At 30.8% G+C, this 144,179-nt stretch overlaps 1 protein-coding gene and 1 long non-coding RNA gene across 3 annotated transcripts; both read right to left on the reverse strand.

Annotated features, from left to right (window-relative positions):
* Positions 1–3,629: 3,629 nt before the first annotated feature.
* On the reverse strand, positions 3,630–117,608 carry LOC113398670 (T-lymphocyte activation antigen CD86-like). 2 transcript variants are annotated; one of them, XM_026637530.2, is made up of 7 exons: positions 117,428–117,608; positions 14,339–14,487; positions 11,322–11,532; positions 7,606–7,650; positions 6,861–6,978; positions 5,434–5,621; positions 3,630–4,210 (listed from the first exon to the last, which is right to left on the reverse strand). In XM_026637530.2, the coding sequence occupies exons 1-7, from the start codon at positions 117,495–117,497 to the stop codon at positions 4,101–4,103; spliced, it is 891 nt and encodes a 296-aa protein (XP_026493315.1). In that variant the 5' UTR covers positions 117,498–117,608; the 3' UTR covers positions 3,630–4,100. The 2 variants fall into 2 exon arrangements, with proteins under 2 accessions (XP_026493315.1, XP_064072947.1); XM_064216877.1 differs by lacking the exon at positions 7,606–7,650.
* Positions 79,232–80,373, reverse strand: LOC113398671 (uncharacterized). The gene is made up of 2 exons (XR_003368922.2): positions 80,221–80,373; positions 79,232–79,406 (listed from the first exon to the last, which is right to left on the reverse strand). It is a non-coding gene; the product is annotated as an uncharacterized LOC113398671 (long non-coding RNA).
* Positions 117,609–144,179: the final 26,571 nt, after the last annotated feature.

Raw genomic sequence — 144,179 nt, forward strand, 5'->3', positions numbered from 1 at the left:
GTAAGTAGGTTTTATACTTACCTCAATACACCGTAATTGATATATATATATATACTTATGTATATACATTTATGTAGGTTTTAGGATATTAATATATGTATATATAAATGAAATGTCTTGATATTATTAACAGTCGGAAAAATTGCGACTAATTCCAAGTTGGTTGTTGGTTAAGTAAAATTATAGGTAAGTTTAACCAATAACCAACCAATGTATGTCTAAGTACTATATTTTCAAAGGAGGTCTTAATCGCATCTTGCATTAAATAATAATGAAACAATAAAACAATTTTCAATGTTTATTTCTTAATATCCCACTTCGTTCATTACAATATTTACAAAATACAAAAAAAAAAAAAAACAAAACCACCATGCGGGGACATTTACAATTGCTTTGATTAAAAAAAACTTGTACGGTTGTACAAATTATTTTGAATTACATTTAAATATAACATCCTACGCGTATTATAAGGAACATATCTAGTTATAATTTTCTACCGTGCTATAATATTTCATATTAGCCTACTTTACAAGAAGGGGAATAGAAATTTTAACAGTTTCAGGCGACATCTTATTAATACAATTTACACCGCACAAATTATAAATGTATTAATATCACATTTATCTTACCTTTGCTTTACCTACGAATTCATTCGCAAGCATGTTTCCTTATTTCACTTTGAAAGGGATTGATCTTTTTGTAATATTGTAACGAATAGAATGAATTACGCAGATTGTAAAGTGTAGAAAGATGCTTAATATTTTTATATAATTTATTTGAAGAGGCTTATTTTTTTGAGAAGGAAACTAAGAAAGAATTTATTTTGACTATTCATCTAAGTATTAATACTTAAACATTGAACATGGTCTATCACTTGTATTTATTTTTATTTTGAACAATATTATAAAACACATTTGGACATCTAATTATAAGTTATTACGACTTAATAAAAATACTTTTATGCGGTGACTAGACGAATTTCAATTTATTCAGAAATACATTATACGCGTAAAGATGAAAAATATATTTAATATTAAATTAAACAATAAATATTTAGAAAGTTAATTTGTATACTAAATAATATTAAACGTCAACACTTAAATTGTGACAGATGTCTAAATCCTTGATTTTCATTGACAACTCATTGCGGGTTCGTATTCATTCGTTTAATGGCGTATCGTATTCCTAAGTTCGTTCTGTGTTTTTCTTATTACATATATGTTACAGGGATCTTTTAGTGTTCTGTAAATAATATGGACCATAGATTTCAAATTATTTATAATACTTTTACATAAAAACATTCTCTAACTGCAAAACCATTAATAAATACGTAATAAAGTATTTATTATTTAAATAAAATTATTGTGCGGTACAAATTTAATTAATACGAGCTTAATAACAGAAGAGATTAAGATTTTTATTTATGTTTTAATAGAAAACAGTCAATAGATTTTTAATAATATCATTTTATTTGTCTTTATTACCTAAAAAGTACATGTATACGTGTTTAGACCCCTTTTCAATTAAAATGAAACTTATTTAATTTAAGTAATTTTACTTTGAATAATATTTTAATTTCCTAAAACAATTAACTACTATGATCTTTGCTGGTTCTTCTCTGTATTGTTGGCGGTAAGCTTACATTGGTTTCTGTGCAAATGAATAATCAAAAGTGTTTTATGCATAACTTATGAAATACGTAATATCATATAAAAAATTGCTAGAAATACATTTTATTTTTATAAATTAAAAACGTAATAAAATAAACGTTTTGTTTATGGAAACAAAATCTTATTTCGGATATAAATTGTAATTTCCGCAATTCAAAATCGGCCTAATCAAATGTCCTAATGGTGGTGTGGTAACGCCTATTGTAAAATAATAACACTTTTATGTTTGTAACGTATTTTTAAAACAAAAAAAAGGACCAAAACACGAGAGACTGAGCCTTTAAAAATACATCTTCTTGGTCATTAAATCGGTTCGATGCTATCATCGGACCGGCAAATCGGCCACCTGATGTTAAGTGGTCACCACCGCCCATAGACGATTGCGCTGTCAGAAATGTTAACTATTCCTTACATCGCCAATGCGCGACTACTATTGGGAACTAAGGTGTTATGACCCTCGTGCCTGTAGCTGCAATAGCTTACTCACCCTTAAAATCGGAACACAACGATACTAAGTACTGCTGCTTAGCGGTAGAATATCTGATGAGTGGATGGTACCTACCCAGATGGGCTTGCGTAAAGCCCTACCGAGTTACCTAATATATACAAGTGAAACAAATTTAAAGCGTGTGAAGTTGTTATTTGTACTCGTACGTGAGATACATACAGTTATTTTATCAAAACTGTTGTTTTTAGCTCTTAATGCACTAAGGAATCCGTGTACATTTCGCGCTCGTTTTTTTTTAATTTTTTTTCATTTAACTTCGTTTTTCAAATAAAATAAATTTTCGTGACGGCTATTTTATTGTTTTCTAGATATTATCGCTTAGAATGTTTGTAGTAAAAAAAAGGTTTTTTATTTTATTAGAACACATTGAGGCACATCTCACATCATTACAATAATAATAACGTGTTATTGTTATATCTTTCCGTTACATTTTTTCCGTTTATTTGTTACAAATGTACGGTGTTAGAAAAAAGAAGGAATCCAAAAAAGGGCGGAGCTTAACATCGTGCGTTCTGGTGACGTCGGCGTTAGGATTGGAAGTGGAGTTGTGGCTGCGTGTCATGTAAGCAAGCGCGTCGGTCAAGTCACATTCTCGAGGTCAACATTAGCGTTAGGGGTGCCGTGTTCAAATGACTTTTATATTTTGTATCATTATGCCAAACTATCGTTAGGCTCATAAGATATTAGTTACGATGTCTTATTTTAAATTAGTTTTTTTTAAAAGTCAGTATTATAATTAATCGATCAGTAAAAATACTGCACAATTAATTGCATATTTATTGCATTATATTGTGATGTCAATGTAGATTTATAGTCGTTGCAATTTTAGTCACAAGAGACTGATATCGGGTTGCATGGTCCAACGACCAATGGTAAATTTGAGACTCGAATACAGAATAATACAACATATACAAATAAAAATGAAATTTCAAAGTAAAAAACTTAAAAAAACTATATTTGAAAAGAGGTCTATCTTATTGACTAATATTCGTTCTAGGAACAAAACAATCCGTTTACCACCATTCATACGATGGAACTTCTACAAAATTAATAAATTTATTATCATAGTTATTTACAACAATTCAAAGTATGTACAATGCCGTGATATAAACTTTATACTACGTTACGTATCGTCTTAATTGGCTTATTTACAAAACGGACAATTTACATTAAATTATACAATATAAAACTTATTTATATAATAAAATAAAATACGTTGCGACATTTCATAATGTATAACAATTAAATTGTGCACCCAATTGAAATTTTAGCAAACAATAAATTTCCATATTAACAGATTCGTGTGTTTTCTGTTCTATGTAAAAAAAAAAAAAATTAATTGAATCAAAAACGTGACTATTCTGTAAAATAACGTACATAATATTTTCATATTACAATGTGACGTAAGAATAAAATAAATCTAACATAAAAAAAAAGATCTTAATATTTTTTTTACGATGCGAAATTCGATTACAATAATCACTTCATCGCATATTTATAATAATATAAATAAAATACTCCCTTGTCCATGTATCGCAATTCATTAAGAACTATACCAACGGTATTTGATCGTTAACTCTATACTTAACTCTAAACAATTACTTTCATTCATCTAAAGACTGGAGCTTTTGTTTTGCTTGTGTAAAGAAGCATTTATTTAATATTTAATTTAGTTTAAAGATGAAACATTTTTAATTACGTCGGAAATATTGTTATTCTCTTAACTATAAATTTATATGTTTTAACGTTGCAACAATAATGACCCCTAAATCCACCAAATTACTCAACACTAATCACAAAATATTACAAAAATTTCAACGAAATGATTATTACAAAATGACTTATATTTAATTTATTAATGTAACATTCGACGAGTTGGTAGCTTAACAAAAGTCCCAGCCGTTCACAACATCTTAAGGTGATCATCTGCAGGCCATAGATGAGAGGAGGTATGTAAAAGCCGCGCAGCTCAACTGAGAAGTGAGATACGATGACGCGCGATTACTTGTTTGCATGGCGGCCGGATGTTCCCCTGAAAAAAAGTTTGCTGTAAGTTCGCGCTGAGGTTTTCTTGTTGCTTTTGTTTTCGATAATAATTTACCAAAATTATTATCTAAAAATTATTAAGTTTTTATAATTAATTATTTGTCTTACTAGACATTCTGTCGTCTTTCAGTAACTAGGTTTTACCTGTTTCCACGTTACATTTGGCTATTTCATATAGTTTGCCAAATTTCTTGGCATATATGGAAGCATTTTTTCTACCTTCTTTCCTCGTTCTACATAAATGAACTTTCTAAGAAAAATCTGATTGATATTTCAAACTTGACCAATCATACAAGCTCTCTAGCTCTATACTAAATAACATAGATTATGTTATACGTAGATCTATTCACTCCCATATATTCGATCTCCATAATAAACTTAAAAGCAAAGGTAATCCAATTTGCTATATGTTTGCTGTCTTTAGTTTTTATATTAATCATCTCACGCACACTGAGACATATTATAAGTGGGAACTTTATTAAATACTAATAAACGCTAATAAATTAACGGAGGAGCGCGCCCTCGTGTGTGAATAGATCCATTCTATCGTAAAATATTAATTTGACAAAATGTTACAAAATAAAAAAAAAAATGTCCGAATATTTCTGTAAATAAAAATGTAAAATTACACAAGCTTATGTTCTGAGTTCAAGAATGTTCATAAATAAAAGAAGTAAACTCGTTTTTGGGAATACTAGAAATGCAAGATACAACGTGTCGTCTTTTTATTTGCTCGCATACAACAGACGGTGCTTTGTACGGAATATTCTGTAATAATTTTATTCCATGCATGACCCATTTCGTCCACTCTTGTGTAATTTGAGGAAAACAATTTAGGAATTCTTGCATACCGTTATTATTATATGCCAAAAACTCAACATAAAAGTTTATTTGAACAGGAATGAAATGACGGTGTCATTTTTATCTCGAAAGAAATATAATTATGGATTAGCAGTTCTTTGAAATCAACAATTTTGAGAAGTTATACTAGATATATATTTTTTGTTTCTATTAGGTAGAATGGCTATTGGGCCATCCGTTAGTAAACCGCCATCGCCCATAGATACCGGTGCTGTAGAAATATTAACCATTACTTACATCGTCAATTCGCCTTCGACATTGATAACTATGATGTTATGGCATTTGTGCCTGAAGTTATACTTTTAGTAACCAATCATAAAATAGATTAAAGATTATTATATGACATACCATTAAGTACATGAACGGAGACGGAAGCGGGATGCGCATTGTTAGGCACGCAAGTGTAATTGCCGGAATCTGTTAGAGCGGCTTTTGTGACCAGGAGTTTGCTAGTGGTACCTCCCTCCGTCTTCTCTGTTTCCAAACTGATACCACCGCGTGGAGAGTCGAAGTCAACAACTGCGTTGCCATGGTACCTAATAAAACCACTTACGCATTAAAATTATGAACAAGATACTAAGATTATTAAAGTATTATAAATTATTCATCGATTTCTTAAAAATAATCTTATTATTTAAATTCTTATACATTAATATTTGTGCAATTCTATGCGAGTATTTCATTTATGCCCTTATGTTTATATACATATGTAGGTCTCAGTCCACATAAATATGAACTGTGAAGTGGCTTACGCATGATGAGGTAAAACAGAGAAAAGCTTTGTCACTTTTGCATTTATAATATTAGTGTAGGAAAGATACCTCATATTTAAAAGAGGTGTATATAGTATGTTATGAAAAAAATAAAAAATATTGATTTAATATAAGATACGCCGGTATTAAACTAAAATAAATCCAAAACTAAACTTATATACGTATAAATAAGTTTGTATGTCTGATTATCTGTTGTTTTTTGACGATTAAACCATTGAACCTAATTTGATGAAATTTGTTATGTAGCAAGCTAGTACTCCGAGGTAAGACATAGGATCATTGTTTTCCCCTTACACCTGACGATCAATCCCTAAAATGCGAGCCAAGCTGTAAGCGACCACTGGTTTTCTATATACAAGTTTACAGGTTACAAGTTTCAATAACAACCATTACTGTCAAAATACTAGTTATGATTTATTTTGGTAAGTGCTTTTTAATGGTTTGATGTAACCTTGTCATACTCAGGCTTTAATAAAGGTTTATAAATACAAATTGGCTTCAAGTAATATATCTCGGGTCATTCCCGAGAGACCATTATGTTGTCTTGAATCTCGTCGAATTTAATCAAAAGAAAAACAGGAGAAAGCTACGGTAAACAGTAATACAATTTATAATATTTCCTTTTTAACTACAAGTTTTGAAAATGAGATACTATATTGCGAGGACCATTTCAGGTTAATTGAGAAGACGTTTAAATAAAAGATGATTTATGAAACTTTTGTTTTTATGAAACAATATTGTTTAATTTTTTATGAAGTAATATTTTTTGAATTTTAGAAAAAAATAATAATTAGGATAATCTACATACATTACATAATCTAAGTAAACGTAAAAGTAAACTTAATTACTAGAAGCTATTTAGTAGACATATAAAATAGGAAAAATCAACTCGTCTTTGCTTTTGTAATAATGGCTTAAGCAGCTAAAATATTTGAAATGAAACTGTGAATAATTGAAACGAAAATACATTAATGGAAAACAGGGCTTAAACAAGAAACTCACCATAAAACAGAAGCACTTGAGGGTGGCGACGAGTGAACATTCACTGAGCACGTCAAAGATATCGTACTACCTTTCTTCACGTACACATCCTGAGAGCCCCAGATGGTTGCTGCCGCAGCTGCAACAAACAAATATGAACCTTAATACTTGTACATTTGGAGCGAATTTTGCCAAACTATCAGCTCTGTTGAGTAGTCAACTGTGAAGTTTCTAGATTCAAATGTACTATTCTGTCCATATTTGAACTTTAAGACGTGTCTGACATCGGTAAGAAATCTCTCAATATACGAGTATAAAGTACATTAGAATATTTAACCAAGTTGAATGTATCGTCTATTTTTATAACAAACGTGTTTATATTGATTCTTAAAATAAGATATTCAAAATGCTTAAAACATGCAAATGGTGTAGTATACATACATTTATTTATAAATTTTAATGTACAAGTAACTTTTTATCTTGTTTATAATTAATTTCTCTATGCGAGTCTTAATGCTTGATAAGATCAATATTTAAGAGGCACTAAAATAAAAAACTAAAAAAACAAAATAAGCTTCACACCAATTGTCTAAATCCAAATATTAGGATGATTTAATGTTGAGAAGATTGAAAATGAAATACATCAAACATTCATATATAAACGTACTACGGGATAAAAAAGGCATAGTAGGTACTCAGGAATAAAAGCTTGAAGCTAATTGAGGGCTAATGAATAAACAAAACGTAATAGAGGAATTGAGAGTACCTGAGGATCGGACCGGTGGCTGAGGCGCGGGGGTGTAGGACTCATCTGGAATTCACAAGACAACAGCTTAGGGAGGGATGAGGAATACAAAACAGAATATGACCTTAATAGCCGAGCGAAAGGATTCGAAATTAACTTGGGATTTTAATTTCAAGCAGATTAAAAATCTATTTTTGAAAGATTTTTATAAAATATATTGATAAATTAATGATCATCAATTTAGAAAATGGGGAACGTAAAGATTAATCTTAAAAATGAAATTATATTCTATTAAGTCTATCTCACCTCGTCCACTTATGATATTTAGACGAATTATTTAATTCAAACTTTTTTTTATTCCTATTAAAATACAAATGTTTTAATGAATCTTGGTATAAGTTCAATCTTGTTTTTTATCTTGCAGTCAGGTGTCAGTTCAAATTATTTTTCTATTCCTCATTAAATAAGAGGTATTTTAAATATTAAGTCTGATTAGTTTACTTTGTTTTGGGAAAACAACTAACATCTATATATATATATAAATACATAACACACATTGAAATCTGTTGCGGTGAACAGAGTGCCAATCAGTCGTCAAAGGCAGAAAAAGAATAAGGCTTGGAGTGAATAATTGAAAACCTGTCCAAAATTCACGCGAATTTAGTCGCTGGCTCAGTTCCTCTGTGTTATATATATGAAAACATAAATAAAAATCGAATAGAAAACTTAATAAAAAAGTTTGTAATATAAGAAGCACTAATGAGAGGTCGAAATACGATAGCGGAAGGTTTATAGTTGCGTATGAAATTTATGCACATTTCGCTATCATTCGCCATTTTTCAGCATAACAAGCGCTGTAATTGGCTGGAGCAGAATTTGAGAGGCACGCTTGATATATTTCTGGTAGTGAAGCGTGTACTGATAAATGACTCTCGTATTACTACAAACGAGAAAGATAAAAAAAAAAAACAACAACTAGAGCGCTTTTCGTATGTACCAGCTACTGACCAATTAATAAAACAACCCTAAAAATTATGCGCGTATCTGTTGTGATGGCACATTGGGGTGAGAGGTCATAGCGTGCAAATTTGTGTTAAAATTTTGGGCTTATGTTTTTAGACACAAGTATAAGTACTATCGTATTAATCTTTAACAGATTTACTACCGAATTTAGTTAAATACAAATTGGGTACATTTTAAGCGAAGTAATTCTTCCTCTAACACCTCAATAACTCTTAATATTAGCTTAAAGTATTAACAAGCGATCAACGAAGCGAACACTCACCAAGAACTCTCGGTTGGTTAAAATTTGTATGCCGAGTTTCTAATTGTATAATTTACATTTTAATTCATTGAATTATCGAGCTAATTATATTATTTTCGGTACACCTTTTTTTTAAATATTGAACGGATTTATGTTTTAATAAACTTTTAAATATTTTTTCATGACTACAATAATTTAATGGCATAAGTCCAACTTAATTCTATACTAGTTTTTCTGCAATCATAATATCAAGAGATAAATAATAAAAATATAAAAGATCCCATCAAATTCATAAAGTAAGTGAGCATTTATTTGGACCAATTTTGTAAATATAAAATACAATATATAATGTCTGTAATATTTGGATCACTAAGATTGTCACCATTACGTTTAATATTAACATTCTTGACTGAACTTTAGTTAAATTTTTGAAGAGCCGCCTTTTGTTAATTAAGCTATACAATTTTAATAAAGAGGTCGTTGTTATTTAAGATAGCTATTAAGTTTTAATCTTATGTTAGAGGTTGAACGTGAATCTTAAATTCTGCTCAATATTACAGAATTGTTTAAAAGGTTGTCTTATAAAAGGCCTACTTGTGAACCAATTGTAAGTATCAATATATTGTATAAAACTTTAAAAGATTTTTATAATATATACAAGTGATTCAAAAATAAGATTTTTATGCATAATATAGAAGGGAAATACAGATAATTTTATAGGTTTCTAATGTGATGTCGTAAATAAATACTTTTTTTTTTGTATCATAATTTTTGTATATTATTTTTTATTCATTAGAAACGCTGTCTGAACCCTACGAAATAGATCAAAATAATGTACTAATAAAAGTTTTTAATATAAGAGTATTGTATTGTACACCTTAAAATTTAAACAAAAAAATACGCAATGGTATATCTGGAGTATAGAATTATGGAGTAGGATAAGAAGGCTTGGAACTTATCTCACCAAGCTGTTCCGAACTTATTGTCATTCCGAATTTGTTTACAATATCATTATTCTTCACGTAGTGTTTACTCGTCAGGGTAAGTACTACCCACTCATCATAATATATTCGACTGCCCAATAGCAATTGTTATTATTTTTATGTTCAGGTTCGAAGAGTGGATGAGCCAGTGGAACTACACATTTCTTACAGTGCCTATGTCTTTGGGTCAACTATCACATGGCTCATTTGCCAGTTTGTCTAGCTATGTATTTAAATAAAAATAAACGATCAAACATGAAATAAATTATGACCACAAGTTAAAATTAAACGTAGACTTCCTTTAGATATTACGTGTTCTATTCGATACAAAGTTAGTTGAAGGTATTAATATCAAAAACAGTATCGTTCCATCCATCTTGCATTATCAATGTCGGAAATATAAGTTATTTTTGCGTATTAACACTTTGAAGAAAATTCACATCGTTGCGTAAATAAATCCCAAACCTTATGTTACGTCTAAGTGAAAAGTATTCTTTATAAAAGTTTCCTGAATACCAGCTATGTGTTATCAAAAAATATTCGCAACACGCGCTTGGCTGGAGCCCAGCGGTGCACCGAATATAGCTAAGATAAATTGCGCCCACTTTGTAACCAGCGTTATACCCACTCCTAATATAACGAGATGAATGTGAGATTACATCGTCATATTACATAAGGGCGAAACTTTGTGAATTTGATGATATCATTAAAATGATAAACAATATTTTGTTCGTAACGCTAGGAACATGCTTAACGTACCAAGAGAAGAAATATTGAAAAGATTTTATAGCATTTGTTTCATAAACTTTAATAAGCAAGTCCTCTGTGGGGTGACGAAAAAAATCTCAAATGTAGTGCATCAAATCAAAAGACAATAATTGTCCATACCATTCGTACATTTGCCACAATGAAACAGATTAGTAGATCAGGTCTAAATTATTCTCTTTTTTTATTGTTGTTTTTAGGACGGGCAAATAGGCCTCTTGATAGTAAGTGTCACCACCGTATCTACAGATTGGCGCTGTAAAAAATAATCATTAACCATTCCTTACATCGCCAATGCGACATGAACCTTGAAGTTAAGATATTATGTCCCTTGTGTCTTTATGGTACCAGTGTATGTGGGTGAGTGAGCCAGTGTTCATTCACCCTAAAACCTGAATAAAACAATACTAAGTATCACTAGGCAGCAGAAAACCTAATGATTGGATAGTACCTACCCAGATAGACCAAGAGCTACCACAGAGTAAAAATATTTTTAAAACATAAGTATATATATATATATATGTACTTATATACTTTAGAATTTATCAAACAAAATACTTATATATATGTTATAAAATATACAACATGTGTTATGATATACAGTAAGGATTAAAATTCTATAAAAAGTTGCTTAGAATGGATAGCCTTGCAGGTGAAAAGTTAATTAAAATAAATTACACGCACATTAAGCAAATCTACACAAGTCACATTTGCATTTTAATCACCTTCAACGTTTAGGACAACTGCCATGTTGATTTTCGGTTCAGTATTGATCTGACATTCGTAAACGCCCGCATCACGTGGCTGAACGTAATCTATCTTCAAATCCCAGTCGTCTGATGGTTCGGGATGTAGCACGCTGAACCTCGCATCTCCCGTGTAGGTGAAGATGTGAGACGTCAGTATATGGAGATCTCTTTTTCTCATCCAAGATACCTAGAACAATGTATATGATTAGCACATTGAGGCAAAATAAAATACGAAAAACTTAAAAGAGATGAAAGACAGTTGTTGTTCAAATTACTATTCCTAAAGAAGGACAATACAAGAAGTATAAACCACTCCTAGCACGGCCTACGTGCCCTCAACTTTTCAATCTAAAACGTAATGTTTCTTGTGCTTTATCTAATTTGACTTCAACATATTATAGTAAGTAGGTTTCGACGTAAAAGCTGAAATCATATTTAGGTTTTTCAGAATCGTTGTAATCTTGCTTATTATATATTATTAACTATCTAGTTAATAATATATAATAAGCATTTATATCTTTTATTCGAACAATTATACTTATTACCAAGGCATTTTTTTTTAAATCACTTGATTTAATAAATACTAAAAATACACAGAAACAGGAGAGAAATTCCGCTTAATATCTTGGTATTAAAAGGAGGATCTTTGATTAATATCACACCAACAATTATATTTTTAATTCGGATGCCTTAGAGAAATTAGAAAATAAATTCGTTCCTTTGTAGGGTTTTTGTTTTTGAACGTAATTAGAGTGAGCCCGAGTGAGCCTTCGTAAGCCTACGTTGTAATTAAGCAAGATGAAGCATTCGAGCCCCCTTTACAGCCTTTAAAATAATAAAATTAAGTAAAGACTAAGAGAAATATTTTTTCCACTTTAATTCTGCATCTCGTTTGATGAATTGAATCCGGTTTATAATATATCTCACAGAAGTATCAGCGTCGCTAAGGCTTTAAGTATATTTAATTTTGTTTTCTGATGCATTTATGCTTTATTTTTATACTAAATACTTTTAACAGTCTTGTGTCATATCTTCAATACTTTTAACAGTATTGTGTTGTATCAAGGAAAATGTTATTGTTACTTTGGTTCATTAGTTCAATTTCAAATTGCGTTTTTATATGTACATCGATATTATAATTTTCTAATAAATAAATTAGTTTAGCTTTGAATAATTTGTACAATAAAAATAAATTGTTTAATATATTTAATCCAAAATCAATTATTCATATCGTTCACAGAAAACAGACTTAAGCCGATACGTTATTTTGTTGTCCATATCTCTTAAGTGTTATTAAAGTCATATAATAAGTAACAAAATTTCGTTAAGGAAAAAAAAAAATCATAAAATATTTTTATACGATTATGTCAAATATAATAAAAACTATACAAAATGATGTAAACGATTCATCTCGAACAATACATTATAATGCATCGCGGGATATGTCAGAGTTCTATTTATTTCCCGAAATGGGTCGTAGATCCCTCCACCATTAATATGACGGTCAGTGGAGCGGCTCTGAGGAGGGATATCGAGGACCCAATGAGAGCGACGTTGAAAAATGATATTTTATAGTCTGCAGGTGTCGAGATAAGTTTGGGTGAAGGGTTAATGTTATATTTATAAATTTGATTTATTTACGATTGATCTCAACCAAGTTATTAACCATTTCTCTACTGAATATATATTTTTTTACATAAATAAATCTGATTAAAAAGGATAGGATTTTGTAACTTTTAATTGAATATTAATTTATGCATTTTTATATTTAACAGATCAGGTATTTTTATTGAAGTTTTAATATCGTATACGATGTATAGCCTTCATACAATAATAATATAGCCTTCATGAAATAATACGATGAACATTAACAATAGATGATACGAGTTTGACAATAGGAGTTGATTACGAAATATAAACTATTAGATTTCGTGTAACTTTGACATTAGGCAAGAAGTAGAATTGTTTATCTCTTTTTAATCTTTGTATCTATACTATTTGCCTAAACTGTACCCAAGGATACTTTTAGTATCCTTAAATTTCTGAAACGCTGAACATAATATTCAAATTATCGAATTTGTTTCAGTCTGGATAATCTTTGGTATTGGATCAATGAGCGTTCAGGTTAAAGCCAAATTTGTTACTATTATATTAACCAACTTTTCAGAAACTATAAGAACATTTTTTTATCATTAAATAATATGCTTTATCAAAAAACGATCGTGTAACGTGTTCTTAATCAAATTATCTTGACAATGATTTTCTATTATTCTAATATATTATATTGTTTATGTATATATGTATATATCTTAATGTAAATAAGTTAATCAATTAATAAAATTAAATAATAGTTTAATTTAAAACTTAAAGTATTAATAAACATTATTAAACCAAAATTGTCGGATTAAGTTCAGTTCGAGGTCAACTTCACAAAGTTGATCGTAATTTTAATCTAAGTTGTATTCACTATCAATCAATATTAATCTAAGTATGAAGTTACTAAAGTTTTATCCCTTATAAAATTGTCAAGATGGAAAGTAAATTAAAGCTGATGTATATAAAAAAACGCCCTCCCGACTTTATTTAGACTCAAGTCATTCCCATAAGTTACTACTAAACACGTAATTGATGTTATAATGCACAAATATGTATTTTTTTAATATCATTCAAATCTAACGACAATTCGACATGTCCGAAGAGATCAGGCACTGGACAAATGAATTAACGTGATTTCCGAGGTAAGGGAATGTAACAACGCAAGTTTCTCATACCGAACTACTATCGCAGAATTTCTTACTAAAAAGATAACAGTTACTTTTCTTCGTCGTTACCAAATTCGAACCCGGAAAGTCACGATATGCACTCATATAACTTCGACTAGCGAAGTGGTTGAAAAAATAGATTAGTGCCGGCCTATCAAAGGTAGTTCAAAAAGTGTAGTTTGTTTTAAAGTATTTATTCTACCAAAAACAAAAATAACGTATAATACTTACTGTTCTATTTCCTATATGTTTTGCGCGGCATCTGAGAACAGCTGATTGACCGACGACCGTCGACACGTTACGAGGAGACACGTCGTCGAAGTACGGCCGCTCCGCCCGTGTCTCCCCTCCCCCACTTACACCTGGCAAGATGCCTAAACCTACGAACAAATACAAAATTCATTACTAAAATGTCACAAAAAGTCTAACACCTGACATTGTAAGGAAGTTTTAAGCCTTAAAACTTCTTAGATGCCTTTACCACGAATTACCAGTTAATAAATCGATAATACCTGATAATTAAACCCAGAGCTTTAGCCATGGCAAATTTTGTGTATAAATTCATAGTACAGTACAGTGTAATAGGTTTACAGAGAATCGTAAATATCAATATCATATTGAAGCTATATGATTTAATACGAAACTAATTCCGGTAACTATACCTGGAATTGTGCAATAATAGTGAACTGTCATTTTATATGAGTTGAATGTTTATTGTCAGCAATAAAATAATAATATAATAAATTTATTGAAACTATATTGCAAAATTTATGATTTTGTTTATTTTATATTTCATTTATTGAACGTTGAACCATGTAAGACGAAATCGTTGATAAGCCAATGAGTTTATTAGACATTACGTTCAGTTCTGTTCTTGTATAGCCTGTAGAAATCAAAGGCGACAGGAATAAAAAAGCAACTCAGGATTTGTACCCGAGACAGTAATATGTACCATAACAGGCTTGCCACTAACCTAACGACCTTAATATATAAGAATTAATAAAAGTGTTATTATACATCAATCTGTTTGAAGCGTTTTAGACGATGTATTAACGGAGGATTCTATTTAAAGTTTATAATGATGTCTACGAATAATTACTTTGAGCACACATGAGCTCATTAAAGAGTTTGAAAAACCCAGACATTTAGAAGTCACATTCAAAGTTTAGGTGTCAGTAAAATACAAGAGATATGTGAGTTTGCATATTAAAATTTTAAGCAACAAACTAATTCATACTTATATAGCAAATAATTACTTGTTTTACAAAACATTTAAAATGTATTTTTTTTATATCCCTGAAGACTTGACAACGTCTCGACTAGTAATTCTTGTTTTAATTTTTTTAATAAATAAATAGTATGATAAAAAAATAACATTATTAACGTACATACTAAAAAGTTACCAAATGCCAAACCTAGGTATCGAAAATCGAAAAAATAAAGAATTACCAATGACCTACTGTATATGCCTGGCATGTGTCTCAACATGGAATAAAAATCCACAAAGAAACAACAATCAAATTACAGCTGGGATATAATATTATGGTCAATATAGCCAACTCGAAATTGGTATCATACTTAGTGTAAGAATTAACTTAATAATTGGAGGTATCCTTGCCTGAAGCTAATCAAATCATCTAGGATCTAAACGAAATTTATACATTGTCTAAGCTTAATAATATGAACCTATAATTCAGCCGAGAAAGCTAGAAGCATTGTGATGGTCTCTTTATTATCCAAGCGACTGTGGTGTGTTCATAATGTTTTTAGCCTAACAAAAATGCTACTATTTCTAATTTCAGTATAGACGAACTTTCCCTGGCTGCCCTAACATTTTGCAGGATGCGTTGCGGAGGCTGAAACTGTTATATACTTTTTAACACAATTACATAATTCAGGACTAAAATACGGCACGTTAAATATTTATAGAGGAGCGCTCTTTGTTCCCTTTAATAGTTAAAGTTATTCCTTTCATTAAAAAATGAGATTTTCTTACGATATTTGCTTATTACGATTTTAATTTGATTCAATAAGAAACTTATTAACGATAATTAATTCTCGATTATCCTTTTTATTCATCAAAAATATAATATAAAATTCAATCAAGTCTGAGAACATTGAATTATTTCATCAAAACTTATTTATATTAAAAGACAAAGTATTCTGGTGAGTATTCGCAAATAAACTTTTGCTTTATTCATTATTAAATTAATGTTATCGAATAAAAAACTTGATCAAGAGAATAATTACTTGTTAATGATTAGTATTTGTATCGGCCTGATTATTTTATGGTAATTATATGAAATAGATTATGAGGGAAATGAGAAAAGATCTTCGATTCTATCTTATTAAAGTATTAGCGAGATTTATTAATAATAGCGTAATTTTAATCAGGGGAAAAACGCTTCCATTTTCAAATTACCTGTGGAAAAGCAACATTAAACTAATATATAAACATTAAAGTTAAAAACGAATGATAATGCAGAAAATGGATGTTTTCTCGAAAAACTATGAAAACCAATAAAAATAACATGTAAAAAATAATGCATGTTTTCAAAAAAACAGCTTAGTCAATCTTTTTAAAATATCCACAAGAAAATTGCTATTGATATGCAATATCAAAAATGTATATACATTTGTTCGTAATAAATTAGCAAGTGACTTTTGTTCATTTGTTTTTATCCTAAAAATGTTTCAGAATCGGTCTCAAAAATGGGTGATAAGCAAAAAGTCTCCATTACCCGAGTGTCGGAATGTGACGCGTGCGCCGAACCGGAAATAGGAACGCAATATGTACTTGCCTTTTTTGACGAAAGGCGTTTACTTGAGGTAGGGCTATTGAAGAAGCGTTTTGATGTTTTGAAATTTGAATTTCTAGGACATTTTTATAAAATTAAATAAATGGGTGACCTTTAAAATAATTTATAAGAAAAAATCAACGGCACACTTCAAATACTCAAAAGCGAAAATAAGATAAAAGTTATGTATTTTTAAAGTGAAAATACAACGACTACAAGTATGTTGTTTACAAAAAATAAAATCTATGTTTAAATACGTACATATTACGAAATTGCAGTCAATTTTGTTACAACATCAACAAAAAAATGTGAAGTGTATTCAACATAACGCATAAAACATTGACAAATTAATATTTGTGCGTAATAAGAACACATAAAAAACAACAAATAAAATAATAAAATCGCTCGTTCAAAACCCGTACATGACCACGTACTGCGGTGCAGTTGCAAAATGGAAATGACAGCGATGAAGTTCTTTGTAGCGTCGTACTTGCACTAAGGTTCTCTTTTGTTTTTCTAACACGTCTCGCGTACTGCCCCGGTCTTTCTACCGTCTCACTATGATAAAGCACCTTGCGGTTGCGATATTGCACCAAATAAATCACACACCGTGCAATCTGAGGTTCTTTTGTTGTCAGCTCCGGCTACATTGTTTTCGTTTTATTTTTGGCAAAGCAGAATGGGTTGTTTACGGTTTCTTGATATTATAATTTATAACAGTCGATGTTGCACGTCTTGTTCATTTTTGTTTTGGATTGATTTTTAATGCTATCTTGAATTTATTGACTTTGTTCGGGTAGAATTTAGATTGCGAATAGCTTTTGTGTTTTCAGCATTATATCACTTTTGTTTTTGTGAGACATATTAAATAACGTTTGCCTTTTAACTAATCCATAATAATAGATAAAAAGTTATTATGGATATAACTCAAGAGATAGAAACGTGCTGTTGTAATTTACATACAGTTTCATGTTTCTCCTAAGGCCAACGTTATTTTTGTCTGCAGGCACAAACTGTGTTTTTGATAAAACACCATCGTATCATGCCATGATCATCATCTGCCATTTTGTATAAAATATTTATAAATTATGTATACAGTTCTTACTCGTTCATCGATTTTCTATTAATATAAACAACGTATAAAAAACCGTTGAAATGCGCTTACCTACTTCTTGCTAAGAAGAAGTATGCGAAAATACAGAAACAAAGAGAAAGCGACTTCGTTTTATATTTTTTATAGCTTATATAAAAATTTAAAATATCACTACATATATACAAACAAAACAGAGATATATCACACGACACACACACGTCTGAAACGTTCGCGCTTAACGCTTGCTTCCTATATACATATATAATATATAGATAAATACATCCGTATATTTAATACATTAAATATACGGACACGATTGAATAAATCGAAAACATATGAGAATAATTAAATGTCAAGAAATAAAATAATTATTATAAATTATGCGTAAATTAAAACAATAACAAAAAATAAGTTTAAACAATGTTATAATAAACCATATTTAATAGAATGAGACAAAGAGAGAGAAGAAATTAGAGAGATAGGTCGCCAGGAGGGGGGATAACACTTTTTACTTACGTGAAGATTTCTGCCAGTACAGAGTGTACTTTTGTAATATAATATTGTAAGCGGTGTAAAAGAACTTATAGAACAATGTATCAATATAACACATATTTTTCGTCAGGTCGGCAAAAAAATAAAGAAACCAAAACTCTATTAGTAATATGAAAACAATATACACCATACGAGTAACGTATCATCTGTCATGCTTGAAATATTTAATGTATATAACATTACACACACAGACTTCCTCTAGCTGCTATATTTATAAATGACAAATGAATCACGTAGTCAACAATAGTAAATAAGAAATCCTCCAAGTAGTCATCAGTCATTGTATTCTCGTATTGAATGGCGTTCTGTATAAAAACAGAGAAGTGCATCGTATCGTTGTACTGCAGACAGCGAGTAGTTTTATTTCAGTCGGAACAAATGGCCCCAGATAGGGGCTCTATCGGAACTGGCCCAACTTATCACTCTTGTTTAATCTTTTAAGTTCCGACGATTCGAAATCTAGTTTTACACAATAAAAATCTTTCAAACGAAAGCTGTGCTTGTAAATGCACAGTGCATTTTAAAAGAGCTTAAAACGAATAAATACAATACATAAACGAATACAACTGTGTTTTTATGTTTTTCTTTCTTCTAATTGTCACTGATCATTTCTAAATTAGGCTATAAGTATGTAAATATATCATACATGTTTTAAATTGTATTATTTAAATAGACATAGACAAAATAGTTTGTATCTTCCGATTGTCATACGATTTTATTTTTTTTACTCAACAAGAGCTCTTGGCGAGCTTTAATTTTATTAATTAAAGCGAATTAAATGGAAAGCAAGAGCAAAATGTTCGTTATTTTTTTAATAATAACTACGGTCGAACCTCGACCACTAGGCGAACACAAGTATTGTTAAATGATTGTCCTAGTAGGTAAACTGGCTCAGCTTACCGTCTCGTATATTTTGAACAACATATTTTAATTTCACTTATCTTCATTAATAATTATTTTAAATAAACATTTTAATTTAAAGTATACTCAATTGTTTCAATATTGTTTAACAATTGAAATGTTACTTTAACGAAGGATAAAAAAGGGAATCGACGATTCGAAATAATTTGTACAACTTTAACTATTTGAACATATTTCGATTTGCATCGGACATTCATGCAATACAAAATCGTATAAAATATTTAGCATGTCACTATTGCAATATGTATGAGGGCAAAAACTCGAGGCGAATCGCACTGTGTCACGTGATCGGAATGTGTATATACGAATACAATGCCACTCGAATACGAATACAGTCACGGATCACTCGGATTCCGATATCTGATGTACTATAAATATTATTTCAGCTTAACTTATATTTGTCGAGTAAATATTAAATATAATATCTACGAAAATAATTTGAAATATATATATGAATTTATTTTATCCAAACCGGATATATATGTACCAGTGAAAATGATTTCGGTCCGATTTCAAAAGATGGCTTCGGCTATTATTACTTCAATTATAGATTTCTGCTTTCATTCAAATAAAAACGCTATCGAAGCATCGAATGGATAAATTTACATAAGGGAAGATCTCAGCAGAGTCACATTTACGCGCTGTTGCTTTACTCCTAGTCTCTTACAGTATGTATACAATTTAATAAAATGTAATTTATACATCTGTAGCATTATAAAATTTTATTCGCAAAGGATTTCCCAGAAACTTAAAATGAAGTGAAGCGCACAATTTTAGGTAAAACTTTCGGAGTGAACAGCGTCTTTTGCACTAAAAGCAAACGAAAAGAAATCCCAAAGACGGCTGGGATTCTTAAAAAATATTAAACTTTGAAAGCCCTCAAACAAATATGGAAGCAGAAAAATCTTGAGCACAGGGTGCATCTTTCATTTCGAGCTCGAGAACAGGCAAGGTGTCGGGCGCTTATTGCATTCATTTTGTGCTTGAATCTACTAATAAAAAAGCCAATTTTACTGGTGAATTTGACTTCGTACTATACCCAATATATACCCTATAGTTAAAAACGTTTACTCTAAAGCATTTTGATATATTCAAATAATGAATACCTGAAAGAAGTTGAATCTTTAGTAGTAAAAAATATATCACATATGTGGAATATAGAAATAAAACTACACAGAAATCAAATCTTATTACGGCAATAACATGCAAACTATCTGCGGTACAACTTAAACTAGGATTGAGCACAGACGATAGTAACTGTATCTCGTCATAAAACGACGGTAGTAACTTCTGTATTGCACGCCAACGTTGTAATTTACGGTAGTGTTTGTCCACACTTATAGCGGAGCCGTCGTGATAAAGTGTATTAATCGTTTTATTTTTATTGCGGTTTTCTTTTCTGTCTTATTATTTTACTGCTTATAGTCGATTTTTTAAAGAGGAATTCAGTGTGTTCTTTTAGGCATTATTGGGTTGAACATTTTGAAGTGAAACTTTTCTGATGCAAACAAAACAAAAAAAAAAGTACATTTTACCTTTACATGTCAAATAAGGTGTGTTAAAGAAATCTTTAATAATTTGTCTCAAATGCAAGAAGCCTTTAAAATCTTAAAATATATATTCATATATATTCTTTAATATTTATAATATCATTCAAGATTGACTAGAAGAGAGAATAGACCCTTAGCGACCTAACTATATTTTAATTCATCTTGATTTTTTTCGGCATGATACACGAGGTATTTGGTACCCCATTGGATACCACTGAATTGGTACGGAAGAATCTGTAAATGCTTATAGGCTATTCATTTTTTTCCTACTATTTTATTTACAGCAGCAGAGTGAGCGGGTTGGCGATGGTTAGTAACTAATATATTTGATTTTGTTGTTGTTCTGTCCTTAACATTATTTTAGCAAAGATTTTCTTATTATAATTTTAAGACAGTATATTACAAAATAGACTTTGATTTAATCACAATTATATAACATTTTGGCACATAAATATAATTGATCCAATGCTGGCGTATGAATTAATATACCCCATCATAATATTGTAATTAAAATGAGTGGCGCGACTGATAGCGATTAAGAGAACTTGAGTCAAAACTTGATATGATAACATTTTATACTATCACATAGATATATTGAAGTATATGTCTGCTGTGTCGTAAACTGACAGTAATAACTTCTATATTGCTCACTCATAGTTTGAGTCGTAATTTATGTTGGAAGTTAGAACTACGGTTTTACTATTAACAGAGATTTCCAACAGTCTGGCAGCCTGCCCTGGCTTTACTCAGTATCTCCAAGTATTCGATTCCACTCCTTATATTTATATATTCATATCGGCGCTTACGATTTTTACCGATGGAAAGCATCTGGGTATCACCTACTTATCAGCTATCTACCGCGGCATATTAACAATATTTTGTTAACTTTGTTTCGTTTTAATTGTCATTAAACGTTATATTTAATTTTTGGTTGCGCATGGACGATAATATATTCTGATTATAATTTTGCTACGAACAGATGTGATCACTTAGTACAACGCCGTGTACCCTCTGTCTCTGAATTTTAGCCAACATTTTTTTTAGATGAACTAATTGTTTACTGTGGTAAATTGATTGATTCTAGTTTCTGTGGTCGTGAGGTAGGACAGGTAGGTAGGTTAGCGGATGAAGATACCCGAGCGTAATGCTGATATAACGAATAAATAAAATACTAACAGTCTAAATCTAAACTACTTTTGTTTACACATCCTGCACCGTGTAGAAATCAATCCAAAATAATATTTAATATTTGGAGCAGTGACAAAATATTATATTACATAAACAGAAGTAAATATCAACTAATAACACAACGTTTCCGGCTCTGTAAAGTCAATATATCCATCACAGGACACAGTATTTGTTTCTATAACATCATATAATAAACATTTGTGCATAGAAATATTAACAGCCGAATTTATCAATAGAAAATTACACTATAAGTTAGGAAACGATGGTTTTCGTTGATTGTTCGATATGGTTCAGAGCTTAGAACTTGTACATATTATATATTTTAAACGAACATTGCAGTTTAAACCTGGGCAAGCACCGAAGTATTTTCATTTGTACCACTTAAAATTACTTCCTCACTAATATTTATTATTATTTTATTTCTATTCATTGATTTAATACAATCGTATTAAAAATTAATGTTATATTGTTATTCACGCTGACACTGCAGTCGTACTCTATCAGGTAACTGCCAAAGTTTCTATTCGAAATGAAGTTTGCATGCGTCAACCTTATCTCGTACAATCCCACTTAAATTAATTTGTATTCTAAATATTCATACATACATCTCAGGTTATATTTTGTACAGTATGCTATCCTACTTCATTAATAAAGTAGTAAATCTGGATTTATTAGACTTACTCAAGAGCAATGCAATCTCCACATGTATTTGGCAAATATATATTTTTTGTTTATCTTCAGAATTAAGATTAAATTAACTATTGTAAAATACATAAAAAAATAATCATTGTGTAATCCTATGTTGGCCTTACTATAAAATTTATTACGACATAAATTATGTAACATAAAAAGTTGTCGGTAATCAATAAAACGATAAACGTTACATGACATAACACTATTATAATATTTTATTTGGCCGTGCAGCTTCCGTTCAAGTAATCGACTGTATAGACATCTCTCAATATAAAACTTTTCAAAGGTATTACATGACCCTAAATGTGACTTAAATTACAAATTATTTCAATCAATTTAACATAAAAGAAAACTACAATTGCCCTAAGTGCCCCTTGAAAGGCAAATCCTCAGTCCACTTGGTAAGGCAGTGTTCACCTAAGATAATTTTCATCCTACATTACGCACGGAAGCGCTTACAAAAGTGTCGCAATCGGACAATGGACCGCCTCAAACTACTATAAATTCGCTATAATGGCCCCATTCGGAACCTCTATTGAAAGCTGGCCCCTGACTGATATACTATCAGTTAATCTGTTTGTTACTATCGTATGTTTATATTTATTGTTCTTGAACCTTTAAATAATTGAATTTCACAGAACGATCATGATTACATCTGTATATGTAGGTTTATGTTCACTGTGTCACAATGTGTCCAACATTTAAGGCTTAAACTAAACTTGCATAATAAATTTTCTCATAAATATTATATGAAATAGTTTTATTAAAATACTATAAATTACATTTAACCATGGAACATAATTCATATATTCCGATAATTCAGTGTGTAATATAGGTATATAATATTTGTTAATTAGACTTAAATAAATAAATAAATATAGCTTATGCCTGTTTCGAAACTATAAACTATAATAAAATTGTTATTGAGAAAGTTTTATCATTCGGTCTTTGAGTGAATACGGGTAGAACAAACGAGGAAATTTGACCTCTAGAAGTAATGGATATAAAAAAAAAACCTAACAGTGTATTCGAATATGCATTAATTTTACTTTTTAAATTCAATAAACTTTGTGTAAAGTAAATTACGTTCCGATTCAAAGTAATATGTTCATGAACTATTGTTCTTGTATTAAATAATTTAATGAAAGTTTCGTTTGAGCTGTAATAAACTTGTTAATTACATTTTGTGCTGCCGAATGTATTTTCTCTCATACCGTTATTATTATCAGAACATTAAAATAAATATTTTATAAATTAATGATCAAAATGTGACAATATAATTATGTGACGAAATGTAGGTATTTTTAAAGCCTGCAAAAATACAGAAACAACGCTACCTTGCTGTAGAAACAATAGTTAAAATACGGGCGCTCTCAATGTTCACATATTGTATTTTATTAATTTGTAATTTTAAGGCTTATTTAATATAAATGATGTTTCTTTTTTAATATACTGTTTTTATTAAAATTTAAATAACATTAATAAAATTAAATATATGTTTCATAGGAATATAGTCTGTAAAACAATTACAAAAGAACAAGTTTCGATAAAACAATTTGATAATTACGTTTTATTGACCGTTTTATGTCCAGTCCACCTCTCTGATGAAAGATTAGCCTGTGCAGGATATAGTATTGTGCACACGTGTGTGCGCAATATGTATACACACGTATACTCTCTTAATCCAATAGGAAACAAATCCGACACAACCGAAAAAAAATTAGTTAACCAACCAATGGCTTTACGAGCATTTTGAGGAATGGGAGTGTAAGTACTGTCAACTTTTTGGCTTTGGGCTGTTACTGCTGAATAACAAGGCATTTTTAAGAACTCGGAATCTGATAATGATCAACAATTATCATATCGATAAGTGAATATGATTCTCAGATCAGATATTCTACCGCCAAACAGCAATATTTAGTTTTGTTGTGTTTCGAGGTATGCCAGTGAGTCAGTGTAATTACAGGCACAAGGGACGAAATGTTAACACTTCTAAGGTTGGTGGAGCATTTGTGTGACTCATCATCACTCAATATCTTTTACAGCGCCAATGTCTATGGGCGGTGGTGATCATTTGCCATCAGATATGCCATCTGCTTGTCCACCCATTATATAAAATTGATCAACTTTGCCATTATCATATTTTTCGTCAAAGCACCTTTGAAAAAAATCATCTACCATATAATATTGACAAATCAATACTATTACGATTTACGATATTTTAAATAAAGTTTTAAAAGGAAAGAGTACCATTATTTTCGAAATAAACGAAATCTCCAACTTCACTTTTAAAATAAATATAAACATCTATCCAAAGTAAAATACCGCTCAGCTATATTTCATTCAAACTTTCCAAGCCTCGAACTACGACAAAACGTGGCAAGGAACTGCTTGCTGACTTTTAATGAAGTTGTATCGATAGAAACAGAAACTTGTATTCATATTGGTCACTACGTTTTCGAGGCAAGACAGTCTTGTGATACAACTTCATTTTGATTAAAAACATTAAACTAAGAAACTAGACACTAAATGGGTTTTGTTCGTTTTAAAACAAAAACTATTATTACTTTCAAATTACAACTGTTATACAGTTATCTATACTAATATTATAAATACGGAAATATGTCTGTATGTACGAATGCCTTTCTGTATGTTTGTATGTCTGCTGCTCTTTCAGTGCCAAACTTTTGAACTGAATTTAATGAAATTTGATATAAATGCAAGTTTGAACCCAAAGGTAGAACATAGGATAATTTATATTATTTATATTATTTATATTATTTATATTATATTTATATTTTCAGGCCTTATACCTGACTACCGAGCCCAAAATCGCGAGTAACGCCGGGGGCGAAAAATAGTATCTCATAGTTTAAAAAAACTATTAAGATTGAAATATTGGTGTTTTATCAATATACTTTATTATGTGCGCATAGTTACGATAAAAATCCTACTGACGGCTTTTCTGTCGACTCTACCAAAACAACGGGTAGCATGTTCATCAGCTACTTAAAATCTTTCTCCAATAAATTAGCAATAGCTGTTAAATTCCTTTAATAAAATTTCATGTTGCTTGACTTCACACCGATCGTGTTATAGTTTACACCCATATCACTAATCGTATAAAACATATTTTAAGCTTTAATTGCAGACGTGCGAAGTTGGGAAGGTTAATTGAAGATGTGAGACGTGCCATACAAAACAAACTGTCCATAAACTCTTCAATTTTCTAGAAAATAAAGTACATAACAATATCACTTTAAATTTACTAGTTTACAATAAATATATTAGTATATGAAGTCGTGTGGTTCCGCCAAAGTATAATACTACAGAGCCATGGGTCTCATAAGGGCCGACTTAGGGCATATTTGTAAGGCGTATCTAATCGCGCAAGTAAGCGTCTTTACCTCGCTCATGGTGAAGGGGGAAGCAAATTTAAGTAGTATCATTTCGTATTGACTAACTGCATAGCTTAGTTACGTGCTATGGCACATTATGAATTAAGTAACCCAGTTAAAATATCATTATTAAAATGACTCGATCCTTTTTCTGTTGGCTTCAGTCACAATTGCATAATGTCTGTTTCTTTTAACTTTTAAGAAAAAGATTCTAAAAATATACTAACCATTAAAAGTGGGACACAGCAATTTAAAATATTGTTGTTTGGCGGTAGTATAAGTACTGGGTGGTACTTACACAGACAGGTCTGCGCAAAGCTCTATCGCCGTTGCACTGTAATTACACTGGTTCACTCACCCTTTAAATTGAAATACAGTCTTACGAGGCATTGTTATTTTGCTGCGTCATATTTGATGACTGCTTACTATCATACGAACCTCTATAAAATTATTTTAGCAGTTGCTAGGGAAAATTTCTTTCTCGTGTAAAGGAAAAACATTTTGAGATTATTTCACGTTGCGGTCTTACGAGGGTTTGGTGTTTTGTGTACTGAGATTCATCAGATTTCACAGGCTTCAGATTTTTTCTTTGATACATCTTAGAGTTTTATAGATTGTTAATGTCGTAGCCTTTTTAGTTTGATATAAGATAATAAAATATTACAATTGATACATGATTAGATAATCACTTCGAAATTGCAAATTTAATTTTTAGTATTCTATCACCATGTCTGTCTGTCCTTTGCTTTCGTGGTCTAATTTTCACTATCTTTTCTTATTATATAATCAACCCATTTTTCTTACGGTCTACCTTTTCTCCTTTTGTTTGTTGGTAGTTGGCAAGTTACTATTTCTGTCAATTTTCCTAGACCATACCGTGCACTATGACCGCCCATTTGCTTTTTAGTATAATTTTCTATTGACTTTGTTTTAAAAAAATATCTTCAGTCATACCAATGGTAAGTATTTAATGATTAAGCCCTTCTGACAGATTCCGATCTTGAAGAATACTAAATAACGTAGGAGATATTATTGTGCTACTGAGAATTAGCCATAAGTCATAAGCCTGAACATTTTGTTATATACCTATAAGTCGCATATAGAAGGGCTTTTAAAATTCAAATTAATATAATTATATAATTTAACATAACTTTCTGTTTTTCTTTTCTAGAAATTAGCTCAATAGATTACAAGAAACACGTCACAGATAACTAATCCATAGTGCACAAGCAAATAGCACAGGTAATAGTAACTACAAGACGTGAATGTTATATTTTGATAACAGTAAAATGAAATACTTGTACTCGCGTACAGAATTATCCTTCAACTGCGTCATATTTGAGTTACGAAATATATAATGTTTAGGAGCTAAGTGGTAACGTACATGAAATACTTCGTTTTATTGCTTTTACTTCAGACAGGAAACGTGATAAACATTTTCGTGAAGAACATTAGAATTGCGATTCAAAAGAGAACTCCTGGTATTATTATTTTACTGCTCACATTATTTTAGTAGAATTTGTTTTAATACATATAAATAATCGCAGCACCTTATGGAATTATTATCGTGGCTATCCCTCCTTTTTTTACAGATCAAATCCTCGGAAGATATCCAGTTCCTGGTATAAGGTTATGTGAGTTGTTATCTCTCCAATTTGCACCCAAACCTAGTCCAAGATTTACGCTATTGAAGGGCTGTATAAAATATTAGTAATTCCTTAAAACTTTGTTCTTTTCCGTATATAAAAATATATCTATATATGTATTGTATAGTAAATAAGTTGTTATTATTAATGCAATGTTTATGATACATTAATTTCAGCGTTATATTTCCCCTCATATAACCATAAATCTGTTATTCTCGCGTATTCATTCCAAGTATATACAAAGTAAAATTTCTAACGATTAGCCGCTCCCGTACTTAGAGTTACAATTCATAACTTGGAAGCAAAAATAAAATTTAACAACATCAATACCCATTTCAAACAATACTCGAGCGCTGAAGTGTTGAACGCCTCAATTTGAGTGTAACTTAATTTCGGCGCCATTAAGACTAAATGGGCCGGCACTTATCGGTACATCAGGCGATTAGCTCATGATTTTATGCTGAAATAACTAACAAAGCGATAACAATTTCAAACAACCAATTATTATTTAAATTTATGAAGCAAAAACTTATACAAGTAATTTGTTTTATTTTAATCCTAGCGATGAAATGCATGATGTTCAAAAGGTTTTCTTTGTATTAAATCTAAGTATGCAGTAGTATGAAGCTATATGAAATTTTTGACGAACCGTAGAAGTTTTATTAACTTTTTTTGTGCACTTATACACCGAGCTAAACCACATAAGGCATAACGATAAAATATTATAATATTAAATATTGATTATTGTTTTTTATCAGTAGAACAAATTGAGAATTCGAAACGATAAATTTACAAGCTGATGACTTCTTGATAGTTCTTATTGGGCAAAATAATATCATGAATTGCAATTCATTTTATATCCATCATCTACATCCGCTCATGACGACGTTTTGATGGAAAATTTGTATTATGGTATACCGTTTTCGATGACAAGCGATGTTTTTATGTTTAAGATCATTGGAATCCGCGCAAGAATTATGCAATCCCGCACATTTAATTATCTCTCAAAGGCAGTTAATATTTTACCGTATAATCTCTCTCCTTTGCCCAAATATTTAAATAACTTTCTTCTTTTCCTAGTCGTTAGTGACGTATCCATATCTTATTCTCAATAAAAAAGGTCTTATTTTGTAAATGTATATTCACAGTTAATCAGAAACGATAAACTAATACTATAATAACACGCCATCATGGTGCATAAAAATCTTTCTACGGTTTCTACAAAAATAGAATATCAATTGTGGATATGGTAAACCTTTTTATATCGGGTAACAAAAAAATAAAATGGAACGCCGCGATTAAATAAAAGTCCGACAAAACCAATGAAAATCTGTTATTTGATATCCCGCATTGGCTTACAGGATAACACCGTTCGTACGAACAACTCATAAAATAAAAATATTTTAAGCTATTATATTATTTAGCCCCGAGTTCGCCACAAGTCTTAAAGACTTTGTAATAAAGTTTCTTCAGGGTCGTTCGAAAACATTTTATTTCGCATTCTAAATATTTCATTAAAATTCAACATGGTTTAATATTTATAGATATAAAAGAATATAATATAAGTACATCTATCTGGATAACGTTAAGAAAATATATGGTTAATAATTTAGATGAGTAAATCAGCCATAATATGTAATGAATCAACACTTACACTTGTTGAAAAAGTATAATTGCTTAAGTTTTTGTTAATTCTTCATCGTCTGTTCTATTATTATTTCACCTTGTCAAATATACATTGAAAGTGATTAAAAGAGCCTACTTAAATAAAGTAAATGTATTGATTTTAATTATATAAATGACGACTTAGCACGATAATCTCTCGTTTTGACTACTACGAAGTTTATTTAGTTAAACACGATTGAAGTACAGTGCAGTTACTAAAATCTTCCCTTATACGTTATTTCTCTTTTGATTATAGTTTAATGTATAATCGTTATAAAAATGAAGTGAAAAAAATTATGTGTATGAAGTCAGAGTAGGCCACTTGTCTTCTAAGATAACGACTAGCTCGAAGTCCAGCGAAGATCTGCTTATGTTCAGTAATAACGTCATAATGTATTAAAGTAAAACGTAAAACAAGGCACGGGCAATTGTGGCGTGGATGTTGTTGAATTAAAAAAAAAAAATGAGCAATCACTTATTAGATTTTTAGGTAGGATTAAAAAAAAGTTCTTCTCATTTATTTTTATAAGAAGATAATATGTAAAATATACATCGCGAAAGTTGAAAGCATACAATTAAAATTATGTTAAACAAAGAAAATGAGTTCTTTACAATATGAATATTATTAAACGTGTCTAGATCAAAAGCAAACTATATCAGAATAATACGGATAAAGTTGTTTTTTAGGCTTTTGTTTTTGCGCCTATAATGTTACCCGAACTTCAGCGCACAGCTAATTTTGACAAATGAGTTGGCATTAGATTTATAACAGTGTCGAGAATGTCAAAGGTAATGACGTCACTATAAATTTAAATTGCCAAATAACAGCTGCTATATGGTTTAACTTATGTATAATGTTTATTCGTTAGTGAGATAATACAATAGGTGCTTTAATATATATAATAATAATAATAATAGGCGATTGGATTTCATGTTATCTTTTGTCTGATATTGACCACGGCGTGTATGTTGAGCGAAAATTCACTAATGACACAAAATATACTATAATGACATATCATAGTATGTATTATGTTTCGTATAGTCAAAAAACATTCTTGAGGAGGATACTTGTCTATGTACTGCCTCGTTGATCTAATGACTAGGTAAAAGGCTGCAGTTTCCGTGGTCCTGGATTCAATTCGGGCTGATAAAAAGTTATTGGATTTTTCTATTAAAAAATTATCAATATCAGCCGGGCGTCAGGAAGTTCGAAATTTGTACACTCTCATGCCTCGAAAAGCACGTGAAGCTGTTGGTCCTCCGCCTAAACTCTTTGTCATATCAGATTTGCCATTGCATTAGACTATGAGAGAGAGGAAGTATATAGTGTACCTGTGTAATTACGTACATAATTGTGCATATAATATGACCTTAGTTAGCCAGTCTCCCTTAAGATTGGCCGCCATGGCTAAAATTTGTCACGACGATAACATCATCACTTTGCGAATTATTAAATTGAACACACCCATTTTTTTTAATTTCTATCTTTTTGATTTGATTTAAATTTTCAGACACTTTCCTAAATAGAAATTACAAGGAGCGATTGCCATCTTTCCTTGGTTCAACGATTACTTCCAATAATAATGTTAATAAACATAATTGGAACAATCATTAGTCAAGCGTCAAGTTCGACTTATCCTTCTCGCTTTAACGACTGCGATACTGGTTTGGTAATTAACTTTATTAACAGCTATTAGCTCTGACTTGCTTCATTTGGACGCTTATTCTAAAGTAAGATAGTAAATAGATTAAAATATACTATAACGGTCTTATTCATAATGAAACACTTATCGAAGGTATAAACCTATATTAGTTAAAACGTCATTTAAGCCTATCAAACGTTCGATAAAAATCTTTATTCATAATCGTTCGATAAACCTCCGATAACTATAATGCCGTTATTGTACATAATATTGCCATTCGGTAAAAAAATGGTAAAATGTGAATGGTAGAAAATAGTTTCAACGAGTTTTTAATCTGTGGACAGATACGAATTTAAAAAAAAATGCATCTTTTGTCAAACATTGCATCTTTCACTACGTATACGTAATATTTATAATTAAAAATGAGTAAAATTAATACCAACAAAAGACAGAGAAGTGAAAATTGGGTAGAAGAAGATAAGGTTAGTGTAACAGTTTTATTATATTTGCAAGTCTACAATTTTGCACTGTAATTTTCACGCATGCATTTGTAACATTTACTGTTTTTGCTTCTTAAGATTATTTTAAAAGATCTGGTGAAGGAGAGAGTTCGTGCTATCGAAAATAAGAACACCAACACGAACTCTAATGCACTGAAAGTGCATGTTACATCCCTCCACTTCTTCAAAATTAAATGATATGGTAAGTGTAATTCACAAATGTTTATTATGGATGTAGTAGTGGAATCAATTGATTTAGTCATATTTGTTTTAGAATGAGTTTGGAAAAGAAAACAAAACAATTTATGTTATTGTATAAGTTTAATAAAATCAAAATCAATAAAATATTTTATTCAAGTAAGCTTGTACAAGTATTTTTTAAATGTGATTTTACAAACTATATTAAGTAAAGCTACCACCGGTTCGGAATGTAGATTCAACTGAGAAGAACCGGCAAGAAACTCAGTAGTTACTCTTTTTCAACATTTTAAAATACAAAGTTATTATATATAATATATCCTCCCTGCAACCAACAAAAATCAACATCCTGCAAATCAACAAGTATTAATATACACAAATTATTATTTATTAAAACATTTACATATTTTCAGATAAGTATTAATGTAGATAATGCAGAGGCACCACTTCCGCCAATGCCTTCAAGCTCACCAGTATTGGATCCACCATCTCCAAACTCTCTGGGTTCAAAACCTTGCTTGTGAAATGGAATGCAGGAGGGAACTGCACAAAATACAAATTGAAAATGAAAAAATTAAAACAGATAATTTAAAGTTAGAGGCAGAATTATTAAAAAACAAAATAGAATATTATAAAAAAAAAATGGGCAATTAAATTTTTAAATATAAATCTTATTTTGTTTTTTTTAAGCATTTACCTGCAAGCGAGGAGAAGTTTATTCATCGAAGTGCCTTGAATATAAGCTTGCAAGATTGCAGCATTTCTACCTCGCCTATGGTTCGAGTCCATATTACTGGGCTGTATTGCCAAATTTCATTGGCATGCCATGGAGCAGGCATTGAAAGCGCTGTTTCCATACACCAAAACAACGTTCTACAACATTTCTTGTTGCAATATGTGCCTCATTATAATTTTGTTCAGCATGGTTATGTGGATTTAATATCGGAGTAAACAAATATGGCTCTAGTCTGTATCCAGAGTCACCTAGCAATCTTCCTTTAAACTCCCCTGCTTCAAAGCGTTCTCTAAGGACGGATTCGTTAAATATCCGTGCATCATGAGTGCTTCCTCGCCACCTTGCAACTATGTCTCTGGTGCGCAGACTAGCATCACAGGTCACCTACAACAATCCTGACTTTAGATTTTATAACATAAAAGAAAAACTTCCAACATTAATAACATAATAAACATGAATAATGAAAAGGATGAACATTATGTATAAGTTCGCATACCTCACGACGTCCCCAACATCTTATTGCCAATACTTGCAACTCTGGTGAGGTTCCACAACCTTTAGCGCTCAGCTTCAAGTCTTCCCGGACTAAATTTATAATAAAAGTAGCCGTTTTTTTTGAAAACCGATATCGTTTCCGGAATTCTTCATCGTCCAAAGAAAATGGATTCCCTCTTGACCGATACACTTTTCTGCGCCGATTAATGACATCATTTCCAACGACCGCAATACTTTCCAGGGCTTGTAATGCTTGCATATTTAGGAAAATACGTAAGATTTATTTTAACAAAAATTGCGATGTCAGATATGTATTAGAAATCAAATGTCATTGCAAACGTCAGCTGATCAAAGTCGGCCATGTTTCTTGCTAATATACGTTTATCGAAGGTTTATAGTAGGGTCTTAGCTTGTATAAATCAAAGACACTTTATCGGAGGTTTATCGAACGTTTTAGTGTTATCGAACGATTATGAATAACACTTTTTGACAATCTACTTTTAGCGATGTTTTAAACCTCCGATAACTTATTATGAATAAGACCGTAAGTATATAACAAAGTGACGGATATCAAAGTCACTAATCATTTCATATTGAGAAAAATGCAGTTTCGTTGATATTAAACAACTGCTGGTTAATAACTAAGGAGATTATTCTTTAAATTCTTTAAAGAATAATCTATAAAATAATAAATAATCTATAATATAATATTCTTTTCTTTTATTTTTCTTTAGATTTCATTACGTGTGTAATTAAATCGGTTTGATATTTGTTCTTAAGTCGTGCGTGGTGAAAGAAATATTATCCAAAGAAATAAAGTTACATTTACACCCAAAGCTCAGACCCTTGATTAAAAAGGGTTAATTTATTCGTATTTGATAATTGCCTTCCTCTCAAGGTTTATATGCATTTTCTACAAAAAATATTTACCAATTATTTATTAACGGCTTACACAAGTCGTAGAATGCTTAATATTTAATTTCAACTTTATCCTTAAGAATATTATTTATATTATAAAATTATACACAAATAAACATCAATTCAATAGCATATTATCTCGTGTAATCGAATATTATGATATTTTTTTGTCCAAAATACCTACAAAGGATTTCAATTCCAGTTATTCCAGTGATTTGATAGTAAAAACTAACCAAATTTAAAACAATTTTCAATGTAATTGTATTAATATACTGGTATAACCTCCTACACTTTATAGTATTTGATCACGTAGGTTGATAGAAGATCAAACTCGCACACTAAGAATACCTGACAGTTGAATATAATAAAGAATTCAAATACAAGAAAGATATTGGAAGATTTAGTAAAATGATATTACGTAATCATTTATTTTTATGTAAATATGTGATATCTATTAATTTTATACGTAAGGATCATTTTTGAGGTAAATTATACGTATTTTTAGCAGAATTACATTGTACTCAATTTGCCGATTTATTTTTAGTTTTGTAACCTAAAAAAAATATCATATATGAACTATCTTTTTAAATTATTAATATTTAACAAAAACACATAGATTTTGATTGTTGAATTTTTTTTATGAAATTAACTACTTATATATATTGTATTTCTGATTATTGTATTATTTACGTTTTCTTTTTTTTTTTAAGAATTAACCAATGAATTTTCAAATATCTGTCGAAACTATAACCACTGGTAGACCTCGACAATACAAAAGTACGTACAAAAGTCAATTTGTGTAGAATATAATGACCAATTAAGTCATGTGGATTTTAGGTTTTATATCAGATTAAAAGAAATATTAAGGTAAAAAAAAAACATTTATTAAGACTGTGAAATAAAAGCAAGTTTCATTATTTACAGAAAAAACAAACTTTTTATTACTGATATATAAATATGAGTAAGGACGCCATATTATATAACATAGTTTATGGTCAACCCACGGACGTCAATGTAATATTAGAAATACTTTTACAGCCGTTTGAGCTAACTTAATATTTTCATAAAAACTCGTAAACGTTACACTGTTAGAAGAAGTCTTCTTTGTGCGCTGCAATACGGATTGGTAAAGCAAGATGGCGAGGTCGAATTTTAGTCGATACAATATTATGCAGAATTATTGATGATATAAATTTCAGAGATAAGGCAAGTCAGGATGAAGCCGCGATGACCTCAAATCAAGTGACTTGAAACAGAAGTAATATTTTCGATAATTATCAATGTTAATTGATAAGTTTGTTTTAGGTCCAGATACTGAGTATATTCGAATAAAATCTAAGTGTCATCTGTTATTGTATAAAAATAAAACAAACGAAACCGTGTGTAGCTGCTAGTTACAAATACAATAAAGTCACTCGATTCAGAAATCAAATAAAATACTCTCACGAAATAGAGTAACAGCGACAAACGAATAAAAAGTCGACAATCAAGGATTATAATGTCACATAATTCTGCTTACTCGGGGACAACGGCTACTATTGCCCGTTGTTCTTTGACCTATTTGAGGCTTATCGCGAAACTTTCTGTATTAAGATTTTATTGTTTCGCTTTATAGACATATTTAGTAAAAATTATTGTCACATTCGTGTTGCAATGAATTCGTTATTTTCTATTTGTGTGCCATAAAATCGGAAGGATCGTTTGCGGATGACGTAGTGTCCGAACGCTTCAGGGTACTCGAAATGTTTAATCCCGTTCAATATTTACATGAGTAATCTATTCATTTAGGACATAAAATAGAATATGATTTGATATTTTAAAATTAAATGCTTACAAGTCATATAACAACGATTTTAATTTTGAAACACCGGTATACAACATTTTTCCTAATTCTACCATCATTGGAGATTATATTCGTCGCAATAATGCCAATTTTAGTTTGACAATTATTATTTCTTTGGTTCTAATTTTCAAAAATATTTTAATAACATAAAACCTAATAAAAGTTTTCTATAACAATATCTACCTACTAGAAATTTTTAGCTCGTGCAATGTTTGAACAATTCTCTTGTAAAATTTAGACGCTAAATCCTATGAAAATCGTAGTTTCATTGGCAGCAAAGAGGCAGGAATAATAGAAGAATCTCAATAAGTCTCACTTCAAATTTTCTTTCAATTTTTAGCTTTGAAACTGTTATTTAAAAAGTAAAAGATTGTCATGTTAAATAATGTTTCTACTTTCATTTACAGCGATTGAAATATTTACGACGTCATTATTTTAATTTATACAAATAACACAACTGTTTAAGAGTCGTGTCTATCCATAAAATGTATCGTAACGGTCGTGAATGCTGTTTGCGGTACAGGGGCTATGAACACAATTTAAAAAAAATATCGTCCATTCGCCCGCCTGCGACAATCTTCGTTTGAATTTTAATTGAAAGCGGATTCTGAATTAGCATAAATTATTTATATATTATAAATACAATAAAAGAGCAGATTAAAAAAAACACTTTAAAACTAAACGCGAACAATATGTAATGCCAATATTATATTTACGTCGATACAATTGTGTTTCCTAGTGAAAAAGTAATCTTCACTAATTCATGACGATTATACTTTGCTGAACAAATTGTATTAATAAAAAGTTTTAAGAGCGTTAATCTGGCGAACCTGTCAACTGTTTTAGGGATCGTGGAATTCTAGTGGCCTTTATAAATAATCTATGGGAAATGATTATTTTTCGTTTTTAATCTACTATATAACAGTTTAAACGAACCCTATGTCACACTTACTAATAATATCATGCGTAAAGCGTGTCAATACTTAGGTGTTTAACAGATAGTTTATAGAATTCCACCTCACTCATCTATATTTTTCATCCGCGCAGGTGTTTCTTTCATCGTCGAACTCGAGATAAATTAAAACCCGAATGAACTTTGTAATTTTCCAGATTTTAACCAGTAATTTTCTATTAATATCCACGTGATATCTTTACTGGACTATCTCAGTAAAGATGGGTGATATCAAAATGTAATAAACAATTCGTTGATTGATATATCAAATATGGATGGTAAGCGGAAAACCAATAACCATCGCCGTTTTTATAATAACGTCGTATGCCACATAATATCTGATTCAATACGTTGATTTATTGTATTATACGAAAATAATATTGATCGTAAAAAGCAAATTTCCATCAGTACATTTATTAAATATACTGGTCACGATTTTAATTTTTTTCATAGTCTCGGGCTATAGACTCTGTAAAAAGTGAAAATCATTTCTTAATTTTCCACCAATGCACCGCCATTATATCTCTAGTACTAGTAATACTGGCTTACTCGCCTTTCAAACCAGTAATATAAAGTATTACTACAAAATTGAAGGATTGAGCTCGTCCTTGACCTATCTTTTACATCACCAGTATGCTAGCAAGCTAAGCCAAGCAAGTTAAGCTTCAAGTTTCAAAAAAATATATATTTCATAATAAATTATTACAAAAAAACTTACTTAAATAATATTTAAATGTATTTTATAAAAAAATATCAACACAATATCACATAATATAGTGTATCACACCGCCATACTATTATCAAAAAACTCTAAAAAGTTAACGTCGGTGTATAAATCTTGTATTCGCACAGCAAACAAATCCTTAACAAACAAGATGATGAAAGAAATAAAAATTCTCTTATTTAACCTTTAGAGGTATTTTCAAGTTGGAACCCGGACTAAGTAAATCCGAAGAATAGCAGAGCTCATTTCAAATATTAAAAAGCTGAATCCGTCGTCGGGTTACTTGGAGAGAAAACAAGAAATGAAGACGCCCAACTTTCTTTCGCGACAGACTAGCTCCCTACTAGGTTTCGATATTAAAATTAAAACTTATAGTTAAGTTTTTCACTAACTGTAACTATACTTAATTCAAAAGGAAAATAACCTTATATTTAAGGCTGTTCGTACTTGCGATAAATAGGTCTACGATATGTGGAGTAATTGCTTATTCGAAAGCGTTCATTGATATATCAACTATGTAAGATTTTTTTTGTTTTTTTTTTAAATTGACATGGTTATTTTTATTACTAACAGTATTTAAAACGGGATATTTACCATGTTTTTTATTTTTATATGGTGGAGCTCGATATTTCGACATTATCTACGAATGTCTTGTTACCAAATAAAAATAAAAAACATGGTAAATATCCCGTTTTAAATACTGTTAGTAATATCAACTATGTGTTTCTGGTTTTATATAAATACATCACGATAACTTTGGAATACTCCCGAATCATTCATTTGTTAAAAACGCAGATTGGTAGCAATGAAAAAAAGAAATGCTTATCAACCTTCGACTAAATATAAAATATCTGTACTTCGAAATAAAGTTTTGTAAACGGTATTCGATACAAAATTTGAAGTGCTTCACAGTTAATTCAAAACTCAGAAGTAATCATATATACCAAATATAATTTAGGTCAGTTTTATAAAATATGAGACCGAACACAAACTCCTCTCATCTTTCAACGAACTCAAATAACTTCGCTAAAAAAATATCCAAGGCCCTATGGAAAAGTTGAATTCCTTCCCCGAAGCTAATGCCCATAATCTTGGCAACTTTTAATAGGACAGGCCAAAATTTGATGGCTATTATTCAAAAAAAATATACGTTCGGGGTTGTCCATCCATCTGGTGAATTTATTCAGATTATGTCGACAGAATTTTTTCACGAATAAAAACCGTTTGCACTTTCAAACACCTATAAAAATTAAGACACTTTTTAAAAGGTGTTTGAGTTCGATTGGGTTGGATAATAGCCGTTCGAATGTTTTAATTTAAATTAGGGAACCGGCTTAGTAGTAAGCAGTAAGGATGGAAGCTAGTTTCTAACAGATATTTGCAAAGAAATGAGGAATCATATCATAATCAAAAAGAAAATAATATTCTGCATCATTATTGTCACCGTGAAACAAAACTACTCATATTAATAAACACCAGACAGCCATTGAAGAAAGTAACAAGATTGTTAAATGCACAAGTATTATCGTGTACAGTTAGCGTAAATAAAAGGAGCTCAAGGGAAACATAATGGGATCCACAGTTGACATGTGACAGGCACAAAGACACTTGACCCCGCCGTAATAACACTTAAGGTCATAGTCCACTTGATAGAAAAAACGAGGAGCAGAATATAGCTCGACATATTTGTTTTTTATAGAAACGTAAAATACATGACACCGTGCAGTTTTTGTGAGTTTATCTATTAAGGTATCTCAAGAAGTAATACTTTTGTACATTTTAAGCTGAAATTATATTTTGTCTGATTTATTTTCTTAATTTTTTCTGTTCCTAGATGTCTTTTGCTTATACAATTTAATATTTAACTGATATAGTCTGCTACTTATCATAAACCTTCGATCGCAGATTTACTTTTTTATATATAATTATTATATATTTTGTAAATTCTACTTTACAGCTTACATATTTAGTGGTCATTCAGCATTACTCCCTCCTCCTATCCCGTTCCTCCCTTGAAACTTGATCTCGGACGCTCTCCGATAAGTAGGTGGGGAAAACACGCAATATCAGTCTATGAAATGGAATAAGGTTTTAGTTGAACAGATAGAGCGAAGTGTAATAATAGATTAGGAAAAGATCGTTCATTAACATCGTATAGATTCCAAATACATTTGTAGTATGAATAAGCATATTAAGTTCTATTTTTGAGTAAAATATACGAAATTTATTCGAATAAATTCAGTTTCGTGTGCAATTAATTTAATTTAATGGAAAGCATTGTTTGTAAATTGCTAATGCTTTTGCATTTCGTACTGAATATTTATTTATCACATTGTAATGTTATACTTTTTTCGCTATTACTAGATGAATTACTGTAATTATGTGTGGATTGTAAATATTTTTCTATTTTTATAACTCTTTGGTGTCCTGGTAAACGACACGATCAAATGACTTAAGAATTGGTATATCGACGCGCTGAGCTGATAAAATATTGAGCGAGTACTCTTAGTATTTTTGATATGTATGATAATGCTTGTGGGAGCGCTAGCCCGACTGCTGTGGAGATCCTTTGGGGATGGCCTTTGTCCAGCAGTGGATGTCTTGCAGCTGAGAGCAGATGACAATATTTTAAATGCAAGTACTGTCTATATCAAATAAAATGTTCATAATACTATCCTTTAAAATGAAAAATAAATAAATAAATATTTTTATCTTATCATTTTAATAGCAACTAAGTACGCACCACGTACATACAATGAAATATTGTTTGTGCGCCGAAGAGGGGGCATGATCGGGGATTTGTCGTCACGGTATACTTAGTCGGTCTGTATATAGGTCTGTAGTCAGTCGGTATGTTGGTGGTATCACACAGGCACGCCAATGTATTGATTTCATTTTATCGCTGATAATATTATTTACAAGACAACACTGATATACAGTGATATATACATATCATATGATTATCCAATAATAATTTTAAACACACATCACATTAAACAATGTGCTGTATCTTAAAATGCTTAAAATAGAAAAATCTATAAATTCAGAGCAAATCATTTTGAAATATTTTAACTTTTAACATAAATTTCATATTTAAAACGAAAATAATAATAAATTTATTAAATTCTCGTATTAAAAATAAAATCATTGTTGAAAGTATCTATAAAATAAAAGTTGAAAACAATTTACAATCGTTAACCGTTATTTCACAGAAGATAATAACTTTAATTTTTAATATCATAGTAAAATTTAACCGCCATTCGTATTTAATTTACTCGAGAATCTGTATTACGACGAGGGAATTTAAGGCTTACCATCTACGAAATGATATAATTAAGGTTATAAACTGTATTTAAAATGTATGTCGTGTGAATGAAAGGAATGGAAGGTGCATACCTTTGTATAGAGAGATTTTTTGAGACAGAGTGAGAAAGATAATTAAAAAGAGAGAGCAAGAATAAAAGTATGTACATACATTTTTATGATATCCGTAGGCAGACGAGCAATATGTCATATGCTGTAAGAAATATTAACCATTCCTTACATCACCAATGCGCCACCAACCTCGGGAACTAAGATGTAGTTACACTGTCTCACTCACCCTTCAAACCGGAACACAACAATACTAAGTACTGCTGTTTGGCGGTAGAATATCTGATGAGTGGGTGGTACCTACCCAGCCGGGCTTGCTCAAAGCCCTACCACCAAGTAAATCTTGTATGCATAAACAATGTTTACATTGAACTTTATTGTATTAAAGCTTGACTAGGAACTTTCTCGAACCATTGTACAAAATTAGAAAAATATTTTACAGTTAAGATTTATCGCGTTGGATAGTTGTACGATTCTAGTGCTAAGTAAACTCAATGAACTCGTAACCGACGACCAGAATGTCGCTATTCACCACTAAGCTTCTGCCGATGACGCGTGAAATTATTTTTTTCGCTGATTTATATTAAGATTAAGAAGGTCTTTATAAAGTGCGGGCTTGCACGGGCTTTAATAAAAAATGGGCGTCTTTAAGCTTTATCGCTCAGAATTTTTACTTTGCTTTAATTAGACTGTTCATTGGTAATTTAATCTTTATAATTAATTTATTTCAAATATTATTAATAATTATACGATTATCTTTTTGTTATTGTTACAATTAATTTATTTTAATCTTTACTAAATACATATTCCAGCACCTGTCTATTTTATTAGAATTTATGTGTTATTGAAGAATTACAGTACTCAATTTTAAATATTTTAAACAATAATAATCACTTAGTTATTTGTGACTTGAGAACTAAAAAAAAAATGAATGTAAAATCTATAAAATCGTTCAATTTAAAGTCTGAGTGTCAAAGGAACCTTAGGATCAATTTATGGAGCTATTTCCTGCGAATCTCATCCAGTGTCAAATTTTTCGTCATCCATCTACTCTCGACATACAGCTACGAGTGAGTTAGAATTTTTCAACACGCTTTTATTGGCTCCCGACACCCGTTGAACTGTTTCCACTTTATTTTTTTTCCCTGGCTATTGCAAAATAAGTGTTATAGGTTACGAAACTGAATAAAAAAACGTGACATTTTTATACTCCATTCATTTTGGAGGGTCGAATTTTTAGTACTTTTCACGGCACGATTTACGGAACGTATATATATTTTTCGCCTCTAAACTAAATTTTCGCCTGCGTTTTCCCTATCAACAATTGTTATCTAGTTGATACTAGGTAATCCTACCACCATTGTATCTAGGAAATTTTATGTTTTCTTTGATACAAAGTCTAGTTAGAGTTATACATTTCAAATGACAACAAATAACAATTTTAAATATCATAACATACATCAATTTACATTTCTTGCAGATCAGATAAAATACATTTCACTGTAAGATAATATGGAAGTCTGATAAACATAGAACCTTTACTTCCGTAGTCGGTTAGCCATAACCCATTAAGATAACAAGCCATGCTCATTATGAGATTAACGTTATACATTATCATATAAATGATTTCCGTTTCAGTTAAAATTGGAAATTTGTATTAAAAACATTCGGTTATCGAGCTTACTGATTAATTGGTATTAATTTCTCATTAATTGATAAAAGGTATTATGATTTAGTTTAATTAAATATATTTTATTATAATGCTAAATTCTTTATTATAGTAATCAACACAATTTTGATAATTTTTCAAATATGGACTTATACATTTAAACATACTTTGAATTATGACTAAAGTTCTAAGTAATACTGAATGTATTACTGTACGAGTAAGCTGTAGGAAATGGTTAATAAGTATCGTGACTACAAGATATTATAGTGCACTGATAAGTGCGCAAACTCATGATGATAGTCCTTTGTAACAGTAGTCTGATACAAAAGATTCAACGGACTAACGGTTAAATTTCATGTTTTGGAAAGTAAGAGGACCGTTACTCAGAACTGATACTGAGTATTTCTCATAAGAAAAACCCAATGACTTTTATTGAATGCAGAATTCTCTGAACCTTGTGATTTGTAGCCGAACATAAGCACAAGCTAGTCTCAAGCCAACGAGGTAGGTATACTAATATTATAACACGGTAATCACACAAAGGTAAAGTTAAAAGAAACTCAGATAACACAAAAACTCATAAGGTCTATTTTTCAGAAGCAAAAGGCAATAAATAAAAAGTTAGTTTATTTTTGGAGTATGGTAAGATAGACAGAGAAAATAGAGCACTCGATGGTCGCGATATCCCTTGTTCGTAGTCATTGAGATTGTAATAGGAAATAACCTTATCTAACATTGATGATGGCAACCTAAGTTTTTATATAACATTTGATGTTTTGTTACCACACTGACCGCTATGGTCTTAGAGTATCCATTTTTTTATTTATTTCAGAAAGGCAGACAAGTAAATTTCTGAGTAATGGCTTAATGTCTTGCACTGCAACAGTAAAAACTCATTACGCAGTCAATATATTGACAAAGATGGGATCTTAAATTTTACACCCCTTGAATTTGCACTCACCCTTCAAACTAGAACACAGCAATAGAGAATATTCTTGTTTCATTGTAGAATGATAGGTGAGTGGGAGACTCTATCACCAAGTGCTTCGTTAAATATTGTTACGTGTCTTGATGAGTTTTACTGGATATAGCAAGCAATAATATAATGGTAGTGTAGAGAGACATTAAAAGCAGTTGAGATATCGTCAACAAACTTTCGTATAAAAACAATTTATACAAACCTTTCACGCATTGCTACATATCAAAGTTTAACGAATTATCCCTAAACTATTTCTTATTCACTCACCCAATAAGGACTCTCGATATGCTAACAAGGTTGACAATCCCTCGCAACTATTAAATTGAATCAAGAAGATCAAACAAATCCAAATGCTAAGAATCATATAGAACCTTATTTGACAATTCAAACATACGAATAAGTCTATGTATGTATGTATGTGTAAAATGAACCAAAACCTCCTAGTAAAATGATGGATATAGGTTTTTATTTATTTGAGTAACTAGCGCTTACTACTCGTATATTATATAATGAAATTTATTAAAGTAAGTTTTAAAAAATAAATCCTTTAAATGTGTCTTAGTTAAATTGAAACGTAATGTGATTGGTCAACTTAAAACCATTTGTAGATACATCACAACCATTTAGTCTCTATTAGAATTGCTGAGGTGGACTGTCTAGGGACCAAGTATTGTCGAATAATTTATGGCTTGCAATCCTCTCGGACATATGGATTCTATATCAGATGAGATGTTTCATTGAACTTCGACAGATCAACTTTAACGATGTAACTAATGTGATTCGCATTATTTTAAAACAAAATTAGAGGAAATTTTAGTGAAAATAATTACAGTGAAAAGTTTTTCAATTACTCAGAACAATCTGTTTTGGTACCACTTCGTCTAAGCTAATGTGGTATTTAAGTCGAAAAGCTGCACTTACGACATTCCTATATCGTATAAGAACCGAATGAATGTAGCATTTATGTTCACTAACGTGTAATCGGTCCTGTTTATTGTAAACGGCATAATTTTTCATCTTCAACGGTTTAATAAATGAATCTATAGATAAAAGATCTCGCCTCCAAACTGCAGGTACACAGTGAACTAGTTAATTCAACGCGTAATCGAATTTCCTGAGCTCGCCTCGCAAATTGCATCCTCGCAGCATGAATTACGTTAAAGGTTTTTGGTTAGCCATTTCTGCGGATAAGTCGGAGCTCAAAAACCAAAAAATTTTCATGAACGCTTTGAAATTTTTAACGATCAAATTTCTACTGTTTGCTTCGAAAACTTTATAAAACTCTGCTCAAAAATGTGATCAGCAAAAATGCAATAATTGTGTACGAAATGAAACTGGGACAGTTTCTCCTTGCTTTATTAGTATATATGATACTAGTAAACCGACTCGGCTTCGCACGGATGCAATTTATTAACAAAGCAAATGAGAAGGGCGTTTAGAAAGATGGTATTTATATTTATTTTGAAACGTTCGTTTACAAATTTATTCGATAGTATAAATACATATATCATCATAAATAAGAAATATCAATACTATAACATTTTTTTTGAGTCAGTGAGTTTTTTTGAGATGATGTGTGATGTTACATCACATAACATCTCTACTACTAGTTCTACTACCAACTTTCCTCGGCTCTTGTTGGAGAATTTTAATGAAGCTATATATAAGAATACTTACTTACAAACAAATGCATTAACGCAAATTTTATCATGATGTTTGTCTTGAGTATCGTTAAAGTTTATAATTAACTCAATTCATAGCTGTTCAGTTTATTTAACCCTATCTTATCTTCAGCTGAGATCTGCATCTTCTATCCACTGAGTAATTTTCAGTACTCTTTATTTTTTTATTTCTAAATTTAATTTTAATTTAGAATATAATTAGTTTAACAAATATATCTCATGTAACCCGTACATGTCGTGTTTCGCTCCTTAAAATAATAAAATTAAAACAAAGCAACAACAATCTGTTGAACAGTTTTTTGCCAATGTTTTTTCATGCGACAAAGTTTGAGTATGTTAAATGAAAAAAACTCTTTCTGTATGTTTTATTACGAAGTTAAACGAAAAATTTTTGAGAAATAAAAATAAAAACAAATATAAACGGAAAAGACAAGTGTGCAAAAAATATCTCCGTTGAATATATTTTCGGAACATGACTGTTTCTAAGATATCCCCAAAAAAACAACAAGTTCTTTATTTAATTTGTGACTTTTATTCTAATAAGCATCACTGACAAATATTTATTTGCTAACAAATTTTTTATCTAGTTAAAATAGAAATATTTATTTGCATGTATTTAAACAATTCTTATATCCAGTGAATAACAAAAGTGAACTTTAACCGAAGGTCGCGGAGGCAAAATTGGGTAACGATTTCTAATAGAGAACATCGAGACTACTAAAATGTAACGGCCCAACCTGAAAGAAATATTCTTCTTCTTAAGAGTTTATACACAGCAACAAGACATAAACAGGCTGTTATTTTTTATCGATACATAAAAAACCATTGTCCATATGGAATTTACAGAGGGAATATAATATGATCATAGAATAAAATCGATTAAAAATCATACTGAATTCAAATAAAATGCACAAGGTTTTTATTTCAGGATATTTGAAAAATGTAATTTAATGTAAAAAACCTCACGCCTATTTTCATCGTGGTCCTGGCTTAGAGTCAGGGTAATACAAGTAAATCAACGCGCATGTAATTAAATAACATGGCTTTGCAGCTTGGGGGTTATAAATTTTTTCCTCTTACAAGCTCGGACAGCAAAAATGTTGAATTATGTCTATGGAGGAGTATAATAATGGCGAAAGTTAATCGTTAGGTCCCCGAGACCCCAGGGAGCGATACGGGTTAAGCTACACGCGAAAAGTTGACGGGTCACGGTAGTTTGTGTTTGTTTGTTGGAAAACATATTAAAATTGTGTTTGGATATATTCGAAGACAGTTCTGAGTTTATATTAGGGTCATAATACTTTTTGTCGCTAAGTCTGTATATTTTATGATTGGAACATTAAGTGTTACTGTGCTTTTTGACTATAAAGGTTCGTCAGTCAAATGACAATAATAAATAAATAAATTGCATTAATACCAATTAAATATTATAACAAAAATTTATATAAAAAATTTCGTAAAATTCTTACTGTAAGTCAAAACATTTATTTATGTCACAAGTGTAATATTATTGTTATTTTTATTATATAAATTTAAACTTTTAATAACAATTTGAACATTAGGTATAAATTTTAGATTAAAATTAAAATATCGCACATTTAAAACTAGCTTTAACTTAATTTCATTAAAGACAAAACAAAGGGAAGTTTTAAGACCCTAATGTAAGAAAATACTAAAAACAAAAACGCAGCTGAAATTTAAACGTGCTAACATCGTAAGCGCATTACTGCGCAATTGTACTCATAACCGACTAGCATGCAACCATTATCATGCTTTGCTTCTAAATTATCATGCTCAGCTCGCGAACTGAGCATATAAAGATAAAACTGAATGATTTTCGAAACCCATGTTAACACATTTATATAAGTAGCATAATGCGAGTTACTTACAACACTAGTATCATGAAGTGTTTGATTTTTTAGCTGTTCATTAATTTCCTTAAGAATGTCTAATTTAAATTATACACACATTAGCAGCCTGTAAATTTCCCACTGCTGGGCTACTAAGGCCTCTGCTCCCTGTGAGGAGAAAGTTTTGAGCCTATTCCACTGCGCTGCCCCAATGCGGGTTGGTGGAATCCACATCTGGCAGAATTTTGTTGAAATTAGACGCATGCAGGTTTCCTCACGATGTTTTCCTTCACCACCGATCACGAGATGAATTATAAACACAAGTTAAGCACATGAAAACTCAGTGATGCCTGACTGGGTTTGAACCCTAAACCATTTTCAATCGGTTAAGATGCACGCGTTCTCACCATTGGGCCATCTCGGCTCATATGTCTAATTTCATTATTATAAATCTTATACATTCAATTATTTGTAGTTTCATTAAGGAGACTTGACGTTTCTATTTTTTCATATTATATTACGAGTGTAATGTCAACGTGATCGGCGAGAAAATTGACATTCCGGACAGATTTCCAACTATAAATGTCTAAGTAATAATATTCGACGGATATTTATAAATCACCAAAATATTTAAAAATAATATACAGCGACCACGTAAATAAATGACATTAAAAGCCTTTCGGTACAATGTACTATACTGTTCTGCTTGGTATGGTACAGTTGTACCTCAGTAACAAAAAGGAACAAGATATTTGAAAAAAGCTTAAGGAGACGAATTTTATTTCGATATATCAAAATATATAGTATCTTATTCAAGAAGGCACTTTTCAATCATCAAATATAATCGTATTTTATTTTAAATAAAGGTATAAATAAAGTATAGCAGATTATCATTTGTGTATTTAAAAGAACAAATTTCAACCACAAATTAAGAACTAATTAAACCTCGCGCCTGATAGAAATAAACACAACTTAAAACAATTTCAAGTTCTTAAATTCGCAAGTAACGGAGTAAAATAACACGATGAAAATGAAACGCGAAATACACGAACACATCAAAATAAGTCTGTGTTCACGTAATAATATAATGTCCAACGTATATCGCTTCAAAAATAACGTTAGTATCACCTCGTCATGTATATCATTGTAAATGAGCAAACTTTAGTATAATCCTACATCAGAAACAACTATTATATAAGAGGGATGATCAACTAATTTAAACTTTATCTTTTCAAAGATCTCTTGTACGGAAGTTTTATGAGCTGAATGCAAGGTGTTTTAATACGCATTCCTCGCCATGTGAGTATTGGATTGCATATGTTCGTGGTTTACCATTCTATTGATACTGTTCTTTGTCCTAGATGACTAGGATGCATTTATTATTTAACTTTTTTATATTGTTTACTAGAGTAGGTTTTTTTTTGTTTTTTTGGTGACGATTACCGACAATAAAAAAGGAAGCTTCTTAGTGAAATTTTGCTCTTTCACACAAGAATATAATCATTATCAAATCATTACACATATGTAATGATTTGACTTTCATTGTTACGAAGGCTAGATTATCTGTGTGCTTAAGATCTATATTTTGGCTAAGCAGAGTGCAGGTTCATGAGTACGCGCGTTATTAGGTATATGTTATGTATTGGTTTATCCATAATATTTATTTGCACGAAGTAGCAATTGCGCTTGAGTAGTCCCGTTTCTGCTCGCTATTTATATAGCAGCTTTTCTACTTTCGGGGACAGTCTTTATAGTTCTGTACAGTCTTTCAGTTTATTTATTTTAACTAACTCTCCCGTACGAGCAATTAGCCAATAATTCAGCAACATGTCTTATTGAGCAAGCCAACGGATTTGCTAGTAATACAAATCACAGCTCTTTATCATCTCCAACTTTACCATTCAAGGAATACAACTGACACACAATATTCCGGATCCGGATTGTTGGTTAAAAGTTTTGTGTAAGTAGAATAAACAGAAAGTAAATGTATATGAAACAGAAAATAAAATTGATAATAATTATTAAAGTAAATATACCTAGAAGTAGGTATATGTATGTTTAGAATAATATATAGCATAAGAAAAAAAAACAGTCAATGTGGTGGCCCAGTTTCTTTTAGGGAGGCCAATGAGCGAAGATCTGCTGATGTTCGATAAATAAGAAAATTGTAAGCCGTCACACCTAACTAAAACTAAAAAGTGAAAAAAGTTAAGTGTAGGGATGCAGTGTAACTTAAAAGTAAATATATTCCGGCTCAATATGACCAATTTGAAGATGTCAACGTTATAATTTTAATAAAAATGGTACAGTCAACAGTCAACAATAAAGCTAAAATTTACATCGTGATGAATATAATATTGTAAAGCAATAGAAAATATACGCCAGAGAATCGGATAACTCAACTGTGAATATGTAATTAATAAAAAAAAATCACCCTTAACAGGTTTGGTTTCGTGTATAATCTGAGTCAACAGACGATCGTGCGTTCATTTCGAAATTGAGTTTGCATAATATTTGTTGCAAGTTCATTTTGTATGTATTTTAGCGTACAAAGTAATCGTCGTCGCGTTATCTCAGTGCACACGTACTGTGAAACTCCTTTAATTTTCTTGAGAATTAAAGTAAATTGACTCCATATAGTTTTCGCTAAATGCTAAATCCAAATTAAACTTTTTGTTTTGGGTTTCGATCCGAATTAAACTTTAATATAAAATATTTAAAAAAGTTAATTATATTTTGTAAGAGAAGCAAAAGCAAGTGTCGGATGTTATTTTGGCAAATTCTCCAATCTGCGGTAGATCATCGTGGAGGAACAAGCTCCAAGCCTGTTTAAAACTGAAGAGGAGCCTAGAAGTTTGCCAAACAGAAGGAAATTTAAGAGCTGTTACTGTTATATTATGTATTTACCTAATATAATAAGAACATACAATTTATGATTGAATGAAAATATATTTTCAATCAAACAAGTAACTCCACGAACGTCAAAAAAGACTAAATATAAAATCAAGGTTCAATATTTAATATGAATATGGTTTGATATTTGATTTCATCTCTTTGTTTCTTAAAAAAAAATCTCAATGTAACGTCTCAATAGATACAAGAAACATAAAACGATACAGGGTACTATCAAAAGGCATCCGATGAATATTTCAAAGGTTTCAGATTCTCAGATTTTTAGATTAAGATTCAGACATCAGAAGGCGGCTCTTGAACGTGTGCCGCCAATTTTATACTCTATATTTTCATTTTTTCTATTTCTGATGGTGTAGTTGACACAAATTGAACTTAAGGTAAAGTAAGTGCTAATAAAAGGCCCGTTAACCGTATACTTCTTAAATGTGGTTGCCTTTTATATAGTTACTCTTATCGTTATTGTTGAAACAGGTAAGAATATACATATGTAGTGAATTTCTTTTAACGTAACATAAAAAAAGTTATATCGTGAGCAAATTATTAAAATTATTATTTGATTTTTTATAGATTTTATTACATTTATGTTTTATGTTATAGCAAATATGTCATATAAATTAAATGTACCTATGCAGCTACTAATGTTTTTATTATAAATGACTAAAGCCACCTTGATAGACGAATTCTCACCCAATACAGGTATATACTACGAGCCCTAGTGGTCATATGATACGAGTAGGTTTCGTATTAGCTAAATACCGTCCTTTTAGTAAATTGTTGTATATCAATCGAATAAGACATCATTCGTAATGTAAATTAATTAATATTAAAATCATCGTCAGTTTATGAAACGTACCAAATAACAGCGTTGCAAGAAAAAATACACGAATTTTTAGTTTCGTCTGTCTGAAATTTACAACGAAAATATAAATTTACTATAAATATACAAACAAATAAACCTACTGTTCCAGTTAACACACTAGGACAGCTTAGCGAAAGCTCGCTGACGCTGTTTACTATTTACACAGCGAAGTAGACGCTTTTTACATTTTTATTCGTATTATATTTTCATTCAACATCGCTTAAATGATTTGCAAAAATTTTAATATATCACTTGTATATTATAATACATAAAATACAAAATTGGAAATTATAACATAATTAATATAATATTATATTTCTCTGATTGTGTAATTATTTTATAATTATGTAGTAATACATATACAATAATACAATAATAGTACATAGTTTTGTTTAAATTATTAAACATAACTAGAGCTCAAATATTTTCTCTTTATTATTAAATTCTTTACAAGTCATTGCATATCCGGCATATTTTATGCACATATTTTATTTATTTACTTATGATAGCATGCCATTGTATTATTTCCTTTTTAAAAATTTGCCTTTATTATAAAATGCGTGCACGTGCATATACAAAAGAGCTAAAGGATATAACAAATTTACAATACTAATGACTTATAGTTGATTCTCGAATTTGGATTGCGATTGAGATGATCGACTCCAGGATATTTCAAATAACGAAAATATATATATTTTATAATTGTATGAAAATATTATGTAAAATATGACATAAACAAATCCTGCTAAGTTTCTATCGCCGGTAACTCCTACCTCCGAGGTGTTTATTTCCGAGCCGGTGGTAGATTTTTATCAATCAATAAATTAGTGTATCTATGTACTTTGAAAATGAAGTATAATAAAGTTATCTAAAAGACTTATAAATTTTGTCAAATTCTTTTCCAAAATCTTAGGTACGTATTTTTTTGGAATTGATAATAAAGCTTAATATGAATGCCAATTTCTTTGAACTGACCATTGTATAAGTTCTACGAATTGCTTGAGTTACGGTTACAGCTACATATTGTTCACCCCAATAGATCGAATCGTTTGGGTTCTACGCGCTTATCAAATAAAGTCGTTCTGATAAAACAAGTATGGCAATTATTTTTTCTTTGCTTATTAAAAAAAAATGAAGATTAAATAAATAAATTGAATTTATTTTTAGTCGTGGTTACTACAATACAAAAAGAAAAATTTAATATTCAAAAAGAGTTTTCAGTATGAATATCCAAAAATAATTAATTTTATAATATTATAACTAAACAGATTCAAATCAATGTTGTGGTTTTGAAAATTTTGTCAATATTCCTTTGTATAATAAATATATTTATGTAAATATTGTTAATGTTATTTTGGTTTGAAAGGCTTTTGAAGACCAAACCGTTGCCAGGCAACGGTTAATCTATACGCATTGAGAGGACTAGAGATCTTCCAAGGGACCATATTAATTATGTTTTGTCCAATTTCACTTTTAACAAGACTTGTTTTTTGAACGTCTTTCGTGTCCTCTTTTCATATCTCTTCAGTTAATGAAGGTCATTATTTTGAATCGCTAAGAAGTTTAGTGGAATAATATAAAAATATTATTTAATAAATTGAACTCAAGTCCAATTTTTAAATAACATTTTCCTTTACGTAAAAATGAATTTTAATTTGATGTTAAAGTCGACAGACAAATGCACTTCAGGTCTTAATGTTTCAACGAAAGGAAGCGCTGTTCGAAAAGTAAAATGTTTAGGTTTTGTGAAAATTCTGATTCTTGTATTTTTAATGAGCATAAATAAATAACAAAGAATAATAGTTGATACATACAAATTCTGGATAATATTTGTTCTGCCAAAAGCATCGCATTATTTTGACATCCTTAGAGATAATTCATTTCCTTTTGATGCAACGTGCAATTAAATTTAATGAAAACTTAATAAGGTGTTCATTATAACGTAACGAATACGTGAATGTAAATGATGTCTAGTGTTACAAGTTTAGCTTTCCTTCTAGTGTTAAAACAATGTTTGTTTCTATAACAATAATAAAACATTACTATATTTGTAATGTAGATATACATAATATTGTTGTTAATATATTGTAAGTCTTTGTACTTTGTCAAACCTATTCGCATCATACAGAAATACAAAATTAAATTCAATCTCAAGGTCTTTAAACATACAAAATAAAATTAAAGTTGCTTAAAGCAAAGATAATTAAAATATCTACAAAATAAATATCTACAAACCGTCTTTGCTAAAGACAAAATAATATTTAAATTGAAGCAATTCGAACGGTAACAATAATTCTTCGGAACCGCATCTGCAGACCGCAGTGTATTCCAAGATTGCGAATAAATTCAACATTGTGGCGCGTTAAAAGGATAAAACTTGAGACGTATTACTTTATCTCAGCTTAACAAGAGATTGCCTGAATACCAGACTATGTTGCTCTATAATCAAACGTCAACAGGGAAGTATAATAAATAACATCGAGAATACTCGGTTCGCTTACACCAGTAAACGTATTACCAAGTCGTAGCGTGGTAGCTAGGAACGGTAAAGGTTTAATGTTAATCCTGATATGAAAAGACAACTTTCAAAAATCCTATTATTTTTATTAATGGCTTAAAATCCTTACACCTCCGAGCCAATTATTTTTTTAATAAATGATGCCTATAAAAAAGTTTTCTGGGTGAGATTTAAGAGATTAGATGAAAAACGCTAAAAAGGAATCTAAAAAAAGCTTTAAAGATAACATAATTAAAATTTCCATGGTATAGTGAATAAAAGAATAATGAAAATATAGAAAAAGAAAGTTCGTTTTGATTCCTATGAGGCGAGACCTATTGAAAGGCGTTTACTAAAATAAATCGAATTATGTTTAATTGGTAAAGTTGGTGGTTAGCGCAACTTTACCGCGAAATTAGTGAAAATTTCTCCATCGCACAATAAATTAAGGAACCTCAAACTCAAACACGACGGCGGAGTGCTTTTAAATAATAACCTGCCAAGCTATCAAACAATACCGAGATAGGCTAGTTATTTTATTATTGGCAAACAAAATTAGATAATTCGATCGAATTGTTCAATTAATAGTATTACATTTTGGAGGTACGAATAATCTGATGTGTCTTTAGGATTACTTTACGAAATACTCTTAGTAATAACAAACTAATTAGTCTATTTTCAGTAAAGAATTTCCTACACTATCAATTTATTATATGACGCCCTGAGGGACAATATTTATTTTATTGTTTGCAATTACTTTATATAACAAAAGTATATCAAGGAAACCAGATTGCAATCAACTATGCTATGACATCTAAAATAACATTAGTTTGTACCCGATATAATCATTTAAATAAATTAATTAAATTCCAAATGAACGTAGATAAGCATACGCGAAACCGCGTAGATTGGTAGCGAGTCCTTGTTAAATTACAATTCCGATTCTATAATCCTATTAACGATAAACCTAAAAGTCACCCACCTATTCCTAACGGTGAATGGTGCCCTCGAGACTAATTTTGTCCATGACGAACTCTCACAAGTTATAATATCGATGTGTGTCTTTGTGTAGGCTGCCTGGGTTAGAAACCACCTACAAATCATTAATTTGTTTGGTTTTGTTCTAGGGATATCATTCATCAGTCATTATAATGACAGGTTTAAAAAAAAAATGATTAACATTACATAATAACATAAAACATAATCAGCCTGTAAATTTCCCACTGCTGGGCTAAGGCCTCCTCACCCGTTGAGGAGAAGGTATGGAGCATATTCCACCACGCTGCTCCAATGCGGGTTGGTGGAATACACATGTGGCAGAATTTCGTTGAAATTAGACACATGTAGGTTTCCTCACGATGTTTTCTTTCACCGCCGAGCACGAGATGAATTATAAACACAAATTAAGCACATGAAAACTCAGAGGTGCCTGTCTGGGTTTGAACCCGAAATCATCGGTTAAGATGCACGCGTTCTAACCACTGGGCCACCTCGGCTCATTATTTTAGATTAACATTACCTATATTATAACAGATATTGATGCTGTTGAAATTGTAAACAATTGTATTTATCATCAATCGTAAAGATTGAAAGTTTAGTTACTTTTGAGATATCTGGTCCACTTACTCTTTAAAAACAAAACAAAGTGATATTTCGAAGTAAAATAGCTGATGCGTGATGATCACGGATCGATCACCAGTGATGGTGAATGCTTGGACAGTGATAGTCGGTCAGGAGGACTTGAAACCGATTCTGGTCACGACGGCTGTTCTTAATACAGAATAATCAATTACACAAGTGAGTGCGCAAATACAGGCGATATTACTATGACCTGGCTCTCATAATCTGATTGAACAACAATCAAATTAGACTAGAATCTTACTAGATTTGATTATATTCGTTGCTGTATATTACAATAATTAGCCAAATAATGAACACTATAACAAAACAAAGTTTGAAGGCAACCACTACGTTAAATTATTTTTTATAGTAAATGTCAATCGACAACATCGAAAAATAACACGAACGTAAAGGCGGCGGCTTAATTCTGTATACCAGACGTGCCACGTAATCCAAAACTGTATATACGATCGACTTTTAGTGTACGTTATTATTAAAAAATATTATTAGTCAATTTGCATTTGACACTTGCAAAAGCGGTGGTTTTGTCACCAACAAACATAAAATATAAATTAATTAACTGAAATTAATTAATAATTGGTCTCTGACTAGGAACACAGCTGTGCTCTGAGCACAGATGCCCGTGTGGAAAGGAGGTGGACTCTTTCGGTTTACATGGTCTCTCTTGCCTAAGGAGTTCGGGCAGGCTTTTCCGCCACGGTTCTCTTAATGATATAAAGATGAATGATAAAAAGGGCTCTTGCCAGCATCGACGTTCCTGCTCTTACAGAGCCTCGTGGAATCAGTCGTGATGATGGTAAGAGACCTGATGGATTAACATTGGTTCCCTGGGAACGAGGACGAGCCCTTGTGTGGGACGCTACATGCGTTGATACGTTGGCCCCGTCTCATGTCCGAGAAACAATGTTAAGAGCCGGTGCCGCTGCGGAAAAAGCTGAAGCAAAAAAAAGATCTAAATATTCGTGTCTTATGTCAAATTACTTTTTTATCCCATTTGCTGTCGAAACACTTGGCCCTTGGAGTAATGGTGCAAAAAGCTTCATCAAAAGTATAACACCTCGCCTTATTGCCTCCACTGGTGACAGGAGGGCTGGTTCGTTTTTAGCTCAGAGGATCGCAATTGCGATTCAACGGGGAAATGCTATTATATACTATACTGCTATACTATTTTTAATTCATATTTGTATACATATTTAAGCACTTAATGTTAGCTATTCCGGAATAAAACAAAATATATTTAAAAAAAAATAACTCAAATTAAGCATATATAAATTTAGTGCTTGCTTGGCTTGCCGTGACTCTGATTTAATTTTATTAAATGCCAATATATTCACAAATTGCACCTGAGTCCCACTATATAATTATTAATCTATTCATATTCTGAACTGAAATTAACAGGTGTATTAAATATATGAGTTCGGATAAGCACTTAGCTTTGTTCACGTAATTTATATTCCAAAGTTAATAACGAATAAAAAAAAAATCACTAACATTTTTAATACTAACATCGAAAGATGAATAATGATTTTCATGTTGCTATTGTCGACCAAGCAAAAAAATGAACACGTGAATCTGGACTGAATATTCCAGGATCAAACTCCAATGAATTTTTCATATTCTCGTATATGTATTGTATTAACTAACATAACTTGTTACTTGTCGGTTCTCCTCAGTAGAATCTACATCCCCAACTCGTGGTAGCTGTACATTTAATACAGTCCTGTGAAATGATATTTTAAAAGTACTCGTGAAAGCCTACTTGAATAAAGTAAATTTCGATTTTTAATGCTATGTGTAATTATGGAAAAATTTCGACTCCGATATATCTGTCGCAAACCATATTGGAGCAGCGTCAAGAAACAAGCTCAAAAACATCTTCTATGGGGGAGAGAATGCCATAGTTCAGTTTACTTAACTTTTCTTACTTGATTTAAATGATAATTTCATGTCGATGATAATATGTCAATGATCATCGTCCAAAGTATATTAGTAATGCTGATATTATAAAATAAATTTTTAATATGTAATGTCAAACAATAAATAAAATAACGATTATACTTTACAAATAAAATATTTAACCATGATACAATAATTTAAGAAATCAGTTAAATACTTCCTAAAAATGCTATCGAAAATGTATTGGTAAATAATTTCCGAGCTGATAGTAACCTGACATATTCAGAATGTAGAAACGGTACCATCGAACGATAAGCGTAAACAAGAAACCTGCCACTGACATTTGATTGGCAACATCATTGCATGCCATATCATCCTGGCTATTTTAAGTGCTGTATCGATACGGTGCCAATAGTACCATTTTAAAGAAGCACATTTCATTAATCGTGCATTCACGAATATATCAAATGAATATTATAATATTTCTGCAACAAAAACTTATGATTCAAAATAAAATTTAAATCAATCCAATTATTTAAAATTTTACTGTTACAAAACAGTTCAATAATTAATATTATAATTTTATAAATAATTAAAAGTCAGATACTTCAATTGGTGCTCTACAGTTTATTATGCGAATAATATTGTAGAGAAAAAATTCCTTTAGCCAACGCAAAAAGCGTACAAGAAATTCTCAGAACGTCCCAACGAATTTATTCTTCAGATTTACCTTTGTGCCACCACAATGGAGTCTCACTAATAGAATGATCGTTGAAACGCACAATTATTTTGCAGAACAGAAATGTGACAAGATAATATCTTACGTAGGGGCTGTTTTGGACACACGGTACAATAATGATAATTGAATAAGCTTATATCAAATGAGCAAACGATATCAATACAATAATTTTGAAGTTTTATTACGCATGTTATATAAACAAAAATTTATTTAAGCGGTAACAAATGAAGTGCAAAATACAATTATAATTTTTTTAGAGTCACATATAAATATATATTTATTTATATTAAACCACGTTGCTCAATCATAATTGCAGATAAATTTATTTATACTATTTCATTAAATTTAATTAAGGTTAAATATAACGTTCGACATTTGTTAATTTTTAATCAATTATTATTTTTCGAAGTTCGAACATAAATCAATCATTTGCGAAAATGATAAAGATATATTTATCTGAATCTTTATTATATTAGTTGATTAAAATTTAAAACAGCGTATTTGCGATTCTAATTTTATACGTTTAATACGAAATTGAAAGTATAAGACAATAATCCATCTCTTTTGCTGAACTGAAGTATTTCCTTGTTAAAAGTAGATAAAAAAAAAATGTGAATGGAATAAATCACGACGGTAGCGTTGTAAATCCGTCGGTACTATGAAAAACGATGTACGTCGCAACGGTTGAAGTACGGATTGCAATTGGATCGGAATACGTTACTGTACTTAGCTGTGAATTATCATTTTATTTAAAATCGGAAGATTTAATGGCAATCGTCGTTCCATTTGTATTTTAAACTGGATCGGATTTAAATATATTAGACTTATGTTTTATAAAATAGTCTTATCGATATCAACATATCTATATAATTATTAATATAATTTTTCTTGTTACAATCCTAATTAAATTCTTGTAGATACTATAATAGTTTCTTATTGAAATTGGCGTTTATATATCTATACATTTAATTCAATAAAATATAAGCTTTCCCTATATTAATAATTTTTAAAAAGAACGAAATTGTAAAATGTTTCGAAAACGTGAATTTTAATTCAAGATAGTAAGTATCAAACCAGGCAAAGCACCAAAGAAATGAATCACGTGCTCGACGATAAAGAAAAACATCGTGATGAATTATGCATGTATTGGATGAAAATTTGCTACATGATATTTACAAATCCGTATTGGAATATCGTGATGGTGTAATGTGATAATCTTTTACTCAAACAATGAAAATACCCCAGCATGTATCTTGTAAAACTTGATGTAATCAATAAAATATGTGAACCAGAAATAAATGTGTAATCTAAAAAGTTAGTTGAAAATAATTCATAGCTGTGACGTATAACATTATTAAGTTTTGTGTTTTAATTATAGCCTTGTAATTTATTAATACTAACCATCGGAAACATTTTACATTTTTTATGTATCATCAAATTTTCTTATGTATTAGAGATTTTTTTGTAACCTGCGTTGCTCATAGACCAACCACAATACTCTTGAGGGATGAATTTTCAAAAATACTCTAACTCTTTTAGTCATAGGCAATATTTCTATATATTTTTTTAAAATTATAAACTTCCATATAAATTCTTATGCGAATTTTCACCCACTTAGGTGATGAATTTTGAATTTTGTTAGAACCATCGATTTAAGATGTGCCTTGTATATCAGTCAGTCATTTTAAAATTTTATTAAGTAGATAATATTTTCTAGACTAAATGTTAACGTTCAACACAGTTAAAACACACATTTTTACTGAAAACCACTACTACAGATTGATGCTTGTTGCAAAAGCAAGAAAAAAAAAATTACAGAGAAGATTATATTTTGCTCAAAATTTATATATAGAACTTAATTCCAAAAATGCGTTAATAAAAATATAAAACTACCGAATAATATCTCACAAAGTGCAATGAAAACTGTTCTTTGTAAATTGAAAGCTGTTAGGAGTAACTTAAGTGCTTTTAATATCTTTTACATCTTTTAACGAATCTCTGGACGTTTTATGCCAGGCTCTGCGGTTTTAAGTTTTTCATTGTGCCTCTGCTTACCTTACGAAAGCTTTGCTATGCTAGGACAAGACAATAAGACAATTCAAATACACGAGATCATTGTAAATGATTAATTTAATTTTTGCAATTATATTTCAATTTTGGGAATATTGGGAACTACTCTATCTATAATAAAATTTACTAGCTTACAAACTAGCTTACATACATCGTCAAAAAATTACACGAACAAGTCCGAAAAGGAAATTCAGGGTACAGCATTTATACGACTTACAGTATGCTGTGCAGTGCCAACTGGCTCCGACGATAGTGCGCATAAAACTGCTGGAATGCTCCTGTTATTTAAAATTATTCGCACACGCGTTACGTTCATAGTTATTTTCAATGTGGGGATAAGTATCAGATGCAATTGGAGATGTTTCACTTTTGAAAATAAGTTACTTCTATTTATTTAAGTAAATCGCATTATCTCCAATCGACAGAAATGATATATAAAAGAAAATCTTTACAAAATTGCGAGATAATTAGTACAACTAAATTGCATTCAATATAACACGTGAGCTAAATTAAAAGAATTACCTTTTAATTTACTCGAAAGGTTGACGTTTAACTTGTATTGTTCAAATCTAGTTTGTCCCAAATTATAGCTGTCTGACTGTAAATAGTATTTTGATTAGATATCCTTTTGATTTAATATCTTATTGTTTAATATGTTACTCTTCTATTTGTACTAATTAATATCCATGACTTCGCTTACATGCGATTTTTCCATAATTATCTAATAATATTTTTGTCCAGCTGAAGCAGCCGATGGTAAAGAATGCCATTGCGAAATCTAAAAGGGTCGGACAACAAACATGCACCAGATTAACAGCTATACGTACATTCCGAGTCACATGAGTGTAACACGGCTAAATTCCTGACTGCTAGTGAAAATTTCCTTGAATGTAAAATCCTTTAATGAAAAGAGAATACGGTAATATCCCGATCTGTAATTCGACTCTGAGGTCTCGTACAAACTAGCTTCCACATCCAATAGGTAGGCAAGCTCCGGAATAAAAAATAGTCTATGTAGCACATAAACAATATTTTTGCGGAAAACCTGTCGTTCGTTTGTTCAGTTGCTGTGTGAACAGACTGGTATTTTGAATAAAATTGCTTTTATTTTAAACTCTCAAATATTTTAATTAAGACTTACCGAATAATGTATTTCACATAATGCCATTTTACTTAAGACGTTACGTACCTGAAATAAAAAAGTGCTATTAAATATTGAACAATAGTAATACAGTCATAACACGCAATAAAATATGGGATTACGAGTATATTGGAAACTTTGCCGACATATTCATGTTAAGATTTCTAGATAACAAATACAATTGGATATTATATTATTCTTAGACAAGATTTCAACTTTAAATATGAATTACAGGATTCAATAAACATTCTTAGAATTTTTATTATTAAACTTATATGAACTTACTATATACATATTTAAATCTAAAGTTTACGGTACCATTTGAATCGTTTTACTATTCCAATGAAATTAACACTTAGATCAAACGACTCTGTTTTTTTCTTTACTTTTAATTAATTTTATTTTTCATCAAAAATATACTTCATATCTGCAGTAAATTTACGAGTTTTAATTTTTTAATTTCTATTATATAAAATCATAATTATAATAAACAAAAAAAATCAATATACACAACTTATTAACAAATAATCTTATTGCTTAATAATATAAATAGAGGAAAACATTTCTGAATGTTTCAGATCCTGAAGCATCGTATCTGAAGTTTGGTCACGACGAGCACTTAGACGCATTGTTTAATTGTCAAAGCATTTCAGGCGCCAAACTCGAAGTGGGTGCGAATTCAAGTCGTGCTTCTCTTTAGGTATGACATTTAAATAATCCATCTCAGGTTTTACAAATTAAAAACAAAATTTACAAAGATATATACAGACATGAAAAATCACAAAAGGCGTTTTTATTACCTTAACTTTGGTTTAGGAAATTTAAAAACAAAAACTGCGTGGGTATAGAAAGGCATACATACTAATTATAACTATATAACATTACTAATATTTACATATACAATAGATACTGTAGAGTATATTAATAAATGGGCTTCTGTTATTATAGTCGAATAAATATATTACGTAATCCTACGGAACTATAATTCCGATTCGGATTAGTGGTACACACTTGTACATCAGAACTTCAATATATCGAATTTATTTCTTATTTATTCTAAACTTCCTACGTTAAAGTTAATAGACAAAAGCTTCACTTTTCATTGTATTAATTGGAATGATGTTTTAAATAAAGGAAAAGTGATAACAAAAGAAATCAAGAGAATTGATAAATCACTAACTTTTAACTTGAAATAGTCCACGAATAGAATTGTGATAAACGACGCCAAAGTGCCTACTGCCGTTGCGAGGCACAATTGTAAGAGGCACTAAAATAAGGTCCTACTAAAGGAACGACTTTTTTTATTGTAATGAATGCCTACTTTATTTCTGTACTATTAGCAACAAAAGACGCTGGAAGAAATATTTCGTAGCAGACTTTTTCATTATAATGAAATTCAAGAATGCTTTACATTCAGAGAAGTTAACTTTGAAACACATACATAACGCTTTAATATTTACATTAAAAATTACTAATAGCCAACGATACAATATAATTTACGGGTGTCAAAATCTTAAGCATAAAATATATGAAAGGATATTGTCAATTATTGAGGCTTATTGACGAAAATAATATTATGTGACCTACGATATTATTATTTGTATTTTATATTGCCCTGAATATTAATTATGACAATCGAAAAGACATTTATATATTTCGTATACATTTTAAAGTAGTATCGTCAACTTTAATCTCGTCTTTATTGTCGTTCTGGTACAAACATTCCAAGATCGATAACTCTTTTAGAGCTTGGTATATTCATAATGTTTTTTATGGTTAAAATTGTTTTAGTATTTTGGCCATTTATCGACAAATAAAATTACCATGTTGACAACAGTACCTTTGATCCATATTCTAGATTGAGCCATTTTCAGAAGAAGATATGGACGCCTACGTAAATTTTAATTATTTCTAACATAAGTAATCTTGGGAACTGATATTTTACGTACTTAGTTACACTGAATTACCTACAATTTAAACCGAAACATACTATTATTAAGTATTAATGCTTGATGGTAAAATATATGATGAGTATACGGGCTAGCACAAAGACCAACCCCTCCCCCCCTTTCATGTTAAAATATATATGTACAGATTATTTTTACAGTTTGATTAGTATGTCAGTCAAGTGACTCAAATTTATCACTGCACCAATTGTCAGCGTCACGGCAAAAAATCAATAACAGAACTAACTGTTTACGGTTTTTAATTTATAGCTTGGTAACAGAATATGTTTAATTTTCTCGTTATACAGTATTGGTTTTTATAGTCTTTTTTTTTTGGAGCCGACATGGCCCGGTGGTTAGAACGCGTGTGTTAGATTTTTTTATAGAGACTTAAAACATTATGTCAGGATATTTTAAGATAATTTCTATTTCTTTATTATTTTATTATATTTTAAGGTTATAAGACAATAAAAGATTATATATGAAACACAAATATTTATTTAGCTATTATCAAAATAAAAATATACTTTATTCAAGTAGGCTTTTACAAGCACTTTTGAATTGTCATTTAACAAACTATTTAAAGTAAAGCTACCACCGGTTCGGAATGTAGATTCTACCGAGAAGAACCGGCAAGAAACTCAGTAGTAACTCTTTTTCAATATCCAAAAATACAGTCATTTTAGTTAAATATAATTACACTAACTTTGTATATATAATACTAATTTTGTATATTGATAATTGCAAAAACACAATTCATATATTCATCAATAATTTAACACGCAATAACAATTATACTATATCACAAAATTATATCGTACCTTAAATGTTAGCAGCAGCTTGCTGGTCCAGGATCAAAGTGAAAACTAAACGTAAAGTGTTCTGTACCGAGCTTCCATCACTTATATAAGCCTTACTACAAATCACGTAACTCACAATAATGAACAAAAAAGTCAAAGTACCCTCTTATTTAATAGCAATGTTATCGACACAATTCAAAAATAACTTAAATTAAATTATTATTATTATTACAGAATTAATTAAAACATACAATACATAGTGTAAGCCTTGTTTGTAATTGCCGAGATGGCCCAGTGGTTAGAACGCGTGCATCTTAACCGATGATATCGGATTCAAACCCAGGCAAGCACCACTGAATTTCGTGTGCTTAATTTGTGTTTATAATTCATCTCGTACTCGGCGGTGAAGGAAAACATCGTGAGGAAACCTGCACGTGTCTAATTTCAACGAAATTCTGCCACATGTGTATTCCACAAACCTGCATTGGAGCAGCGTGGTGGAATACGCTCCAAATCTTCTCCGAAAAGGGAGAGGAGGCCTTAGCCCAGCAGTGGGAAATTTACAGGCTGCTAATGTATGTAATGTAATAGTCATTTTGATTTGTTGAAGCAATTAACTAAACACTGTTTAATCTATTATTCTTCTTGTAGTTTTATGAGGGAGAAAACGTTGTTTCTTTTATCTTAGAATAAATAAATTGTTCAATAAAATATATTTTATTATTTTATTTTAATTTGTTGACGATAAAGTTGATAACTTATTGATAGTTATTCAATTGGATTTAAAAAGACTATTGGTAATCTGGAAGACTTTTTGAAGCTGTTATAAATATGGGTGTTTTTAAGAATAAATAAGAATGTTATTGGCAAACAAAAATTTAGGTTGTATAATATTTAGTTAATTATATTGACAGCATAATTTAAATTAGATGTCTCAAAGTAATTACTTTTATTAAAATTATATTTAATTAAATTATCATACAATTAAAATCAAATTTCTCAAAAAACTATCCAACATAACATAAGATTTTTTAACATAAAACAAATTCTGAGAAATATCACTTATTTGATTTTGCTTCCGAGAAATTAGCCCCGATTTTATACACAGAATATAAGTTTTGGTGAATGTTACATCTTGTGTTAACTTTGTATGGACGCAAAAATGTGTTATAAACCTGAGTTTAAAAAAATTAAAATTATTTATAAACACACAAATAGCACGTTAATTATATATATAAAGGCGAATCTCCATCTCTATTAAGATAAGCCATTTGTTTATTCTTTTCGTAAGAAATTATAATTACACAATATAAAAATTATAAGGAACAAAGGCGATTCGTCGCAAGCTTGGTAGCGCTTGCAGTTGACTACCCCACCATAATGGCGGCGTTCAAAATTCCCGCCAACCATCGATACGACGCTTCACCAAACCGACTTAGCTGTCAAATCTTGTTCCCTAGTAATTTAAAAGATGGCGCTAGCGATGCGCCGTCATATATAATACAATAATTTATAAATGTAACAAATTGAATGTATCTATAAAACATATTTTTATTACCTCCAACCAGTGGTATTTTTTTAACAACTATTAAGTATGTATCATACTCCTGTTGAATAAAGATTTTGGACTTTGATTTGACCTTGATATCGACTAAGACATTTATTAAAATTAAGACATTTGCAAACACTGTATATTTCAAAGAGAAGCCAAGAATTCCAATAAAATCCGTCTCTCGGATTGTATAATTATCATGAAATAGAAGTAGGAATTGATTTTATTTATACTTTTTTATTCTACTGTTTATTTAAAAGCTTAAAATGTAATTTTATCCAACAGAATCGACTCATGGGAAGCAATTTGCCTTAGTATCAGCGGGAAAGATGCCAAGACGCCTTCGGGAGTGGCAATGTGCATTTGTTTAACTTAATATGCATCAGCGATAAACGTTTAAAACTATTTTTTGGTATAAGCTACGTTTTACTAAACTTTTAATAAAATCATTGAAATTTATAGGCCTGGTAGTCGTTAGAATTTCATACTTTTTTATGTTAAATCTTTCACACTCCTTACCGAGTATCAGCATAGTTTATAAGACTTGTTACGTAATAATGACAACAAGGTAATTATGGCGTATCATATTTTGGCAATCCCTGCGATCAAATTTAATATAATGATGAATAACATACCATAAAAGTCACATTAAAACATTAAAAAAATCATATTTTTCAAACATATATTCTCGGAACCCGCAAAAAGGAATATATGTAGAAGTTGCTTTTATTTGATATTATATTAACTATGCCTATTCTGTGTAGAAATGAACTCGGCGAATGATCCAAAATATGAGTACGAGTAATTTGGCTATTTGTGACTTTTCGAAGAGTAATATTATAATCTGCGTTTCCTTTGTGGTAGTAATTTGTGCAAGCCCGTCTCAATATGTACTAACCCACCAAATACCAAAACTTAGTACTGGTATATTCCGGTTGGCAGGGTGAGTGACTACAGGCACAAGAGACATATCATCTTAGTTCCTACTTGGTGGTAGGGCTTTGTGCAAGCCCGTCTGGGTAGGTACCACCCACTCATCAGATATTCTACCGCCAAATAACAGTATTCTGTATTGTTGTGTTTCGGTTAGAAGGGTGAGTGAGCCAGTGTAATTACAGGCACAAGGGACATTACATCTTAGTTCCCAAGATTGGTGGCGCATAGGTGTAAGGAATGGTTAATATTTCTTACAGCGCCTTTGTCTATGGGAGGCGGTGACCACTTACCATCAGGTGGCCCATATGCTCGTCCGCCTACCAATGCCATAAAAAAAAAACGTGTTGTTGGGACATTAGAAATTTAAGGAATGGTTAATATGTCATACGGTGCTAATCTCTGTGAGCTGGCTGAGTGGTTATCTCTTTAACAGTTCCCTTACCAACGTTATAAAAAGAACGATAATAGTTGTTTTTTTTTTCAGTAGATAAGCAGAAAATTATAACAAAGGGCTAAGGCGGCTTCAACGAATCCACATCCGACAACAACAATTTAATATTGACAATGAGTATGCTTATGGATCAAGTATTAAATGAACTTTAGTTAAACATTTACAATGAATTATTGAATTTTCATGAAGGTTGTCACTGAGAAACACTTGCAATAATAATTGTCAAGTTATTTTTGACAAACGACTCAAATATCGAACAAACTTGTAATACGAATAGCGACTCACATTTGCCAATGGAAGTGGACTTAGGCGTAACTGAAAAACTACTTAACCAGTATATCATGTACATATGCATATAAAAACTATTACTAAAAGATGGAGCGACTTTCTGAGAAGGTTAATAACAACATAATATATATAACAGTTTCAGCCATTTTTAATTTAGACTATTCATGTGATAAGTATGAATTCCGGGTTTTTGTTGATAATGAAAGAGCTATAATTCATATTCGTATATAATATTTATACATCTCATGATATATATAAATTAATTTGCATATGATTATTAAATGTAGGTATAGTGCAAGAACAGACTATTTCTTAGTTAATATTCGACGCATGAACATATTAGCGATTAACGTGTAAACTGCAAATAACATTTGGAATAAAATATGTCTAGTACGAAAAACTATTTATTAATAAAAATAATATGAGCAAAAATATAGACGTTCATTAATCGAGTAGAGAGTGGTGACGGACTGGTATAAGAGAGCTTCATGCCGTTTGCGGGTCTGTTTACGTCGAAGGCGCGCCAATACATGCTTTGTAACTGATCACCCTGATTCACAACAGTTATTCTCGATATAATAGAAATTACAAATATACTTTTTTTTATAACTTATAATGAAATTGCTATTGGAATATTTAAACGTAGCGCAACTTTTTAACTTGATTTTGAATTTGTACAAGAATAAGTCACAATACAAAATAAAGTAAATAATACAAATCAAGTAATTTTAACAAATTATTACTTTACAAACTTTGAGCGTATTAAGTGTGAATCTAGAATTAATAAATGTTACAATTTCTTCAAGTTAATTAATATCGTCAGTATTTTGTATTACTTACGTTTGATAACTATCAAAATTTATAAATTAAGTGAAATATTAACTACTCGAAGAGACTTCAAAGACACGACTTTCCAAATCAATGACTCGTAAAATATGAACATTTCCACTAATGAAGTTATTATTTGTAAAGCTTTGGTAAATATTTATCTGAGAATTTTTGTTTTGCCTATTATACCAATGTTTAAGTCGTATTTTAATTTAATTTTTTTAAATTTGTGATTTAGTTTTTCCATTTCGTTTTAACGATAAACTTTTTATTTACACTGTCATTATATCCATAATATTAATTTGTCATTATAAGCAATTTCGCCAAATCTGTACTACATATCGTTTTAATTGTAGTAATCGAATAGAATATAAGGAGTATGTTTTTAAAGCTTTATTAAAATTTTACATTTTTTTTTAGAAGTATTGTAGCTACTTTAAAGTATATATAAAATCATGGAATTCCAGATATAAATTCTGATTATTTATAAAAAAAATAATTACGCAGCCTGTTAGTTAGCGTATCAAATCTTACAACTCAACTTTAAAGGAAAATAAACTAGACCGTTAAGAATACAAATCCTGAGATAATGAATATTTTTAATGGAATTCACTAAAACTTTTACTAGCATCTGTTTTGCGCAAACATTTAATATATTATGTCTTAACTTATTAGAGATTAAAGATAAGTAGAAAAGTAACAAATAGGATTGTGTTTGCTTGAATGGTTACTTACGGCTAGGGGCTCCTCAAATATTCTATTGTGACAAACCACAAACTTTTTAATTTGCTACACAAAGCAAATTCGACACGAAGACGACGTAATTAGGTGAATAAAACTCCTAACAAATAAGAGTGATGAAAATTAACATTCAGTAAAGTTTACATTCGGACATATCGTTAGGTTTTCCTCAACAATGCCTTAAAATATATTCATGAGAACTTTTTACTTGGCTGTACCTTTTCAGAGGGCAGCTACCCCTAATTATTAGCCTCCACCGAAACGAGCTGCATTCATCGCAAATAAGAATAAAAATTCAGATGAAATCTGGACAAATTATATACATCATCGACTTTATTACCAAGCAATAAAGTTTAATTTTCATTGCGAGTTGAAGATAAGAGATTTAAAATTTCGCATACTGCACATCTCTGGGACACCATTTGGCTCATAGATGTCATTAGCTTCTAGACAAATTGTGTTTATTGTTGAATTGTACTAATTCAGTCTATTACTGTACATTGAATGTATATTAATTGCTGTAATTAATATGTTTGTTTATAGACTTTATTGGTAAATATCTGTTAAACTTAAGGAGAATATTGTACGTTTTGATATTTTGCGGATTAATATTAAATAGGTCGACCATACTATAAATATTTTGGAGTAACGTAGAACGAAAAAAATACAGTCGATGAGAGATTGAATTTATAATGATATAGGTATTCACTTCAATACCTATATTAGAATAAATAAGTACTAGCAGAAACTTATTAATAAATGATATAGCGTAAATTGATGTATTTTGAAGTATTTTATTCAAGTGGTTTAATTCGAATAGATCCTTAAAATATCAACAACACGAGAGACATAAACTCCAAAGTCTTAAACTACAGTTTTTATTACAGTTAAATATGTCGAATAAAATCGTGCACCTGGAAAATCTTTGTAGAGTAAAATGTTAGGAGAGAACCTACAGATGTAGAAGTTTACAATGATCTTGTTGGTTTCCTGACTCATATCAACCTTGGCGCCATTTGTAAAGAAGATGAATTCTAATTATAACGGACTATGAGACTAGGTCAAAGGATTTTACTTCAAGACTACTTACCCAATCACATTTACTGACCTGACCCAGGGATGAACTCAGACTTCTTATAAGCTAGCTAGGCAGTCAAATTAGTAGCGTACAATTAATATTTATTTGTGAGACCCAAGTTTAATTCAATAATAGATCGATATATTATAGTATGTCTTTTTCTTTTACGAAAGTTAACAATTGCCTTGATCAAAAATAATTTTCTGTTAGGCGTTGAACTTATTTAATATAAATTTTCAAATACCTTTTTAAGCAAATAAAGCTATTTTTAACAATTAGAACTTCAGCTGAAACTTCTTATTAAGATCAAAGCCAATCCCATGTGATCAAAGAATTACGTCAGAAATCAAAATTGAAGACCTAGTATTGGTATTTCCAATTAATTTTATTTTTGCATATATAAATCTTCTTTAACCGTATTGCGAAAAACTAATCATTAATTTTAGACATTGATTTCTACTTCGGATATATAGTCAATTAGAGTGCGAATATATTTTTAATTTTCAGAAACCCTGTTTTAAGATAAAATAATTACTTAAAAATTTTTGGTACGTACATTCATTATACGTTGTAAAAACCTACTTGCATAGCCTTTTAAACGTCGTTTAAAAGGCTATGCATCATGCTTAAAATTTCTTTATAAAATTTTACATACTCGTGTATCTCAAAAAGAGTTCTATTACAACGTTCTTAGGTTTGTTTCAAACTGTGATGTTTTAAAATTTGTTAAGCTGTCAGCGACTGAAATTTAAGGGTTGCACGTGCCATTTTAAGTGCATTCGTTTTCTAGGGAATGCTAGTTTTACGACACATGCTGACATTCAAAAAGTTCTTTGTCGGCGGTCAGTAAGGATATTTTTCATTAATTGGTTTATAATTGTGTTGTATTTAAACGATAATATAACACCGAGTAAAGAGCTCAAACAGCTTAGAATAGCTGGTGGTCGAGGTGGGTGATGATTGGTACTGCAAAAGTAAAAACTGTTTTCAGCAACCTTTCTTTCTTTTGCTATAAACCTCATTTCTGCGTTCCATTTAATATAATCTCTAATCTAAATCAATGATTTAAGCACGATTTAATACCATTACATCACACACATCACTTTCTATATTATACTTAAATGTATAGTCGTACTATAATCCTTTGTAAGCCTTTGACTTTCCGTTGTGACATCCAGTATCGTTTATCCCGTACCTCAAAGCTCACATCACGTTATACAATTTTGACCTTTATGCTCATAATTTTAAGACTCAATTGTAAAGGTGGTTTATGTTTAGTTCTAGTATATAGAATAAGAATCAAAAGCTTTATCGCTATATATGTATATGTTTGTGAATATTTTTCTAGTATAACGTAAGATATTAAACAACGTTCAATATAATAAGATTTAGTAAAGTTTTTAAACTTATATATTTATATATAAATGTCCTTATTCTGGGCTATGATCACCTTTTTTTCTTGGCGTAGCAGTGTGGTGGCGTAATCATCAAATGATGGACGGTTTTAGTTAATTATTATTAAGTATATTTGAATGAGTTTTACTGGATTACGTTGGATTAAAAAATGATAAAATATTGTAACTATGTTGATAATATTTCAATAATTGTCACGATAGAAAGAATATACAATAAGTTAAACAAAGGGTAATTTCCATATTTTGCAGTAATTATCAAAACAATTAATTATAATCGTTCTCATTATTCTAGTTTTATTTTGTATTGTACTTCGTCCTTAGGGTTCTAGATTTTCGAAGGTTTTCTGAAAGAGATCGCCCTATTAGCAATAAGACCCGCACTTTTATATCGTCCTACTTAAATGCGACTAATTACTTTTTTTTAGTTAAGACTAGAATCAATTTTCATACTAGTAGAGTAATTTAAGTTACACTTACAAAAATACTAATTACGGATGAATATAACCGATTCTTATAATCAATAAATTCTTAGAATCAATATTTTAATCAGTAGCCGACCGGTTTTATGTTATAATATCGGGGGTTAAAATCATTTGAATGCGATAAATATTACATAATATGACGTGTAATAATGGTCGATTTTAAGCCTTGTTGACATTACGAATCTTTTTTATATAGTAACTGAATGTTAGTCTAACTGGCTGAATCGATATGAAAGATAATGAGTACAATTTATAGTGACAATAAAAATATTATAAATTTAATAAATCATAAAAAATACAACTAGTCTTTAGGTTCTGAAAAGCTGATATCTCAAATAAACAAATTATACATTAAATGTAATTGATCGTTAGGAGTTGATGACGCAACAGACGACCAAAGAGTAAGTACCTAGTATTTAGTCGGACAGTAAATCCGAATTCGACAAATGTCAATTTAGATTAAAATTTCAGTCTTGAAAATATATTTGGTACATAAAATGTTTTTATGTTATATTTAATACTAATAGCACTTATAGTTTACTTTTAATATTTTCCTTTATAAATAAGCATATTCAAAGTTCAAAAGGGCAAGTTTTTTAAAAAGTAAGTATTTTTATTACGTTACGTGCACACGGTAATGTGTCATACGGTTAAAGAGGCTGAGCGGTTGGAGAGCACTCGTCCAACCCATCTCGTACCGGCCTTGGTCGCGGAGACCCTTTGATAAAAAATATAGTAAGTTATTTTTAATGAGAAAAAAATTCAAGAGATACAATTTAACGCGTTTTTTCAAGTATTATTAACCTATTTAAATAAATTTATATGAAATATTTTAATTACTTATAATAGTGGTCTTTTTGATCGTTTTCAATTATATGATGTTGACATTATTGTTACAGTGCATTTGAAAAAATATTTTTATTGGTGTGCGTAATATAATTTTTGTAGTCCAAGTATAGACTTAATTTATTTATTTTTTGTAATCTCTAATTAATTGAGGAGTTTTGTAAAGTAGTTCTTAATTCGAGGCTTTCGTGATAAGACCTTTGCGAAAATTTGGACTCTTCGTGGTGATAATACTTTATCTATAATTGATTTCATGAAACTTTAATATTTTAAATCTTTATCATTGAAGTTTAAAACAAAAGGAACTTTAGGTGTTGTAAGATAAATTCTTATAAATGAGTATTATGAAATAAATTTGTAACTTCAACAAATGTTAAGTATTTTGGCAGTTTGCCAAATCTTAAGAAAGCAACATTAACTAAGACCGCTCTCGGCGGTTTTAATCTTCGAAGCTCGTTGTGATTAAAAATAAATACAAACATGTAAAATAGAAAACTCCAAGGTTTAATTTCTTTGAGATTTTTATATTTTAGATTTCATATCAAATATACAAAATTGTTATATACATTGTTTTATAGTATTCTTTAAATAATATGGAATATGTAACATCAAAAATATATTCATTTAAACATAATATTAAATAGTAAAACAGAGATATATTAAATATATTTTTAATTATATATACTGGGGCTTAGGCAGAAATAATTGTGTATCCTATATATATTAAGTATAATTTTTTCTCAAATGCGTAGTCGATCAACCTGATAGAAACCTAATAAAATAGTTAACTAACAAGTCAACATTCTCGGGAATAACGTTCGAAACTTGAAAACTGTTCACATCACCTCGTTTGTCTTTCCCGTGAAACCAGTTGTCAGCTTAGCTGTAGCCTATAGCTAACTCTGTCAGCTGTCGCGTGTTTTCGTTCCCAAATTGTCCCTGTCAGTGGGCCCGATCGAACCGACAATTAACATGAACGAATTGATATTCCGCGAACACTGATTGGTAGAATGGTCAGGTATTGTTCCTGTTTTGTCACGTTTGTTTTTGATCACGTTCTGCAGAGTTAGGGTTGTATCGATTTTGCAATTAACACTCAAATTGTGTGCTCAACAATTGTATTCAGCAATACAGTTACATCTAGATAAAGAGATAAATTTGATGTCATGATAATTTAATTGTTTTTTTTTTTATAAATATCCTTGTTTCAAAAAATAATTAACAGTGTCGTAATAAAAATATTTAATAAGTCAATGCTTCTAACGGCTTATAATATTTACACAAATTCATCGATATTACTTTTTATTATAATTTTATTAATGATGGACACGATATAGATTTTTCAAATTAAATTATGTAATTATATTTTGATAATTAGCTTCGATCGATAATTGTAATGCAATAAATATATCTATTCTTGTGAGGGTAGTTTGTAGAGGACCTAGCATGATCCCAGTGGGCGGCCGCTATAAGAGCGCTTGCTATCCACACTCTCGATTTGTTCAGTTTAATATGTATTATAAATAATGTTTAATATCATAATAGTTGTCAGTAGCGCAATAGTTCTAACAATTATTATATTTTTAAAGCTTTTCTCTAATCTTGAAACTAAATTTTGAATCGATCACATTAGTCAGAGGAAGCTCACGTCTCTTCAATATTTTGAAAATAGCTCTAGAAATGATCTTTAAATGGCTGAATGAATTTTCTTGAATCCCATCTTAAAATTTATCTTGTACTCAACACTCTCACTTTTTAAATACAAACTAATTAAACTAAACTAAATCAAAATCGGTTCAACCATTAGAAGTTATGACGTCACCAAAAGACACACAATACCATCACGAGGGGTGTTTTTGCGACGTGGGTTAATAAACTTAAAGTTGCCTTAATAGGAAAGGATACCTCGATGGAAGTAGCCCATAGATGTTTTATGCAAAGAAACTATTAAACATACGTTATTTTACAAATATTCATCCTTTAAATATTCACAATGTTAAGCTGCAGTTCTCAATAATTTCTCCCAACTATAACCACTTGGCGATACATCCAAGTGATGAGATGTCTCTACAAAGCCGCCACCATGTCCGTCCAAGTACAGAATCAGCAATCAAATCCCATACCATTGCATCGAGGAGTGAGACAAGGGGACGTTATTTCCCCCAAATTGTTCATTAGTGCAATGGAGGACATGTTCAAGACGTGGAACTGGAAAGGACGTGGCATCAACATCAATGGCGAGTACATCTCTCACTTAACATTCGCAGACGACATCGTCATCATGGCAGAAACGCTGCAGGACCTACAACAAATGCTGAATGAGCTGGCTGATTCTTCTATGCGCTTCGGCCTACGGATGAACTTGGATAAATCCAAGGTCATGTTCAATTAGCATGTTCTACCGGAACCGATTGCGATACACGGTACCGTCCTCGAAGTTATTCAAAAATATGTCTACCTCGGGCAGACATTGCGATTAGGTAGAAAAACCTTTAAGGGCGAGTGGAATAGAAGAATTCAGCTAGGTTGGGCAGCATTTGGGATGTTACGACGAATCTTCACTTCGTCGATCCCACAGTGCCTTAAGACAAAAGTCTTCAATCAGTGCGTCCTACCCGTCATGACATACGGAGCCGAAACGTGGACACTCACGACAAAGCTGGTCCATCGGGTTAAAGTCGCTCAGCGTGCTATGGAAAGGGCTATGCTCGGAGTATCTCTGAGGGATCGCATCAGAAATGAGGTGATCCGTCAGAGAACCAAAGTCATCGACATAACACACCGGATTAGTAAGCTGAAGTGGCAGTGGGCCGGCGATATATTGCCGTAGAACCGATAACCGTTGAGGAAAACGTGTTGTAGAGTGGAGACCGCGTCTCGGCAAACGTAGTGTAGGATGTCCTCAGGCACGGTGGAGTGACGATTTGCGCAAGACGGCTGGCAGGAGCTGGATGCGAGTTGCCGAAGAAAGACCACAGTGGCGTGCATTTGGAGAGGCCTATGTTCAGTAGTGGACGTTTGCGGGCTGATGATGATGATGATGATAACCACTTGTAGAATTTTTAAGCAATTAATTATGACTCAATAAACAGCAGTCATTATATAAAGAGTTATTGATGTCAAATAAGTATTTTATATTAGGTATGTTATTTTCTTTACATTTTTCGTAGGTACCAAGTTTTAAAGGTTCAACGATATGTTTATTTTATCATACAAAGCTCATTATAAAATATTAACTAAGTGAAATTTTGTGTTTCAAGACTAAGCGACTAATTTAATAGTTTCTGAAATGATTACCAAAATCAGATTTACTTACCTTATTTTGAGAAGCGTTCGAGAAACTGAATATAAATTTTATATTTATAAGAAAATTTTACCGTCATTAAGGCATATGGTTATTTATATTCAAACAAAAAAAACATAATATATTATGTTCGACATTTGTTTGCGATCACTCAAATGTATTAAAATCCCCTGTGATCAGATATACGAAATTGTTGAATTCAAATGGTCATCTGCGTGCAAATAAATTGATTGTAGCTTCGAATTCTAGTTTCCGATACAACAATCACGAATTGCATGAATTCCATAGAAATTAGCTTACAAATATATAATGTTCTGTTACGAAAATTTAATTAAGTTATTAATACGAAAGGAACATTATGTTGGTTCAATTTGATGTATTATAATGAAACAGATGAGGGCTAATAATTCTTAAATAATATTATTATAATACAAACATAAATAATATTTATAACAACATTTTTATTATTAAGTCATACTTATACGAAATAAGGTAATAAAAATATTTCAAACGAATCATTTCATTCGAATTATATGTTGATTTCACGAGATTTATTATATGTAATTAGTAGTTCAGTTTAATTAACTGATTTTATTTATAGATAATTTTCATTATAAATCAATTTAATATTCATAAATGCAAATGTAACCAGATATTTGTAATAATAATTAATAATTGATTTATTCTTTTTACTTAATCAATATATACCTTTATATAATATTGAAAAAGAGTAACTACTGAGTTTCTTGCCGTTTCTTGCGGTTCTTCTCGACAGAATCTACATTCCGAACCAGTGGTAGATTTACTTTAAATAGTTTGTTAAATGACAGTTTCATAGTGATATGAAAAATCAGATTCGATCGTAACCCTTTAAAGTAACAATCGGTAAACGTCCCACTGCTGGGCAAAGTCCTTTTCCCCTCTAGATGAGAAGGAAGCTTATTCAACCACGCTCCAATGCATGATACACGAGTGTTGGAGTTTCATCCGACACATTCAGGCTTCCTCGCTATGTTTTCCTTCACATAGCTTAGTTTACTTAGTTTGCAATATGCACACATATGAAAAACTGTGTCAGCTATTTGAGCTAAATTAAATTAAGTTCGCTTAGTTTGCGGTCCGCAACACGCTTTAAGCTACTGTAATCTCTACTGTAGTCTAACACAAATTTTGGAAGTTGTCTTACAATTCCAAGACTTAGAAAGCGCGTAACTCTTAAATCTGTGTGTCGGTTCCTCTTCTATTGGGTTATGACATTCTATGTTATCTTCTTCACAATTGGCTTGTCTTCGTTTAAATAATCGCCATAGCCAAAAGAGTAGGAAAAACACAAGAATTATTCTTTGAAAAATCTTAAAATTAAAAATCACGAATTTCCACTATAGTCTGTTTTATTAGTTTTACGATACATATAACTTTGGAGTTATTTGAAGAAAATATATATTTAATCGCCAGCCTTAGAATTTTTAACGCTTCACCAACACAAGTTCAGTAACTTTCTGTTAAATGAAATCAAAATGATTATTTCGCTTTAATTTAATAAAATGATCAGTGGCTTTGTGCAAACCGTCTGGGTTTTTCACACCATTTATTCTACAGCCAATAATCAATACGTTGTATTGATACAAAGCTTTGTATTAATAATACCTTAAATTGATTTTTTTAGTGTATGCTTTTGCAAGCAGAAGTAACATGATTTCTTAAATACATTTGTTAGTGCCCATTGACTATAAGCGAAGTAGAAAATTATATTGTTAATAATGCCGGTGTCAATGTTCAAAAGTTATTACATTAGTTGCTTAGTTATGCGTTTTCATAAAATAAATAATTAACAAAATACATAATTGTTATAATGATAACGTAATTTATAGATTATAGATATATTATATATGTAGTAGGTGGCCGTGAATATGGTAAGTGAGTGGTATACCGATCGAGACAAGTTACAAAATAAAATAAAAAATGTTTTCAATATCGATTTGATAATACGTAGGCAAAGCTTCTTTCAGAAAAGTCAGAAAGTAAAATTATTTACAATCCAGCCACTTATAAAAATTATACACGAGTAGACAATAGCTTTTCGTGTCGTCAACGACGTTATTCACTGAATCCTCTTTGTTATAATTAATCACCGATCACAGCGCTCGATGGCGGCGATGACGCGGCGTAAACGTCGACAAAACGTCGACGAAGCGTCTGTAAAACGACGTGGTAACAATAACTCGACGCCGCTATGTTTAGTATGCAATTAGTATTGTTAAGCGACACAAACGCGCCTTTACAACAAATTAACTTTCGAGTTGCAACCGTGTTCTATATTGTTAGAGTATATTTTTGAATGTGTGACCGGTTTAAAGAATGTTTCATATCGTGTTTACAAATTTTCTGGAGGGTTTAAATGTGTTCATAAAGTTTGATGGAAATGCCGTTACCAGCAGCGGGCTTTACTCGAGGTATACATGTGATATATTTTTTACCATTATTAAATGAAAAAAATGTACAGCCTGTATATGAAACGGGAAAAGATATCCAATAAAGAAGATGTTCGAGATAGAGCGATGAATGCTTTCAAAAATTGTTATTCATAAATTCTATCAAGACTATAAGATAGGAAATAAAATAATAAGTGCTGAACTGCATAGGATTTGTTACTGAAGCTACTTGTAAGTGAATCTAATTAATATTCAATAGCTTGGAAACTATATTGCAGGAACAGCTTCGCTTTGGTCTTTATTCGCTTAGATGTTGGATAAATAGTTTAGGCTTTTTGGTTATCTTTAGACCCGTGTATATAACGTTTGAATTACTTCTTTCCAGGTTCATTGAATTTTGAATATATTTGAATATGTATATGTCATTTGTGCAGATATAAAAGCATATGAATATTGATATTAATCTAAAATAAAAAAGATACGTTACTTTTTATCTCAGAATATTTTGTTTTTGATTATTTTAATAACTTTTGTGTTGGTAGCGTATAATAAAGTTTAAAGTGTATTTTTTTCTCTGTAATTTGATTTTATAATTTAACTAATTTATTTAAATACAGAATTCATAGACACACCAAAGTTATAATATATTTAGATTATAACAATTTCTATTATTTGGACATCATATTGTTATAGTTGTTCAAAATATCTTAAGTTCGTAATTGTTTAAAAATCGTCGTAGTAACAAACTGCTTCTTATTCAAATAATGCAAAATATAAGTTACTGCGTGTAAGTTGTTAAAATTAATTAACCCGTATTATGGGACTTCGGAACACAGTACTACAATTTGTAAATACTTTGTACAAAATGACTGAACTGTGATTGTGGTGCTATATAAAAAAAAAAATACTATTTTCGTAGCCTTAGGAGATACATCAAAGCAATTTACTAGAAAATTGTAGGTCTTAAAAAGGCTTACAGAAATATCCGCAATAGCATCTGTTAATCTTCTAGAATACACTCGTAAAAATCTTCTTTAATTATTCCAGATTTTTAAAAAACTAATTTATTTATTTTCTGTTATCCTTATTCAGATGTAGTGAACATGGAAATTTAATATAAATTGTCTTCTACACTATATTCGAAGGAATTCGAAGGAATGATTATATAGTGATTGAAGGAAACTTTAGAATATATCACAAGATCTTGTCTTTTTTTTTTTTTAGTTTTGGCTTTTATTTGTGCCAAGAGTGCACAGATTATTTCGCCAATGTCACGTGCGATGGAGAAGACACGATGGAGATTGATCGGTGCGGTCGAGATTACAGGCTTAATTTAATTTGAAGGCATAATAGTAGTGGATTCTCTCTTAACCCATAACCTAAAACAACACAATAGTAAATAATTAGATATACATAAATTATTATTAAGATAACATACTTGAACAAACACAAAAATATTTACAACTTTATTTTATTACGCTCAAATGTGTTCAGTTCATTTTGTAATTTTTTATGTTATTTACATAAAACATTAACAAACATTGAACATTAATAGGGTGAGGGACTTTAGGAGAACGTCATATAAGGGATGGAGGAGTTAGGGGCAAGAAAATAGTATATGGGATAAGGAACCTTCGTCTAGGCCACATTCGCACAAAGAATGATCTTTAACTCTAATTTTACAAAGGTGTATGGGAGTACATGCATGTCCAAGGCGTAGTCGGCAGATAGTTGTGGTGACCCAACGATTAGCTTGCCTGTGAAGAGAAAACCAAGGTCGCCTTGGAATATCTGGTTGTAGAGATGCGTAAAATCTACCTTTAGATTTTGATGAAACTATCCAAACAGAGTTCCAGGATTTATCCAGATGAGTTTTCGCTAGAGCACACAAGTCCTGAGATGAATTTTTAAAATGTTCAAGAGAGCCAGTTGTTATATCTGCCATAATTACCGTATATCAGAGGTCATGGGAGTGGGCAAAAAGGATGGCTTCCAAAATCGCAATCGCTTCACCGGAAAAGATGGATGTTTCAGGAGGGGATTTAAGCTGAAGGACAATTTTGAATTTAGGGATCCAACAGGCTGAGCCGACGCAGATATCAGTTGATAGTATCGAGGCATCAGTAAGTATAAGTACTGTAACTAACCTAATATACTTTATCTATAATAAAAAATTAAAAAAATAACACTTACCGTAACCGAATTATGTTAGCAAAACCTAAAAACCATAAAAACGAACTATTTGCACTGAAAATTAATGAAAGAGTTACACAGAGTTATTGTAAAAACACAGATATCTCACTAACACGTGTGTCAACCAAAGCTAATGCAAGCGAATAAAACTAGACAAGTCTGTGGTGTTTTTTTCCGAACCTGTCATTTTGACAATCAATAAATAAGTGTAATTCATTTATATTCAATGGAGATTTTTACTTTTTGACTTTTGACCTACTCAGAGGTTATACACTAGTCGCCAGAAATAACAATCTTGCTGAATTAAACCTTAGCGGAACGAAGCCTTATTATCGAACAAATACTATAATAATAAAAAATAATATTAAAAGTAAAAGAAATAGCCATGATGAACATATTTCCTTTCTAAAAAGGTTTTTAGAAGTAAAGTTAACATTCTACTTAAGTATTACTTTAATATAAGGTAATTTCAAACAAAATTTATCTTTAACGTTTGATCATAGTTTTAGCCTTTAATTACAATAAAAGTAGGAGATCGGCATTGTAATTACCATTTTGCTAACCGAATATTGAAAATCGAGGACGAAATTTCAAAGCCTTTAACTAATAACTATTCCTGGTCGCGGTTAGCTCGAATGAAATAAGTAATTTAATATCTTAAATATTTCGATTTGTCATTGGTTACTCAGTGATATATTTTTTTCCATTGTCATTATTTACCATTCGAAGATGTATTTAAATTGTTAGAAAACAGTACTGAGTTTCTTGCCAGTTTTCTCACTAGAGTCTAATAGATAATTGAATCCGATAATAGGAGAATTCATAAACGCTTATTAGTGCGAACTTAAACAAAGAATTTTTCTTTTTAATTAAATTTTTTACCGTATATCGTCAAAGAAAAATTTGGTAACTTTTAATTCATAAATTATCAAACCAAGCGAGAAATCTAGAATTAGGACTTCTGAATATTTAAATTATTATTTTATATATTAGCATTAATCCCGTCTGAGCATGTTTGAGTTGTTAGTTGGGAGAACTTCGATAATTGATCGCACTAATGGTAATGAAATTGCAATATGCTCCAAAAACTCAATAAACATCATATCAAAGACTGCTGTCAAAAGAGGAAAAATTTCTGGATAAATAAAGTTAAGTAAACATCATTATTCAATAGCGCATCAATACAAACTTCACTCAATAGGAAACACTTTTTAAATCGCAATTCCCTCGACGTCAGTTAAAAATTGTAGTATCGAACCTGTCATCAACTGACATACAATAGCGAGTCTGTTCCATTGACTCAGATTCTGACTTTTTATCAATTCGAAATCAAGTTCCAGCGGAATAAAATGTAACATTTCATTCAATATGCTATAACAATAGATTGTTTTCAGAGAAGATAGATGGTAACGAAGTTTTTAACATGACTTGTTATAATGTCATCGGATTGCTCTGAAAGAGATTTGTGATCTGTTAATATAATACCGGTTTGTTCCGGTCTGGTGTGAAAATAATTAAAGTCTTTTAATCTTCTCATATTTTTCTGTGTTATAATTGTCAGTATTAGTTAAGTAAAACGTTTTAAAAAAGGATATACAACTCATAATGGTTTTAAAAAGTATGCTTAATTTTATCCAAAAAAGAATTGAATACATATTTGTGTAATGAACAATTCAACTGAGAGCATATTTTTCTTCAAAAGAGTCATCCAATCATTTGAAAAATGACAAGTCCATTGGCTGTTTAGCCACATTTACAAACTGATCTCGAGATTCCAAATTAATCGTATTATACGCAAGCTTAAAGATTTCCAGCGTCCCGAACAAGCTAGTGACCGAAACGGCAACAGTACTATGGCCATTTACATGTGTATATTTTGGCAGAATAGGGCAGGACCGATAAGGATAAACAGTCATTATGTTACCTATGAAAAAAGACCTTTAATTCAAAAATGGACATTAAGTACATACCGTTGCGTAAGATATTACATAAGGAAGCTTCAAATTCGGTTCGAGTATGCGAGAAAAACACGAGATATCAGGTGACACAATGTTTGGTATATTTTGATAATACCTTGATATATTTACAAATGATGAGGGGACAACAATAAAGCGTAAATCAACTATATTAACAAGTCACGTGCTATAATAGTCTAATGACCATCGTACATTTCAATTTTATTGTTCGAATTGAAAATGACCACAAAATATTCGTCAGCAGAACCAGAGTCGTTAGTTTGAAATAAATTGTGTCAGGTCTGCGTATCAAATAGCATTTTGGTAGCGTTTTGGTACCGTTGAAAACAATAACCGTCGCGAGCCTGTCAGGCTGTCAGCTGACGGGCGAAATGATTGAATCGAGCGAGCTTCGCTATTGCCAAATTGCGTAGCGGCTGCTTTGTGATCCAGTGAAATTAGAATTCCTTTGGATGAAATAATTGTGTGTTTTGTAAATTTCAAGATTAGAATTTTAAAAGTAGAACCTAAAAAAGTAATAACTGAAAGTAGACAGGGCAAAGGAGTGAAAGCCAAGTAATGTCTATGAATATCAGCTATGATATAAGACGGATATATGGTTACAGTTCGTAACACTGAAATAGATAATAGCTTTATTACATTTTTGATAAGTTATTTTGTTATTATTTGTGCCTAGTAATCTTCATGACACTACATTTCCTATTGGTCAACAAGTCATGCTTCAATAGCTGCTCATAAGTAAGATTATAATCAATCGTTCAGTTAGGTTGGAGCAAATTAGTGTGCTAGTGTCTCCACCATTCTATTTAACTAAATGTTTATATTACCTAAAGTGACATCAGTCCATTTTCATTAGTATTGAAGTCGCAGCGATATTAAGAGATGAATAAAATAATGAATGGAGTCTTCCTAGATTTCATCTAGTTTTTAACAATTATTCATTCAAATGAGTAAATGCCAAAAACTTTTGTGTTTGACCTGTTTTATTAAGTATTTTTTTTAATCCTTTAAATTTATTAATTAATATCGCAAAATTGTTTTTCTGATCAAGATTTATTTTCCGGATTTTAATCGCAGCATCATCATTGACGGAAGTACTATCAATTTCAGTTAGCTTATACCAAAACGAATCGATATGCATTATTAATAATATTTAATTTCGGATATTGCCAACATAAAAGTAATTTTTAGTAAAGATTTTCTTTCCATGTGTATTTACATAAGGGTATTTTTTTGGCATTTGTTACCTGAAAAGCGTATTGGTGTGCGTTGATTGAACCTTTAAAACGTGAGTAATGTTGTAGTCACTGAGTTAATAGCTCGATTCTACCAATAAACTGAATTCCAGTTGGATTGGTTCAATAAAAATAATGCAGATAAAAATACCTTTTATTGCAATGAAACACCTGATAGATAGCTCGTATAAATGTAGTTCAATATTTCCCAAAGGTTGCATTGTTTGCATATAATAATAATAATAATAGCAACATACTATAAATATCTGTTAACCTTGCATAAAATATGATTATTAAAATATTTGAATTGAATACCAAATTTTATATAAAAATGAAAAATAAAACTAGCTTGCAGTATAATAAAAAAATGGGAAAAAAAGAAATCATTCTGATTCTGATTTAATCTGCTCTGTCGAACTGCAAATGCTTCTACCCATCTAAGCCATCTGAATGGCCATGAGCTCACTTTGTTAGAACGGTACATTAGAACTAGGCAATACTCCACCGCAATTGTGGGACAAAGCGACGGTAGAGAAAAACCATCAACAAACGAATACGCCGCAACTGGGACGCGCACAAAGCCTCAGCCACAAAGGTGTCCGTTTGACGCGCTACGATTACGTTGCAGAGACATTGATAAATTTGTTTGTACTTCCATTTGGATTGCGATTAGTTCCCACTTCATTTGTTTTAGTTTTAATTGCTTTACTATAATTAATTATTCTTTTATCTTTATATTAAATATTAAAGTAATATGTCCTTACTTTATCTAACAGATTATCCATTATTTTATTATTTATATTCTGTATATACATGTTGTTACTTAGGCTATAAAGTTTATATGTAAGTGACCAGTTCATGCGCTTTTATTTGCACAAATCAATGACATGCATAATACTCAGATTAATTATCATCCGGGAATCATTAAATCTTAGATTAAAAAGGTCGTGTTGTATAAACCATATCCCCATACATACTTACATATATACTTTCATGAACATTCTTATATATACATATATGATAAAGTACGATTATAAGTCTAAGATGATCGTATTGCGAGACTGATTGTCAATTTTGAAATAAGCTTCTATTCATTACATTTTCTCTGTTCACGCATAGATTCAAGCGTACTTTGAAATTTAAGAAATTTTTGAAATATGCTTATGCCATCCATTGAGAGGTTGTAAGCGTGATCCGGAGTAACATTGCATTTCAGTAATTGATGTCATCGCATATCAAACGTATCTCATGAAGCGTTACAGTAATTGACGGCCCGCATCTCTTGGGGCGTGTCATCGTTGCTACGGCGCTCGCTCGTTGATTTCACTCGAGTGTTTGTCCTGTACTGGACACTCTGATCTAGCGTTGTTTAGACCAGTAATTAATTTCCCGTCTACCGTCACGCATTTGAATAGACGAAACGAATTTGAAACACGTTTTGCTAAAACGTTTTTTGATCAAATAAAATGTCCGTTGTCAGGACGAATGGGAATTGTTAAAATATCAAAAATTTTACCGGGTGCAGCACCTACAGCTTAATAGAATTTGTCAGTTTTTTATAGTTATTTTTATTTTGTTAGCTTAATTCAATCTATGGTGTTCAAATCATATACTCAGTATAAGTCTTAAATATGGTCAAGTTGATAGTTGTTGAGAGTTATCGAAGCATAGAATTACAGAAAGATAAAGTAGAATTTAACTGATACATAAACTACAAAACAAATTTGTAGTGATCGACCGAGTCTTCGGCTTAGGCTTCGACCAACTTCGGCCGAAAAATCACTCCATTTTCGGCTTTGGCCAAAATTGGCCATGATTTTACCCGAAGGTTTCTAGTAAGCGCTGAAATTGAACGAACTGTAACGATTTTACGGGAGCACAAAAAACTGAAACTTACAAAAAGTAAACAAATATTTATTATTTTTGACAAGTTACAAAGTGATTTTAATAATCTTGTTAAATTTAATACAGGGACCACAACATCAAAAAGCATCATATTTTTATTTATCACTTTGAGTCTATTTTGAACTTTTATGTATTAGTTTAAGATTTTACTTAGAATAGTAGGATATTGTTTTACGATGCTAAGTTAAGTGGTTTAGTTTATAATGACTGTAAGCGTTACTAAAACATGGCAGATATTCCTTACTTGATGCAAAACCAAATGAAATGAAACACACTGTAACATTATTTTCCTCATTACTTATTCCACTACGTGTTAAATTTAGGAGAGGTTCATTAAAAGTTGGCCACAGTCCAGAAAGATATTGGGCATTCGTACTAAGCTTGGCTCATTATGCCTGCACGATTCGAGATACAGTTTTGTGACTTTTGACTTGATTAATTAAAAGTTGTCGGCGGCTAAATATGTTCGAAGTTCGAAATTAAAGCGGAAACATCAAGCCGTGCAAGTGGTAATTTTGTTCAATTGTTCTATCTCTCGGCATTACTTATTTCTTTAGAGATTTGTTTCAGTTTCAAATTTTTAATAATTCTTCTTGAATTATTATTTTTTTGGCTCAAAATAATATATTTTTTTATATACATATGAGTGAATTTAATTCAGTAGACGCCTATAAGTCTACCGATTTTAGGACGTCAAGACTGCGCAAACATAATTATGATTAATGTGTTTTTAAGCGAATAGCATTATTAAATTATAAAGGAAATGCTATTACAAATAGCTGAAGTTAACACATACAAAATGGCACTCGTCCTCGTTATACACAAAGCCCATTCATAATGAGAACACGTATAAGGCTAAAACAAAATACACCTTCAGTACAAACTCGGCATCAGCATCTGTCAAGCTTTGTATGACACTCGCGACGTGGGTCTGACCTGACGTCACCGCAATTTCGTCTTTAATCTCAAACCACAGAATACATTCTGGAATGAATGATGTCAAGTTGTAATTTACATGCACATCGGAAACTTGTCAGCATTGAGTTGGGGCCGGATGCTTTTGGCACCTGGTGACATTTTGTGTTTGACCGCTTTACCTTCACACATGTGGCATAATAACTATACAGTAGTAGTGTTATAGAAAATAATTGGATATAATGTTGTATTTGATCAAAATAACATTTTAACAAATAAAAGTGCATTTGGAAAGAAACAGCATCAAATTAAAAAGTACCAAAAACATAAAATAGGAAAACTTTACGAGAAGATATTGCAGGGAATGGTGTTTAATATCTTAAAATTATAGGCAAAGCACTTCATAAATTATTTGAATGTACCGCAGTTTCATCGCCGCAGCCATCCATTGGACTCACTGGTCGACCTCGTCCGAATATTGAATATAAAAATGATACATTATAACTGCCGCGTATATTTTCAAATTGAGAACGATATCATTTGGAAATTTCAAGTTGCATTTTAATAAAATCATCAAAGAAAAAATGGAGAACTTATTTTATTTTTGCTTTTAAAATTTCATTGAGTTGACACTTTGAAGAATATTTTACTAAATATTTTGGCAAAGTAATATTTTGTTACATAACTCAACGTGCGCACAAATATTATGAGTCAAGATGTATTAAAACTCACACAAATTCTTAACTGTCTTATCATGCGCGTATCAGGACTCTTATATTACAAGTACGATTTTGGTATTCACTTACAATATTATTCAATTATTTACTAGAGAAATTCATACATTTTATTGAGATTTGATCTTTTGTATTTTACTATTGGTACCTTATTATTCAATAGTATTTTGTGACAATAGTTTTGATTGTTTCAACTATATGAGCTCAATCTTGTTTATTAAGCTATCAGTATATACGTTTGATTATCGATAGTTTACTATTTAGTGAGTCAAGTGAGTAAAATTTACGTAAGTTTTATTTTCCAATTAAGTCCATAACTATCAAATATACAATTGTATTAAGCGTTATGTCATATTACAAAGGTACCTATCAAAATATGTTATATTGTCATAAATTTTATTATTATTGATTTTGTTTATTACCCGATATAATTTAATTTGCTGACAATGTTTCAGCATTGTTATCGAAAACGGGGATCGGACATATCGTGCAATAAAAACCGACTGGATTACAAAATTGACAAATTTATGGATGTCATAAATATGACTGCAAAGACAATCACGGATCCTTAAATGGTATTGGAAGATTGAATATTTTATTACCTTATTGAATAAGGTTCTAAATACGATTACGATTCTAATTGAGGTAAATCACAGCAAGATATCGCATTTGATTTTATTTTACCTTCGAATATAAATTTAACTGATTTTATAAACTCTTAATTCAAAAATATTATCAAAAATTGGGAAATAACAGATTGTATGTTATTTATAAGTTACAATTAAATGTATACTAAGTAAGTTTTGTCCGAAAATGAATTACGCCTGTTCGGTATTAAGCGTGTCAGTGTCGAATATTTATCTAATCTATACTAATATTTTAGGCTGAGAAGTTTGTTTGTTTATGAACGCGCTAACCTCAAGATCTACTTATCTAATTTAATATAATATTTTTGGTAAAATAGACAACTTTAGAGTAATATGCCTTATTTATCATGGTTTTTTAGACATGAGCTTTAAATTTTTTAAAATGTCAATTTAAAAATAACTGTGGAATTTTATTATAGAGACGAATGCCGTGCTCCATGAAGGAGGCATTAACTTTCCGAAGTCCGTTACTGGGTGTTATTAGTTTACCTTTTCCCCTCGTTTCTATATAACGATTGCTACCGATTTTTTTTTAAATGTCTTTAGTGTCATTACGTTCGATCCATAGATGCACTTACATACTTAAAAAAAACCTTTATTAATACTATTAAAACGAGGTGACTCTATTCTAGTCTACCTAAGGTTGAAACTTTACCAGAGTACTTTAATTGTTATGTTCTTGTCTGTGTGGTTACACTGATACACATGTTTGTACTAATACATTCGTACCGGAACTCTATCATGCGTTGTGGTTCCCCGACAATACGCTTTGACGATATCTACATGCGCCCAATTGTAGATATTGATCTTTTCATTTTAACTATAATTAAATATTGCAAATGTCAGGTAATTCTGTGTAATATATTGATTACACAATTCTACCAAACACGTTGCATCGTCGAATTAATATTAACGATCTTACCCATTAATTGAGGCATTAAAACATCCAGCCGAATCAATTTCCGTATGTTTTTCGTTATTCCCTTCTCTCGATTGGAAATTGTTTATATTTGATAAGATAGTTTTGTATGCGATTTTAGTTCTTCGTCCTAAAAGGGCAGGTGTCATATTTGCTTGCACAGATTAAAATTTCGAATGAATTTTTGCCGGTTTGCACTTTAGATATGAATTTATTTCGGTTATAATTGCCTCATGTAGCGTGCTTATAATATGAAATAACGGCCCGCAGCGCTTTGCTGAACATTAAAACGTTTATCCTGCGCCTGTTATGTTTTCATTTCAAGAAATTTTTGTTATGTTTTGTTTTATGCGTTACATGAATAGTTTCTATTGTACTAATTTTTATTTTGTTTTAAAAGCGAAATATTTAATATTAGCTACCAATTTTAAATATAATTTATTTATATTACTTTATTAATAATTATTTTTAGAGATGTTTTCATTTTCTATCTCAGTCCTTCTACTTGGAAAGAAGTTAAGAGTTGTTTACTATGCGTACAGTATACATGTATTCTTATAACATGTAGTTTTGGATTTGGCTTACTTCATCACCTTTTAATTTTTTTTTTTTTTACTATTAATTTTATAATTATTTTCCATAAAGTCTTAAATTCACATTCTGTCGTGGGTCCTTTTCCTAGCACAGTACCAGAAAGATCAATTATGTATCGACAAAAATCATCCTATATTGTTGTATGCTGGTGTTAAGAATAAGTGAGCCAGTGCATAAAGTATAGCATATCGCATCTTAGATATATTGGCGGCACATCGAGGGTGCAAGGCAATGTATTTGAAATTAGAGTGTTTATTCGTTTGCCTGCCTTTATTTCTTTATTTAAAGGTCACCAACAAAGATCACATCGAAAGCAATGTGTAAGAGGGACATGGTAATTTTTGTACAATCATAAATAGTAATTCAATTATTTCGTGACGTAAATATCAATTTCTTAATATCAATATTAATATTAAGTATTAAGATTAACATTTCTCATAGTATATAGAAAACTAATCATCTTGGAAATGTTCCCTTAGAACGGACAAGGTAAATGAAATTTCTACATTACCAAATGAAACTAATCCGGAAGTAGAAAATTTAATTTCTGAGATATATCGCGTTAAAAAATTGTAAGCGCCATAATATGTATAAGTACGCTACGTACATATATATGTAAATCTATGAAGCTGTAAATATTTTGCAATCGGTAAACATACGTATAACCAAAGATTCTTATACTCTTTGAGTATGACTATAAAAATATCAGGTATAGAAACTGAAATCCAGCCCCTTCAAACATATAGGTTATATGTTTGAAGGGGCTGGATTTCAGTTTTGTGGTGTTTTTAATTTTATAATAAAAATGTCAGAATATTGTTTTCTTTGCAATCAACTTTTAACTGAAGGTAAAATTGTTACTGTTAGACGTGGTATGAAGACATTAATCAGCGCCAGTATTGAAAGGGCGGATGATTTTTCTGAATATCTGAAAAATCAGAATTCAGTGACACTATATGAAGATTGTCGTAAAAATTACACTCGCAAGTGTGCTATTGCTGCTGCTAAAAGAAAACGCGAAGAACAAGATGCTAGTACATCAACAGTAAATTCGCCTCGAACGTGTAAGTGATTGAGCTTTTTGTTTTTCAAAGCTATGCTTATTTTACGGCTCAATTCCTGAGCATGAGAGGAGAAAATCCGTTGATTCTCGCCAATTACAATTTACAATTTTATATTATAGTATTTTTATTCTTACAATTTTTAACGCGCTATATCTCAGAAAAGTTGCTCTAAGAAAAAAAAGTGCTAATACATTTTTTATAGGGAATTTACAAACTTTAATTTTTGTCTAAAGTAATTTTGCGATAAAACTTACCGTTTTCCTGAAAATTGCGAAAAACCAATTTTTTTCGGGATTTTCGACCTTTGACCTACATAAAAAACAATCCAGGTACCGGAATGATTTGGCACTTCTGAATATTATTTTTAATTATGTTTTGAACAAGTGAAAGCATTTTCAGCTTGTTGTAAATTTATGTAACTTCGAATTTCTAGATAGACCGGGCTAAAGTTTTTAAATATTTATATTTATGGTGTCAAAATTTCAAAATCAGATAATATACTAATTGTTTATTATCATTATGTAAATACACAATATGATATATGTGTGTGTGAATCAAGTAGTGATTTATGTCAAGGAGGAAAACGTAACCGGATCCCCAGCGAAACGTTTAGACAAAGTTTTTGCTCCTTTATGCAATGCGTTTTTATTGATGTTGACAATACGAAACTTTTATCTGACTTCATTGTTATTTACGAGTATGTGACTTCCGTATTTTATTTGAGTCGTCTCTGAGACTCAATCTGCCTACAGAAAGAAATAAATAAAAATTGCATGAGGATTGCAAGCTTAAAGGCTAACTTTCAACCAATCATGTTGTAGATAGACAAACACACAGATAGATAGATCGTCGTTATAACTCACTATCGTAATTAAATAGGTTATTTTTCTATCGTTTTATAACCACATAATATAAATTTTAAATTGCACGAATAAATCGCTTGTACGCCAATCTTAATTTATCGTATTTTTATATAAGTTACAAAAAAAATTTAGTAAAACGATGTAGAATGAAAATGCGCAAAAACGATACAAGATACAACATCTTGTATACAATCATTAATAGTATTATAATATTACTTATTTTTTAATTTATTATTAATTATCATTACGAACATTATTATTGTATTACATACCTATTTATGTTAAACTTTTTATGCGCCCTGTGTGATATGATATAGCATGTTATATTCAATTGCTCGCTTGTCAAGTTGCTATCAATCGTGCAACGTATGTTGTGTTCCTTGTGCTTCTAATTACGCAAGATTATTCTGTACACCGTGGATAACAACACATAACACTGTTGTTTAATGGCTTGCGGTACAACTTGTGAATTAGCTGGAACTATCCGTAAATGAGCCGGTATTACTAATTGGCTAGAAAATGTGATCCATAACTGAATATTGCAGGTTGATACTCGAATTAGTAAGTATTTAATATCCTATATTTGTGTTTATAAATCATTTGCCTAGCTTTGGGAGATATGTACATGGCGTTCAACTAACCAACTAAGGATCATCAGTCAGTTATATTAAGTTCGTATAAAAAACAGTTATCATGAAATGTTACATAGAGTATGTAACCGAACCAGTATTAACTAATAATTTTAATGCCTTTTTAAAATATAAATTAGCTCAGCGTTATTTACTAACTAATATTCATGCGCAGTCAGTTCTGTCCCGCGGCGCTGCGTCTACAATTTCCGTTTAATTAACTCTCACTTAGAGAAGAGACAGCTCTGAAATAGTAATTGCCTCTTTTTTGATAATTATTTATACCGTAGAATAGAAAACAATTAAGAAGCTTAAATTTATTTGTGTCATTGAAAATCATACAAATTTTGATTTTCGAGAATTTGAATTTCGTTATGAATAATATGTAAGCGTAAAAGTTATTTTGAATAAAATATTTTTAAATAATCATTAAAGGTTGTATAGCTTCTAGCTATTGAGTTATATTCACAGAATTATATAAATATAAGTAATGAATACTTTTTGGTTTGACTTTTTATCAATAAAAGTAGAAAAAGATTATTTTTGAATTTGAAATGGGAATTGTTAATCTGGGTTGAAAAACGAAAGATAATGGACGATTGTAAGAAAAACTAGAAAAATAAATATTGTAAACTATTTTAAATATTGTTAATTATTTGACGTTCCTGTTTACTTGAAGCTGGGTCTTCAAATAGTAGTAAATAGTTAGTTATTATATAAGCAATGTTTCTGTTACAATATCATTCAATACCATATTTTGGCAAACATTTTGCGTGTCAACACACTGCCTCACTATATTTATGTAAAACACAATAAAACTATGATATTATTATATACAACATTTTACACTGGGAATACAATCGATTCGATGTTTTTTATACGTAGGGTATTTAATCTAGATGTCGGGTATTGCTTTTATAATCAAGTTTATGTGATACGAAATGAAAACATCAATAGACAACAGTATACAATGCTTATAGAATTTTCCTTAGTTTAGTATAACGCTGAGAAAATCGGATAAAACAATCACGCAACAAAGTCCAAATCTTTATTAATGCAATGATTACTCAAGCCGCGCAATTGTATTAACGCTAGCTCTCTTTTTCTCATGTCTGCAATTTCGAAACAGGATTCTCGTGTTAACGGGTAATGATTGAAGACCCAGCTTCAAGTATATAGGAAAGTCAAATAATTAACAATATTTAATATAGTTTACAATATTTATTTTTCCAGTTTTTATTACAATCATCCATTATCTTCCGCTTTTCAATCCAGATTAACAATTCCCATGTCAAATTCATAAATATTCTTCCTCTACTTTTATTATAAAAAATGTCAATTTATTTGTTAGTTAGATTGAATATAACTCAATAGCTAAAAGCTACACAACCTTAAATTATTATTTATAAATATTTTATATAAAATAATTTATAGGCTTACATGATATTTTACAATAAGCCAAATTTTAAATGTAAAATGTATTTAAATATGTTCAATATTTACTTATAAAATAAAAGTATAAATACAAAGGCATTAGTTTTATTGACTGTGTTTAGTAAAAACCAACATAACGATATTCAATTAACAATGAATAAATAACACGACACACATCGAATTTCCACGAAACCACGTCAAAGGTATCACTGGTTTTTACGCTACAGTAATATTAAATCATTTATGATACGATTAATCCGACAGCACATTATATAATATTATATTATGATACTAGAATACGATATTTATTCATAAATACATGTATCGAAATGTATTTGTTATTTGAAATACACGTATCTTTCATATGCTGTTTAACAAGATATCAAGGAAGCGATTTTATTTGAATAAAGCTATTCTTCTTAGTATTATTAAATTTTTTATACATTCACACATATATTAATAATATTTTTAGCATTTTATAATTGTGGTGGTAAACTTGAACAGAAATTATAAAAAATAAGGCAGGATTAAGAGTATATCAACCGAGTATTTTAGTTACTACCGACAACTGCCATCTATAGATATTTCGATATTTGCAAGCGAACAATCATTTGAAAAATCGTTCTAATGCTAAATATTTATGAAGGATGTTAGTCGAAGTGTTATTTATACCATCTCGTAACGTAGCTGATATTGCCTCCACGGAAAGCTTAAGGATAATGCGTTGTAAGTATAACACCGATTGCTGGATTACTCGGGTGTTGACAAGACAATAAAGCGGGAAATATTAACCTTAGTGTCAATTTAGAAGGGATTTTACAATTTAGTCGTCGTGTTTTAAACATTATCATATTTTCGAGCCAAGGTGTCCCAGCGGAGCGGAGGAATACGGTTTCAATACGTCGTTTCACATCTGAGATATGTGCTAAAATTGTGTTATAATTCAATTTGGGCTTAACTGAATGAAAACATCTTGAGAAAACCTGCATGTACCGAATGACAATTTATCCCATGTGTAACCACACTGCTCTAATGCGGATTGCGTTGGAACTGTGTGGTGGAATTCGCTCCAAACCTTATAAATGGAGAAGTAAGGTCTTTGGTGTGTCTTTTCATTATTTTTACTCAGTTAATAGATAAATAGTACATTTTCATACTTATTTTGTATTACTTAAGTTTTCTTTCTGATTCACATAAAACTTTCAACATCTAATTGAATAATTATGATTTAATAAAATGTCTTCTTTTATCTAATTTCAAAAATGATGTCATAAAAATAACTACAAGTAACAATTATATAACAATAAATCAAAGATACGATTTGAATAAAGCTGTTTTACTTATAATTACAATTATAAATTTCTTAATACATTTGTTATTAAAATATTTTATATACAGGGTTATTGGTAATTCGACGTATTCCGTGAATAACTTGCTCAGGAGTACAATGAAAAAGATGGAATCCTGCATTATGCCTAGTAGACCATAGTTTCCATTGTGTTACAGATAGTCGTACGGCAAAGGTTTTTGTCCAAATGGTTAGTTCATCGATAAATTGTTATATTCTTAGTAAATAGCAATAGTACTGGGAGTCTTCCGACATTAATTTGTCATCTCTGAACACTACTAGTTTCCCGGATTCGCTTATATACTCCTTTAAAAACTGATACATGGGGTAGCCGGTGATTAGGAAACCGAAGCAAATAATCTTGCATTGGTTAGCCATGAATTAAACCTATTTGCGAGATATTCGAAGAGCGAATTTAAGTTTTGTTCGAATACGAACTTCCACCAGCGCCTTAGTGGTCATTTTATTTCCGTTGCTTTGAAATAAGTTCCTAGTTGTTATACATTTTTGGAGAGCTAAGAATACGGTAATGTTTTAAAAAAAATCTGCAGAACAGGTTTCATAACGATTTTTTTTTTTGTTTCTGAAGTAGTAATTATATAGTAAGTATTCTTTTAATGTTGATAAATAACCAGTGTTTAATCGTTTTTATAAATCAGAAGAAAAAATTAGACTTAAATCGATACTTTTTATAAATAATTTTTTTGACTTATTTTGAAAAGAAGCTAAAAAACCTGATAACTCAAAAATGGTTTACTTTTGCATTATGCATATGGTGGTTAAAATTATCGCAAATAGTTACTCCGATTACCTCCTAACGGGAATACGTCGAATTACCAATAACCCTGTATAATATCTGTTCAATAACCTTGAATAGATTTTTTTGAATAGGTGGCAAACGAGCGAGTCGCTCATGTGATAGAAAGTGACTACCACGAGCCATGGACATCTGCAACACTGGGGTTGCAAAGTTAAGTTTAATTAAGTTTGCGGGTGCGGTGCCGGCCTTTAAGGAATGAGTAAACTCTTTTATCGAAGGTTGGTTTGAAGTCATTCAGGTACACAAACATAAGGCATACATATTTAAACACGCAGGATATGAACCGAGAACCTTTGTCTGCATTACTCTTACATTTAACTAGCTGTGCTTGCCATATGTCTTTGCCTTTGATTGTAATTCTTAATTCATTGAGAATTAAAAGTAAGAGTAAGGAGTACGTATTACGTAAAGAACATATTCATTAAAATGTATCGCGTTAATAGTCTAAATGCAAATCGGGTGAAGCTTATTTTATTAGTATTGTATTTATATAATTATAAATATACAACGCTAATAGGTAACGATAATCTCTATCTTAAATGAAAATAATTTCTCATAGTTACCGATAAAACGTAAAATGTTTTAATTAAAGAACAGAAACCAAGTGTAAAGTTTTCATTAGGTATGAACAAGTTCTCGGCACACAGTTTATTTCATAAATTCGTTAAAATAAGTACTAAAGTTTCTCTACTTATAGAAAATTGTTGTCGTATTTTTTTTAAATAGCGGGAATGCTTGTTGGAATCTTATTTATATATTTTATTTTTTATGAAAATAACTTATCAAAGTACACCAGTTTTATATCTGACATAAATGATGATTTTAACTCAATTCAAAAGAAGACCTACAGTTTTCCTCTCGAACGTTTTCCTTTACCTCCAAACACGAGATTTTCATATTTTTAACTTAAAAAAATGACGGACTTCCATAAAAACTTACAACCCTTATTTCACCCCTTAGTGGAATACATTATCTAAAAACGCTTAAATATGTATCTACTTCTTTTTAATTAGTATCCCAAAAATAAAGTTTTATTTTTCTATCTTAAAAAATTACGGACCATTCCATACAAACGTTCAACCCCTATTTCACCCCTTTAGGGGTAAAATTTCCAAAATTCGCTCGCTAGTGGTTGTCATGATATGCTAATTTATAAGTGTACACTGTACAGCCTAAAATATAAGTTTTTTGCTTCTTGTTCTAAAAGTGACAATACTTTCAACAACTGACAACCTTTCATCCCCCTTTTCAACCCTTTACAGCACTTTTTTCCAAATAAAGCCTATGTCCTTTCTCAGGCTCTAGACTATTTGTGTACGAAATTTCATTTATATCGGTCCAGTAGTTTTGGCGTAAAAGCGAGACAGACAGACAGACAGAGTTACTTTCGCATTTATAATATTAGTATGGATTTAAAAATATATATGTATTTGCTACCGTAACATTCCATATAACCACAGAAGGTATATTCTTATTAAAAAAAAACAATTTTTTATACAAAATTAAAACATATTCTTTGTTCTGGTTTATCTTTGACTCGCTGTAGAATGCATTTAATTAAAATAAAAATTTAAACAAACGGCTGGAATGTATCATTTCAATTTATGCAATATGTAATATTTAATCACAACAATAACAATAAAATATACAAAAAAAATGTATATTTTTCATCAATAAAGAAAAACAAACCTAATTTCGATAGTTCACGCAACATTAGCCTAAATAAGGAGATATACAAGCACCGGACGGAGAGACAGGAGAGATTTATATCTCCACATTAGTTCCCGTCCGCCTGTCCTTCAGAACACTCGGAAACGACGAAAGTGGGCACCATGTAAAACTACCCGAGGCGTTTTCAGCAGTTACTTACAATTTCCTCCTAACCCTCCGTTTTATTTATGCCTCCCTCACAAAATAAATTCACTATAAGTGGTATTTGTGACCGAGGACATCTCTCTACAAAACGAAGTTTTATGAACGATTAGAGATACACAGAGCTATCGCTTGTGCGACTATAAAAATGTTGGGGGAGTAACTGAATAAGTAGGTCGTTAAGCATTATGCATGATTTTTTGTAATGGATTCCATATAAAAAGTTTTTATTAGATTATTATATAGTTGAACTTTATAAGAGTTCCCGGAAGTTTGCGGGAGAGTTTAGTATTTCGATATTTTGTAAATTTATTAACGAATAAAAAGGTCAAATTGTAAAACACATATTATTTAATGTCTGGTTTGACAAAGGGTCCGTTGTTTTTTTTTTCATTTATTCGCTAGAAACATCGTACAAAAGGGTCACGTCTAATATTATTTTATTAGTTAACATATTGACGGTATCCCCTTGAGTGATATGCAATTGCGAGAAGATTTTAAACAGCTGCACTGCTACTTTGTATGAACATACTTCGTATCGCAGTCGTAAAATAATGACAACCGACTTAATTGATAGGTTATTTTAATGCGTGCATTTAAATGTTATAATCATTGTTATAGTCTATGTGGCATAACAAAAAAAAGTGTCATTATCATGTCCACCTTTTCGATTACGGTCGCGTTCCAATTTAGGCGCAAAATCAAGGATATTTTGGTGTTTTCCGAGGCAGAAATTTTAACATGGCTAAATTTCAAACTTCAGGCTGCTACTGAGAATTTTGATTTTCCGCAACATCAGGTAGATGTGACGGCAACTGTGACAAGATTCTGACATTATAGCTCTACTGAAAATTAATTTAAAACGAAGCTATCAATATAAAAATAACAAACAGCTTATTCTTATAACTGCCACTAACAATCCCCACTCCCTTCACTTTTCTTCCTCGCTTGGAATATTAATTACATTTAAAAAACATATTAGCTTAACAGAATCAACAACAGCTCTTTTAAACTGCATCAATAAATCTACACGTGTTACAACGTTATCGTTAAAATTACAGCGGGGGAACTACTTTTACAAGTAATTTAGATAATGTATGTGCTCTAGAAAACACTACATCTTAAAATTTAAGATATATGACGCTGGAATTTTTCTAAATTTTAAAATTTAAAAATGGTTGTATTTTATTAAAATTTTATGTAGTTGTGTATTTTGTTTAGTCGGTGCAGATGTGCTTGAGTGATTATCATCCACATGAGAAATTTATTTTGGTTCAGGTTTTAACCATAAGTTTCCTTGGTGTTAGGTTTTTGTGCAACGTCTGGGTAAGTACCTAGTAAGTAGATAAGTGAGTGGGTACTCATCGTGTACTCTATGGCAGCAATACTTAGTATTATTGTGTTCCGATTAAAAGGGTGAGTGATCCAGTTTACTTACAGGCACAAGGGACATAACATCTTAACTCCCTAGGTTGGGGATCGCATTGGTAACGGAAGGTATGTTTATTATTTCATACATCACTAGAGTCTATGGGCCGTGGTAACCGTCAGAGGACTTATTTGCCCGATTGTCAAAAAAAGAACCGCGAACCAGTATTAATACATATATTATAGTAGACGCAAGATACTCTTACAGTTGGCAATGATCATATATCAGAATATCATGAATACATTATTTAATAAATTAATTATTCATGTATATAGAAATTACATTACTACATTAGTAATTATATATTTATTACTTTAATTATCTACTAATACTCACCAGTGTCTTTATAATAATTGTTTCCATGGATTGAATCACCATTCGCTTGCTCTTATGTTATTTACTAAGGCTTGACGCAGTGGGTTTATGATTTCTACTTCTTATGTTTAGTGATTTTACAAATGAACAAATACATGCAAACATGAGGTCGAATTAATAACAAAAAACTACAAAGATTAATTACAGTTCATAATTTAAAGAAACCCTTAATAGTATATAAGTTTTGACAATATTTAAGTTTAATAAAGACGCATAAGTAGGGTATTGCGTATGATTGAATAGCTTGAAACTTTTCTTTACGTAATCGAGCAAAAAGTAAATATTAAATCAACTCAAAATCAACTTTGCATTGAAGCAGCGAAAATGCAATTTGTGATTTACCGACGTACACTTGACCTAAATTCGTAGTTACCGACCCGTTTCACCACACATGGATACCACTCGCTGCACGCGGATGTCCTCATGACAATTAGTTTAACTGCTATGATATGCAATAACCAATACAAAATTATACTACTACAAAGAACTGTTATATGAGTACTTATTCTAGGTTATAATAATGTTTAATAAAATTATATATTCGTTTTGTGTATATAAATATATACAGATAGACGGTGATTTAAGCACTTCATTGGTAATGTTGTCGCTTCCAGGGGTCTTGTTATTTTTTTGAGATTTGATTGCGTTTTCAATTTCTGATCTGAGGATGCCTGGTGGCTCTGTGTTTGTATTCAATGCGTTGGTCGGTTTTGTGTAATAATGCGAGGAAGAACATATGCTACCTTGAATAGTGTAGAGTTTTCTGTAAAATTGTGTTGCTTCGTTTATAATATCAGGACGTCTCGATTTCATAATTCACTGTTTATTTTTAAATTTTTCTGTCCACTGTGTCGTATCACTCAGCTCTTTATAACCTTTGCGTAGAGAGAAATTATGTTGAGTTATAAGGTTTTTTGTCGGATTCCTTCTTTTTGTTGTTCGATATTTCTATTGATAGTTTTGTTTATTTTTGTAATTTTAGATATTATTTCTATTGTTGTTTTCTTTTTGCATAACTCTTTTCTCTGCTCTAAGAGATCTTTCTTTTTGCGTGGTATTTGCTTCAAAAACTCTTGTAGTTCTATTTCTAACTTATTGTATTGGTGTTGGACTTCCGTTGACGAAAAAACCACTTCCCTAAATTTATTCTCGCAGTAGCTAGCGTCATCTTCTAGTCATATTATGTGCAATATTTGGGTAAAACGTTTTTTTGTAAATAATTTCTCTTGTTACGTATACCGAGTTTTGTGTGTGAATTTTATGCAAGGAGTTTCTTTAGTTAGTTATTGACTATGCCAATAGAACTCTTTCAATTCCTGAATAAATTTTATCCTTTGTTAGCATCTGTAGTCTAGTTATAATTAAATTGTCGCTGTGCATGCAGGGACGGAAACTGAGACACATTTTGTAGACTTCGTTTTTATAATTATATTTTATATTGATTTTATAACCATAACATATTTTTCCCTTAACTATTTTTAATATTTATCTAACGTATATTTTATTTTATAAAAGATTTAACAGCTTATATACCAGAATATACTTGGAATTCGGAACAAAATAATTTTCACAACGATCAAATGAAATATGATTATATAAAAACAATAAAACATCTAAATTTTCTTGCATAAGTTAATATAATAAAAGCAACGCATTCAACTGCATAATGTATTAATTAATAAAAAAGGTTAGTCTTCAATCATGAGCGTAATATTTTAAAATTATTGTACAAATGATAAATTGATAATTTGATACTACGTCATATGATACATTCCGATGTACATATATGTCTGAAAAGTCATTAATACAGGATGTCAACTGACAACGAAACGTGAAGTGTGAAATTTCGCTTCGGCAGAGTCCAGCCAGAGCCGTGCACGTCGATAAAAGGGAGATTGCTTGTTACGCAATTCATTTATATTACATCATGAGTAAATGTGTTTTCAAAACTGTCTAGCATTTTGCTTTCCATAACTTGTTTAACACATAATTTCATGAACAATGAAGAAGATTCTTCTTTGATGCAGGTCATATTGTAAGACCATTATTGATCAGAGAACCTTAATGTCTACGTCTAGTCCGCCTAGGTACTATTACATTTATAAATATATTTTTTCACCAATAACTAACATTGTGGATGAATTTATTGAAGTATCCATTTTATATTGTATTTATTAAATAAAATAAACATGTAATACGTATTAAAATACAAAAATATATAGCGTTCAGCAGATCAAATTTTTACATCTTTAATACAGTTAAAAATACTATTTTTAAATTACAACTACAACTTTTAATTGCTTCGATGTCTTGTTGGGCAATGCCAATTTGTGTAAAAATATATATTGAAGTTGACTCAGAACTCTTATGCGATTTCCTTATAGAACATAATATAACTTTAATAGTATAGTCTATGAATTTCATATCATTCTTGTTAGTTGTTGATTCAGAACTCTTATGCGATTTTCTTATAGAATATAATATAACTTGAATAGTATAGTCTACGAATTTCATATCATTCTTGTTAGTTTTTGTCGTTAAAATTCAGCTTCTTGTACCGTGAAGGTTTAAAAGTGCTTATAAGAACCTCCTTGTACTTATTAAATTAAGTAAGGTTATAATAATAATTAAAAAACTAAACGACTTTTGAGTCTTTGAATGCGCACGAACATATTTATAACACGGACTATTTGGTAAAATGACAGAGAATATATAATAAATGGTAATTAATCAATCAATTATTTTTTAATAAATTTGAATATAAGCGACGCATCTTTCACGACGAAACAATTTGGTTTTAAAAACAAAGAAATATTTTCTTTTCATTTGCTCACCGTACGAAATCCTTTGACGTTCATATACAATAATAAATGAAGGCGTAAAATTCAGGAGTTTAACGGGTTTTATGCTACCGTGGACTCGCAAAGGGACGTCGAACGACATTGTTTTGTTGTTATGGGATAAGGAATTTAAATCTGGACTGTAGATTACGGTAAAACTTAATTTTGGTTTATTATTCTAGGATTTCTTAGCGTAAAAAAACATGCTGTATGTATGCTTCACAATAAAATAAGGAAAACTGATAATTTATTTTATTTTAATTGAAGTACTTACTGAGTACTTAAGAAACAAATATGAATCTACTACGATCTATATTAGTGATTATATATTATATAAATGTAGATATGTTATGAATTATAAATTTTATAAATCTGTTTTGATAATTACTCTCTTCGGTGTTGTCATAATTGGTTAAAGGAAAACTATAGTTATTAGAAGCAGTGTATATAATATAGCAGATGGCCAAATAATGCCAAGTGATTCAGTTTTGATAAGTAGTACTGATATTTTTCTTGAATAAAACATGCAAAGTAGTATCTTTTTATGTTATAGCAATCACTTAACAGTACGTAATAATATTCTAAATTTGGACATTTAAATAGTAGGTACTGAAATGACAGAAGTAATTAATTCAATAATAACTTTATACAACCACACCATTGAAGTAAAAAACTCATTAGTGCATATCAAATAGAAAAGGACCTAGAGTTTATCCTTATAGAACGCCCCGAATTAGCGCAGATACTTTTGACAAAATTTTTGAGTGAAGCATAAATCAATAAAATGAATTCATGATTTCCCTTTAATGCTGTATTAATCCAGATTACGGTTGTACGTTTTGTACCACACAATCGTATGCCTCAGTTTTTTTTAGCAATATTTATAATTTTTTATTATTGTTATATTTTAAAGTATTTATAGTAAAAAAATATATACAACGATATTTTAATAGATATTGTGATAAAGTTTTTAAAGAGAATAATATCGAATGGTCCTATACAGTAAAAATGTTATAAAAATTGTTTTATTCGAATTCATTTTAAAGAGGCACATGCCTGACCTAAGTTAAGTAGAAAATTGACGCTATTTGATTATAAATACTTTTAAAACATATTTACATTTTGATACATTTTCTAGATTCGTTTGCTTTTCAAGAGGTAGTAATATTATATAGCGATTTTTGTACGTGGTCTATATAAAGAATGCTCTTTATCTTAGTAAATGAAAGGACTTCAGAAAATAGACAAAAAATGGATGTTCATATCAAACGTCCGCTCAAAAGAGCAAGTGTGCACAAACCTCTTTCACGAGATATGTTGCGGCGTTAGGTTTATTCCCTCACTCGCCTGAAAAACTGAAAATGGCTGGAATAAACAAAAACTTAATCCAACTTTATTATCCATCTCACATTTTTCTTTAAGTAAAGTATAACAGTTAATTTAATCCAGCTCATTTGCATGTAATACTGGATGAATTAAATCTTAAGACGAGAACAGCGTTTAGGCTATATAAAATAAATTAAAAAAAGTTTTTCTTTTTAAAAGATACGAGTTCTTTTTAAACATTAGCGAAAATTTATTTCATTATTAAGTATAGTCTTAACCAGAAATTTATGTTAAATTTTGAGATTTTAGGTCATGAGAAAAAACTCGTACATATTTTAATCAGTTTTTATACTAGAATAACTGTACTATAATTAGAATTAGACTTCATATACAGTAATTCTAGTGATTGACTAGTCAGTATCGACATAATTATCCAAAATTTAATCACCAGCTCCGCTGTAAATATGTCAATCATAAGACAATCATAGAAATGTTTTACTAAAATATTGCACTTGAATTTGACCTCAAATTTTTATTCACATCGCGCTCAATGAAGTTTCACTTTAAAACCAACCTCACTAAAACATTCGACTAATGCTCATCTTCCTCCTAACTGTATTTAATATTAGTTTCAAAGATACAAAAGTGGCAATAAATTGGTACAAGTAAAAGTCTATTTGAAATAAAAAACAGTTAAAAAAACGTCAGCTACCTAGTTAAATAATTAGACTATACATTCTAAGTCGCCTTAATCAAATATATGGTAGGCATAAATCAATAATATGATTACTACGAAAATTTAACATCAAATTGCATTTTTGCAATTGTTCGAAACAAATCTGTCATTGTTGATGTAAAGTGAATCATTTCATGCAAATATATTTTTATCAAATTACTTCTATCCTATCCGGCCTACCTAAGCAAGTCTAGTCAGCATTATTAGTAGCCAACATTATATAAAATAATTAATGCTTTAAGTATATATTTCTAAGAGAACTATTCCAAGAACGAAATTCGAACTATGTTATTGGTATAATTTATGTTTCGTTAAGCGGAGACTACCTAAAATACTTATATAATTGTGTTACCACCGAAATCGTGTATGCACATACCTTTACCAATATCATAAAATTTTGTTTACATTTATACTGAACATATTTCTTTATATTTACAAAATATTGGACGTTAAATATTTGATTGAAATATATCTTGACTCTACGTATAATAAAATAAAGTCGTGTGTGAATAACATGTTTTTTAAAGTATTATTCTATTGTTCTAAAGTTACCCATCTTCTGTAATCATTTATTGTAGTATAGTAGTAAACTGGGTGACAGATGAACTTGCCCTTATAATACCACTAAACTGCACTACAAAGTACTTTTTTCCATTCGAATGTGAAATTAAGTCTGTCAGAGTAGTCACAGACGTCATCATAGACGCCCTTGAAGGTATTGACGATGTTAGAAGATGTGTTTAAATTTGTTTCTACATATATTCTATGTATATATAAACACATCAATATAAACAAATCACTATACGCAAAGGCAAAGGGGACTGGACTTCACGTAGGAATGTAATATTTAGTTTCAAAAATCAGAACATCATTTGAGTGGACTCTTTAAATACGATAAATATAAGTGTGAATATACAAATGGCTAGCAGTGTCTGACATCGTCAATACCTTCAAGGGCGTCTATGATGACGTCTGTGACTACTCTGACAGACTTAATTTCACATTCGAATGGAAAAAAGTACTTTGTAGTGCAGTTTAGTTGTATTATAAGGGCAAGTTCAGCTCTCACCCAGTTTACTACTATACTACAATAAATGATTACAGAAGATGGGTAACTGTAGAACAATAGAATAATACTTTAAAACATATGTTATTCACACACGAAACATCGACAAGGAATTATGTAGACAATCTTTAGACTTCATTAATCGACGTTTTTCATTTCTTTTTATGTAATTGTTATTATATATATACATACATATAGCATGTCATTTACAACTATATTCATTTAAGACGTGGGTATATAAGATTAAATTATAAATTAAATCAGATTACAAAATATATTATTATTATTTATTATTAGTATATGTCAACTTAAGATGAAACACATACTATCTGTGAACGCATCTTCCCTGATCCTTGATCAACATGGTAATTGTAACACTGCCATGTATAATTAACTTTGATCATAATGAAAATAAATGAAAAAAGAGTTCATTCGAGGCTTTACATATAAACCTAAGCTTAGTAATACCTTCTTTATTATTACATCATGATTATATTCTAACTATATGAAGCTCTTCTGTGATTGATGATAGTAGAAAAAATTGTCTCTAGGCGGCCTAGGCGTGACACGGAATATTCTATCAATCACGCTTATCTTTCTGAATCTGAAGTGGGTTACGATAGGCCGTTGTTATCGTAGATATAATAATATATGTGATGCTTGTAATATATTTGAATCGAATAAGTAATATTTTGGAAATATTTTTTATCCTCGATAAAAATATTCCATTAATGTTCAATATAAACTCACAGTTTTGATGACTAATATAAATAAATTGATTCTCATAAAAAGAAACGATGGTAAGTTTTATCCATATTACTTATAATGATAATTAAATAAATAAATATAAATAAATATTGGACAACATCACATACATTACTCTGATCCCAATGTAAGTAGCTAAAGCACTTGTGTTATGGAAAATCAGAAGTAACAACGGTACCACAAACACTCAGACCCAAGACAACATAGAAAACTAAGCTCTTTCTACATCGACTCGGCCAGGAATCGAACCCGGGACCTCGGAGTGGCGTACCCATGAAAATCGGTGTACACACTACTCGACCACGGAGGTCGTTAAGTATTTAATTAATATGTCAGATCCATGTTGCAAATTAAAATTCACAAATACTGAAATCAGGTTGGACTCGAATAGTCTATGCACAAATTCAATTTCCATAAGATTGTTTAAAAAATGACTAGTATAACACTTTGCATAATTGCCTCCAATGGTGACAGGAATTGGTTGATTTCTTGCCCAGAGGAACGGACCTGCGATTCAACAGGGAAATTCTGCTACTATTCGACGCGGAAATATTTTTAATACTTAATTTGTCTTTATAGGCCTTAATGTTAATAAAATTTTCATTATTTAATAAATACAAAAATTTTACAATGCAACATTTTTTTATGACATGTTCATTACTCAAAAGGAAGTCTTTTATTAAGTGGCGATCTTCTTTGAGTTTTATTTAATTTATGAATTAATTTATTTGCGTCTTACTGGTCAATATAATTTTTCATAATACCATCTAGCTGGTACGTTGGCTACGTAGTGGTTAACGAGTGTTTCAGGCACAAAGGACTTAACCTCTTAGCTGGCAAGCATCGATAACGTAATGTATGCCGAATGCCTATGAAAATATATAGGTATAAAAATATATCACTCACCATCAGTATTTTAACCCATTTGCTTGTCAGACTTATTTATTAATAAAAAGTATGCAAGACTAAAGTAGCTCACTAACTAGATTATTGTTAACCAAATTCAAGTAAAAATACTCATTTATTTAATAAATTATCAATTCATACTATTATTTTTTTAATACAACTCCTTCATAACTAAGTATTTATCGTATATAATATATTGAGCACTCTTACATTAACTTGGTGAGTAGGATGTGTTTAATATAATATTACAAATAACGATATAAAAAATTCTTTGACATTTAAATCAAAAATATACCGTATTCCAGTTATCGCTTACAATTACATTTGAACAATATTAAATATAATGTAAAGCTTTCTCTGGCTTAAAATATATATATTACAAAGAAAGATCGATAAGAGATTCAGTAGTTACTCTCTTTCATAAAATATATAAAATAATGTAATAATATTAAAAATCATTAAACACTAACTCCGAGTTATTTTGTCATCTACAGTATGCCACGTTTTACCAAAACCTTTTTAACATGTAATTTTAATTTTGTTTATAGATATCCTTAGAAAATGAAGTCTTCCAAACTACAGTCCTGATAATGTTTTTAATATAAAACACGAATTGGAAGTCAAAGAAATTTCTAATTATACAAAACAAACATTATGACTTGCAAGTTTCCCAAAGTAAGCAAAGTAACGAACATTTTGCTGTAAGATTTTCTAACAAGATCCAACTCACTAAGCCGCGAAAGTTTCTCTCTCTGAAAACCGTAACAGGAAACATACATCGTTCGCGAATACAAACATAATTATTAAAACGAATATCAATAACACTTAAATTTAATTATGTCTTATGCATAAAACATGAAATTAATGAATATATTTATTTCTTCTTAGAAAATATAGGTAATTAAAAACGTGACCATTTTATTTGTTCTATCGATTCTCAAAAACAAGTGGTACCATTGATTTCAAGAGAACAATCTTATATCCATTATCGTAAAGAATAAGATTATATTTGTATATTCTATAAAGAGCCATTGGTGGATTCATTATTGCAGTACTATAAAATGCATTTCATTAATTTACTAGCAGAACTACAGAATTTCTGATAATAATTATTAATGAAGTAAAAACACTAATTTGCTGCAAACAGTTCTGAGTCATACGGTAAAAGATAAGAGAATGTAGAACTCACCGGATATTAGGACTTGCAACATGAAAACAAGTCCCATCATCAAACTCAAGAGTAAAAGCTGATGTAGTAGGAAATTGGACAAACAACGCTCAGACCTGGCCATTAATACGTATCCAAACACCGCCAGTATCAATATGGTCCCAGCCCGGCCGCTATTAAACCTGAAATCTCAAACGCAAACGCTCAATAATCGAAAAACTATCCACTATTCTACCGCTACGCAAATGTCAGCTTTAACTCGTAGTGAAATGGTACAAAATTAAAATACACAGTCATACATATAGGATTGCCCCGAGAGGTTTTTTCGTGTTTTAGCTTTTTTTATTTATAGCATAGGATATGAACATCATTTTGTGTGAACTGTTATTAAAAGTAAACATTCGTTATGAAATAAAATCATGTTTCATCGTCAGGGGATTTAGTGTTTTGAATAAAATCAAACAATTTATTGAGTAGAGTGACCATTGCGGATTCAAGCCCGGGTAATCACTGCAGAATTTTTAAGTGCTTGATTTGTGCTTATAATTCATCATTTCAATATCCGTAAATTTAATAATAATAACGATAATAAAAGTAAAAGAATCAACAAGTTTCAGGTTTGGAATCAATTTATTATCTACTAAAAATAAAAAATAAAAAAATAAAATACGATCTTCCACAAAAATCACCTGTTCTATGTTTCCTATTTGAAATTGTTACATAAAATTAGGAATTAAAATCAATATGTTTTATAAACAACCAGCTGCTCGTTCTCAAAAAATTAATCTTTCACATTATCAATTTATATAAAATCATCATTCCTCTGCCCTTATCCCAATTTTATTTGGGGTCGGCGCATATCTTCTACTTCCATACTTCTCTGTCTGACGTCATCTCACAAGCAACATTCTATCTAGACTTATAGTCTTTATCAAATTATATAATACTAGCCCAAAATTCAGTTTCACCGGCGCGATTTTTTTAAAACTCTGTAGCAAACAAACTATGGGGATAGAATGAGGAGCCCATTCTATCCCTACACAAAAATTGATTGATTCCCCATACAATCTCCCCTTTTTCACTTCTTTAAGGGATAATCTCCCTGATAAAACTAACCTTAGTCCGTCCAACTCAAACTATCTCCATACCGATTTTCATCTAAATCGGTTCAACAGTTTAAACGTAAAGAGGTAACAGACGGAGCTACTTTTACATTTATTATATAAGTAGGGATAATAGAAGCTTATTAAAAGAAATAATATATTGTGACAGTTGTAGAAATGGATAAAAATCTATTAAATCTGACGTTTAGTAACACAAATGTCAAAAAGAGCCTTGACATAACAGTTGTAATTGAGAGCTAAACCAGTAAAGTACAGGTCTAAATCTATTACAGTATTAACTTGTGACCATTGCTTCAGAGAAATATATCTAGGAGTAACTGATCGAATTAAATCTCTCTTACGTATGCACATTCGCTTTCATTAAATGAACATACAGTAGAACATAAGGAAAATGTTAGTAATGTTCAGTGCAATATATTATTTATTAGTCTGTTTATTAATTTATCTATTTTATAATGTTTTACAAATATTTTCATACATCTCGATATTGATAGTATAGTACTCTTGATATCGGTATCAATGTTAAAGCTAGTAACGAATTATATTTTTCATTGTCTTAATTTTTAACACCTTTGGATTTTCAAACATTCACAAAGATGTAGAGGTGGAATAAGCTGAAAACATTTTCTTTTAGAGAGGTTGCTCAGCTATATATTCAGTGGAGCTTACTTGGTTTTCAAACCGCAATAATTGGTTAAGATTCACGCGTTCTAACCAATGGGTTCCTTTTGAATTAATCCTGGCTCATGGATCTTTTTCAATGTCGATGTCGATTCGGGTACGAGCTTTGAGGCTTGCCTCATTATCAGATTATTTCATAACTGGCTCCTGTTAGTTCTAAAATATCTGATCTAAGTATTGTCAATGAGGGCTTGGTCTTGGCCATTCTCTCATGGCATGCTTGGCAATTAAGGCTCAGAATATAATTATCAATTAAACACCGAGCCACTGACGCCACTTATTCCTTTTCAATTTCATAATTACATCGCCATATTATCAGAAGTAACTATTAATAACAGCTTTTCTACTGATTTTAGACTCAGCTGAGTGTGTGGAAGCATATTATGTGAGTATATTTTGGGTATTGGTACTTGTATATGTAAAAAAATTGCAAACGGATTATTTTTAGAAGCTATTAAGCTTCTAAAAATAATCCGTTTAACGCAGAAGGTATTATGGAACGCAAAAGCGGATGTACTCCCTAATCCTTTACTGTCATAATGGGATGGCAATCCAACATTTCTAGAGAAATTGCAGGCGCAAGACAAATGGTTTTCCGAGACACACCTACACTTTTAATGATCTATGTAAAGCTAAAAGACAATTAGCATCCTCCTACATAAGCTACTGGACCAACAAAGTAAGGAAATATAATAATAACACAGTATCGGGATGTATTTTTCGAAATAAAAATATTATTTACGTCTCTAGAGGATTCCTTTTATCACGCGCGAACTTTATTGCGTACCGGCATCTAAAGGCTTTTAATGGCTAGGGTTACGGTAGGCCGTGCCTAATGACGTGTGAACGGGGACGAGGCACGTGTTGTAGATACCTTTAAGTATATTATGTTACGTTAAGTTACAACTTATTAATTTATGATTTTCCTAAAAAGGGTGAATATTCAAGACTTACCGATAATCTTTTGTATTGAAAGGTAACAAAAATAAAAAGTTTTTGTTTAAGCTTTTATGTGTTGTCTATTTATATATTCATTTATGTATAAATGAGACAATAATATGATAAAAGTCATTTAAAATATATATAAATAATTTATGACTCAATAATAAGAATATAAAAAAATCTGTATGCCATGGAATTGGTCGAAAGCTTAAAAAAATCACGTTCGTCACACTCGAGGTACACGCGGGCTTCAGCGGAGGGCCACTCGACGCTAATAGAACCTTTGATGTCCTCCCATGGGACGTCGAATCCTACCCCTTTTGTTTTTATCTCTTTTAGGCAACTTTCATGTTACACAATTCTCGAAATAATTCTTATTCTTATGTTAAAAGATTTTTCTTTTAAAATAAAAGACGAATTGCGACAATTTAGCAGTACTTACAAAGTACGAGTGAGAGAATGTTTTGTTTTTTAGATTTATTTTATTTTTAACTCACATCGAAAATTGAGGACGTTCTTCATTCGTTTGGCTGTGTATTTTTAACCGACTAAAGTGAAGTAAAAAGGGGGTTAGTACTATGACCAATGTGTATGTACATATGTTCATCTGTTTAATCATAAGTTCTAAACTACTTGTCATAAATTGATAAATGTAGTATCTTGGGAAGCGTTTTGATTTAATTAAACTTAATCTCACGTCACATGACGTGATGTTACATTGAATTGAATCAAATATGGCACCTTCTGTGATATCTAATGGAGAGGACATAAAATCGTTAACTAAAATTAACACATTTAAAGTACATTTATATAATATAATCATTTGTTCAAGTATTTTTTCGTTTGATTTAGTATGACTCTAAGGTGGTCCAATTTCAGTCTATTCGGAATAATAAATTGTTAAGTTTTTATTTAATGTGTAATTTGGTTAGCTCATTGAGTAAATTAGGTTAGCAGTCGAAGAGAAGTTAAATATCTGACAATAATAACAGTTTTAGGGTGTGCAATTGTGCATGTCAACTGTCAATGCCGGATTTTCAATCGTTGATGCTCTCTGCATCTTTTGCCATTTTGACTTGACCTATTAAAATATGATATTGTAGCTTGGTAGTTAATTTTTTGACAGATGCTTTCGAACATGGATTTAAAAAACACAACTAGCTAATACATATTTTAGACGTCTGAATGTACAATAAACTAATTATTACAGAATATATATTACAGTGTGTCAAGCCAAATAATGTTTTATTTTGTCATTTTGCTATCTTTGCGTGCACTAAGTAGAAAAAATAAAGACGACCTATGACAGTTGGGAATAGTTTTCATAGCTACGTCACAAAATTGTTTATCAATGTCCAAATGCTAGGCAAACAAAAGGTAGATAGGCACTCATATATCATAAATATTTATAATATTTTTATTTATCAAATTTATCGAAAATAAAAAGAAAAAATCTTCAGAACGTTTTAGGCAATACGGCGTAAAAATCTCGACTCACCAAAACTCAATCAAATGGAAGGGTTTGATGAGCACTCTTCAATAGATATATAATTATAAAGTACCTATATATTGATAGGAAAATATATATTCGAATGCTACAGTCATGTTGAAGTAAAATATTTGAATCTTTAAATGTATTGGAGAGGCAATCCGAACGACGACTGATGTAAATAAAATGAATTTATTATTGAATAAATAATAGCGTGAGATCTCATATGATGAATAAATCATTTAATTTGTTTTTCCAATAAGAGTCTTACTTATATTCATTAAGTTAATTTTTTTTTTGTTTATACTTTTACTATAGTTTATTTTTTTCAACCTCTCGTTTGCTTTTTTATTTCTAGACACTAAAAATCATAAATCAAATGTTATAGGTAAAGTTATATACTTTAATTCAAAAATTCTTAAAAAAAAAAACTTGCGAAAATTTCAAAGCTCTTTACAAATCTTATAAATAGCTTGTAATAGGTAAACGGGATACGTCTGGGTATTTCTGACTCATAAAATATTAAGATATCATTATGCTGGATATATATTTATATGCTATATTGCAATTAGAAGGTCGAGTGTATCAGTTTAACATTATATCTTAAACCCGGTATATAGCACATTGCCCATATAAGAATTAGTATGTACCGCTCATATTGTACTTGGTATTAGGGATTTTCGCAAGCCTGTCTAGGTAGATAGATCAAATAGCCTGGTTGGTTGTCTGTGTACTTATTATATATATAGGCGTAACCGTACTGTATACAACATTTACGTAAAGCCTTTAGACTTAAAACATCTATACATAAACGCGACATCAGAGTCGCCGAGGCTGTGCTCTCTCTGATCGAGCACGGAGCAGGTCTCGCTGGATTGCAGTAATTAGGATTAAAAAAAAAAATCACCATATACAGTATTTTTATATATTATATATTATCATATATTATTTATTATGGACTATTTATATATTATTTTAAATTGAAAAAAAAAAGAAAAAAGAATGTCAGTGTGGGCCACGTCTTCCAAGAAGACGACAAGGTTGAAGTCCAGCGAAGATCTGCTGATGTTCAGTAAAAATATAAAATAACGCCACAATTTATAAAAATAAAATGTAAAAAAGGGCACGGGCAACTGTGAGCCCGTGGATGTTGTAAAGTAAATAAAAAAAAAAAACATTTACGTAAAATATATGTAACCCTTGCCCTTAAAAAGTATAAAGAAAAAAAAATTAACCAACTGCAAGATTTATCACCAAATTGAAAGATTTGCATAAGTTAAATGAAAGCAAGATCACACGTTGCGATAAAATGAAAAACTCCTTACAAGAGCGGTATATTAAATCTTTATTGATTGCGGTTTCCAAAATCGGATTGTCCGAGTTAGTTGTACAGTAAATAATTTTGTAGGCAAAAAGCTAATCCTGGCCCTTTCCCCGACTCGACCTTTCTTGTTTATTTCGGTACTTGAGTTACGAGAAATAAGGTTCTTGTGGGAAATAAAACAGATATTCTTAAGATTTTTTGTTTTACTTTCGGGAAATTGTTTATTGTGTTATGTGAGTGTATTAGTAACGTTACTTATGTAAATTTAACAACTGTATTCATTTATGCTGAGTTATCTACTATGTAAGATAATTCTGTAATGTTAAATGTCCACGCTGACTTGCTTCATAGTGCCTTAATGCGGTATTTCACAAACTGTAGGAATTCGTTTAATTAAAGCTTTACATTCACCAGACAGTTTGCAATTATAAATATCTATGCCAACAATTTGTTTGTATTGTAAAGTAAATTAAACGGTGATAAGGTCTAGTTTCGAACGGCATTCTTATATATGTATTTTCGAGTTTCAATGATGACTAGCAAATTCGACTCGAGTTATTGCAAGCCCTTGTTGGGAATACTTTTGCTGAGAGATCTACAACACTACTATTTTATGAATGTAATTAAGGTGCTTATATGCCGACTAATTGATATTGCATACTATAAAAATCATTTGTTGAAGACACGGGATGGCTCTATTCTAATGAAAAACGTATAATTTTCCACTGCCGAAAGTACCAAACGCGGCTAAAGAATTTTTCACTTCCAAAGGCTATGTACTGTGTTTAGGGTTAATAAATACAAATTCGAGACTAAATTTAATTCGACGTGTACCTAATTGTTAACATACATACATCAAAATACCATTCTCAAATCAAATTGAACAATATTCATGCAACTCTATACAGCCGACTCAGTGTTTAAACGCAAATCCAATCTCATACTCAATAAGCTTACAAATCGCAAAGACCACATATGCACATATGAATAAACATTTGTTCAACGTTAACCCTTCAAGAGAGCCGCATGATGTCATGTCAATATATTTCGCTGTCTCAGCACTCCCTCGATGCCTGATTCGTTCCAATCGATTTCAACTGAATACTCGAAGCTCGCTCGCGTGTGTAAGATTTCGGAAACGTTTTAGTATTAAGAAAGCAGCGTTTTTATCTGGATTAAAACCCGTAAAGGCTTACTGAATGTATCGCTCGTGTTTATTCAATAAGAAAATATAAAGAGATTTAAATCAAAGTAAACAGAAAAACGACCGAGTGTTAAGAATAAAAATGTGAATTATAGCGACACAAATTCCGTATCATAATTAATAAAATCGCTCATACGGAACACCACGAACACCAGTAATTCACCAGATCCATTACTATAAGAACTCATTTCCTTAGGGGGTGTTTCGGAAATGCGAGAAATAACGTATCAATCTTCATATTTCTATTAAATTAAATATGTGATATATGGGATGCTAAGCTGTCAGTTCAATTTGATACTTGACATGCGATCGTAAAATATTGAAAACCTAGTTACGGTTATATCTGATTTTATTCGTATATCTTTAATATAATATTATAATTAATGTACTTACTGTCACATATCACTAGGACATTGTATTCTGCGTCGTATTACAAGTTAAGTATAAAAATAAAAAATACTTTCATACGAGGAAATACGTATAGAAAGAACTTAGTTTAATCTCAATGCTATTGTATATAGAGCATATACAAAATACTTACGTTTATATAATATACTCGTTTTTTGTTTATCATATAAATTCACATAATTCATGAGACCTACGCTCATTTCATTTATTTCTTATGATATGTATTATATAACACATAATATTATAAACGAGTTCCTGTGCCAGCGACTTAATTGAGGTTGTTGTTGAATTTAAACAGTGCAGGATACAGTTTCAACTATTACGTAGAAAACCTTTCCGGGATACAAACTACGAGTACATCGTGACATATTTTATGAAAATCAAACAATTATTTTCGCCTGACATTCGATACTACATTAATAGCTCGTAAAATGTTCAATAACTGGGTACAGGCTTTTGCTCTAGTTGATAAGGCTATGTAGAGATCATGCTGATATACTTCGGGTTTGGTACATAAATGTGGTTGACATTTTTAGACACAACTACGCTTTACTTCCCAAAATAAAATAATTTATAAACTTGAATTTAAATCTCCGATCAGTGGTTAGGAACTACCTATTCTATAAACTGTACTTTTATTCGTTTAATGATTATTAAAAAAATCTCCTTAAACTCAATCAATAATAACTAGTACATTTTCGATTATGTTTTTCTTGGAAAAAATAATTTAAATATTTATTTAGATATCGTTTTTGTATTGTCCTGAATTCACCAAAAAAGTATACACTCTAAATAAATTTCTTTTGGCAGAATATATAGTGACATTTGTATGAGAAATGAGTACGAGAAATATTTTTACTCTTTTCCGTATGACACGAAGCTATGATTCACTCCGATCCCACTAAGACCAGACATTTGACTCAGTCACATTATATCCATCTGTGATTCGCCCTCCATATGATGCTGAGTACACACCACTATGTCACCATTCCGCTATTATATTTACATAAATAATGCTCTCTCCACACGTTCAAGTGTTCTTTATGTTATTCTTCATAAATATAGAAACTTTAGATTTAGAATTAAATAATATTCAATTACAATCAATGCACTTTCAATCTAACATAAGTTATCATTTAATTTTAACCTTACACAGGAACCTAATTAACTTACTACTAGCCTGCTGAATTAAATATCATTCAATATGTATTTGACTTAGAGACTTGATAGGTAGGGCTTTGTGCAAGCCCTCTGGGAAGATACCACCCACTCATCAAATATTCTACCGTCAAACAGCCATACTTAGTACAAGGGACATAAAATCTTAGTTCCCAAGATTAGTGGCACATTAGCGATGTAAAGAAAAAAATTATAGAGTTCCAATTTTTATGGGCGGTAGTGACCACTTACCATCAGGTGGCCTATGTGCTCGTCCGCCTAGCTATACAATAAAAAAGGGACTACGTAAAGACACGAAATATTTTGACAAAATTGTTTCATGTTAATATTACAACGTAATCACGTTGCCTTTCTCCGCTGGAGTCCGTTATAAAGAATTGAACACAATAAAGCGCTGTGTGTAAGCGACATTATATATTAAATCTGTAGCGAGTAACTTTTGTTAGATGGTGCTTCAGATATCTCACATCTCCGTTCCTGCGGGCTTTAGAGGGAATATTTAAACGTGATTCAGAATGAGGAATTGTTCGTAGTGAAATGTATTATGTATGTTACTTTAAATGAATGTAGGTTTTTATTCTAAGGAGCTATTTTCTTACAACCCTTCGTGTGCGGAGCTCCTTTTCGATAGCAATGATATATTGCATTTACCGTCTCTTTACATTTATACTGAATGTATTACACCCCTGAGTCCAATTATTTGATACGGTAGATCAACTCTTTGCAATTGTGGCGAAAAGTCGGAAAGTTTCTCTTGGATTTAAATATTCGTATTGAAAATGAAGCAATACAATAACAACTAATCAATAAAAATCAGCAAGCAATATAATATTTAAGAGACTTAATAAATCAAACGTAATTATATATTTATTGATACAACCAGGGTCTTGTGATTTTTTGGAATAGATATTTAATAAGACGATAATATGAAAAATAATTTGTGTAGCCGAATTGTTTGAATTCGTAAATGAATTCAGTGAGTTGAATTTGAATTTTGAATTTTTCTAATGCCTAATTTGTTAATAATTTATCTCGTGCAAGGCGCTGAAAATAACACGTGTCCGATGCACTTTTACGTATGCATCCACCAAACCGCATTGGAATAGCGATGTGAAATAAAATACTTTCTCCCAGAAGATATTACTATAATATTATCGGAATATAATTTATTTGAGTTAAAAAAATGAGGATACACTAAAAAACATTTTTTCTAGATTTGTCTTTTTGTTGAACTTTTATATAAAATGCTAAATAAAGAATAGTGAATTTTATACTTTAAATTAGACTTACCTCCAGGCATCGAAGCGGTGGTTACATAAAAGCAGTGTAGAAACAACGATAGAAGCATTTTAGTAGTCATTTTACCGCTCACTCGTACTCTCTCATCCCGTGCCTCCTCTCGACCATATTCTAGGTTTTATCATTGTCAACCGCAACTAGGACCGGCTCACATCTCTGATTGCGATGTATTTTATCTGAAACAAAAGTCATTTATAATAATATAATAGTTTGATAAATTTGGCATATAAAACCGAAAATGCATTTATTTTTATTTTATATATAAAGGTAGATGTGCAAAGTGTTTTCAGCCAACATTTTGCTTAATGTATATAGACTATGCGAAAACAATATGTTGTATGTATAATAAATCTTACACGAATTCAAATAAAATATTCCAAATGGTAACTCAAATATTTGTTATCAAATGCACTTCGAACAAACAAGAAAATAAAACGTCAGAGGTCTTATGTTCTCTGCTTTCATCCAGAGAATAGAAAAGATCTAGTAATAAAGTTTTAATTCTATAACCGCTTAAACAGAATCTCAATAACCCGGCGCGCTGTTCTGCGGCTTAAGAGTAAATACATTATAAGCCACGGGGGAAAATTAGTGGCTATCCAACTTCGTGAGCGCGAAACTTCAGCAGACTTATTTCAGTCTTTTTTGCATTATAAAGTGAACAAAGTTGTAGTCAGCTACAATGCACTTAAAGTTTTGAATATAGGACAAGAAAAAGTGAAGTTCAGTTTACTTGTGATTTGTTGTGATGTTTCGTAAATACGAAAATGACCTCATACTTTAATTTCTTCTGAACGACGCATATATTCGTCTCTAATTCCAAATAATGTCTATGATCCGCTTGTAGTTGAAAAACTTGGAGTTATATAGTTCACAAAACCTTAGAAACATATTAAACGCCATTTTATTGCCTCTACTGGTAACAGGTTCTGTTGGAGAGCTGGTTGAATTTTCGTCGAGAGGATCGGAATTGCGATTCAACGGGAAAAGCTTCTAGCATTCTATCCACCATTCTACGAGGTCATGCTTTGCACAGTAGCTATTTTTAATTTTGAACTATACTTAAGTCCTTAATTTACAAAATGGAATATGTAGGGTCAGATTTTATTTATATTGCAATTTTATGGTAAACTTTAAATCAATGGATATTTGTAGACCTTTTTTGAAATCAAAACGATCGTATTATATTTTGTTGTGGAATATTTCTTAAATAATTTACTATAGAAAAGACCAATTCAAGAAAGATTTTTTAAAGTTATTATTATACAATTTATAAACGCGAAGTCACTGGTCATCGTTAGTAAATATACTCCGCGACTTTTACATCCAAGGATTTTCCGCTGCAAAACTGCTGTTTGAAAAGTATTTCATCGGATAGTGTACGTCGAAGCTCGAAAGTATTACATGCAACAATAGTTTGCTATCTCCGTCGATTTTTAAAAGCCCAGAACCATTTTATTAAAAGGTTACATTCAGAACGAAAATATTTTACCGCTTTTACAAAACATTATGAAATTCTATTATATTGGGAGGTCGTTCGGCGCTACTCCTCAAAATATCATTTCAACACCACAGCTTATTGAGTGCCGCGTCACAGAATTTAATACATTTAGTGTATTTTCCATGGCGGATTAATATCGGAGTGTGCCAAATACGTCGTTCGAAGTGGGTCAACGGATTTACAGTCGACCTCTGCTATTCGGAGTTCCAGAAACGCTAATCTTAAGATTGCCAATACGTTACGAATTGTTTTTGTCACTAATAATATTGGAATCGTTTGATTTACATTTCCTTTTACTCATAAATTCATTGAGTTTTTATAGTATGTCATGTATTTATATAACATTTTTATAAGTTCAAATTGTTTTAATCATTTATGACATACATCTTTAAGTGATATACTCGCGATTTTATATGCTATGCGGAGAACACTGCCGAGAAGGTCCGAATCGAGATAAGTTTTTCCCATTCCCTGGGTGAGGACTACACTCTCAGTGAGGGCGGTCAAGTACGAGACGGGTTTCACCCTAGCCTCAAGAAGAGTTTTGCTGAATGCAAGCAGAACACCGCACAGGAAGGACCCAGGATTCCTAATGTCAACATTGATTCCGTACTTACTGTTCCAAATACGGTGACGTGTAGGAGGAGAAAATCTCATATACCACGGATTCCTTATAGTGAACCGGGTATCTTTCGAAGGCCTGTGCATAATAAGAAAGATAGACGATGTTAACCTGACTATGCACATTTATATGTAATATAATTCTTCAAAAAAATAAGACGATAACAATACAAATAACCAACTCTATTAAATACATCGTAAAACAATAATCTGAAGATTCGCACGTACAAAATAGAACATTACCTGCCCATAACATTATCGATGCCATAAAAATCGTCATTCCTCTGAACTCGAATAGCAAATGCTCGCAATTTGCTTTATTGCAGTAGGCATATCGTTGCCAGAGAAGTTAGACCTTTCGGATCCTTTCGATTACACCAAATTGCACCATCTGTCTTAGTTAAATGAAAGGCAGGGAAGCTCAGCCTTTTTTGGTCGAGGCGAACTCCGTGGCAGGTCGCAAGGTCTCTTTCCGCAATATTTTTTTGCTTTCCAAATTCGTTTCACGATACCTTTATTTGTCAAACGTGCCCTCCTGGGAGATTCCGAATACACAGTCACTATTGTACCCGATAAAGATGAAGTAGCTACAGAATTTTAACAGAAATTCAGCAGATGTTCATTCTGACGCTCCTTCATTTAATTTGAAAGATCACAACGAAGATACAGTAGATTAGATTCTCGTTGAAAAAGAATTTGGTTCTCCAGAGATAAATTAATGAAATTAATTACTTTCCCTTGAGAAATGCCGCGACCTATTTACTTTGCTGATAAAACGACCTTTGGTCTCTAATTTACTTGTAATCGGATTGTGGTATATTCCTATTTGTTACAAGATACAAATATAATTACTCTGAGATATTATGTTTAATCAAATATTAAATAAATACTTTAAGTATTATTTCTTGTTTCATGAAATCGCCATTATATATACATACATATATATCAACTTAGTATTTTAATTGTTAAACTATAAATATAGTATTATACATAACACCGAATTCAAATGGAACTTTATTTAAGGACGTTAAGGTCAAACGTACAAAAGATCAAACCCTTTCTGTAAAAGACCAAATGTTAATTAAGTCAAATTTTCTAATTAAGATAATTTTAACAGTGGACAAGAATGTAATCAAGTTCCATAGACCGAGAGTAGTAATTGAAAACTAAAGTTTGTGCCGTAATTGGGTTAGAGATAGGACTTTCCTTAATCACCCAATGGATCTTTCGTGCGATAAGTCCTTATCTGACTAAAATCTAACTAGACTAGTGGCAATTAGACGCAGGCGTTGTGTTGCGAAGGGATTCTCACAAATTAATTGCATTTCAAACAGTTAGTTTGTAAGTATTGGTGGTCAAGGCCGATTGGATAGAGGTATTTACGTATATAAAACTATTATTATTATCATAACGGATGATCTGCATGTGTGCGGGTTATTTTTAAATAATCATTTATCGTCAAGATAAAGAGCAAATCCAAAATCTTTACAAATTTGAAAAGGTCACTAAAAAGACTATCATAAAACCAATAAATACGGGTCTTTTTCTAAATTAAATAAACTACTTCATCCGAAATAAATAACATAATTCGGGTAATCCTTTGATACATGAGAAAACACAGTGTGTTTTATGTATGTCGTAAAAAATAAAGGCAGCTATTAATCCTGTGAGGAAAAAATTCGATTGAGTAAGTTTAATTAAGTTTTACATAACGACACGGAAAGCGTACGAAACAAAGGATACCGAAATGTGATTACACTTAAACTATTAACAAAAATAGTTTACGAAACCTTCTATAGTTGATGTCACAAGTAATTAACCGACGAAAAGAAAAAAAATAATTAAAAGATGCGATGAATCCAGTTTTATATAACTGTACGAGCAATGGAATAAACCAAGAAATAAAACGTCACATTAAAAAAACAGCCACGGCATATTTCAAAAATAATAATCCAAATTAAAATACGTCATAATGACGATACTATAAAACTTTTCGCATCATTGTTATAACAGTGTGTTTATTCTCTCTGCTAAATAGGTAAGTGTTTCATTGTAAAGTGTAGAGCTAAACAAGCCGAGTGGCGTCAAGTTAAGTCGTCGGGAAATGCTTTACTGCCTCTTAATCATGCAAGCTCTTCACGACTTGGTACTGCACTTTGTTCTGTTTATATTTAACTTCAACTTTTAAAACTCCGTTAATTTTTATACGCTTTAATTGAAATGCGGTCTTTTTATTTAACTACGTCAATAACAGGTTTTGTATTTTTTTTTAAATATCATAATCTATATTGCTTGTTTTATAGTATAGTATAATAAACGTATTATTAGAGAAAATCCGAATATAATTATAATATAAAAATAACTAGTTGAAATAATATAATTTAGATTTCATGAACAAATTATCTTTAATACGTAATTTCACACGCATCTAGTGATTATGAATCAATGGTTTTTTTATCACTAATTCTACTAGAAGATAAATTAAATTAAATGTTTAATGAAAATTTCCAACATCGCAGTGATAAAATAATTGGTAATAATTGGCTTATTTCAGCAAGCGGTGCTTCTATAATTGGTTGCTTGATAGATACACATGTGGCATAATTTTACTCATCACATGCTGGTTTCCTCGAGATGGAATTCCTCATCACTCTAGCTTTAAAAAATATAATGCTTCTAAAAATACAAACCATTTTTGAATATAAACAATTCTTGAAGTATGATTAATTAAAATAAAAACACCATGAAATCCCAATAAAACCTCCCTACGAGGATGTTCTAATTGAGTTCCGTTTTATGCAAAAATAAAAATACAAACATTTAACGACTACGGCGTTATTAAGATTTGATGGCCTGCGTTAATTTAATGACCCATGTACCGAATATTGATTAGTTACGGAGAGGTTCAACAGGGACGAACTCAAATGAATTTATATATATTTTAAAATTGATTATTCCGTTCACAATCTCCTAGCAATTGTTTTGATATTTGTGTTGTCTATATTAATATTTGCTCTGCTCCAAACAAAATCTATACAGAACTAAAAATTGTTAACAATTTAACTAATTGGTTACCTGTGAAATCACATAACATGAATATCTATTTGCTATATAAGGTACATAATGATTTATGTATTGATAAATAGCATATTGAAATAGAAAATCTAAATTAATTTACTGTAAACGAAAAGTATCGTTACTTTTTTGACGATGTTTCAGTATATAACTTTAATTTTCGCAGTGATAATTAAAAAATAAATATTGTGTATATTCTGATATATAAAAATTATACTTTTTAAGATACGTTATATAATCGTATTGTCAAGCGTAAAGTCTGTTAGACACGTATTGGTAATTTTCCTATCGACATCAGTCATCAGGGCTGTCTTCGTACAACCTCTCAATCCTAACCGCCATTACAATCTGTTCCATTTGTACATAAAGTGTTCCCGCTATTAGATTGAAGAATAATTAAATCGACTCCTAAGTGAATCGAACTACGGTTTAGATTAACTGATGCGTGAATATGTGATTTTAGTTAGGAACTAAAGATTGGACATGCGGTGTTTTTAGTTATAATTGATTAATATTTTTTTATATACTCTATGGGATAAAAGCAATTACGAATACAAATTAATTTAGGATTCATTCGAATGATTTTTGATCCAAGTTATTTAAATTGGTTCGGGGGAATATGTGCTTTATGACATTTACATTTCCCAAAATGTAGAGTATATAGTTGATTTACGCATATCTTGTTTCCGACGACCTTGAAAGGAACGTTTAGAATATCCTTACCCTATCGTTTGTTGGAATTAATGAGCATTATACTTAACTATAATCCTCGTTATAGTTTCCTATCACCATATCATGAATCCTTTTAATCAAATCAGTAGCATTGATTATTGTGTATTGCTACAAACTCAAACATGTAACTGCTGTTTCAATTATATTTCTTTCTTTGAAGATGCAGACTGACTTTATTTCTATAATTTGTGTCTTCAGACACTAAGAAGATAATATGCAATATGCCTTTCTTACCGTTTTGTTATTATTCACCAACGCCTAACACATCAGCATCTATTAATAATAATAAAAGTTACTGACATCAGTCGGTTTTGTTATCCCGTTATAGCTACACTGTAGTCGGAAAATTTGGCAATGTTCCATTTCGTTTCGTTATTATTTTATCTTGGATTGCGTTTGCAAAATATATGATATTTTAAACGGATTTTTATTTAAAATGGGAAGGTAGATAGTCCAATAATCCATCTGCTGTACCTACCTTAAAACTTCAACGCGTCACCAACTAGTAACCATAAAAGATATTTTTTTCATTCTGTCTTTGATTATAACTTACATTTCAAAACGGGTAGTATAAAGTGTTTCTCTTCAGTGATAGAATAACTAATGAGTAGGTAGTATCTACACATAAAGGCTTTGTATACGGTCCTTACACAAAACTAAAATATGATATGTAATCGACAAAGATTCTGAGTAATATTATTCTTAAATATTTTTATGTAAACTAAATTAAAATTTAATGTAGATGTTAAACGTGTAGGCTCTATGATGATTTAAGAAACAAATATACGTTTAGGATATGGGTGGCATGAAACAGAGTTGCTTTTTTGTCTCAAAAACATATACCATTACGAGATTAAATAAAAAAAAAAAAACTTAAAAGGTTAAACATAGCGATGCTTTGCTTGTTCGAATAATCTTGCTATCGCTGGTAACTATTCTAAAAGGACGTGATGTGCGCTGCCTCTTATAGTGAAAATAATTTGATTGGTATAGAAATCCAAAAAATGTCATCACAATAGCATAGGCAAACAAATGCAAAACTTTTTAAAAACAGAAAACATAAAATTGTACACTTATTATAATTGCGGACGTACTAAGAGCCGTCTCGTGTTCATTAAACAGTGGAGTGCCTCAAGGCTCTTTAATGAGGCCGCTACTTCTCCCTCGTTATCTCATACGTAGCCTCCTTTGTCGGAACTGCTGTAGTTACTGTGTTTGTCCCGTTAGCCTCGCCTCACCTGAAGATATCGTTAGGAAGGAGGTACATAGTATTGTTTACGCCAATAGTGCTACTGAACAGTTTTAAACACAGTTTCGAAGTCGAGTGGGAAGTTTTGCGTTTCACGTACAGATCGTATCTAGTAATGTTTCTTGTTTGTTATTTAAAGTATAGTTAACTACGCTCCAATGTGTTGTCTTAATCATGTTGTGTTCGTTCGTACTATTTAGGGATTCCATATGACAATTAGCATAATTATACCTATGAATAAATGTCATAAACGGTACGTGATGAATAATATGAGACATTATTTATATTTTAATTTTATTTTTATATCTTGATGAATTTGTTGTTAACTATGATTAGCTTCTTAAAGTGTTTCTACAACCAGTGAATATTATAAAATATTATTTCCATTTTCACAGAATCCCGAGTCGTATGTTCGATAAGGATTATAAATTCATTTCGTTCATTAAAATTAATAAAAGGATTCCTAGTACTCTAATTTTCTAGTTTTAGTAGACGTCTCCCTATGGTTCGTACTATACGTTTTCAAAATATAGTCATGTTATTAAAATACCAGTACAGGTCAGCTTGGGAAATAATAATAGGCTGTTTCAATAAGCAATTTATTACAATTTATCTTATTATAGGTATTGAAAACGAATTGTATATTTTTATTTTCAAAGATTAAAAACATCATCAAACATTTAGGTCGGAATAAATCGAAAATGTGAAATTTCGAATGAATCACGAGCCACCGATTCCATTTCACACGTCCACCATCTCTTTCCGTTTCATTGACTGTTACAAAAAGCTTTATCCCTATTTTCATATTTCGATCAAATGCCCTACTGCTATATTCGATACGATATAGATTAAAAATAACAAATACAGGTATGACAACTTCCCACACATATTATAATATTACAATTATATGATACATGCTTGACTATATATAAAAAGGAATATTCATATAAGTAATTAAATAAATATAATAACAATTTTATGAATTTGAACATATTCGAATACAACGTAGGGTTGCCATAGTCATAATTTACACATTATAGTGATAACACCTGTACTGTACAGACTGACTTTTGTTTAAGTAGATCTTGCCTTTCAATTATAGCCGGAGTTAGGGAGGTTAGAGTTCCTCAGAAAGCACATACAACTCATTTCGCAGCTGCTTTCTCTCTTGTAGTGTTGAAATGTAATCCCATCGTATTATCAGAGTAAAAATAAATAAATATATTATGTGCAGTGTTAAAGTCAGTCAAAAGTACTTAATTTTTTTTATCCCTTAAAATTGTGATTTTTTATGTCCAGTGGCTTAAATCGCAGTAAAGTACGCACATAAGCTCACAATCCTATAAAAACACGTTTTTAGTACAATTTAATCGATATATCAGTAGTTTCTCTTTTCACGAGTATTGATCGGTAATCCTACTGCCAAGAAAGGTGCGAACACCAATCCATTCACGACTTGGCCATTCCTGCATAAAATTAGAAACAAATTTTATAGAATACTAATCATTTCCAAGTTAAATAACAACAAATATTAAAGAGATTTTTAGTATTAATGCTTATCAACGTACTGTACTTTTATCCATGGGGGCAGTGATTATACCGCGTGAATCTAACATGAAACATTTGGATTAGATCGGAACAAAATCCTAAAAGTATGCACGTAAAGACGATGCTTGTCACTATTGCTTATATGTCAAGTGGAGAAAGGAATCTAATGTCAATAACTTATTATTTTCATTCCTTTCAAGCGACACCATTAGTACGTTGAGTGCTTGTTCTCGAATTTTCCATTTTGGGGATATTCGAAAAACGAGGCTTTCACCTTTGATAATAATTCTTAAATAATGGGCTGTTTTCGTAATTTAGTTGGTTTACGGAGAATTCCTTATTAAAATTATCTAAAACCTATTATGTAAGTTAATGCTTTTCTTGTTAAACTTAGTAACATTAGGTGAAACTGATATTTATCAATATATTATAAGAGTTCAGAACTTACTAGTGATTTTTTTTAATTTTTGAAGTAAATACTTTTTAGCCCCGTTGAGCACTTTTTGGTAGGTGAAAATCGCGTCACCGACATGCTCATGACAGGCGCATGCGCAGCGGCCGAGTGTTGTGCGCGTTAGACATATTTTGGGTGGTTGAAATCTCGTATCTGTCACATGCTTAATAGCAGTATATCTGTAGATATGTACAGCTGACGTATTGTGCAATATTAGTGTTATATCTTGTGCTTTCTTTTGATTATATTATTTTGAACTTTTAATTTTAACATTATGAAAATTCAAATGTTTAAACAAAAAGTTCCAAGGATAGGACATTAGCGGACTATGACTCTAATGTAAATTAGTCTAAGAAATTGGAAAGAAGGTAAATCAGTTACTCAAAAACACGGAAAATTGTTATCATTACTTTGCACAATATTTAAAGCGTTAAGAAGCTTTTAAGAAACTATTTTTGAAATTCTTGGATCAATAGAGTACTTGAACATAATTTTTATTTATTTGTAGATTTATTAAATTGAATTTTTACACAATTTACTTTCAATCGCTATAAATCTTGTCATTACTCCATTGCATCGAGTAACTTAATTTAAAAATAATTCGAAATCGATCAGTCGATACCGTCAAAGTGGTCGTAAAGGAACTAAACGAGAATGTAACGGTAGGAGCCATTAAGGGCCGAGTTAGTGACGTAACATTTCCTAAGAAGATGTCGTATCTTAACGATTCATGAGCTTGGGCATTTCTCGGACAGCAGTTAAAAATAAAGAATATGGACAATGCTTGAAATGTGCATAAATAAGTAATTGGAAATGTTGTAAATTTTATGTAAAGTATTCATAATTATGGATTATGTCTTTAATGGTATGTTTTAGAATTTTTTGTATATAATATGTAAAGGTAACTTCATATGTATTACAATTTTAAATTCGTATACAAAGTACCTCAACATATCTAGTTCAACCACTATTTCTCTATTCTAATCTCCGGATCTCAATGGCCTTTAAATCTAAAACGTCACGCCATCCATAGTGTGAGGACTATTATCGCAGGACTTTTTGTCCCGTCCCTTTTTGTCCCGGACAGATAGCGAATGGGTAATTGGAGACTGATCCCTTTTTGTCGTGCTACGGTTTGGGAGGGACGAAATTCCATTACCCGCGTCATTAGGCTGTGTTGTACACGCACATTTGATGAGACACGTGGCTAAGTTCTTAGATTCTTGCTGAAAAGTATTGAGTTTGACGGATACAAGACCGAAAGTTTTGCTTAAGTAAATAGTACTGTGTTCCACGAGTGGGTCTTATTTTTACATAACTGTACATAACTGTAAAAATAAGACCCACTCGTGGATACATTTAATTATTACATAACTGTTATTAAAATTGTTTATTTTGACTATTAAAGTTAGGTACTGCTTATAGTATATAATCATATAGCATATCCCTAGAGGTTAGATAATTGCGTTCATAATCTGATCGTGTTTATTTGGCCTTGATATTTTGTTATAGCCAATTTTAAATGATTTGTTTAGAAAAAGATGTTTGGGTTTACAAGTCTAGTTTTATATCTTAACTTCTTTCAGCAACTTCAGAAAATGATTACTATCTTAATATAAAGGAACCCGAAAAAAGTTAAAGTTTAACCGAATCACGTAGCAAACCGGTAAAAAACCATCCCACGTGGTTAGTCACGCGCGAAAATATTTCAGTCAGATGCGTTCAACCGTGGAAATGAGATTGTGTTAAAAATAAAACAGGTTTAAACAATGCATGTGTGGGTACTGTATGTGAAATATTTATTTTAGAGGATTTTTCAAATACATTACTGATAATCTTGTCAACTTATATTTTAAGGCGTAACGAAAATGCTTTTTATTGGTATAAATTTGATCAACTTGTAAACTCAATTCATGACGAAATAATATGTCATAACGTTATATTTTTCCGAAATTGAATACATTTATAACTTGTCATTAAAAGTACCTTAATATTAAAACCTTTCTTGGACGAAACAAAATTAAGCAATGTATTTAACTCATTAGAGTGAAACGGAAAATTAATTAATTTATAGGTTAATGCAATTGCGGTCAAGATACAACAGGAAGGAGATACGGAAGTGGGAAGTAATTGTTTGCAGACCATCCTGTATATGACATCAGAAATGTTTATACTGTCATGATGTTATTCGCTAGCAAAACAAGTAACTAAAGTAAAATACAATGATTTTTTTTCATATCTCAAAATCAAAAGCTTGTATAAAAATAATAATATTAACAAAAAGAGATGTTGTAACGTCTTATATAAAGATAGCTTTTCATTGATTTAATTTGTTTTAGACACTGTTGAATCCATAGAGAAATAAAACATTATGAGAATTCGTTGCAGAATAATTATTCTTATCTAAAATCTGATTTATTTTAGCTGCCTCTTGAAAAAGTTTCAAACGGCTGATAGATGTTTCACATTAAATATATGAATATTTTGTTAATAGGAAATAATAAGGAGCAGTTCCATATCTCGATTTAGTTTCCAATGGTTCAAGCAATCCAATTAATACCAATAATGAAGCCACTGTTTATTTTTGTCCTATACAAATATATGTCGTTGATTATGTTGATTAGTAATATTCAGTGCATTTTTTCAGCAATCATACAGAGACATTGTGTCATATTGTCCTGATTTAGCACTTTTGGCAAATATAAATCTGCTAGCAAACCATGTCAAAGCGAATTCCAATCTTCAATCATTCTGTACTGTCATAATATTATGTGTACTTATCTACACCAGCTAATGCTTCCTATAGATTCAGGACACTAACTGAGAACCGCCACTTCTACAATTTAGTTATAATGTTCTACTAAACTTGAGATAAGTTAGCACAACTTACTTGGCATACAGCTACATAAACATATAACTATGAATACTTAGGTACAGTATTTAAGCTAAAGATATGATCTTCAAAATTGTCCGGTTAAAATATTGTTCATTCGGATGATTGTATTATATCATATATATTGATTTAAATTCATTAAAAAAATTAAATTTATCTAGCACTATTAAAGAATCTCGACTTTACATTATCAAAGGCACGCCTACTACAAACTTAACTTTAGATTTTAGGTTATCAGTGCCAGTCTGTCAATTACAATATCGAATTCTATATATAGTTAATTTAGAATTTTTTAGCAATTTATTTTTTAATTGTATTAAAGATGAGTAGAATAATTCCACTCCACTTACTTGATGGTAGAGCTTTGTGCAAGCCCGTCTGGATAGGTTCCACCCACAAATATCAGTGTTTATTGTTGTGTTCCGGTTGTAGTGCTTACGCAAGATAGGTAATAAGTTGTTTTGTTCACAGGGAGTGTTTTTTTTAAATATATATATATACTTTGAATTATATTCCAAATGGATATGGATGCTTGGTGGACTCAACTGAAGAGTTTTGCTGTGTTGAAGCTGCTGTTTTGTGGAAGAATTGCTGCTTGTCCAGCGCTGCTGCCGCCGCTTCTGCAGCTGCTGCTGCTGTCGTAGATTGCCGCTTTGTACTTGCATTGAAACAACAGTTCCATTTCATTTCTGGACGCTGCGTTCAGGATTTGCACTATCCTGCTTATATTTTTTTTTAATTCGAAATATAAAACGAACGCCAACTCATACTATTACTCATCTCGTTTACGTACGTCCTTATTAATGTATTTTAATTAAGCATTTAAATAATTAATACGTAATTATTTAAATGCTTAATTAAAATAGTACATTCTGCTAAGCAATAACGGTTGATATACATTACATTGTGTATTGATGCTTTACTTAGTTAGTACCTTACCTTTTATGACCAGATACCGTCAACGGTCCACCCCCGTGATTTTTGTTTAATTTATAATATTTTTTTTAATGGAATTATTTCATAAAATTATATTTTTTTAATAAATACTTTTTCAACCAACATTTTTTTTTGTCCCCGTGACACTAACATAACACCATCTTAGAACATGTTAGTTCCCAAAGTTAGTGGCGCATTGGTTATATAAGGAATGATTAATATTTCTTACGGTACCAGTACAGTGGTGCATCAGGTGAACCATTTGCCAGTCCTCCTGCATACTATTAAAAAAAAACTCAAGCTGTGTAATATCTTGTGCTACTCGATATGAATTTAAAATAAGAAAAAAAAAAACTAAATATGTAATAAATTGAAACATGTTATTTTGGGTCGCGATATCAATACAAATGGAGCTCGTAGGTAGTAATGCGTCGACGTGCGTGATCTTCGTTACCTACTTTCGCACACGAAACAAGTAGCAATTATAGATATATGTAATGAATTTTCTTATTTCAACCTTCGCTTTAATGTATCAGGTTAGGACATCAACAAAATTAATATTGTATGTTAATATAAAAAGATAATTCGACGAATTCTTAAGGGTATACCATCACCATCGATTTATTGCTGTTAATTAGTCCCATTTTAATTTGACAGCATTATTCTTGATCGATTTTTAAAACTTATTGTGCATATCTAAATTTGCCTCGCTCAGCATTGATTAATACAACGAAACTCTCACTCTAATGCATATTTTTCTAAATAAAATTTGTTTAAATTCAATAGAAGAAATTAAGGAAACCGTAAAATTCCAACTTTACTACATGACACATACAATGATATTCAATTCTGCTCTATTTTGAGAATAAATTTATTTACATTATAGACTTTATTTTCGTAACAATAAGGATCAATATATATTCTCAAGAATTTGAGCTCATTTCAATGCAGTTTTAAGAAACTGGGAAATACAGAACATTTTTAGAAGACTGTAATAAAAATACTCGACATTGTTGCGTGTCTACATGAGAAATATTTATGAACTGAATTTAAAACAACATGTCTAGTATTATTCTTCGCTGTTATTAATAAATAATTTATAGTGAATGCAATACAAAAATGTATATATAACATATGAAACGCATAACTCTTTAAAGTAACTCCTTTAGATGCTAAAGCGCATTTTTTGTACATTAAAATCTAAAATAAAGCTATTGGCTACGACAACAGGAACGAAGAAAAAAAGTTCCATCTGTACTTGTAATTATAAGAAAGTAATGGGACATTATTTTTCTCCAACAGCTATTATCGGCACAAAGAAGATCAGTTATTAGTTTTAACCAATCACAATCGTGACAAAACAAATATATCCAATCTAACCGAACCGCAAAACATCTGGGACTTTAAATGATCGAATTAGTCAAATGCTTGCCCAAAATCATCTAAAGCGTTAAACAAAGCAAGCGCCGAGGCGCAATTTGTTACAAGCATAATACCGTGCATTTTAATTGGGGCGTAACTCAGTCTCAACTTGCCCTATTCTCCTCCCCGCTTCCCGTTTATCCGAGTTCTGTAGATCCTGTACGCAAGTTGAAGTGATAAATAGTGTTCCTGGGCTCATACTAAATCACACCTTATGAAAGGAACTGAATTAAGACGTTACGACGTAACGCTTTAGTTTTAGCCGGTTAGTTTTGAATTTGTTTAGCACATAGTTTGGAGTTTGTAAGATTTCGTTTATGTAATGTTGTTTATTATACTGCGCATAGAATTACTGTAAAAAAAAAATTATATACTCATTCTATCATAGATTGGAATGACCAATGTTTTACTTACAACATTAGGTGGTACGTATTCAAAGATCTCACAGACATTTATAAAATTCGAAATTTCGTTTGGTGAATATATAATTGATATTTTAAAGCTTCCGAAACAATAACTACGCCCATTACTATTAATATTATTAAGTCTTAACAAAGTGATATACATACATCCGAAATACAACTTCAAACAATACAAAAGAAATAACGAAAGACGCATTTTCTTAAAGCCTCGGTAATGCCGGAGGCATTTCATTCTTGGAAATAAACAGCACATAAAACAGAAAATAAATTTAAGTCTCGTTAAATTTACACGCTTCATAATTTAGTGCTGGATCAGATTGATTGGCGACGTCACTCGCTATTCGCTAGACAAGACCCTTTTGTTGCTTGCAAATTGTTCACTCGGTGTTCCCATCGCGATTGTTATTTTTTTTTTTTTTTTTTTTTTTATTTATTTATAGAACTTAGTCATTAATTTGACTATATCGCTCTGTACTGTAAGCAGTTTACATTAATTTATTTCCTTAATTTTAGAATATTAATAACTAATTTATACAATTTTTTTGCTTCATATGATGTAGGAAATGCTAAAAAGCTTATACAGTGCGCAATAGTCAAAGTAATGCCCAAATCAACATTAATATCCTGTCTTAGGGACTCGCTCCGGCCGCATTCCAATAGAATATGGTAAATATCTTCGATTACACCGCATTCGGTGCAATTTGGGGAATTCACTTTCTTCATTAAGAAAGCAAAACAGTTTATTGGAAGGTGGCCGGAACGGAGTCTTAAAGCAACAATAAGATCACGGCGACTCAAATCACAATTATCAATCCACGGTATATTTAAGGGCTGAGGTTGCATCGTTCTGTACCATATACCTTTTTCTTTTGAACGTTCATCAAAGTACTCTTTCCACAAAAATGAACATTTTTCTTTTACTTTCCAAATTACATCAGAGAAATATGAGTCCAACGAAATCTTAACACCCTCCACACAAGCTTGCTTCGCAAAATTATCTACCATCTCATTGCCAGTTATTCCAACATGAGATGGTATCCATTGAATACAAACAGATTTAGATGCCTTGTTAAATTTATTCAATTGATCTAAAATTGTGTATGCTATCGATATACCTCTATAAGCTGAGGTACATTTTATTAGGTGCTGAAGAGCACTTTTAGAATCTGTAAATATTACAAAATTTTGGAAATCAATGGAATCAATATATGCCAATGCCTCAGAAATTGCTAACAGTTCTACAAACATAATACAGTGATTATTACTTAACTGAAATTTCATAGAATTATCTGTTTGTACATCATAAAAAGCCGCTCCAGAATTAATTAATTCTTTTGAGCCATCTGTAAATATTTGGTAATGGTTAATATAAACATTATTAATAAAGTGATAAACTAATTCTCTAATTTCGGTTAGGTCGTATTTATTTTTTGATTTTTTTAATGTAGGAATATTACATTTGATAAATTTCTTCACATCTATGTTACTAACCCACGTTTCTAAAGAAAACATTTCTAATTGATCAGTATATTGAATGGAAATGGACTGTAATTCTGTATGGGTGACAATTAGTGCAGGTTTTCGTTTATTAGACCAATAATTTTGATTTGAATTCGAATTAACCATTTTATTAAGTAAATCAATATCTTTATTATTTTTGATAGATTTAGATTTAAGCCAAAACTTCCCAGCCAAAAAACGTCTACGAACAAATAAGGGTTGTAAACAGAGTTCACTCTCCATGACGTGCACAGGAGTCGACTTTATAAACCCACCTATAATTCGCATAGCTTGATTTTGCACTACATCTAGTTTTTTTAGTTTATTCTGGGCTGCATTGGCATATAGAAAACTGGCATAATCAATTCTACTACGAATTAACGAAGTATACAAGCGTCTTAAGTGTTTTGGGTGCACACCCCAATCTGGTCCAGCCAAAACTTTAAAAGCATTCAGAATTTTTAAAACTTTATTGACAATCTCATGTATATGCTTGCTCCAACGTAATGAACGATCCAACCACAGCCCTAAATATTTCACATTTTCAACACATTCTAAAATGTAATTATCTACTTTTAAACTTATTTCATTTGCTCTTCTTCCTTTAGAGAACAAACATATTTTACTTTTGTTAGAGGAAACATCAAGCCCTATCATATTAATTTGTATAATAAATTTATCTATCGCTACTTGTAGGTCTATTTGAGCCTTACGAATATTTTTATTTGACGTATAAATGACAAAATCGTCAGCAAATTGAGAAATTAAAATAGAATCACTATAAATTGGGCGCAAAACATGGATAGTTACTATATTAAACAATAAGGGCGACAAAGGATCGCCTTGAGCTAATCCTAAAGAGGTATATCTACAATGTTCAGAATTATCGATATAAACTTTAAGCCGACGTTCACTGAGAAAATTCCAAAGATAATTACATATTTTTAAGCCAACTCCAAATTCATGCAGTACGTTTAAGAGAATCGTTATGTTAACATTATTGTATGCATTATTTATATCCATAAAACCAGCAAGAGTGGATTCATTTTTTGAGAAACCCGACTGTATAAAAGAAACTAAGCTGCTTAAATTATCATAACAGGATTTTGCTTTACGAAATCCTACTGTATAGTCGGAAAAAAGATTGTTCCTTTCAAAATACCATTCCAGACGCTTATTTAAGACAGAATTAAATATTTTGCAAAGACAGGACATCAACGAAATAGGTCGAATAGATGAAGCAAACCTCACATCTCGTCCTGGTTTATGAATAGGTATTATTAATATGTTTCGCCATTGATGGGGAACAATATTCGACGAAAAAAATATATTGTATAATTGGATTAAAACTAATATACCCTTAGCCGGCAAATTCTTTAACATAGAGTACGATATACCATCATGACCAGGAGCAGTGTCCGCCGATTTTATTGCCATTAAAATCTCTTGACTTGAAAAGGATACTTCTAAATCAAAATTGCTAATGCTAAAAACTGGTTTTGGTGGTAAAACGTAGTCTGGAGTCAAAGATAATAGAACGCTTTTCACATTATTATCGTCGATATGTGTTCTTGGGCCTCTATAACCCTTAATCCATCGCATACGATACCATAATTCTGCAGAAGAAGTAGCTTGATCCAAAGATGAACAATTATTTCTCCAAGAAGCGGAATCAGCCTTTCGCATAAGTCGTTGCAACTCAGATATCTTATCTTGTAATAAACTAAGATTTCGCGGTATAGGATTCTTTCTAAAGTTAGTAAGAGCTAACCGACGTTCTGCAACAAGTTTCGATAGCTTACTATTCCAGTACGATTTTGGCGTAAAGGTTGATGTAGGGTTTTGATTAATTATGATAGTAGGAATATGCTCATCTGCTGCTTCATTCAAAATAGATATAAATAAATCATATGCTTTTTGTGGATCTTCTGGTAGACTGAAATTAGTAAATTTATCGTCAAGATGTTTGGTGTAATTCGGCCAATTAGCTTTCTTAAAATTTCTTTTTCTAATAGGTTTTAATGAGGGCTCATGCAACGTTGACATTTTAATTATGAGATGGTCACTACCTAGTGTCTCTTTAGTAATAGTCCATGTAAACTTAACAGATATATTTGTAGAAACTATTGAAATATCTGGAGAAGATTCCTGTAGGGTGCCATTAACGAGCTTAATTCTTGTCGGTGACGAATCATTCAATGTCACGAAGTTGCTATCTAAAATGGCATCACAAATTTGTGTACCTCTTTGATCAATTTTGTTGGACCAATTGATATGGTGACCATTAAAATCACCTAAAATTATAGTATTTTTATCGACTATAGAAAATAAATGTTCCCAGTCACTTTGTCTTGTTCTTATGGAGGGGGGGCAATATACTGCAATTATATTATTAATATGCGAACAATTCAAAATTCTCACATGAATTATTTCTATACCTGTGTTGGGTTGATTATCTAAATTTATTATTTGAGCTTTTACCGAATGATGAGCCAAAACCGCGACACCTCCATAACCATCTTCCCTGTCTTTTCTATAGATATTATATCCACTAATTCTCAGATTTGTTTCTGGCTCTAACCACGTTTCGCATATAGCCGCAATATGAATTTTTTCTTGCACTAATAGTTGTTGGACTAAAGGTAATTTTCTTTTAATACTTTGTGCATTCCATTGCATAATGTTAATCTTGTTCAATAAATTTATATTAGCCATTGTTAAATAATTGTTTTAAAATCGAAAAATTCTCAAGTTTAGCTTTCACAATATTCACGAACCATTCTATTATACTTACTAGAATTTTTTCAATTTTTTGTTTAGCTGTAAGTTTTTTCATGAAAAAAATATTAGTTAATTTTTCAAGTAAATCACCAAATACACCTTTTCTTGTTATTTCTTCTTCTTCATTATCTATTCTCATGTCTTCTTTATTAGAATCAGTTTCAGAATCATTATCCCAATCAACATTTTCATTTCTTATTTCTTTTTTCTTACTTTTATTGCTTTTATTTTTTGTCAGCTTCTGTTTCCTTGACCCTTCATCTGATGACTGCTTCGACGTTTTAACAACACCTGCATATGTTTTTGGAGAAGATGAGATAGGTATTTCATTTACGTGTATATCTTCAGATTTGTATATGTCATCATTGGGAGGCAATGAGGGTGGAACATATAGGGTTAGGGCCTTTTTATAAGTACAATTAAAATCAGACATAATTTCCCTTATTTTCTTTTCCTTTTTAAAGACTGGACATTCCCTGTTCAAAGACAAATGTGGCCCTGAGCAGTTCACACATTTTAGTTCCGTTGATTCGCAGTTAGGGTGATTAGATCCACATTTGGGACAAATAACTTTTGTACTAGGGCATATTTTTCTACTGTGCCCATACCGCCAACATTTCGAACACTGGGTAACGGGAAAAATATATGGTTCAATCTTAACTTTCACATCATATACATAAATATATGGGGGTAAAGAAGAACCTTTAAATGCTAAGCGAGCAGTTTCGCTCGTTGACCAGCCCGCTTCATCATTTCTTCGCATTAAACGTTTCACAAATAATACTTCTCTGTCAGAATTAATACTTTCCTTTATTTCGTCTTCAGTTAATTCTACTTCTACGTTTTTAATGATACCATACGATATTCCTACTTCATATCTATTTTGCATTTTCCAGCCTTTTTCAATGAAAGTATTACAAGATATTAATTTTTTTGCGCTGTCTTCTTCTTCAAACTGGATTAAAACTTTATATGGATTTATGTATTTAATTCGAGAAATATTTAATATATTTTCTTTCTTAAGCAATTTGGCCAATTGAAACTGTTTGGGCATCATTTCTTTTGAATATATACAAATTTCTATACAATCCTCTTCAATATTTTCTATGCTACTCCATGTATTTCTTCTCATTATTTTTTTTCTTTTCTGGTTAACTGTTGTCCAATTATTAGTAGAATTAGACTCTCTGGGACGTTTGGTCGGACGGTTCATATTTTCTAAGTAATATTCATTTTGTTCCTCCTCAACATACATATCATTTCTCTGTAATTCCATTTGTTCAACGGTGTTCAAGATATTACATTCATCTTGAATGCAGTTATCGCCTTCCATTATAACGCATCATACGGTCGGCCGCCGGCGACGAACTTACACGTGCCGGTGGCTACGAGCCGTCCTTCTTAGAATTGTTATTTACGCAATTGATAAACACGCGCAACAAAATACACGACCGCACTTGTCGAACGTGTCGTACGTCTTTGCGATTGTTATTTTGCATCTTGTCTTATGGAAATGTAGCTTAATGTTATGTTATTAAAATACCTCGGGGATACGAACTTTACGAGACGCTCGAATTCCGAGCACGCTTAAATGGATACAACGATGTGACCGTAAATAGATATTTTGTAACATTGCTTTTAGGATGTACAATATTGCACATAAATAACGTATTTATGTGGTATATTATTATATGAGATCATTTTACAAAAAACGTTATAATATAATGAAACACTTTTAACAGATGAAGGTATCCAATGCGCGTTCAAAAGATAAATGTTGTAAATAATAATAATCTTAGCATATGGCATAGTGCTATAGTAACATAAATTTGTCATTTATGATCTCGTTTGTCTAGTAGCCGATTTTTGTTATTGTAGAACCCAAGGCCATGAAATCAAATCCTCAGGCCGTGTAACAGGCGTGCGTCGGAAAACAAATCAAGCCAGTAGTGACGACCTCCGTGGTAGAGTAGTGCGTACACCGGTTTTCATGGCCACTCCGAGGTCCCGGGTTCGATTCCCGGCCGAGTCGATGTAGAAAAAAGTTCATTAGTTTTCTATGTTGTCTTGGGTCTGGGTGTTTGTGGTACCGTCGTTACTTCTGATTTTCCATAACACAAGTGCTTTAGCTACTTACATCGGGATCAGAGTAATGTATGTGATGTTGTCCAATATTTACATTTATTTATATTTATTTATATTTATTTACCGCCCCGTTGATATCATCATCATTTGTTTTATTCAAAAGAGTTTTTTACTGGTTCTCTAAATTTAACTATGTATAAGAACGACTCAGGAATGCTTGTGATAACTTACTTAAATAATGAAATCGTTCCGAATAACACTGAAGTACACGTGAAATAATTCACTCGTGTTATATAATATATATCAAATAAAGTTAAATAAGAGAGGAATAGCGTTTTGTATATTAATAGTACGAAGTTACACTATTTGATTTTATCAAAAGATAATGTTTTTACTTACTTCAAGTACTATTAGAGTAAAGTAACAGCTTCTAAATATTCCATAGCCGGGCAAGACTTCTGAGAAGAGGGCTTGGAGTTTCTACCGAACACGAGATGAATTATAAACTCAAATTAAGTACATGAAAACTCACGTCGGTTTCAGTGGTTTAAATCTTCCATCTTCGGCTTAGATTCACGTTTATAAGCCAATTGGCCATCTCGTCTTTAAATAATAGACGTATCACTAACGTCCATCCAAGCTATTTTTCTACTTATGTTAATAAAAAAGGTAAGCTATTATAAAGTAATAAATGATCACTGAAATTCAAAATATCTAATATTTCTAATTCATTAGTTTCATTATAATTTAATTGTTTGGTTACGAGCGATTAACTGCGGTATATTTTAAGTATAATTCTATCACAACGGTAACATTAATCAATTTTTCGAAACCACATCTGGTTGAATGTTTTAGTTAATTTGCTATTAACGAATCAGTGTTCCAGATATAAATTTTGATTTATTTACCGATTGGTGAAACATATTTTTGATATTGACATTGATAGAGTTATAATACTCTACTAAATATTTTTTCAAACTATTTTCAAACTCGGTCATTGTATACATGTACAAAATAAAAATTAATATTATGTCAGTCGTGTAGAATCCATTAGACATTGGAAAGAGGCTTAAAGTTTTTTCATGTAAGTTACAACCGGTTGCCAAATTGGTGAAAGTTATACAGATATATAAAATAGTCAGTGTTTTTTCCAATGTTAGTGACCTAAAAACTTTGATTTCTTTTTCTTGGTATTCTGGCAAAGACACTCCTGTATTTAGAGCTGCGACAATCCAATTGGTACAAAAACTATCTTCTTTTGTACGTAGGTACGTACTGTAAGATGCCAAAAATACCCTTAAAATATATATTAATTTTAAATAATATTAAATAGCAAGTCCAATAATTATAAAGTTTTATAGAATCATTCCATTTTTGTATTTTTCTGAAGTTCGTTTAAGTAGGAGTGATAAACTTTATTTGTTCATATATTTTGTTAATCTTATCTATAGGAAGATTAAAAAACCTAATTTTACATTCTTGTTTCTAGAAAGTGCGTGTGTAATTTATAAATATTATTTACATTATAAAATTAAGGACAGTTTTATTTTAATAACTATAAAACAACGATTACTACATCATACAGCCGATAGCGATTTATTTTGTATGTTTCTAGTTTTCCATTATATGCGTTCTATAGAAGAGTTTATTTGTCGCTGTTATTGGAAATCTCGCGGATTCATCTCGCTTTCTCAGAATTTGCTTTCCGAATACCCCCGATTTATATTGAGCTCTTGAATAAACTCCGATGTACAACCACGCCTCGGTATATTGTCAGCTATTATTTTAGTAAAATATACATTGCATATTTTAGTAAATCCAGATATTGGGCTAACTGAGTGATGCACCGCGCACGTAACAAATACTCGAAACGCTTGAACCTGTCCGGGATGCGAGTAGGCGCGCACACGAACATTATGCTGACGGATCTGCTTGCGCTTTACGCCATCACTCAGGACACGTACATAAAGCATTTTGCTTTTGGGTTGCAACACAAACTTTCGTTACGTTTTATATCTATTTTCAACTTATGATAACATTATCTCAATTTTGTGTTCTAAATATTCCATCTGAGTGATATTAAAACTCGTAATTGGACTTAAACACACATTTGCACATCACATAGATACCCGCTTACAACCCGAAGGAATAGAATTCCCAGAAATCTAAGTCCTAAGAAAAAATTATCTTTAAATTGTATGTCTTTCTTCCTTAGTGAATTTTTTTCACAAAATATATTTATTTATATCCAGTAAAATCTTAATATATTTATATAAATTAATCAAATTTAACTCTCTCATTTTGAAATTATTATAATCGATCCGAGTTTTGTACGTCTAAATTTTCCGAAACTCTCCACGTTTAAATATCTTAAGGGTGTTTTTAAAGGTATAACATAAATAAGCAGCTCAAGTATTACGTTCGGCAAAAGATTACTCCCGCCCAAATTAGATTTCGCAGTAGGTAATATATGATTTAGAAATGCTTGAAATCATTCTAAGCAGCCTACGCAAAATTGTGTGCGTGAGAAATTGTATCTTCCCTCCCTATTATTTTTGAAAATTATAGCTTTGTAATATCTCGACTCTAAAACTAGAGAAAACTGTTCTAAACACATGAAAATTCAGTGTTGCTTGCCTAGGTTTGAACTCATAATCATCGGTTAAGATACACGCGTTCTAACTGGGCCGTCTTGGCTCTTTATCGGTATATATGTATATACATATATTTATGCATAGTATCAAAATATTTACTAAAAACATTAAATTATCTTTACATATAAATGCTTATTTATATATAATTATATACCTTAATACTTTACGAAATGTATATTAGAAATACCGAAATTCTACCGCCAATCAGCAATATTGTATTTATCATTGTTGTGTTTGGGTATGAAGGGTAAGCTTGTGTAATTACAGGCCCAAGTGACGTCATTTCTCAGTTTTGAGGTTAGTGGCGCAATAAATATGTAAAAAATGCTTACGATGCCAATGTCTATGGGCAGTCATGACCACTTCCCATTCGATGGCCAACCTGATCGACTATGGGATAAGTTTCAAACCTCCTCAAAAGATATACTGCCTACTTCACTGTTTTTACTATTAGATAATCAGATTTTTTATTTTGATGTCCTTGAACCCTCCAAAGTCCTTATTCACTCGATCATCCTGTTTGATATGTCATTCCTTTCAACGTACCGAGACGAATAAATTTATGACGTTTTTTTTTAGATAAGACAAACATCAAAGCAAAGGAATCTTTTAACAAAGGAACGAACAAACAATAGTAATTTCAACTGACATTCAAAAGAATGCTATTTACATGACAGCATTTGTTTTGACATTATTGTTAACGTGTTTTTTTAAATCAAATAATTATGTAGGCTCACGAGTATGTATGCCACCTGATGGTTAGTGGTCACCATCGCCCATAGACATTGGCAACGTAAAAAACTTCAACCATACCTTACAACATTTCGCGTCACTAACCTTGGGAACTAAGATGCTGTCTCTATCGTACCAGTAGTTACATTGGTTCACTCACTTTTAAGCTGGAACACAACAATAATAAACACAATATTGCTTCTTGGCTGTAGAATTCCGATGTTTCTAATATGAATTTCTTAAAGTGAAAAAAAAATGTACTTACTCAGACGAGCTTGCAAAAATCCCACCTGCCTACCTAGTTTAATGAATAATCAAGTTACATGATATTTTAATAATCATTACATTTTCCTAGAAAATATATTACTTGTTCAACTAGGTTCGTCTCGGCTCTTAAGGGAACATATTACAAATTTATAAATAGATTACTTATAATGTATTTTTTTTTTGCTTTTTAGGTGGCAAACGAGCAGGAGGCTCACCTGAGGGAAAGTGAATACCACCATCCATGGACATCTGCAACACTGGGCGGCTTGCAGGCTGTGTTGCCGGCCTTTCAAATTCGAAGTCAAAGTCAAAAATCTTTATTCAATATAGAAGTGTTTACACTTGCTTATTGATAGTCAAAAATCTACCACCGGTTCGGAATTTAACACCTCGGACCTGAGAAGAACCGGCGAAAGAAACTCAGCGGGATATTTTTTTTTTCCATGTTACATGTACAATAATAATTATATTTTAGTTATTTGAAACAGCCTGGAGGCGATCATTTCATTCCCAAGGTGTGCAGTCAACTAAAAAGTCATTAGTTTTGTAATATCCTTTAGCACACAAACGTGAAATCTTTAACGATTCTTTTGAATTTTATAATTGAATAATTTTGAACGTTTTCTGGGATCCTGTTATAAAAACGTATACATTGCCCCAAAAAAGAGACTTTAAGAAATGTGTACGCTCTTTTCTTGAAGAATCTCAAGTCGTAAAAAATCGGTTCGGAAAAATCACCGGCGAAAGCTGGTTCCACTGAGTGGTTGTGCGAGGCAGAAAATGTGAACACGTTGTTGAGGATTTCGAATATCTAGCGATGTTCGAAGGTGAAATTTAGCAGCTGGGATTAATCCAAAGAATTCCTCGGAACAGAGTGATCCAACAGCTCTACGCAAAGCCAAAGGACCAAGCGGGTCGGAAAGGACTTGCTTGTCAATAGTTTATGTACCTTATATAGTACGTATATAACTTTAACATCTTACATTACATAAGAATGAAATAAATTATGTAATAAAAAAGAATATGTAATTATTATGTTTTATAATTTGAAATAAGAAATATTTTGAAATTATTAATTTTAGAGAAAAATGTACAAAAATTAAAGAGAATATCAAGATATAAAAGGGATTATGTTAATATTAATTCCAGTACAGAATAAGATATTTTTTAATAAACAAAATTGTATTCTCTCCACGAAAATTCACTCCTTTAATAAAATTTTACTACCTACACATACTATTAGCAAGCCGAAGTAACGGTTCTTTAGGAAAATCAGAAGGCAACCTTAATATAAGCGTCCCTCGAGCATAAATAATTTAGGAGCGATTACACGGCACATTACATTTTGTAGTTTCGCACTTACTGCCTCAGATAATCCCTCATGTAAAATAGCAAACTTAAATTACAAACAAAATTCGACCTTAACGCATTGTAATACACAACAGAAATAACCAAGTTTATTTGATATAGCCTTTGATAAGCTTAAGACGAAACGTCTTAGGAACAATAAACTGGCCATATTGCTAAGATATATAGAACACTACTATAATCTAATTTAGAGATTATGTTTACGCATAGCTACATCCATTTATAAATAGACACAGACAAAACAATTCAGTACCTTTATCTTCTCAGTTTGACAAATGATTATTATTTTTTGAAAATAGAAGAGGAAAGAAATTTTCAAAAGATACAAATTCAAATACAAAATATGTTTTCCTCTATACAGAGCGAATAGTAGTACTGATTATTTTTATGCTTAAAATATATATATTTTTTAGTTAAAGGCAAAATTGTATACATGTTATTTTATAAATGAATATTCACTTATTATAGTATAGGTCACTGTATTGTTTCCGGTGCAAGCTAAC

This window comes from Vanessa tameamea, chromosome 14, assembly GCF_037043105.1.
Source record: "Vanessa tameamea isolate UH-Manoa-2023 chromosome 14, ilVanTame1 primary haplotype, whole genome shotgun sequence".
Taxonomy (NCBI): Eukaryota; Metazoa; Arthropoda; class Insecta; order Lepidoptera; family Nymphalidae; genus Vanessa; species Vanessa tameamea.

What these genes read in the sequence shown, in the direction of transcription:
- LOC113398670 (XM_026637530.2), bottom strand. Translation starts at nt 117,497, where the DNA reads ATGACTACTAAAATGCTTCTATCGTTGTTTCTACACTGCTTTTATGTA. An exon ending in CACCGCTTCGATGCCTGGAG is followed by an intron (nt 14,488 to 117,427) that starts GTAAGTCTAATT and finishes ATTTGTTCGTAG; the next exon opens with GTTTAGGCATCTTGCCAGGT. An exon ending in GCCACCGGTCCGATCCTCAG is followed by an intron (nt 6,979 to 7,605) that starts GTACTCTCAATT and finishes TGTTTGTTGCAG; the next exon opens with CTGCGGCAGCAACCATCTGG.